Here is a 144,179-nt window from a genome sequence, read left to right as displayed (position 1 = left end):
AAGACTTCCTATCAAGGCCCCTCTCCTGAAGGGGCCTTGGATTGTCCATGGATAGCTTTATACAGTGGGTGGCATATGTTCACATATTTTTTATCCCTTGAGTGAGATACCTTTGATTTCTTGCAACTTCCTGTTAGTTGTTCAACTCCCATGCTTCTCTCAGGAAAAAAAAGCACCAATGTTGTCAGTTCTCCACTTTGCTTACAATCTAAAGAGATGACCTGGAACTTTAGTTTTGAGACAAATATCTTTGTCGTCAGTGATCAGCTTTTGTTTGAAATTTGACAAAATGTTTGATCCTCAGATGAATGCTTTTGATGTTTTTTAGCAAGGCATGAACTTGCTATTTTTTTTTTATTAAGTTTTATCTCATTACAGTGGGATTTGTGAAGGAAGAAATACTAAGCCCAGGACACCATCTTGAACTGGGAACCCTGAAGTATTTTTATCAATCCATGAACCCTGAAAATATTTCCTGTGCTCAGCTGTGCTCAGCTTAGGAAGCTTAGGGAAAAAATAAATTGGCAAGCTTAGGAAAAAAATAGCATGAGTTTGGGAAAAGGCCAGTTGGTTAAAGATTGAACTTATTATTAGAATTTTCTAAGGAAAAAATAAGAAAATAAAGACCTATGTTTCTATCATTTATTATCTTATCTAGGAAACATGTGGAAAGCATCATTGTCACTAATGCACTCACTTGTATTGTTTTCCCAAAAACGAAAAGAGGAAAGGAAATCCCAAATAGCAATGTTTTTGTTCGCATGGCCAAATACTTCTTATTATAGACATTTTGATTATGGATATTGATACAGAGCTTAATATTTGGGAAACCAGGATTATAGTGAGTCTGAACACTGTCACAGCTTGTTGAATGTAACAATTACCACCATCATTAATAAGAAGTATTTAATAACATGGTGTTTCAGAATGCAAGAGATGCAACATTTCAATGTGGTTAGTGCCTACAAGAAACAAATGGTTCAGTTAGAGGGATGATATTAAGGATTCTGGCACAGATTGAGATAATGAACTGTGTGGATCTAGCAATAAGGAATCAGCAGAGCCTCGGGGATTTAGGGTGCTAAAGCTACTAACATGTTTAGTCTGTTCCTTGATGACCAATTTGGGTTGAAAGGTGGAATTGAGATATGTGGATGTATGTATCTACTGCTACATTAAAAATGACTCCAAAGTCTAGTGACTCAAAACAACATACATTAGTTATCTCACAGTTTCTGCAGATCAGGAACCAGGCACAGCTTAGCCGAGTGATATGGCTCAGGGTCTCTCGTGAGGCTATGGTCATATTGCTAGGCAGGGCTGGGTCCTATCTGAAGGCTCAAATTGGAATCGACACACTTCCAAGCTCAAGAATAGATCTTAGCAGATCTTGCTAGCTGTTTTCCAGAGCCACCCTCAGCTCTTTGCCATGCGAGCCTCTCCAACATGGCCGTTTGAAAGACAATTTTCTTTCAAGATAGAAGTTACCATCTTATGTAACTAGCCATAGAAGTGGCATCACCTTTGCTCTGGTTGTTGGTTAGAAGCGGGTCCTATCCAATACGGGATTATGGAAGGGCCAAGTCTACAACTCCGGAGATTCCTTCCAGCTGGAGCATGGCACACACAAAGGCATGGAGGCGTGGGACCACGAGAAGTCACGTCAGACCAGGCACAGGGATATGTGTCAGGGAGTTGTGAGCAGTTCTCGATAGAGAAAGGAGGCAACAAGGTCAGAGCCAAGAGGCTTGAACTGGGTGTGAGTTCACACAACTTAATGTGATATTTTAAAAAACCCAAACATAAGACATACCCACATGGAGATCTTAAAGCATTCTTGTCAAATACATTGAACTCGAATCAAACCTTTAGACCTAACTTCTAGCTGACAGAAAATACAGAGAAAGAGGAACAAGTGGACTATGCCATGAAAGCTGTAAACTATTTTATAATGGTTCAGAAAAAAAAGAAAGAGTCTTATGTTGGGGGCAGGTGGTGGTTCATAGCAATAAAGTGAGTCACACGAAGGTTTTGGTTTCCCAGTGCATACAAAAGTTATTGTTTACATTGTACTGCAGTCTACTAAGTGTGCAATAGCATTATGTCTAAAAAGTGTACATACCTTAATTACAATGCAACGCAGAGACACAAAGTGAGAACAGGCTGTTGGAAAAATGGTGCCGATAGACGTGCTCAATGTGGGATCACCACCAACCTTCACTTTGCACCATCTGCAAAGTGCAAGAAAGCAAAGCACAGTAAAATGAGGTATGCCGGTACATAAAAACCAATGTAAAATTAAAAACTGAAAACATTTTAATTTGAAAAATTATTGGATTTAATATGGATACAGCATTAGTTCCTTTTGTAAACATTTCACAAGCCATTGCCAAGCCCCCAAGCGATGGGCTAAAAACTCAGGGGCAGAGATGAATAAGGAATGTGTCACATCCTTAGACAGTGTACAGTGCTACAATGGAAATGGTACATAAATAATTATAATGTGCAAGAGATCCCCTAATGGAAACATTGAATAGACAGTGACAGCCTCGCCTGGGGACTCAGAAATCGTTGCATGGGAAATTCTTGCTTCACCAATCAGAAAAGAAGGAAACAGCACAGGCAAAGACATGGCATGGAGGATAGCTTAGAATGTAGATGAGCTGCAAGCAGTTTTATGTAACTGAGGTTGTGAAAAGTGAGCATATGTTTGTTTTGTTTTCCCAGCTGCTAAAAACAAATACCATGCAGTGGGTTGGCTTAAACAGTAGGAATTTATTGGTTTATGATTTTGAGGCTAGGAGAAGTCCAAAATCAAGGCATTATCAAGGTGGTGATATTTCCTCCCAGAAGGCGGTGGCATTCTGGGGCTGGCAGCTGGCCATCCTTGATCCTTGGCTTTTATTTCACATTGGAATGCACATGGTGGCCACTCCTGGCTTCTCTGGTTCTGTTGACTTCAGACTTCTTGTGGCTTTCTCTGTGTGTGTGTACCTGAATTTCATTCTGCTTATAAAGGACTCCTGTAATTGGATGAAGACCCACCCTGATTCCATTGGACCACTGAACTGAAGTACACTCATCTAACGGGTCCTACTGACAATAGGTTCACACCCCCAGGAATGAGTTAAAATTAAGATCATGTTTTTCTGGGGTGCGCAGCTCTAAGCCACTTAAATATTATTCAAAGAATTCTCATTTTTCAGCTTTGCAGAAAAGGTACAAGACACGAAGTTAAGAGCCTAGTTCTTATTCTGCTGCTGATTAACTGCGTGAGATTGAGTTTGAATTTTAACTCAAGGGGCCCCTTTATTTATTGCTGCAATCTTACAACATTTCTAATTATTTAAGAATAGCATGTGCTGTGCACACCATTTCTTAACTGTTTTGCTGACATAGTAGTTGAAATTGCATCCATCTGCTAGCACTTTTTTTTTTCTTCCAGAACAAACCAGACATAAGTTACTCCGGCAAATTTGTACCTGGAAATTGTGGCGATGTGATGGCAGACAAGCTTGGCCATCATCTAGAAAAGTCCTGCCAAATTGGTAAGCAAGCCTGTGTTTCACGTGCAGAGATTTCCTAGGACAACTCTGACTCCCCAAACCCTAGCAGCACCAAAACAAATTATTAACAGGAGGAAAACATTTTAAATCAGGAAACATTGAGACAACATTTGCATCTGCCAACTTGAAAGAGAGAGATTACACAATGTCACCAGCACTTTAATTTTAATGATTTTTTTTTTAATAGAAAGCCCTCACTGCTCCTTTTTTGGTCACTTAAGCTGTTTGGTGATGGTTTAAAATTTTTCTTTTATTCCATGACATTAGAGGAAAGGCGCTTTTGGAGTCATAGTGTAGTTATAAATGACTCTCCCACAACTGGTTTTTATTTCCATTTTGTTTCACTGACTGAGAATGTAAATTGAACTTTAGTGCTATTGTGCTTTGTTCTCTCTCTCTTTGTGGAAATGTGTTCTGAATTAGAGTCCACGCATAAACCAGAGCAGTCCCAAATATTGCCCTTCAGCTTTTGAATAGCCTGAGAGCCAAGAAAAGATAGAGAATGTGGTTTTATGACCCACAGATGGCGTAATGGGTGTCATGGATGTTTTTATGTGGGGAGGTCAGGGGTTCAGTTTCCATCTGGAGGGGTCTCAGAGCCACTCTGTATCTAAATGAATAAAGATGGCATATTGGGCAGAAACGTAACCACCTGTGGGGAAGGAGACACAATGCTTTCCCAGTGTAACCATTGCAACCCCCACCCGTTGTGTCCTCAGCTCCGTTTGCTGGTCACAGTCAAGCAACGTTGCCTTTGACTCAGAAATAACAAGTATCAGAGCAAACGGCTCTTCCCTCAATTTTCTGTCTCCAAGGACTTTATCTTTGTAAAGATCCTTGGACTAGGTTCTTCCTCCACTCATTATTGGGAAACTCAGATCATCCCCTGGCTTACTCACCCCCCAAGTCAGTAGCAAGGTTAATAAGAATATTTTCTGATGGTCCCTATGCTGCATTACCAAAGGAAATAAACAAAAAGAAAACCGAGACGGGCTAACCAAAAGAGAGCTTCTGGAACCATTTTCTACTTTTCACCAGGGTCCAGACAATGACAGTGTTTGAGCCGTAATGGATTTGAGGCATGTTATGGATTCCTGGGCTTTTGATGGGCTTTTAGATGGGAATTGTAGGGAAACCGTTTGCCCCCTTTTACTTCTTCAAGCATTCTGGGCTTTGCCCACGAACAAGGAATTTCCACTCTCTTCCCTTTCACACTGGCCTGTGCAAGGGAGGGGAGGAGTTGCTACTCGGGTGGGTGTTTTTGGGAGAAGGAGCTGAGGGTCCCTGGGTTATCCATGATTTCTGGAAGGAGCATACTCTTCGGACATAATCGTCATGCTTTCTCCCCACTTCGCAGGGGGCCTGGGATTGTGTGCATCCACCTATGATTGGATAGAAGTGGGGGAGGATATTCAGAAAGCAGAGACACCCTTTGCTTCAATCAGCTTTACCAGCAATAAAACTGATCCGTTGGTCTCTATCTGGCTGCTTCCTACGTCGTAACTGCCAATTGGTTCAGAACTCAGGAGGAGAAAAGAGGGGTGTTATCTGTTGTCCCCCAAACCTTAATGTGAGTTTGAGAACGTTGCACACGCCATAAATTTTAAATTGGAGACACATTTTAGGCAACTTCGATTAGCCTACATACCTTTGAAGTTCCCTTAATTTAACTCTCAGCTCAAGTCATATGCCAATTCTTGGGGAGCAAAAACCAGGTCTCTCACTATCAATGGTTGGCATCTTCCTATTTTATACAAGACAATTATTAACGATCACAGAGTAAATAAATCCCTAATACAATTCTGGGGGTGTGGATTGTGCTCCTATGTGACACTGCCTTTGTGAGAAGCAGCTAGCTAGGATATCAGTGGCAGCAATTCAAGAGCAAATGTCCTTGGGATTTTGATTTAGGGCCCAAATAAGCAAAAACCACTGTCTCTATCCATTGCTTCTTTCCTTTTTCTTTTTTCTTTTCAAATAATTTGTGGCTTGCAGAAAAGATCAGACTGAGAATTCCTATATATCCCTCACCCAGATGACCACATCTTCCATAACCATAGTAAAGTGAGCAAGTCCAAGTAATTACCACCAAATGATGCTACTGAGTTTACAGGCCTTCTGTGAATTTTGCCAGTTTTTCAAAAAATGTCATTTTTCTGTTCTGGGATTCAAGCCAGAATCCCTCATTGCATTTAGCTGTAGCATCTCTACATTTTTCTCCAAATTGAACATGTTTTTAGTCTTTCCTTATCTTTCATGACATTGACACCCATTTGAAGGTCAGTTATTTTTATGGGATAGCTCTCACTTTGGGTTTGCTCAATGTCTTCTCAGAATTTGATTGAGGTATTGGATTTTTAGTAAGACTATCACAAAAGTAAGGATGTACTCTTCTCAGGGCAATGCATCACACCAGGGGATTTATTATCACTTGCTTTAGGCTGTGATTACACTCTACCATACAGTGTAATTATTAAAGGGAGAGATATTTTGAAATTATGCAAATATTCTGTGTCTCCTCAAACTTGCACCTATGAATTTCAGCATCCAACAATGGATCTTGCCTGCAACAACTATTACTCGGTTGGTGACCTAATGGTGTTTGCTTTAGCTTGCTCTAGCTGCAGGAATGCACTATACCAGAAATGAGTTGGCTTTTCAAAAGGGGATTTATTAAGTTACAAATTACAAACTAACTTGTAACTTAATAATGAAAATGTCCAAATTAAGGCATCAACAAGAGGATACCTTCTGGAAAGAAAGGCTGCTGGCCTCTGGGACACCTCTTTCAGCTGGGAAGGCATGCGGATGATGTGTGTTGTCCTTTGCTCCTGGATTCCGCTGCTCTCAGCTTCTAATTCCAGTAGCCCTCCAAACATCTGTGTCTGTCTTCTCTCTGTATCAGCCCTTTTAAGGACTCCAGTAAACTAATCAAGACCCACCTCAAATGGACAGGGGTCACACCTCCAGGGAAATAATCTAATCAGAAGACACACCCAAAATTGGGCGAGTCACATCTCCCAGGGTAATTTAATCAAAGGGCCCCACCCAAACAATAACCTGCCCCCAACAAGTTTGGATTAGGATTGAAAAGAACCTGGCTTTTCTTGGGTACACAACAGTTTCAAATCATCACAATGATTTTCTATTTCCTCTGTTCCTTCCTTCATAACTGGAATTCTTCTGTAAGAAAGAGCTGTTTCCTCTCCTCCATTTATTTATTTATTCAACTTTTTATTTACGTCAACATGGATTCATGGGTGTTTACTTTATTCTAAGGTTATGGTCCACTGCTATAATTTATTTTGTTGCTCTAATTGTTCATTGCTTCGCAATGCTGACGACTCCCCTTTCTCCTTAAATATGCAACCAAATGTAAAGCAGTTCTAAAATCAGAAGCAGCTTTTGCTTAGCATGCCAGCATCTTACATTTTTTAGCATTCACAGATTTTTTTCTAATAATGTCAGGTAATATTCTGCTGTTTCTTGATTTAACTATTTAATTCATTAGTCCTAAAAAGTTGCACATTCATGGGAGGCTTTGCTTGATTTTTTTTTTCTTTGCTTGATTTCTGAGTCAAAAGATAGGGCTTTATTAAGTGCTAATTATTATTATTGTTATTATTATTACCACTCATATACAAGATTATATAAGGGCAATTCATAAACAGTTCAGCAGAAATTCATTCAGAAAAAATTTCCTTATGTATAGAAGTGGGAATAAGACCTGTACTACCGATTTTTTTAATGCGTTTTTATTTTTGTAAAGTGTTAAGCGTATGTTTTTAAAACATTTTTTCTTTAAAGACACCTCTCTTAGTCCCTGAACAAACTCTGTCCATAATTATGTTATTACCCTTTTCAAGTCTTAATAGTAATGGGTTATTACCTCTATGTGATAGGATGAAGGGTGAATTTTGTTCTTGATAGTTTCCTGATTTTTCTTTACAAGTTCTTGTACAATGAATGCCTATTTCTTCTATTATAACAAAATACTATTTAAAATATTTGGTAATGTGACCCTTAACTGCTGCTGCTCAAAACGGAGTAAAAAAAATCTTGCTATTTTGAAGGTCCTGTTGAAATACATATTGGGCTTGCCTTGGGCACACATGCTTGTCTGCTCACACGTCAGAATGGTGTTAGGTAGATTATTTTGTTAACTTGTAGAATATACACAATCTTATTGGTAGGTCTGCTTTTGAAAATAGTACTGCCAAAAGAATGTGATCTGTTAAAATTTCCCCAATACGGTAAAGAATTTTAATTTACTCATGTTTTGGTTTCAAGACCTGGGATTGCTTGCACAAACTCTCTCAAGACTTTGGAGTCTTGTGGGCCAAGTCCTGGATTAAATTAAACAAGTCTGAGGCTCCTCACCTAAGTGTAACTGTTTAGGAATATTAGAGCTGCTTTAAAATAGCACTTATTCACAATACTTTAGTTACAACCTGAATGGAATTTTAACCTAAATCGGTTTAATTCAGAAAATTCTTTCAGCAGAAATAAATAAAACTTAAAAGCTTTGCTAGTCAAGGAAATATTTGGAACAAAGCCACCCAATCTTAATTCTAGTTGAGATGAAGTGAACCGCATGACTGCAAACTTCGTGTTTCAGAAGTTCTTCAGAGACCAGAGATGGTTTAGGAAAAGCCCACTTGGAGGATGGCAGGGAAAGGGACTGACATAAGATTTCTAGCAAAGTCCCAAATTCCCTGCCCAGCAAAATCTGGTGATGTACAGGATTTCTTTACAGAGAATACCCAGTCCCAGTTTAAACTTCCAGGCTATCTACTTGCTTCATGAGAGTTAACTACCTTGGAGAAGGCTGGTGGGATGGTGGAGAGAGCATGGAGACCTTTTCTGCGTACTGACTCCTCTTTACCCACCCAGGTCAAACCAACTCAAAAAACCCCTGTGACTTGGCATCAAGGGATTGGGTAAACCTTCTCAACCAAAAGGGGGAAGAGAGAAATGAGACAAAATAAAGTGTCAGTGGCTGAGAGATTTCAGAGTTGAGAGGTTATCCTGATGCATTATATAGACATCCCTTTTTAGTCTATGGTGTACTGGAGTGGCTGGAGGGAAGTACCTGAAACTGTTGAGCTGTGTTCCAGTAGCCTTAATTTTTGAAGATGATTGTAAAATGATGTAGCTTTTACAATGTGACTGTGTGATTATGAAAACCTTGTGTCTGATGCTCCCTTTATCTATGGTATGGACAGATGAGTAAAAAATAGGGATAAAAAATAAATAAATAATAGGGGGAACAAAGGTTAAAATAAATTGAGTAGATTGAAATACTAGCGGTCAATGAGAGGGAAGTGTAAGGGGTATGGCATGTACGAGTTTTTTCTTTTTTCTTTGTTATTCTTTTGCTGGAGTGATGCAAATGTTCAAAAAAACGATCATGGTGATGAATACACAGCTATGTGATGACATTGTGAGCCATTGATTGTACACCATGTATGGAATGTTTGTACATCAAGAATGTATATTTGTTTGTTGTATACAATAAAAAATACATATATATATATAAAAAGAAACCCCCGTGCTTCTGAGAAATGGGAGCTCTCTCCTTTGTAAATGTAGAAAATGGTGCATCTTTTTTTTTGGAGGTGGGGGTGGGGGGACAGCTTAAGATTTACTTGGGTGGGTTTTTTTGCGGGGGGGGGGGGGTGCGGCACATGGTCCGGGAATTGAACCCGGGTCTCCTGTATGGAAGGCGAGCATTCTACCACTGAACCACCTGTGCACCCTATAAGGTGGTCTGTTTTTAAATTAACTTGGTTTGGAATCATGAACCCCTTTGAGATTCTGAAGGAAGCTATGGACCCTCTTCCCGAAAGAAAGTCCGCAGATGGTCCATTGTGTATAGTGTAAGGTTGGTGGCACCTACTTACAGTCTTGAACGGTGCTTCCTACTAACCTATGGGAGACAACCAGGACCACCGCCTGTGGGTTGGGTAGGATGGGAGTGAGTCCTGGGAAGGGAAGGGTCTGGATCTGCAGCTCCTTTCCACTTATTCTCACCCCCCAATAACTGGAGAGGGGTTCTAACAAAGTAATTCTCTGGAAACTTGTGATGTCCTTGCATTTGGCCTTTGCTAGATAACTGATTTGTGGCTATCAGCCATTTTCAAACGATCTCCTGCAAGCCAGGCTAACCTTTGTCTAAACAACATTCAGTTTTGTTTTGTTTTGTTTGACTGAATGGTCAAGAGCTCTCCATCAAGTAGATGAAGGAGCTGAAATGGTAGCTTTATCTTGCTTGCCCATTCCAGAATGTCCTGGGCAAGTGCCTGGTCTCTCTGTTCCTCAGTTTTCTGTAAAATGGGGATAACAATAGTATCCATCGTTGTTTGGAGGATTAGATGAGCTAAGATGTGTAAAGCAATAAGAACAGCCAGGTGTTCTCATATAAGGCAGGAGTTCAATGCTACCTAAATATTATTTCACTTTCTGCATCTCATAAATGATGGAGTTGGAGTTAACTGATTTCTGAGGTTCCTTTCTGCTCCAAGGATCTTAATAATACAAAAACTATCTTGAGCTAACAATCAACTATTTACCAGATATGCTTCATTTCAATTAATTCTCCTAACAACACCATGAGTTAGGCTCTATCACCCAATTTGGTAGACTGAGGCTGAGTAACTTGCCTTAGATCACCCAGCCAGAACCAAACCATCATCCGCCTAAATCACAGGCCAGGAGAGGTCATTTGCAACACAGAGAACCAAGGATTAGTGTTAGAATACAAAATAGGCAAAACAGCCTTAGATATCATTAGGAAAGAGACAAAGGATTCAAGCATGTAAGATGAAATCACAATTCCCAGAAGGAGGAATCCCAGGACCAATGCACCCTGATGCAAGTTTCCATCTCGCTGGGGGTCAGCAAATGCAGATCAAGATGGCAATGAGGGACCACCGCACAGCTCTCAGAAGCACCCGTCACCCAGTGCTGGTGACAGATGGTCTTTCCGTCCTTTGAGGATAACTTTCCTCTATCTTCTAACTTCCCCTAACGCTGCTGAGAAGTCGTACACTATTCTTATTTCTGAATCTTTGTCTGAGTATTACTGAAGAGGCTTTGGAGAGCAAGGCACAAAATACCTGCCTAAAAATAGTACAACTACACTGCTTACTTTCCGGGAGGTCTGGAAGTAGTCAATTCCACATTTGGATCAACAACTCACCCCTGCCATCCAGGAACCCAGCCTTTTCTGGGTTCTGTTGGAATAAGAGGGCTGGGCTGACTCCAAACATCAAATCCCGAATCATGAGGAGGGGAGCAATAAAACTGAACCATTTGGGTGGTGTGATGGTGGCTCAGTGGCAGAGTTCTCGCCTGCCATGCTGGAGACCCGGGTTAGATTCCCAGTGCCTGCCCATGCCAAAAAAACAAAAACTAAACCATCCCCAGCAGATGCCTCCTCGCAGCTTCTTGGCCAGGACTGTTACTTCCCACACTTAGTCTGAGAGTTGGCCAAGGGGCCCAGATGGCCTTGTGACCTCTCCCTGGGAGGGACTGTGCTGCAGGGCCCCAAGTCTGGGTTCTGCTAATGAGCAAGAAAGGGGAAGTGGCTGTTTGGCAGACAATTGACAGTGTCTCTTGCAGAAGAGACCTTTCTATTTTTCTCCTCTGGGAGTTTAAGATTTTCAATTCTCCCTTGTGTTCTGGGTGGAAATAGAAAACACCAAATCCCCATATCCTTTTATTTAGGCTCAGCAAGAAAATTCAGCTGAAGCAGAAGCATTTAATAAAAAATCTTGAAAGAATGGCAATCTATTAAAACAGGTACTTTTGAAAGAACAACATGAGCTAAATGTTAGATGTTTCTTAGATAGAAAATAGTTTCATGACAAACCTGTTAAAGCTACACTTATTCTGTATCTCATCATCACAAAGGTACAGTCTGGCTAAGTGTTTTTCATTAGAAGTGTAAGGGGTTTTCTTGTAATATCGAAAGTGTTGCTTTAATAGTTTCAAGGACCGTTTTCTTTCTAGCCCTGGGACTAGAGTGTGTTTGTCATACTCTAGACAAGATAATCAACTTTTTTAGACAACGTGGTATAGAAAACGATGCTTGTTCACTTAAAGTTGTAAATGATTTCTTATTAAAGGCTGACTTTGCTCACCAACCTTGATAACTCCCTACAATTTCACTTATCTTGCTCTAATTAGCTTAGCTTCTTTAAAATGATAATGCAGATTCTCTTAAAATTAGAAAGAAGCTAAAGGCATAGCCTTTTATAAACATCTATTTATAAATAAAATAGAATAGCTTTCAAACGCAATTCAGAAACTCGATTTGCTATGATATTTGAAATTTCATAATGACATGCTTTGGCATGGTCCTTTTAAATTTATTTTTTTGGGTATTCAAAGGGCTTTTTCAGTATGGAAACTCTTGTCCCTGGTTCTAGGACATTTGGGTCACGTATGTGTGGTAGTTAAATTCAGTTGTCAACTTGGCCAGGTGAAAGTACCTAGTTCTGTTGCTGTGGTCAGGAGCCAATGGTACATGAATCTCATCTGCCACTGATTACATCTGCAGTCAGCTAGGAGGCGTGCCTGCTGCAATGAATGGTGTTTGATTTAATTGGCTGGTGCTTAAATGAGAGAGCTCAATGTAGCACAGCCCGAGCAGCTCAGCATATCTCATCTCAGCACTTGCAGCTCAGTCCAAGCCTTTGCAGATGCAGAAAGAAATCACCCCGGGGAAAGTTGTTGGAACCCAGAGGCCTGGAGGGAAGGCCAGCAGAGATTGCCCTGTGCCTTCCCACATAAGAAAGAACCTCAGTTGAAAGTTGGCTGCATTTCCTCTGAAGAACTATATGTTAACTAAATAAATCCCCTTTTATTAAAAGCCAATCCGTCTCTGGCCTGTTGCATTCCGGCAGCTAGCAAACTAGAACAGTGTGCATTTGTCCACTAGTCAATCTAGAAGGCCCAACATCTAACTAATAGTGTAGTTAGTTATACTTTTAGTTAGTTTAGTTTGTTAATTTTTTTTCTGTTCTGTTCTTTCTATACCTCCAACTAGATATTGTACCTCCTTAAATGATTCTCTAATTTTCTTACATTTTCTCTTGTATTTTTCATTTTCCATCTCTCTTTTCATGACATTCCCATAACTTTTAGCTTCCACCTGACCTACTGAACTTTGTAAAAAAAATAATACAGATTTTTCCAAGAGTCCTCTTTTTGGTGTCTGATGATTATCCTCATTTCATGGATGCACAGTATTCCCCTCTACTTCTGATGCTGTCTTTGGAAGCATGTGCGTGCCTGTACACACACGTATATAAATCACTTCGTTCACTCGCCGGGCCTCTCCCACATCAGTAACCCTTGTCTAGCCATTGAAATTTAAAAGTGAGGGCCTAAGGAGCAGGTCGATGTGTGTGACGGGGCGTTTGGGCCGGCAGCCTCCTCCTGGGGTGGGCTTAGCCTGGAGACCCGTCTTTCACTCCAGCAAAGGCCCCCACCCCGGGAGGAGATGGCACTGGGTAGGAGAGGCTGCCTGCCGGGGTGCACAATGAGGCGAGTGAGCTGGGAGGAGAAACCACTCACATCCTTGTTCGGGGGAGAACTTGCTGTCCCCTCTGCAGCTCCTTCCGGGTCTGCCGCAGTTGCAGGTGTGCGACCTCACCTGCGCGCCCTTCCTCCCAGGGCGGACCCAGCAGGGGCCGAGGGCGGGAGATGCTGCTGCTTCCTTGAGCCCCGAGTGTGGGGGGGGGTCGCCCTGTGCATTTCTACCCGCTGTTCCCGGAGCTGGGAAGGAGGTGCCGCCCAGCAGAGAGCCTTCACTTTGTTCAGATGGTCCAGAGTTGCTCCAGGGACTCAGTGAATGCCCGATCACCTTGGGGGACGGGGGGCAGGTGGTGTTAAAGCAACTCCTATGGTTTTGCTTTGTTTTTTAAACGTTTTTTATTATGAAATACATATGCAAAAAAAGCAATAAATTTCAAAGTAACTCTAACAAGTTGTTATAGAACAGATTTCAGAGTTTGGAGTGGATTACAGTCCACAATCTTAGGTTTTTCCTTCTAGCTGCTCCAAGACACTGGAGACAGAAAGAAATAGTGATGCAATAATTCAGCATACTCATTTGTTAAATCCTGTCTTCTCTGTTATAACTCCTCCTTCTCCTTTGATCCTTTTCCCACTCCTTAGGGGTATTTGGGCTCTGCCCATTGTAACTTTTTTGTGTTGGAAAGCGCTGTCAATAGGTAGGATAGCTGATGTTCTGGAGAGGCTGGGCCCTCTGGGTTTCAGGAATTACTTGGCCTAGAAACTCATCTGGAGGTTGTCGGTTTCTGGAAAATAATCTTAGTCCGGGAAATGTTCATAGAATCTCAGAGCCCTGGGTGTGCTTTAGGGTCAACAGGAATGGCTTTGGTTGGGGGTTGGCAAACCGTGGCAATGAGCAATATCTAGCTGCAGCTTGAGGAGCTGGATTTGCTCGTGCAAAGCCTGTAGTTGAAGCAGCAGCAGCAGCCGCAGTCGGTGCAGCGCCCCATGGGCCGCCTGTTTCCTCGCTCTCGCCTTCCCACCGCAAGCACCGCTGCCTCGGGAGCTCAGGAGCCGCCAGCCGCGTGTGGAGGTCCCATGCCTGCAGCCGCCCAGCAAAGATGGGCTGAGGGGAAGTGGCCGAGTCTCTCCCTGCTCCAGCAGGCAGCTCGGAGGGACTTTCCCCCTACAGGAGTCCCAGCAGGATGGAGTCCGGGTGTCCTCGCTAGGAACCTCCTCCCTAGTGGAGCTCGCCCAGGCTACTCGGCACCCCCTCCCGGCCCCTTGCAGGCGGGTGCTGGGATCAGCTCCCAAACGCATAGCAGGGTCTGCTTTTCAGGGCTCCCAAGCTAAGACTGTGGAGGTTCAGCTAACTGAGCTCGATGCCCTGATGTGCCTTGGCTTAGACTGGCCTGAGCCTGCTGGGGGCACCTACGCACAGAAAGTGGATGAGCGGTCACTGGGTGCTGGGCGAGGGGTAGGGGCCAGGAGCTATTGCTTAAGGGTGCCGAGGTTCTGCTGGGGATAATGGGAAAGTCTGGGTAATGGATGCAGGTGATGGTAGCCCAATACTTGTAATCATGCCATTGAATGGTGCACTTAAAAATGGACAAAATGGCAAATTTTAAGTTATATTTGTTACCATAATAAAAAATAATAAAAAACAAAGTGAAAACCAGTCTTTTGAATTCTGCCCAAGTTCTCCTTTCAAGAGCATATGAAACTCAAAATTCCGTATTAATGATCAAAGAGGAGAACAGCCTACCTCTCTGACCGCTTGCTTTTCAGGCTGAATCTGCCTCCTTGTACCTTTCCCACACCCCACTATTTACATGCAATAATGTAACTTCACCAAATCCAATTGACTACCAATTTTAAAAAGTTTCACATGATAGCATAAGCTTATAAAAAGCTTATAAAATGCAATTAGTATGTCATATTATCAATAAAACCAGCTTATTGGAAAAAAAAAAAAGCAATGAAAGAGAAAATAAGACATTCCCGGATAAACAAAAGCTGAGAAAGTTCATTGTGGCCAGACCCGCCCTACAAGAGATGCTAAAGGGAGTTAGTTCTTCAGGTTGAAGGAAAAGGACGCTAGATGGGAATCTGAAGCCTGAAGGAGAATTAAAGTTCTCCAGGAAAGAGAAGTGCATGGGTAAATGTAAATGCCAGTGTTACTGTGTATTTTGGCATTTGATACTGTTTGCATGGTTTAAAATCCAAATGCATAGAAACAATCATTAATCTTTATTAGTGGGCCCACAATGTATAAAAATGTAATCTGTGATAAGAACAACCTGGGAGCAGCAATTATAGTGCCTGTAGATGAAGTTACGATAGTAGCATTATAAACTAGATTGTTTGTATTTAGGACTCTAAATATAACCCCCACAATGACCATGCAGAAAACAGTGAACGATTTATCCAAAAGGAAAGGAGAAAAAAAGAGAGAAGAATGAAGGAAATGAGAAGAGATTCCAAGTGGTTCAGTACAGGAGATAAACTCAACACAAAAATGCATTGTGATGGAGGAATGGAGGGACAAAAAAGTTATGCTATACAAAAATAACAGTCCAGGAATATTAGTCAATAAAGGTACACTTCCAAGAAAATAAACACCTATTCTCTAACAAACAAATTAGTTTATCTTACTTTGTTATTTATAGGAGTCATTTTCATAAGCAAAGGGGAAAAAAACTCAACATAACTTGAAGGGAATAAAATCCTAAATTTAAAAATAGGGGACGGGAGATAGGACACAGAGGATTATGGTTTAAGTTGAACAAATGAAAATCATATTGGATTAGAAATCATGGGAGATTCAAGGGCCCTTTTGGAAATGATTGTTTTTCCAGGATTTTATCTTCCAAGGCCATTTTGGATTGCTGTGTGGTAGAGAGGAGGGCTCAGCGAATTAGGAGCAAGCAGCAGGTAAGATCCGGGTGTGCAGCCCCATTGGCTGCGTGGCCAGGAGCAACTCCATTAGCATCTCTGTTTTCTCATCTACCAGGGGCTTTTTTGGGGTTTAAGTGAAATGATGTCTATTAGAAAGCTGTGAGACATAATTCTGCAAATACTAATATTCTAAAATCGCGTGATTTTAAGGTAAGTCTGGGGGAGAAGAAAAAGTGGGACCCAACTGGGTCACCCTGACATGTACGCAATACAAATGAGAATCTTTGTTCTGCAGCTCTCTGCTAGAGAAAGCCCAGGGAGATCTGGTACAGATTCCCTGCTAAGGGAGCGCTGCCCAAAATACGTGTCATTAAGCCCCTAATGAATACGAAAATTCATCTAAATACCCCATGCATCCCTGAAACATAAATGCACATGGAATTTTATTTTCATGAAATTGTTTGAGAAATGCACACAAAACATTACTTCTGAAACAGCATAAAAGAGAAAATGCAGACATTTGGTAAACTCTTTGGGTGTGAAAGTGTTTTGTTTTGTTTTGTTTTCTAAACCAGACTCAGTCTGAAAAAGAGACTTTTAAAAGTAGACAGTTCTGGAGTCAGAAAACAAACTGGTTTGAGTCCACTTTTACACCCTCTTATTTGACTTCAGTTAGGCATGGAGTGAAAGAGATCCGTTTAAAATCTTCACCACTGGAAAAGCGAAGGGGAGTGACGTCTTGGTACAAATTTCACGTGTCCACAAACCCACTTTATGCGTCTCCCAGAGCACACCAGCTTGTTTTAAATGGTGGGTTATATTGCATAATTTTCCATTCATTTAATACATATCTCCTGAACAATCTATTCAGCACCACTCATGTTTCTGAGGGAATAAATTAAATGCTAATAAAATGCTAAAGGTTTAATTACTCTTTGGCATGAAATCATCACTACAGGTGAGACATGAAAGATGACATTCTCAAAGCTTATAAAAACGGGGCACTGCCAGGAGTGTAAATCTCCCGGGCGATGTAGGACAGTGCTCCCGCGGCTGAGCCTGGCCCTTGCATCGCGGGATTGAGAAAGCCTTCGTGACCAAATGGGGGAAGAGAAATGGAACAAAATAGTCTCAGCGGCTGAGAGATTTCCAATAGAGTCGAGACGTCATTCTGGCTATTGTTATGCAGTATATAGATATCCCTTTTCCGTTTTTAGTGTATTAGAATAGCTAGAAGGAAATACCTGAAACTGTTGAACTGTAACCCAGTAACCCTAATTCTTCAAGACGATTGTATAACTATATACCTTTTAAGGTGTGACTGTGATTGTGAAAACCTTGTGGCTGACACTTCCTTTATCCAGTGTATGGACAGATGAGTAAGACAAACAAACAAAAAAACAAATAAATAATAAAAAAGGGGGGTTGGGTAAGGGCTATGATGTTTTGGGTGCTTTTTTTAAATTTTAATTTTTCTTTTTTTTTTTGAGTAATGAAAATGTTCAAAAATTGATTGTGGAGATGAATGCACAACTATATAATGACACTGTGATCCAATGATCGTACACTTTGGATGACTAATGCTATGTGAAATATCTCAATAAAATTGTGTAAAAAATGGGGCACTGGAACAACCAAGTCTAGAATTAATATAAAGCTTATTTCTAAATGTTGAGAACCCATATTAATTTCCAAATCATCTCAGGATACAATATCTGCCTGCAGTAGCAGTTTCATAGATCAGTGATACCAACACCCACAACATTATTTAAAATAATCAGGTCCAGATGCTGTTGCCAAAAGAGAGGTTTGCACCATTCACCGCTGTGACCTGTATCATATTTCAAAAGTGTCAAGTCAAAGCTGTTCCACCAAAGCCTGATTTCTTAATGGATTCCTTATGCATTGCATCTCTTGGATACAGGGTATCAGTTGGGGAGTAAAATTCAGATTTATAAAAACAAAATCCAGTGGATATGATTCTTTGTTTAAACACACACACCCCTGAGCAATGGATCTTATTACTGTGGACTTATTAATTGTTTCATTAAGATGCTTTCACTTCATGTCTGAGAATCATCATAATATTTAGAGAGAAAAAGGAGAGTGGACTGAAAGAGAATTAGTTGAAATAATGACATTTAAGTCTTTAAAAATGCTGATGTTCTGTCCTTTTAAACCAGTGCTGTGAAGGGAGAATATTTTTGTTGTTGTTGTTTAACTTTGTCATTTCTATACGTTAAATATTTGCCTCCTTCTGGAAGGAAGATTTCAGCTAAGGGTTTTTTTGGCAAAGCTAGGTATGCTAACTATGCCTGGATACCAAATACCAAGTGTTCATTTTGGAAAAGAGAAAGAATAATGATATTCAAAGTGATTACACACACACACACACACACACACAAAGAGGTGTAAGTGGATAGGTGTGTCTGGTTTTGGAAAACAGCAACCTCTTGCCCTCTTAACCTTCAGGCCACCAGTTCAAAAGGTCTTTTCTCAGAAGGACAGGCCCAAGAGGCATGAGAAATACTTGTCCAGGAATCCCAGAAAATGGGGCTCTGGCTTCTAAATGCCTCATGGATATGTAAATTAAAGTCTGAAGCCCCCTTCCATCCATCCCTCCATTGCACAAACACTTACGGAGTGCCGCCGTGGCCTGCTGCCGTGGCCTGTTGCCGTGGAATGCAGGTGACACATTGCGTTTCCCACTGGCAAAATCTCAGGAGGCACTGCCGGTTCCAGAGCAAGGAGGTGTGGCACTTTTCCCTGCTCCTCACTTCTACATACAGCTGGATAACCCAGAAGTAACCCAACAGACAACGGGAAAAGGATTCTGAAATCCGTACAGGAGAAAGTGGACTGGCGAGAGACCTCAGAACTTCAGGACTGACCACATGGTGTGTTCCCTGGCTTTCCTTTTGAATCCCCTGTGTACCCCAGACTGGGCATTGAAGAGGCTTGAAAATTGGAAGCTCCAACATACACAGACCAAATAAAATAAAATAAAAACAAAAACAAACCAACTAAGGAAAACCTGCTCTCTCTGGCGAAAGCACCAGGAAAGGCGAAGCTCAACAGAGGCCGAATGGAGAGCGCCCCTCCCCCTGCTCACCTGGGCCCTGCAGGAGACGTGACACACCTGAGTAGCAGATTCAACACTCAGGTGGGCTGGCCCAGTCCAAGTAACAGGTCCTTTATAAGCTGAGTGAAGGACAGACGGAGAAGAAGCCACAGAAGGACAGCCAGAAGCTGGACATTACTGGAATCCAGAAGAGAAGGAACAATTTCCATCTTTACTTAAACTGGCCAGCTTTCCCTGGGAAATTCATCAAATACCTTCACCGGAGTTCCTAGCCTGTGGCCTGCCCTACAGAATTTGGACTTGCCTATCCCCACAGTCATGTGAGCCAACTCCTATAAAAAAAGTCTCCTAATACCTACTCTCTCTCTCTCACACACACACACATGCTCACACACACACTCACCTCTACACATCTCTCCTGTTGGTTCTGTTTCCCTAGAGAACCCTGACTAAATAGTGCTGGGAGTCGTTCTTGAGAAGCAGAATCCCACGGATGAGATTTCTGAATTGGTTCTGGGGTCTTTGGAATTGGTTCTCTAACCTGATTAGATTCAAAGGCACTAATGACTCTCTTTGCAACAATTAAGATGGCACTGACATAGTCATGAGTTGGCAGTAGAGATACGCAGAATATCACCACCAGATCGAGCTGCTCGAGTACTTAGAAGAGGCCAGGCTGTGGGTGAGAAAGACACAATCCCTAGTCTGTGAACCATCCACCATCCCACCTCCGCTTGAAGAGATAAGCTCTGCTGTGCCTGGTAAACCTGTAACCACCTCCCCTGAGGAAGGAGCCCTCACTCCTCTGTCTGAAGAGATCAATTCTGTTTCACCAGATGAAATCACAACAGAATGCCCCGAGGTAACTGGTCTGCAAGACGCTTCTATTTCTTCTCATGACTCACCCTCACAGCCCTCTCTTCTTCCAGTCTTTAACTGAAGTCCCAGCAGCCTCGAAAAGCTGAGGTGGAGAGCGTGACCCACAAGGAGGTACACCACACTCGGAAAGAATGGCCTGGCCTTTCAAATTTATCTAGCCAGACATCAGGGGAACATGTGTGGGAATGGCTATTAAGGGTGGAAAGAACATAAAGTTGGATCAGGGTGAATTTATTGACATGGGCCCACTAAGCACAGCTTCAGCACTCAGTGTTGAAGCCTGAGGAGTTAGAAAGGGCCCTCCCCAGTGTGTTGGGGTGGCTGGCTGCAGTGTGGACCAGCAGGTGGTCTACACCGCATGAAGTCAAAATGCCAGAACTGCCTCGGTGTGCTGTAAATGAGGGGTCCAAGGGCTTGGAGAGGTTGGTATGTTAGAATGGGTTTTCCTTGTAAGACCTGCTTTCACCAGGACTGCAAGGAATACATCATGAGACTTACTCCATCATTCCTGAAGAACTCTGCGGTCGCTCTGCTCTGTGAGTCAGCTGTCACCGTGGGACCTGCTGTCACTGAACTTGGGATGATGAGATCCAGAGTTGCTGGAAGCCAAATGGCAGCATGTAATCACCCAAGACAAGGTGGACGTGGCTACCATGATGAGCAGCACATGGACGATGCAAATATCCGTGCAGTGGGACCATGCTTTAACTGAGCAACTTCATCAAAAGGTCTCATTTAAGGGATTCACACCTACAGGGATGGCTCAAGTTTAAGAACATGTTTTTCTGGGTTACCTAGCTCCCAGCCACCACACAAGGATGCTTAAGAACTCTCTAAATAAAACTACAAAATCATACGTTGAAAGGAAAGTCATCAGTGTCTCCCATTACATGAAAATTAAAGTTTCTTCAACAGTTAATATGTAGATGGCAGATGGCTGACAACACAACTGCAGAAAAACTATAAGGGGTTATCATGTAGCAAATCAGGAAATCCAGTAAGAAATAACAAGAAAGAGGTATTAATTTAAGAAGAAAAATGAAAAAGGATACGTACAAAATAGAGACTCTAGTGCTTAAGACAGACATAACTAGGGATAGAAGTATAATATTATTTAGATAAATATTTAGTTTTCCAAAAGAAATTAAGAAAACATGGGTTAAGAGGTTATTTCTCGAGATCATGGCTGTAGGTGGGGACAGCTGGGGTGGAACTCCTTCAATACAATTAGATTTTTTTAAGCATATGTATACATTACTTTGCTGATTATTTTTTTCAGTTTTAAAAGAAAAAAGATCTAGTGTTTCATCTATATCTTTCTAAAAGTTAAAGAGAATATTTCACATAAGAATCACCCAGACAAGTAATAATTACACTTAGTAGGTTGCACAATAATGAAAAATTTTAAATATAATTCCAAAAATGATGGCAGCATACTACTGACAAAATAGAAAAATTCTCATAGGTAAGGATAAGTGCTTATTTGACAAATAAACAATAGATAAAATAAATCTTACATGGCAATTAGCTATATGCCATTTTACTCTACAGAATATTTTTTTGCAGGTCACAAGAATATAAAAATACAATAAAACAGAAGTAATTAGATTGTGAATGATATAGACATGAAATAAAAAAGTGAAGGAGAATGCATAAATATATAAATGAATGTCTTTTTTTTTGTATGGGACTTTATAGTTTCCAGTGCATTTTCTTCTTTGAATATGAATTTCATTTTTCTAAAAATGAAGTAAGTATAGGACGCATGGGCAATTCAGTGGTAGAAAGCTCACCTTTCATGCAGAGACCCAGGTTCAATTCCTGGACGATGGCCCCCCCACCCCCCCAATGAAGTACACTATTCATAATGTTCAAGTAATTCCAGAAAAAATTTAAACTAGCTGGCATTTCCCAGAATTCCATCACCTATAAGGAATTGCCACTAATGATAGCTAAATATCACCTTAGACATTTCTTGGATTTATACACAGACATATATATATGTGTGTGTGTGTATATATATAGATGGACATATATATATATAAAAAAACACAAACACGACAATGTGACCTTACATAAGAAAGCAGTGTAATTTGGCACATAGAAGCATAGGCATTACAGCCATAGTGTACGGGCTGCACCCAAATTGTGCCTCTTATTGGCTGTGGGATGCGGGCAAGTCACGCCACCTCTCTGTGCCTCAGTTTCTTCAACCATAAACTGCGGGTGTCCATGGTATCCAACTATCAGGGGTTCCAGGAAGATTAAATGAATTAACAGGAAACCTGTGCATAGAACAGTGTCTGAGACACAGTAACTATTCAATCAATGAATGTTAATTTATTCCGCCTGACTTCCTGTAGGGAGTCTGTACAAGAAGGAAGAGGAGGAGGGAACCTTTGTTGGATCTGGTCTCTGGGGGTTCTTTGGAATTAGAAGCAGGGGTTCATCCATCATTTGGGGAGGTTTTCCACTCTTCTGAAATCTTCCAGGAAGGCTGAGAACAGGGCATCTCTTGCTTCTTCTAGAACCTTCTGCGAATGGTTGGGGATGTGTGCCAGATAGGAGAGAATGCTTTAATTTCTTTGTGGGCTCTAACCTTTGTTTCCACACCACACTGCCCCCTTCATTTCGCTAGACGTGGAGCTTGAGTGTACTGCATTTCTCTGGAGCTCTGCCACCGCGCCATACTTGTCGCATCATTTGATCTCTACAATAGCCCTGTGAGCAAGGCAGGGCCGCACAACCATTCCTGCATTATTAATGAGAAAGCTAATTGTCATTGAGGTAAAGCCACTTGCTCCAGGTCACACAGCTGCTGCACGGAAGAGCTGAAGTCTTAAGAGACTATACCTAGAGATCTTTGTCATAGACGGCTATTCATTAAATAAATAACTATCATGCATCTGTTAGGAGACAGGTAACATACTGGTGCTTGGGGGACAAAGATGAATAAAATATGGTCCCTAAGGACGTTGCAGCCCGGTGTGGAGTTTAAAGGAGGCTTCCGGCAACACAACTGGTTGGAGCATTTTGATCTCACCCAAGCGCTGTTCATAAGTGACAGAATGAATATCTCTGTCAACACGTTTGAAGGAGTTATAGGTGCACACACAGCTGTGCCCATTTTAAAATATGATAAGCTCACTCTGAAGTTCTTTTGGAAGAGAAAAAGAATAAGAATGGCTGAGAAAATTTTGAGAAAGAACAAGATAAATGAGACTTGTCCTATAGGATGCAAAAGCATATTAGATATCTACAATGGTTGGAAAGTTTGGGTATGGGCCAAAGTTAGAGAAACGTCTCACCAAGCAGCTGGGAATAGGTGGGAAGCATTTCAAATTGCTGGAAGAAAGGATGGCCTTTTTATAATTCTGGGGTAGACAAAACTTCCAGACCATCATGGAAAAGATTGGTAGATTTGACAACGTAGAAATGTGTAAGATTTGTAGAGAGCAAAACAACAAACTCAATAACAGAAAGAAAAAAAAAGTCTGCTGTATGGATAAAGGATAAAGATGGTCATTTGTTGGATTTTTAATATGAGCATAGATCACTTGTGTCACTCAAAAAACTTACACAATGGAGAAAAAGGCTCGTCCATACTAGGCATGGACAAATTAGGACCTGGCACCTGCATTTTAACCCAGACAGTCGGACCATTTCATGCTGCTGAGCCAGGAGGCCATGCGACCCAGATTACAAGGAACAGGCACCAGTGGACAATGGATAAGTCACAACTACAAATCTATTGTCATGCTTACCTCCCAATACAGATGTACGCTAGTGGGCACCAGGGGAAAACGAGGGTTTCATCTTCACCTGAACCCAGGCAATGGAGAAATTTGAAAAGGCAGATCCAGCAGACATGAGATGATTTATTACCCAAGGATGTCAGTCCAGGCAGGCACGGATGCTGCAGAACAAGTTTGGCAGATAAGCATGTTTGGCTGCTGGATCCTGTTCCAACTCAACGAACCCTTCCTACCATTGTAGGGACTCCCAGAAAGAGAGACTTGCACACAATCGGGAGCAGCCGACTCTTCCCACCAGTCCCCGTGTCAAAGGAAGCCTCTCAGCTGCAGGCCCCCAAACCTGCAAATATTAATCTTTATGACCTGGAAGAAGCTTATCAACCTGTGAACACACAACAACGCTACCTGCCTCTTTCACTTCTGGTAGCATGCACTGATGATGCTTCAGTGGCTAAAAACACATCTGAGCCTGAGACTTATTTGAACCGAGCTCTCGTTAACTTGCCGACTTCCTTTCAGCAGAGCCCCGGGTGGAGACCCTTTGTCCCTCAGTTGTGTGTCAGCCACCGTGCGGGAAACGGACCATGGATTTGAAATTTACTGCTGGGAAAAGTGATTTCTCAACAGAAAGCCTAAGAAGCTGGGTCTATGTCAGCAGTGTATGTAAACCAAAGGGGATAGAAATTTTCCCTTCCCTGGAATTCGCAGTACTTGGACGGGCTTCTGTAAAGCAGTTGAGGGAAGGGTCACGGAGATGGCATTACCATCAGCTTCCAGGCCTCCTGGAGTGATTTCTACAGAATCAAGTGTGAAGTAAGGGATCTGCACTTCAATATTGAGTTCTTTTTATTCTTATTCCAATGTTTAAATCATGGTAATATATGCATAACATAAAAATTTGTCTTTTTAACCATTTAACGTGTAGCAGTCAGTCCCATTGGCTACTTTGGCAATGCCATGCTGCCAACACCACCTTTCTTGACCAGAAAGTTTGTCATCACCTCAAGCAGAAACTCTCTGCCTTTTAAGCAATAACTCCCCATTCTTTCCACCCCCATCTCCTGGTAACCTCTACTATTCTTTCTGTCTCTGTGAATTTGTTTATTCTAGATAGCTCATATTAAGTAGAATTGCACAATATTTGTCTTTTTTTATCTGGTTTCTTTCACTCAGCATGACGTCTTCAAGGTTCACCCACATTGGAGTTCTTTTCACTGATTCATCTTAGTCATGCTATTACCATTAATAAAAACAATGAATATTCATTCAGCTGACTCCTTAGACATCAGAGAATCTTATGAAAATAAGGGGATGGACTGGAACAGAAGGTTTTCCTAGGCGCTAAGCAGCAGGGAAGAGAGCTTCCAAGCCACCAGAAGGATTATATTGGGTTTTGGACAGCAAAGACATTTTATGATGGTACCGCACACATGGTAGCAAGAACTCTGGGAAGTGGAATTTTGAGTATTTGTGTGATACCTGAGACCCAGAGTTAGAGCTCTGAAGCTATGAAAGTCAACATTACCCTATACAGCAACTGTTTAAAAAGTTGCAAGTGATCAGACTTCGATTAGAGATACGAATGAAGCTGATGTGGAAAGGACTAAGGTAAATCAGACTACAGGGTAAAGGATGAGATCATCCATATTTTAAAACTTCAACTTCTGTGTGAGACCAAAGGGGGAAGTGTTCACATGGTGCAAAATGTGAATTTTAGTTAGTGCATTACCTAATTTAACTTGTATGGTGTTTATTTGAACACCATAATTACATGGGACCTTGAACAGGGTGTGAGATCTCTTATTGGTTTGTACAGGTTAGTGTGATGCTCCGATACATCCCAGAGTAATCTGAGCAGAGAATAAAAAAGTATTTGTAAAGTCCACTTGGGGGACTGGGGAGAGAGGAGGAAATATTAAGCTTCCCCATCTGGGGAATTCCTGATATTCTCACAAGCAGTGGGGACAGCCAATTCAGTAGGCTGGGCCCTCGATCTTGGGGTTCACCCCCATCAAATCTATTCCTGCAAAGGAGAAGCTAAGTCTACTGATAATTATTTCTAAGAGTCACCCCCAAGAACCTCTTTTGTTGCTCAGATGTGGCCTCTCTCTAAAAGCCAACTCGGCCGGTAAACTCACTGCCTTCCCTGCTACGTGGGACATGACTCTGAGGGATGTAAATCTTTCTGGTAACGTGGGACAGAAATCCTGCGATGAGCCAGGACCTGGCATCATTGGATTGAGAAAGCCTTCTAGATCAAAAGGGGAAGAGAGAAATGAGACAAAATAAAGTTTCATTGGCTGAGAGATTTCGAACAGAGTCAAGAGGCTATCCTGGATGTTATTCTTATGCATTATATAGATATCCCTTTTTAGTTTATGGTGTATTGGAGTGGCTAGAGGGAAATACCTGAAACTGCTGAACTGTATTCTAGTAGCCTTGATTCTTGAAGACAACTGTATAACTATATAGCTTTTACAGTGTGACTGTGTGATTGTGAAAAAAAAAAGGTTAACATGCAAATAGCATATTTGTGCCATGTTAAAAGTTTTATCATCATAGAACAAAGACTTATGAGTGTAATAACAATTCTTTATACTAACTGCCTACATGTAGATTTTCAATGAACAAATACAGTTTCAAAATAAAAAAAAAAAGAGTTCTGGGAAGGGAAACCAATGTTTAAAGCATTCTGGCTCATAGATTTTCAGCAAAATAGGACACGGGTGGTGTGTGCAGGAACAAAAGGGCCTGTACTCTTCCGTGAGAAAGATGTAGGTGGTTATTTCCCAGTGACCGAGGTCTTTCTGGAGTCAAGTAGAATTTTCCAACAGGGATGAACTTGGCTGGGGAAATCATTATGAGAACAGGAGAATTCAAATATATTGTCCTTCACGCCAATCTCCCTATTTTATAGATAAGCACTTGTCAAGTGAGGAGCAGGGTCGTGTCCAAAGACTCACAGCTTTTGAATAAACAGGCTAGAACAAGACTGTTTGCTTGACTTTTCTGTTTTAAAATGTGCATTGAAAAAAAAAAAAGAAAAGAAAACACATGCAAAAAAGAGCAAAAATGTGCATTGGGCTGCCTCAATTCTGGTCTACTGCCCCCTGGCGCTTAGACACGCAGCCCCATCCAACATCATAGACTTCTAAGTGTTGACGTTGGACAACCCAGATAAGAAAATATTTGCTGTCATGACTGAAAGGAAGTTGATTCATCAATATTTCTTCCTATTGTCCAAGAGTATTACTTGCACTTTATCTGCGTTCTGTTTCAGTAATAGTTGAAGATTTCAAATCTCTTGTAAACATTTTAGTAGTTTTAACACCACTCTTATTTTATTAATTTACTGTTTCAAATTGGTTTAATATTTTTGAAGTAATTTCAAGCTTGTGGAAAAATTACAAGCATAGGACAAAAACTCTAAATAACCTTTACTCAGTTTTGTCATATGAAAACATTTTTCCATATTTGTGTTCCCTCTCTCTGTATGTGTACACACATACAAATATATGTAAATATAGATCTACATACTTACACAAAACATTAATATTTTTTCAGAGCTATTTGAAAGTAGGGTTTACATACATTTGGCTCCATTCTCCCATATTTCCTAAGAACAAGACTTTCTTACACACCCCCACAGTTGAGTTATGAAATACTTTTATCTAATCTCCTGTCATAGTCCAGTATCACCAATTATTCCCATGGTTTCCTTTAGAGCATCTTCCCCTAAGTGCAGAATTTCGTCCCTGTTCCTCCAGTTTCCTTTAGCCTGGAGCAGTATCTCAGCTTTTGTGTCTCTCAGGCCAATGGTGGTTTTGAAGCACTTGGACATGTTGTTTTGGAGGAAGTCTTTCCATCCGGGCTCCTCCAGGGAAGCTGGAGATGAGGCACTGAATCTCCTATGATTCAGGTTATGCCTCCCTCCCAGGCTGGAATGCTACCTGATCACGTTCTCTCCTTCCCGGGGCACCACAATGGAGAACATGGCAGCCCACCACTCCTGCTGGAGGGCCACTGCAGTTTGGTCTCTTCCTTTCCCAGTGAGAACCTCAGTGCCCAACAGCAGCCGTATATTTACTACTATGCTCAATTCTGCGATAAGCCCAAAATAGTTTCAGAATTGCTCTATCTATACCAGGGATTAGAAAAGCACAGTCCTTGGACCAAATCTGACACACCCTCTATTTCTAAAAACTATGTTTTACTTGAATATAGTAGTGCCTTTTTGTTTATGCATTGCCTGTTGTTTCTGTTGGCAGCTTGCTTCTGAAGACAAACTGCGTGTTGAAAAGACAGACACCCATCACCACCTCCAAAGGGCACCCCAATGCCTGCACCAGGAACAGCAGTCTTGGGGTCCCAGCCCACTCTAGGGCGCACAGGTGTGGGGTCGCCACCCCAAGCGTGACTTAAGTCAGCCACTGGACGGAACCACATCCACTCGCCTAGAGAAGAGATGGAGCAGCTCATCTTCACTAATGACTGTTGGTCCTGCTTGGCCAGTGGGTCTCCACCGCTGGCAGACGCCGGGACCTGCCACGTAGGCAGCCCTCTTGTGCCACGAAACGAAGGCTGCTGCTCTCACCCCCACCCCGGGGACAGATGCAGCAGGGGTGGGCCAGGTGCCATAAAACTGACATACTTTGTCTGGGAATGCATCCACGTGCTCGGGGCCGAGGAGAAGGAATGCGCGGGCAGACCGCTGTCCGCCGTGGGATCCACCCGCGAAAGGAGTCAGCCCACAGTTCCCATCCCCTCCCAGGAGCCAGGCCAACACATCTGGCCCCGAGCACAGGGCTTAGCTGTGGGTCCCAGGGCTTCCACACTCTCAGTGGCAGTCTTCAGCAGTCACGACCGAAAACCCTAACCTGTTTACTGGCCCTCTATATCCGGTCCTTTCCAGAAGAGTCTGCCATCTCCCATTACAACTAATAAATCTCTCACAAGTTTCAAGATTTGTCTGCAGTCCTGTTCCTCTCTGGACTGAAGGTAGACAGTCAAAGCACTGCGTTATTTGGATTCGTTCTTGTCTGGATTGCTTCTTCTCTTGCTCGGTTCCCACCCTGCCTGTGTGGTTATTTTCATACATTTGAAATAGTGAGATTTACGTGTTTTCCTGCAGTTTTAGGTTTTTTTCTACCATCCTAGTTGATTTATTATTTTTTTGAATATATAGAACATTAACATGATTTTAAAAGTCAAACTATGCAAAAAAGACGACATCTCAGAGAAGTGTCACTCCTGCCATTTCCTCTTCTGCACCCTCCTTTGCAAGGAATCACTCTGATTGCTTTCTGGACACATGCATGCTTTCTTATCTTCTTTTCTTTATAATAAAAAAGGATATTACAGTATACATGTGTTTATACTTTGTCTCTTGTCACTTAATATTTCCTGGAAATGAAGCCATATCTGTATCATCAGTATATTCCTTTTTTTGACAGCTGCAAAATACTGCATTTTGTAGATGTGTTTACTCAACACTTTTTCTATGTTTGGGCATTTAGATACTTCCCAATATTTTGCAGCAGCAAATATCCTGCAATAAATAATTGTTCAAGCATGTATTTTCCTATGGTTGAATCTTCAAGATAAATTCCAAGAAGTAGATTTGGGGCATAAAGTGTAATTGTGGCATTTTGTCAGATACTGCCACATTCTCCTAAATAGGGCTTGTACCATTTTGCATTTCCACCAGCAAGGTAAGAGTTTTTTTCCTCAAAGCCTTGAAAACAGAGTGCATTGCCAAGCTTTTTGAATTTTACCAATGTGGTGGGAAAGAAATGATGTATATCTGTTTATCTTATTATGAGTGAAGGAAACATTTTTCATGCATTTTACTTTAGCCTGGATTATTTGTGTCTATCTTTTGTCCATTTTCTAGGGATTTTTCCATCTTTTTACACTCATTTTGTCCAGTTATATAATTTTAAACTGCAGGATAATTTATATTCAGTAGAATTCATCCTATTTTGGTGCACAGCTGTATGAATTTTGACAAGTGCATACAGTTATGGGACCACTAAGAGATCAGATAAGGAATATTTTCATCACCCCAGAAAGTTCCTTTGTAGTCAACCCTTTTCCTACTCAAGTCCCTGGCAACCACTGATTTATTTTCTTTCTCTATAGTTTTCTTCTTCCTGAATATCATATAAATGGAATCATACAGTATGTAGCCATTTGGGCCTAATTTTTTTTCACTTAGCATAATGTATTTCAGATTCACCACTGCTGTTCTGTAATAAATACCTCTTGCCTTTCTATTCTCAAGGCATATCCCACGGTATGAATGTACCATAGTTTATTGAATCACCAGTTGAACATCATTTGAGTTATTCCAGCTTTTGGCAATTATGCATAACACTGCGATAAACAGATTCTTGCGTGAATGGAAGTTTTCACATTTCTCTTAGTTATATACCTGGTAGTGGGATAGTTGGATTAGATGAGTGTATGTTTAACTTTATGAGAAATTGCTTAACTGTATTCCAAATTGGCTGTTCCATTTTGCAAATCCATCAGCAATGAAATAGTTTCCGTTGCTCTGCATTTCATCAGCATTTGGTATTAACATAAAAAAAATTAGCTCCTTTAATAGGTGTGCAATGGTATCTTATTGTCGTTTTAATATTTAACATTCTTTTGTGTACTTATTTGCCCTCCACATACCTTAGTTCTCAGAGTTCTTCATATATTCTAAGTCCTACGTCAGATATATATATATATATTGCAAATATTTTCTCCCAGTTTTGCCTTGACTTTTCATTCCCTCAACATGGTTTTTATTTTCATGAAGTCTAACACGTCAACTTTTTTTTTTAATGGGTCATGCTTTTGGTGCTATATCTAAGAAATCTTTGCCTAACCTGACATGACCAAATTTTTTTCTTATGTTTTCTACTAGAAATTTTGTAGCTTCAGGTATTACCTGTTGAGATTTATGATCCCTTTCAAGTCAATTTTTGGCTATAGTGCGAGTTAAGAGTTGAGGTTAAGTTCTACATGTGGATGTCCAATTGGTTTGATGGATGTCCAATTGATTTGTTAAATCCCTCATTTTAAAAAAAGTTCTCTACATATTTGGAATGTTAGCCCACATCTATTATATATATTGCAAATATTTTCTCATTTGTGCTTTGCATTTTCTCATGATTTATTTTACCATACAATACTTTTTTAAATATGGTAAAATTTATCAGTCTTGTCTTTTTTGCACATCTGGATTTGAGTGAGTTAGAAAGCCTTCCCAGATCTCTACATTATACAGGAATTCACACATGCTTCCTTCCAGGAGCTGTATGATTTCAGTTTTTACATTTGGATCTTTTGGTCCCTTTGGGAAATTACTTTGGCTTATGGTGTGAGGAATGGACTTAATTTTAATCTTTTTTTTCTAAATATCTAAACAGTTTTAACATCATTGATTTAAAAATCCATTGTTGCCCGAGATTTGAGATACCTTCATCACACACTAGATTTCTATGGGTTTAGACCTATTTTGGTACTTCCTATTCTTTACCACTGGTCTGTTTGTTCATGACCTAGTACCACACATTTTTAATAACGGAAGCTTTGCAGGCCATTCTAATATTCATGCAGGCTAGTCTCCCCAATTGGTAGCTTTTTTTTTCTTTGTGTTCTGGCTATTCTTTTTGAAAAAAAAAAAAAAGCAGCTAAATTGAGGTATAAATGATATACAATATTTGCACATATTTAAACTGAACAATTATAAAATTATAGTTTTACAAAACTACACACACCATGACACTATCACACCATTAAGATAATGAATATATATATATCACCCCCAAAAGTTTCTTCACGTCTTTTGGTAGCAATTGCTCCCCACCACATTCTGTATTTTCATCCCCAGAAAATTACTGCTCTGTCTTCTGTCACTAAACACTGTTCGTATTTTCCAGAATTTTATATAAATGGAATCATAGAGTATGACATGTTTTTAGGTCTACCTTCTTCCACTCTGCAAAATGATTATGAGATTCATCCATGTTATTGCCTGTGTCAATAATTCATTCTTTTTTATTCCTGAGTAGTATTCCATTGTATAGATATTGTCATCTATTCACCTGTTGATGGACATGAGGGTTGTTTCTTTGGGGCTGTTATATGTAAGGCTGCCATAAACATTGGTATAAAATTCTGTGTGTGGACATGTGCTTTCATTTCTCTGGGGTGAATCCCTAGGAGGAATGGATATGCATATGTTGAATTGCCAATAAGCTACCAAGTTGTTATTTAAAATGGTTATCACTTCTCCTTCCCACCAGCAATGCATGACGATTCCAGTTACCTCACATCCTCACCAACATCCAGGACTATCTACCTTGTACTTTCTCTAGCCATTCTAGTGTGTATACACTGGTATCTCATTGTGGTTTTAACGTGTTCATGCATGAGGAGTTTTTACAAACAGCGTTATTGGGGTACACTTTGCATATCAGAAAATTCACCTAAATGTGCACATCAATGATTTCTACAATTATGCAGAGTTGTACAATCTTTATCACAACCTGGTTTTAGAACTTTCCCATCACCCCACAAATATCCCTTGTGCTGTTTTTAGTCAATTCTATTCTCACCCTCAGCCCCAAACGAGTACTAGTTTTTCTTCATAGATTTGTTTATTGTGGACAATGTATAGAAGTGGGATCATGTATGTGCTCTTTTGTATGTGGCTTCTTTCACTTAGCAAAATCTTTTTGCAGTTCCTCCATGTCGTAGCATGTATCTGTACTCATTTATTTTTATTGTTGAATAGTCTTCCATTGAATAGATAAAATTTTGTTTATTCAGCAGTTGGTGGACATTTGGACCAATTCCATTTTTCAGCTATTATGATTAAAGTCTTAGTATGAACTTATGCATACAAGGTTTTGGGTAGACATATGTTTGCATTTCTCTAGGGAGTGGAGTTGCAGGACCATATGGTAAATTTGTTTTAAGAAACTGAGAAATTGTTTTCCAAAGTAGTTGTACCATTTCACTTACCTAACAATGTATGAAGTTTCCAGTTTTTTCTTATTTCACTCATGCTTGCTATTATCTGCCTTTTTGACAACAGCCATTCTAGAGGGTGTGTAGTAATACCTCTTGTAGTTTTAATTTTACATTTTCCTAACGACTAATGATGTTGAATACTTTTTCATGTGCTTATTAGCCATATGTATGGCTTTCTTGGTGAAATACCAAGTTTTTCACCCATTTTGAAACTGGGTTAACTTATTGAGTTGTAAGTGTTCCTTTTATATTTCTCCTTAGATGTACGATTTGCAAATGCTTTCTTGCATTCACTTGTCTTCAATTCCTTAATGGTGTCTTCTGAAGAGCAAAAGTCCATAAATGAAGTTCAATTTATTAATTTTTTTCTTTTGGTGTTACATTTTCTCTGACAAGTTTTATAGCTTTAGCTCTTATATTTAGATGTGACACATTTTGAGTAAATTTTTATATGTGGTGTGAGGTAGGGGTCGAAATCCTACTTTTCCCCCACATGGAAACCTGTATTAGCTCCCTGTGGCTGCTATAACAGATTACTACAAAATGGTGGCTGAAAACAACAGAAATGTATTCTCTCACAGTTCTGGAGGCCAATAGTCCAAAACCAAGGTGTCAGCAGGGCTTCACTTCCTTTGACCTCTCTTGGGGAGAACCAATCCCTTACCTCTTCAAGCTCGGAATCCCTTGTCTTGTTGCCTCCTGACTCCAGTCTCTGCTTTCATTTTCACATTGCCTTCTCCTGTCTGTGTGGTCTAATCTTTCTCTATTCTATCCTTCATAAGGACACTTATGATGGCATTTAGAGCCCACTTAGATAATTCAGAGTAATCTCATCTCAAAATCCTTAACTTAATCACACCTGCAGACTCTTTTTCTAAATAAATTAAAATTTACAAATTCCCGAGATTAGGAATCAATCCCGAGATTGATATCTTTGAGTGGTCAATATACTAAGTACTACAATATCCAATTCTCCCAGCAGCATTTGTTGACAAAACTATTCTTTGCCCATTGAATTGTCTCAGCACTTTGTCAAAAATCAACTGACCATAAATCTAAGGGTTTACTTCTGGAAGTTCAATCCTGTTCCATTGATCTACTCTCTACCCTTAGGGCAGTACCAGACTGTCTTGATAGCCAGTGTTAAAGAAAGCTTTGCAATCAGGCGGTGTAACTTCTCCAACTTGGTATGCTTTTAAAATTATCTCAACTACTGTAAGGCCTTTGTATTTTCATATATATTTTAGGATCTGTATTATCAACTTCTGTATAAAAATCTGTTGGGATTTTGATAATGACTGCATTGAATCTCTAGATTAATCTGGGGAATCTTCCAATTTATGAACATGGATAGTCCCTCCATTTATTTAAATCTGTTTAACTTCTCAGAGCAATGTTTCATAGTTTTGAGTGTTTATCTTACTTTTTTTGGTTAAACTTATTCCTTATCATTTTATTCTTTTTCTGTTGCTATTTTGAATGGAATTGTTTCCTTATTTCATTTTCAGATTGCTTCTAGCTGATAGAAATGTTGGTCTTGTATCCTGTGAGCTTGCTAACTTAATTAATTCCTGTAGGTTTTTTAGTGGACATCTTAGAGTTTTCTACATACAGTATTATGCCATCTGCAAATAAGGGTAGTTTTTACTTCTTTCCAATCTGAATGCCTTTTTCTTTTTATTCATTACACTTATTTCATAGATTTTAAGATGCATCTTTTCCACTTGTATTATACTATCTCTGAAATTGAAATGCATCTCACATCTTACAACTGGTGACAGGTTACAGATAACACTGTTTTCTTTTAGTGGTACAAAATAAATGCAAATGGTAACATTTATGAGTTTTAAATTTGATGAAATACTGGTAACTTTTTTGTTCTGACTTGCCTCAAACCCTACTTTTGCCAAGTTTGAATGTAGCTGTAAACAATAAAAATGTAGTAGCTGTGTGGTGCTTTTCTCCCCGGAGGGCAGTTCTATGCAGTGGAAATGGACTCCAAATGGTTTCCAGGTTTCATCTCAAGCCATTCATTGACTTTCCCATAGAGGATTGCCGGTAGAGAGCACTGCAGAAAGCTCTCGCTTTTTTTAAAATAGAATTTTTAACATGCTTCAGATTTGAGATGACTGCCCTCTTCCTCTTTTTTTTTTTTTTAAGCATATTGCCTGTTTGACAGAGATTTTATTCTATCTAGCAGATTAATTTTTGTGGTACATGCTATTGGATGTGGTTACTCTACAGTAACTATTCTTTTTTTTTTTTTTCAGTAACTATTCTTTATTTCTGGTTTCTTTTGTTTAAAAATTTGTGTTTCAAGGATGGAAGTTAAGTAATGTGTGCAGCTCCACTATTTTTCTGAGATGTAGCAATAAACATCTCGATGTGGCTATTCTGACTTAGTATTACAAGAGTAGTTCAACAGCTACTATTCCTAACCGCTTTAAAAAAAAACAACGGCTCTGGCACTGCAGTTTTAAGTGGTCAATGCTTAAATTAGTAGGAACTCAGGAAACTTCAGATACTATACATTTTTTGAGAGTGAAAAAGGTACTAAGAAATTAGCCTTTACTTAAAAAAAAAAAAGAAAAAAAGGAAAGACTACCTTAGGTTTCCAACAAAGTTAAAGTTAAAATTAAGAGACTGTTCTGTTGCATATGTTACATTACAGATGAAAACAGACCTCATCATCAGGAATGAAGATTTATTCCATTACAAAACAAAAACAAGAGTCAACCCCCAAAGAGCAATGTATGCTTTAAAGCAGCAGCAATCACAAGGCACATATGTACGAGACACCTCCAGCAAAATAACATAAAAAAATACAAGCTTTTTATTTTAAAAAGATGTTGAAGACCACTTGTTAACATGAATATAGGTTATAAAAAATGACTTTATTTTACAATTTTATTCCTTCACCTTTAATAAGAGAAAGAATAATGGTGCGCTCTCTTGCAGCACTTAACACAAACCTTTACATCACCTAACTTAAGAAATACCGGATATTTAAAGTACAGTTTAAAATTTTCACTTTTAGTGCTTCCATATCTTTTTTTAGACATTTGGAGTTATAAGCTGAAAAGGAAAAAAACTCCATTTCTCTTAACTTAGAAAAATCCTGCAGCTATCCATTCCTGGGCAAACCTACTCTACAACAAAGAATATATTTATGAAACCCTAAAATATCAAGAGCACAATTTATTTTGGGATCATCACAATTACCTTCTTCCTAAAACAGATTAGAAATCAATTCATAGTAAGTGTAAAGGTCAACTATGCCAAAATAAATTAGTATTTAATTTAAATTATTGCTCACTTAGAAAGTAGAATGAATATTCTCTGGTTAGGGATGCTACAATTAGCTGTTAGAAATGGTATAACATCAGTATTTAATACATAAAAATTCTAGGATTCAAATATATGCTAATGAAAAGTTTGTAATAATTACATAAAAAGTGTTCCTTTGATCATTAGCCACTATTTAGCTTCACATGATGAAGACTGGGAAAAATGTGGTTGAATGAAACCTTCAATAATAACAAATATTGCATCACAGATGTTAAAGTGTTCCTTTAAGCTTTAACATCTCAAAGTCATTTCTATATGAAATACTGGGGAGTTTAGGAGTGCTTACAGAACTGTTCTATTAGACGAGAGAGAAGAGACACTGAAGCTCTATTTTTCAACAATGACAACATAAAAGAATATAAAATGGTATAATAAAACATTTAAATAGTACTAAATAGCACAATTTAAATACCTGTTATATACTGTCATTAGTTTTCCTCTTAAAAAAATCATTTCCTGCGCTTTTAGATATATTTTCTTTCTAAAAATAATAAGCATCCTTCTCATTGTCATACATTTGGTCCACAGCCACACCATTTGGTAATAACCCTATTAAACACCGCAGCTCTTGCATAGGTCCCTCAGTGGCCAGCCTGAGGTCTGTGAGACGGCCACACTGCAGGGCGCCTGCGCATGGAAGGAGGCCACCCGGTCCTGAGGCAAAGCCTAGAGCAGGACCGCCTGGGCCACCTCCTTGATGACGGATGCGGCTTTCTCCAGTTCTTCCTCTGTCTGTTCTACGGTGACCACAACTCTGATGCTGGAGATAACAAAGGTACAGAAGTTACCAAGGATAAGCCTAGGCCAAGGGGTGGTGAGCTACGGCTGAGAGCCAAGTCCAGCCCACCCGGTGTTCGTAAGGCAAGTTTTACTGGAACACAGCCACGTCTGTTAGTTCACGCATCGTTCCCAGTGCTTTCAAACTCCAATGGCAGAGGTGAGAACAGGTTACAGGCTCCCTATGGCCGGCAAGCCTAGAATGTTTACTCTCTGGCCCTTTACAGAAGAAAATCTGCTTGTCTCTGACTCACACTACTAGTCTGCATCTAGTCAAGGCAAGCTTTCAGTGGGGGCCCTGACCAATGAAGCTGGGAAAGTTTGCTGTCTAGAGAACTTACAGCTTCAAGGAGAACCAGGCCCAAAGCTGGATTTTACATTTCTCCAATCAAGGAGTAAGTGTTTGGTTGTTCATACTTATAATTCAATAAGTAACGGGAAAGTTCCATACTATTTTGAGGCAAGGCAGAACACTCCAGTGTTCAGAAAATTGCAGACAGACATCAGCTTGACTGGGAAATATCTCTCTTACCCCATCCCTTTTTCTTGCAAACATCTGCTTCTCCCACCAAACACTTCCCGAGGTAATGTTTGTTTGTGGTAGGCAGAACAGTACCAAGGGGCACAAAACAAGCAGGGGTCCCGTACTCATCAATCTCTAGTCTTATTAACAGCTAAACCTGTTTGGGTACAGTGAAACCTGAGGGGTAGGGTCTTCAAGGCACTTTCTACAGCTGTTAGAGGGAGCTTCTAAAATCCAAATTTGGCCCTCCAAGTCTATATACTGTTCTAACTCCTCAATGCGATTCTGGATCCAGCCTGACTTGGCACCATTTCTTCTCCAGGCTCCCTCTCTCTGCTATTTCTGAAACGTGTGCTCTGGGGTCTCTAGATGTATATGTACATCTCCAAGTCATTTCAAACCCTGAGCAAAGTTCAACCCCTTGTCAGCTAGAATGTCACGATGCCCACTACTGGTCAACACAAGCATGCTTGGCTTCCAAGGCTCAGCTAAAGCACCATCACCTGCTTTAGAAAACCAGACCTAACCATGCACTCTCTTTGTGACTGCACTGAATCCAGACAATGATCTTCAATAACTCATGGTTTGTGTGCTGTGAAGGCACTGTCAGCTCTGAAAAGATGGAATCACTTCTCTTTCAGTATATATTCAACATCTTTTACCTTCAGTACATTTTGTTGAATGAACACTAATTTAAAATTGTGACTCAAAGCCCATTCTCACATTAGGCATTTCTTCAACCTTTCTAGTTTCCTCTCCCTTTGCTTTGTTTTCCTGTAGGTGTTTCAATGTTTTCTGGGTGAAGTATCACACAGGACCCTAGTCCTCAGAGGCGGGCTAATCGCCACAACTCAGACTGCCGTCCCTTCTCTAAAGGACTGTCCTGCAGAGGTGGATGGTCCAGCATGTGGCACATCAGTGATATTGCAGATACCAGCTGACTGGAAAGTCAGTTGGTCCTAGTGTTTCTGAGATCTCAAAGGTCCTTGGGATCCTTAAAGTAACGGAAAAGGTACATGAGTCCTAAGGGACTTTTCAGTTATAATTTGAAAACATCTAGTTGAAGAACAGAAAACAGTTGATGTATATTTTAATGGCCGACATTTTCCCTTATTCTGTGATAGTCTTTGAAATTTATAAAGCATAGTGTTTCCTGGAGACATTAAAGTAGGAAAAACAAATACGGTCATGTTCTAATGTCAACCAACCTTGGAGGAGGGAGGCACTTCTCTTCTTTCTCCAAGTAGCGTGCCTGAGTTAATGCAATAGATCTGTTCATGCACTGTGTGAAGAAAAAGGAAGAGATTTGCAACCCATACCTGAGACAATGTTATATAATTAAAACAGAAAGATACACTGAAATGCTATCCCTCAATAGTTTTTAATTTATTTTTTAAATTATAACTGCAAGGAAACAAAAAACACCAGAAGATAATCTAGAGCAGCAGCACAGTCCTACAGAATTCCTGCAATGACAGACATACTCCTCTCTGTTCTGTCCATCAGAGCAGCCACGGGCCATGGCTAAATGGGGCTAGGGCACACATTTCCGTGAGGAAACGTTTACAATTCATGTTTAATTAATTCAAATGTAAACAGCTACAGGTAGCTATATTAGAAAGCAGGGTTAGAGAAATGGTGTGATCAAAGTCCTATAAGCTAACAACAAAAAAGAGCTGGACTTAGAATAACATCGGTGGGATCGCTTTAGGGCAGAATGTCTGACACTTTGAATGTGAGCACTAACCACGATTTCTCGCACAGAAAGGCTGGTTTAACATATACATAAATGTCAACATTTATAATAGTCACTCAAAAATACACTAACAAAAAAATCAGAGCAAGGTAATAGGTACAAGGTGGGGGTTTCTTTACAGGGTCATGGAAATGTTCTGGAATTATGCAAGTGATGAGTGTACAACCTTGAAAATATACTAAAAACTACTGAATGGTGTGCTTTAAAAGAGTGAATTCTATGGTATGTGACTTATAACAACAGAAAAAAGAAATTAAAGCAATGGGTGGCAATCTATAAGTTGCATAAAAGGAAAAAACACGGATTCCAAGTCCCTGGCAGTAAAAGTACTGCATGAATACGGTTTATCTTGTAAGCTGCGAAGCCTGATCTTCCCTACTAGGGAGAGATTAAAAAACTATGTCAGGCAATGATTATAGATTCTTGCTACTTATAGATTCTGGAACTGTACTTGGAAAAATTAACCCCTCCTGAAAACAGCTGTACTGGCTCTGGTTCTAGTGCTGGCTGGTTAGGAAACATTATAAACCATGATTTTAAGAGTTTGTAAAAATAGTGCTTTATTGAACAACTCAACCTAAACTTGGCAAGATCTCTCAAATCCATAAAGTTTAAACAAGAGTTATAGTACTATGATTCTTTTCTCTTCCTAAAATATTGGAAAGAAAAAGAGGGGAGAGAGACAAAAGAACAAACATTTTGAAGTTTCCAGCAGTAATTAATTTTTTTTTCTTCCTATAAATGAAGGAGACCTGCTCTCTTCTCACTAAATCCTCAAGACAGTCACCCACATATTAATTTTGGGATCTGCGTTATATGTACGTAAGACCTTACTTTTCCTTCTCATTATATTGAGTCATTCATTCAAAATTTTACTGGATTGTCCACTTAGTTTGTATTTCATTTAAAAATTTCTCTTGGTATTACATTTGTATAAGGACCCTAAATCACAAAGATATTATAGTTACTTTTATGCTTATACATATTTAAGTAACATTACAATAAAAAATACTAAGGTAATAAAACGGATCTGTGGAATGTTTCATCCCTTCAAAGAAGGGTTTTTTTCAAGTTTGCAGAGCTTTGCCTAAGGGGATATCTGTGACATTTCCTCACCCAACAAGGCAAAAGTCATTTTAGCCTGATCACTAGAAATCTGACACATTTCCTTAATTAGGATTCTCACATTCTCTGATTTTATTTTACTTTTAAAAAACGACTGAATCCATGCCTTACAGTACTGGGCATCTACATACAGCTCATGTGCCTCTAAAGGATTTAACAAAACTGTAAAGACAAAATTACTTTCACAAATTTCAAAATTCACACCAAATTGTTTTTTTGTTTTCTTTTTTTTTAAGGGGACAATGTAACACCTGTATATGTCATTAATTTTTGTTAAAGATTATATATTACTGTTTCAAAAATGCATTGTTTTAAGTATTTAGCATTATTTTAACAAGTTTGATTTCGTTTGCTTGAAAACAATTTCCAGAATCATTTTGGTAACTTAAGTATGTAAAGTATACAGGATGTGTTTTTATTAAAGTAAAACAAAAAAACAAAACTGAAAGATGACGGAATCCAGTCACAAGAAGGTCTCTGTGAATCTATCCCAGATAATGTGGTTCAAATGTTACAGGACACAGAATGACTGGAGCAGGCCTCGGGTCCTCACATTCAACAGCCCCGTGGCAGTGGGGGCAATGTAAGGAGCTGCTGAGGCGGGGGGAGGCAGCCCTGGGTTGGCCTGGCATGGAAAGGGCCATGACAGATGGCAGCCACCACCTATGTATCATCCATGCAGTTCTACAATTAGTAGTAAAAGGACTTTCAGAAGATGAAGAACCTGAACTAAACCTCCCATTTTGAGCACATTAAATAGTCGTCGTCTTCCCTTTCTCTCCGCTTTCTTTTTTTTCTTTATTAGAGAAATTCTGGGCTTACAGAACACTCATGCAAAAAATACAGGATTCCCATATACCACCCCACTTCCAATACCTTACATTGGGGTGACTGTGCATTTTTATAGTTGTACTTTTAAATAATTCCATGGTTTAACTTAGGGCTTCCTGTTTCTGTAATGCAGTTCCATGGATTTTTAATTTAATTTTATTCTGTTACCATATATACAAGCTAACATTTCCCTATTTAATCACATTTACATATATATATTTCAGTGCTGTTAACTGTGTTCACAATGTCATGCTATCATCACCATCGTCCATTAGTAGAACACTTCCATCGTCCTAAACAGGAACCTGTACATTTTAAGCCTTAACTTCCCATTTTCCAGCTCTACCCCATCCCTGGTAACTGATATTCTACATTCTGATTCTGAGTCTTCTCATTCTAACTATTTCAGATCAGTAAGACAGTATTTTTCCTTTTGTGTCTGGCTTCTTTCACCCAACATGATGTCTTCAAAGCTTACCCATGTTGTAGCATGTATCAGGATTTCATTCCTTTTCATGGCTGAATAACATTCCACTGTCTATATATACCACATTTTATTTATCCATTCATCAACTGATGGGCACTTGGGTTGTTTCCATCTTTTGGTAATCGTGAATAATGTTGCTTTGAACTTCGGTGTGCAAATATCTGTTTAAGCCCCTGCTTTCAATTCTTTCGGGTATATACTTAGTACTGGAATATACTTATTAGGGGTCATATGGTAGGTAGTTCTATAGAAGCTTTTTAAGGAACTGACCAACTGTTTTCCACAGCAACTGCACCACTTTACAGTCCTACCCTATTTCTTTCGACCCTTTCAAAACTTATTATTTATTTATTTTTTTTCAATAGTACATATTCTAACGGGTGGGAATGATATCTTACTGTCATTTTGATTTGTGTATCCCTGATAGGTGATGATGCTGAGTATCTTTTCAGGTGCTTTCTGGCCATTTGTATATCTTCTATGGAGAGATGTCTGCTCAAGTCTTTTGTTCATTTTAAAATTGGATTGTTTGCCTTTTTTGTAATTAATTGAAATATTACTTTATATATACTGGATATTAGTCCAATATTTTCTCCCAGTGTGCAGGCTGTCTTTTTACTTTCATGACAAAGTCCTCTGAGGGGAAAAAAGTTTTTTATTTTGATGTGGTCCCATTTATCTATTTCTTTTTTTGTTTGTTACTTCTGGTCTATGTGTAAAGTTTAAGAAACCATTGCTTAAACAAAAACAGGAGTTCCATAGTTCTAGCTCTTATATTTAGGTATTTGATCCAATTTGAGTTGATTTTTGTATATGGTGTGAGGTAGGGCACCGTATTTTGTTAAATGTCTTTTCTGCATCAACTAAGGTGATTATGTAGTTTTCCCCTCCATTTTGTTAATATGGTGTATTACATTAACTGATTTTCTTATATTGAACCAACCTTGCATACCAAGGATAAATTTCACTTCATCATGGTGTATAGTTCTTTTAACACATTGTTAGATCGATTTTGCTAGTATTTTATTGAGGATTTTTGCATGTATATTCATTAAAGATACTGGTCTGCAGTTTTCTTTTCTTCTCCTATCTTTATCTGGCTTTGGTATGAGGGTGATGCTGGCCTCTAGAATGAGTTAGGAAGTGTTCCTCCTCTTCAGTTTTTTGGAAGAATTTGAGCAGAACAGGATTTAAGTCTTCTTGGAACATTTGGTGGAATTTCCCTGTGAAACAATTTGGTCCTGGGCTTTTCTTTGTTGGAAGGTTTTGATGACTGACTCAATCTTTTTAATAGTAATTGGTTAGCTGAGATCTATTTTTCCTTGAGTCAATGTAGGTAGTCTGTGTGTTTTTAAGAAGTTGTTTATTTCATCTAGGTATTGGCATCTAATTTATTGGCATCAGTTGTACATAGTATCCACTTATAGTCTATTTTATTTCAGTGAGGGTTGGTTGTAATGTCCCCTTTTCATTTCTGATTTTTGTTATTTGTGTCCTCTTTCTTATTTCTCTTGTCAGTCTAGGTAAAGGTTTGTTGATTTTATTGAACTTTTCAAAGAGCCAACTGTTGTATTTTGCTGATTCCTTATACTGTCTTCAATTTCATTTATCTCTGCTCTAATCTTTATTTTCTTCCTTCTGCTTGGAGTTTCCTTTACTCTTGTTTTTCTGCTTCTTTCAGTTTTGAGGTTAGGTCTCTGATTTAAAGTCTTTCTTCCTTTTTAAGGTAGGCATTTCTATAAATTTTCCTCTCAGCAGTGCCTTTACTACATCCCAAAAGTTTTGGTATGTTGTATTTTCATTTGCCTCAAAATATTTCCTAGTTTTGCTTGTGATTTCTTCTTTAACCTGCTGGTTGTTTAAGAGTCCCCTGTTTAATTTCCACATATTGTGAATTTTACCTTTCTCCCTCTGTTATTGATTTCTAACTTCATTCCATTATGGTTGGAGAATATACATTATATGATTTTAATATTCTTGAATATGCTGAGGCTTGTTTTGTGACCCAACATATGATCTATCCTAGAAAATGATCCATTTGCACTAGAGAACAATGTGTATTCTGTTTTCTTCGGGTACAGTATTCCACATATAATTGTTAGGTCTAGTTGGTTTAGTGTATCTTTCAAGTCCTGAAGTAACATATTTGATCTTCTGACTATACGTTCTATCCATTATTGAGAGTGGTGTGTTAGTCTACTATTAATGTGGAACCATTAATTTCTCCTTTCAAATTTCTCTTTATTTGCTTGATATATTTTGGGGCTCTCTTGATAGGTGCATATGTGAGTGTTACATCTTCCTGGTAAATTGTGTCCTTTATAGTATGCAGTAACCATCTTTGTCCCTCTTAACTGTTTATGACTTAAATTCTATTTTATCAGATATTAATATAGCCATCCCAGCTTTCTTTTGAGTACTATTTGCATGGTATATTTTTTCCATCCTTTCACCATCAACCTACTCATATCTTTGACCTTAAGGTGAGTCTCCTGCACACGACATATAATTGGGTAATGCTTTTATATCTATTTTGCCAATGTCTGCTTTTTGACTGGAGAGTTTAATCCATCTACATTTAAATTCATTACTGACAATACGGAACTTTTTTCTGCCATTTTGCTATTTTACTATTGTTAAGGCTTAATGTTTGCTTTTCCCTCACTTCTGAAAAGCCTATTTTATATTTATTTGCTTTCTTGTGGTGTATCATATGTTGAGTGACTTCTCATTTGGACACAGATATTATTTTTCATCCATTTTCCTAACAGTTACCACAGAGTTAAGATTTAACATACTAAATATATAACAATTATATCTGGTTTGATACCAGCTTCAATAGAATGCAAATATACCTTTCCTATACTTCTCTGTCCCTTCACCATTTTTTTGTTGTCACCATTTGTATCTTTGTACCTGTGTGTTCAAAAACCTAGATTTATCATTACTTTTTATACATTTGCATTTTAACACCTGTCAGATGAAGTCAATTTACATACCAAACAATAGAATGCAATAACACTGGCATTTATAATAATTCAAATAGTTACTTTTATTGCAAGTCTTTCTTTATACTGCTCTGAACCACTGTCTGGTGAGCTCTCCTTTCAGTTCTGAGGAAACCCCTTTAGCACTGCTTGTAGGGCAGGTCTACTATTGATGAACTCCCTCTACTTTTATCTGAAAATGTCTTAACCTCACCCTCATTTTTTTTTAATTACAGTAATCACTTTACTCACAACTACTCAGGCTTCATAAGCTTTCTTCATTGCTAAGAAATGTGGCAGTCTGCTCACAAATTGTTTAAAAAAAAAAGGTCACATAAGACAGATCAATAGCAGTGGTAATACAAGTCATGGAAGCTTGTAAAGGAAATTTTAAAGGAGGGCCCTGGTCTTTTTGGATGGTTGGCATGAGGATGGAGGGGTAGTGAGTGACATTAGGTTTCAAGTATGAGAAGTGGGTGAAGCTGAGACCACCACCCAATGGAGCTGGACAGGAAGCCACACCACAATTTCATTCTCACGAGCCCACTGGGCTACACCCCGGTGTGAATCATCTCATGTTTAATCAGTTTTGACTGCTAGCTAAAGGCTTTCCCACAAGTTGTGCAGAGGTAGGGATTGACTCCTGTGAATACATGGGTGCTGATAAGGTCTGAGCACTGACTGAAGGATTTTCCACACTTACTGCATTTATAGGGCCTCTCACCAGTGTGGATTATCTGATGTTGAATAAGGTGTGAACTCTGGTTGAAGCCCATACCACGTTCAATGCATGTGGATAGTTTCTCTCCAGTATGAACTTTCTAATAGTGAATGAGATTTGAGCTTTGGTGAAGGCTTTCCCACACTGATTGCATTCATGGGTTTCAAACCATTATGATTTCTCTGATGCTGAATTAGGGTTGAACTCTGGCTAAAGGTTTTCCCATATTCAATATATTCATAAGGGTTTCTCTCCACTGTGAACTCACTGGTAAAGAACAAGGTTGAAGCTGCGACTGAAGGTTTTCCCACATTCGTGGTACTCACAGGGCTTGTCACCTGTGTGTACTTCCTGATTCTGAATGAGGGCTGAGTTGTGGCTGAAAGCCTTCCTACAGATGCTACATTCATATGGCTTCTCTCAGTGTGGATTATCTGGTGCTTTCTAAGTACTAAGCTTTAACTAAAGGCTTCTCCACACACATTACACACAAGAGGCTTTTCTCCATTGCGAATTCTCCAATGATGACTAAGGCTTGAACTCCAACTAAATGCTTTCCCACAGTCACTGCACTTAGAGTTTCTCTTTAGTGTGAACCCTGTGATGCTTAATAAGGTTTGAGAACTGACTGAATAGTTTGCCACAATCATTAACATTCATAGGGTTTTGCTCCAGTGTGAACTCTGATGCTTCCTCAGATGTGTACTCTGGCTAAAGGCTTTCCCACACTTATTACAGTCACCTGTGAGTGAATCCCGTGGCGTCTAATGAGGTTGAGCTCTGCCTGAAGGTCTTTCCACATTTGTTACACATGTATGGTGCCTCTCCAGAATGAGTTTGTTGATGTTGGATAAGCATTAAGCTCCATCTAAAAGCCTTCCCACATTGATTGCATTCAAGCCTTATGAGTGCCACTCATTCATGTGAGACTTTTTGGGGCAGAAGACTTTTCCACATTCACTGCACACACATACTTCTCTCCATTGTTGTTTATCTGATGTTGAATGAGGTCTGAATGCACAATGAAGGTTTTCCCACATTCCCTGTACTGGTAGGGTTTCTCACTCACATGAGATCTTAGATGATTTTTAAGAACTGTGTTCTGGTTGAAGGATTTTCCACATTCATTACATATAAATGATTTCTCACCAGTGTGGATTATCTGATGCTGAATAAGAGCAGGGCTTCCTCTGAAGATTTTTCCACACTCATTACACATAAACAAGCTTTCACCTATGTGAACCCTCTCATGGCTAGTTAGGTCAACATTAGGTAACAAGGTTTTGGCCACGTTTATCACACAGATGCGGCCTCTCTTCTGTAGGAATTCCCTGATATAACATCAGGTTTGGGCTGAGCTGAAAGCTTCCCTCACAGCCATTATGGTCCAAATCTTTCTCTTCTGCAGGAGTTTCCTTAAAGAAAAGTATTCCTGGCGTGAACTTCTCTTCATGATAGAAGGATTTCACCAGTCTCTGGCCTTCAGGGACTCCCAATCTCTTTCTAAAATGTCCTAACAGAGTTCTCCAAGCTTGAGCGAAAGGGAAACATCACCAATATAGCTTTCTATTTCTGTCTAAGTTTCCAAACCCTCAGAAAGATCTTCCTTCTGAAGGAATCCCTTGTCCTCAGTTCTGTGTCATAATCTGGTGGGTGATGGTTAGGATGGACGGCTCCTGGCTCAGCATCATGGAAGAGAGAGAATCAAGGAACACAGATCCAGGGTGGGTTGCAGAAGGTATGTCACTCATATAGGCCCAGGATGCAGGGGTTCCAGGGATGGTCCCAGCCCCGCCAACTCCATCTCTGCCTCCTTGGGACAAGCTCCGAGGCTGGGCATGGCCAGGACCTGGATGGACCCAATCCAATCACAACAGCCCTTAAAAGCAGAGGTGATGTGGCTGAAGAGATGTAGCAGAAGGCCAGTCAGAAAGATTTCAAGCCAGGGAAAGATGCATGTGATTGCTGGCTCTGCCCTGTCACTCTGAGTTCCTGTGGTGGCCCTTGCCATGTGGTCAATGCCACAGCCTCCGAGGTGGGGTCTTGCTGCTGTGCTGCGCTCAGCCCATCTGGCTTGGCCTCAGGTGCACACCCGTGTGCAGGGCGACCGCTGGCAGGTCGCATGCCAAGGCTCTAAGCCCATCCCAGGACAAGCAGTGCCTGTCCAACCCCCTAGGCTTCCATCTCCCTAATTTTTAAAAAAGTCCTGACTGACTGTTGTTTTCCTTCAACACTTTACGTATTTCAATCCACTGACTTCTTGCCTCCATGGTTTCTAATGAGAAATCGGCACTAAGTCTAAGAGGGACCCCCTTACGTGTAAAACATTGTTTTCTTCTTGCAGCTTTCAGAACGCTCTCCTTGTCCTTTGCATTTGATAACTTTATCAAAATAGGGCAGGGTGCAAGTCTCTTCTTGTTTATCTTGCTTGGTGTTCTCTGAGCTTCTTGGATGTGCATATGCACATCTTTTGCTAAGTTTAGTAAGTTCTCTGACATTATTTCTCTGACTATTCCTTCTGACCCTTTCTTTCTTCTCCTTTTGGGACTCCCATAATGTGTCTACTGATGTGCTTGATGGGTGTCCCAAAGTTATTTTGGGCTATTTTTGCCTTTAATTTTTCTTTTCTCTTTCTGTTCCTAAGTCTGACTCATTTCAAATGTCTCATATTCAATTTCACTGATTCTTTCTTCTGCCAGCTCCAACCTGCTCTTGAAACCCTCCTGGACACTGTTCATTTTAGTTATTGCGGTCTTCAACTTCAGTAGATCTGCTTAGTTCCTTTTTAAAACACCTATCTCTTTACTTAGACTCTCATAATTGTTCATTCACTGCTTTCCTGTTGCCCTTTAGTTTTTTGTCTGCACTTTTCTTCATCTCCTTGAGTATTTTAAGATGATTCTTTTAAAGGCTTTGTTTAGTATATTCACATTCTCGTCTTTACTGGTGTTTTCTGTATTTTTCTCCTCTTCCTTTCGATGGGCCATCACTGTCTATTTTTTTTTTGTCTTGTACTCTTTTGTTGCACACTGTACATTTTAGTATTTTAAAACATTTAAGTATGAGATTTATTCCATGCAATGTCTGTTTCTTGGTTTTGAAAGCAGCTGGTAACAAGACAGAAGTCTTCTTGAACTTCAGTCTTCCTATCAAGAAGGTCAGCCAATGGCAAAACGCAGTGTGCAGGGTTTTCCCGTCTTTCTGGGCTTCTATTTTGGCCTGGCTTTTGCTCATTAGCTGTTCCGGAATTCTCTTTCCATGGGAGTTTGGTTGTCCCCCATTTCCCAGGGGACAAACCTTTCCCTTCCGGTAACTGAGGCTGGCAGGCCTTTGTCCCAGGCTGTCTCCTCTATAGTATTTTTACACTTCATTTATTGTCTCCTGCTGCTTCTGTCTGGAGGGCAAATTCTGGGAAAAGGGTTCCCCTGGGGAGGACTTTCCCAATTAAGTTTTTCCCAGCCAAAACACAGCTAGGGACCCATGAAGTGGGTGTAGACTGGCTCCAATGTAGCCTGTGGGATGGGATGGGGTCGGTCAGGAAGGCACCAAAAAACTTCTCTGACAGCTCCCCAAAGCTGAGCTTTCCTGGCCTGCCAAGCAAATGCATCCCTTCAGCTAACTTCCCCTACAGCCCTGAAGGGGTGCTATGTCTTAAATCTCAACCACCTACACCCCTCTCCAAGGAAGACTGAAACAATGGCTGCCATCATCCCTCTCCAGGGCAGGTTGAAACAACTGCTGCCCACAGAGCCAGGGCTCAAGGATCCAAATTCGCTAATCAAAAGCCATGATCAGTGATCTGCTGTGTGCACCCCTGTTCTTGGCGAACAGGATTTTATGTCCCTTTCTGTCAGCAGCTGCTAGACAGGGACTGGACCCTTGCTAGCAGTGGTGGCCTGCTGCAAGATTGTGGGATGGGTGCTGGTAACTGCCATGTGGAGAAGGAAATTTACTAGCTCAAGTTTCAAAACAGTTGTTTCAGATAGTTCCTCCTTAATAGTTGCTTTGGTGGAAAGAATGAGTCCTACGGCCCCCTACTCCACCATCTTCCCTGGAAGTTCTCTTCTTCCTTTATGATTACAAAGGCATTATGATTTCAAGACTACAGTGTGCTGCTACTTGGAGAACAGTAAGCAAACTGCTTTGGAGCCACGCTGGGGTTCCCTCCAAGATAAACCGTTTGCATAAGTGTATGTGACTACTATCAACAATAACTTCTTCAACTAAATTTATGAAAGTCTAGCTTTGTAAGTGGTAAGCAAATGAATTTTCTGGAAGGCTAATTATTCAGAGTAGATGCAAAGTTCACTATCTAAATATGTGGCACAGAATACAGCAACTCAGTGTTAGATGAAAATTGGTCCAATCAGAAAAACAAAAACCTTTCACTATAGACATGATACAAACTTAACTGGGCAGAGGCAGCCATTAGGCATTATGTCATTTCCATGTCAAAAGAGGAGACCAGGAACTTCCTTTACATCTTACTTCTTGAGGAAAAGAGGCTGTCGTGCTTGGAATTAGGTACCCCAGAAAAACATGTTCTTAACATAATTCATTTCTGTGGGTGTGAATCTACTTTAAACAGGACCTTTTGATGAGATTTTTTAACTAAGGTATGATCAACTATACCAGGATGGGTCTTAATCCTATTCTTCGAATAGGATTAGAAAAGGCCATAGAGAGAAGCCATGGGGAGTAGCCAAAAGCTGGAAGTCAGTAGAACCCAGAAGAAAAAGGAGAAGATGTTGCCATGTGTGCTGCCATGTGTGCTGCCATGTGCACTGCCATGTGAAAGAAAAGCCAAAGACCATGGATCACTGACAATCTGACCCCAAATGCTACAGTTGATTTTGGATTTATCCTAGCCTCAAAACTGTGAAACAACAAATTTCCATTATTTAAGCCAACCCACTATATGGTATTTGTTTTAGCAGCCAGGAAAATAAAACAGGTCTTTCTTAACAAACAGCATTAAAAAAATTGTTTGCAGTAAATGTAGAAGTGGTGTGGGGAGACGCATTTGAATAACTACTTACTTGGTTTACAATTTCCTGAAGTAGTTTAACATCTTCTTCTCGAGACCCAGTGCTCTCTTCTAGTTGTAGGTGGAATGCAGGAGAAAACGACTCCCCCACCACCTTTAATCCAGAAATACTAAAGAAGAAAAACACACACATAGACATTAAATTCCTTCCAGGCTCAACAATACCTCACATATAAATAATTTTTAAAAGCCTGCATTGTACAGGTTTCCCGAACCCAACAGAAACTTGCGATTTTTACTGAAACATCACAGTAACTGTGGTAGAACTCCAATTCCAATACAGAAAGCTAAAAATGCATGCTCTAGGCAATGCTTCCTATTCTAAGGAGGAAGCTTAGTTTTTTTCTTTAGGGAAAAAACCTTGCAAGGCTCCCTGTTCATGGTAGATGGGATACCTCTGTCTCACATTTTACCGACAAAACACAAGTCATTCCCAGTTCTCTGCTTAACAGTTCTCTAAGGCCTTCTTACCTCATCCACCTCAACTTGTGCCACTCTCCTCCTCATAAGCCCAGTCACCCCCTGGGCCTCTGTCCCATCATTACCTCTGTGTAGACTGTCTTCATGCCCCTTCTTTCCACTGCTCTCTGCCATGTAAGCCAGGTCCCCAGCTCCAGGGTTACTTCCTTGGAGGAGCCCCCCTCATCACCCTATCTAGGAAAGGGCCACTCCACCATTTCCTATTATTTACTCTGTTTCCTACATGAAAACGTATTTCCTTCTGGACTACTCATTAAAAATTATAAGACTATATTTCCTTGCTTATTATCTAAGTCTTTAGTTTGCAAGTTGTCTTCTCATGAATCACGGGGATAATTTCTACCATTAAAAACCTTCTAATTTGATCACCAGCAACACATTTAGATTTGATTTTCCTTCTTATTTACATGTTTAGCTTTAAATTTCACTTCAATTAAGAATGCCTTCTTTCTTAGTATTATTAGCACAAACATTTGCTTATTCTCAGGGAGGAAAACAGAATTCTTTGGAGGGAAAGACTTCAATTTTCAAATGACTTCTATAGGTATCATGAGAACTGCATGCTGTATTATTCAGTCAGGTTGATTTTAAAGTCCATTTTGTCCCATGCTAAAAAGATGCTATGATTACATTGATTGTGAATATATAATATATATATCAATAATAAAAACCATTCTAGAATGCAAATGGTGACACATGTCTATTTGAAAATGGGCTAGACATTTCAGAGCGTTTTCATTTAATCTGTTTCACCTACAAAAGATTTGCTTTTCCACTGGACTAAAACCAGCAGAAAAAGCACTTAATTGCATAGGTGATTCCTTCCAGTTCAGGACTCTACAAACTTTTAGTAAATGGTTACTGTGAACTCACGCATCATGCCAGATGTTGGAAGTTAATCTCACCTGGCTAATACGAAACCATCCTTAAGGATCATTAATCTGTGTTTTCCTTCTTTAAATGTATTATCCCATGCTAGGATCTCTCAATAAATCAGGCTGCACATTTGAATCACAGATCTTAGACTCTAAAGCTTCTGGAACACAGAGGAGCCATTTAGATTAGTTGTTTTATTAAAGTGAAAACTAAGGCATATGTTTTCAAAACTTATTTTCTTTGTGAACTTTTGATGTCTTAAACTTGTATGCAAAAGTCTCAATTTTGTTTAGATCATATACTCTCAGCGGAGAACTTAAAAAATTGCTTTTCAAACAGCTTCATGTGAATCAAAGGGCTTCGAGTTTTCTTAACATATACAAGGTACCTGAAGACCAGCCAAGCCTGTCCTTTGATCAGATGGATTCATCTCACATGGTGGGTGGGGTAGGCCTTTGGGAGAAGGAATGAAACAAAATGCCCTATTTCAATTGCCTAGATGCTGAGTGTCAGATAAAAATTTAACTAAAATCAATTGAATGAAAGAGTTTTAGTTCAAGTTCAGAAACTTTAGGCACTGTCTTCAAAGTTTATAACATGCCTCAAAGGAAGATTTCAGAGAACATATTATTTTATCCAAATGGGCAAACACTAAGCACTAGACTAGGTACTGGGGACAGAGTATAAAATAAGACAGATATGTTTCTATTTTTATATACTTGCAGTCTAAGGGGAGAATTACTATATGAAGAATTTTTGAGTTTCTAATAAGGAGGCAAATTAGCATTGGCTGTTGACATCCTCTCTCAAACTCCATCTCAGTGATCAAAGAAGTCAATCACTGCCTAGAGGAAATTTTAAAAATTACTTAGAATGAAATACTGAAAATATTACCTATGAAAATGTTTTCTTTAACTATATTTATTAGAAAATAAGAAATAGAATCAATAAGCTACATATAAGAAGCTAAAAAACAGTAAGAACATGAATTCAATGAAACAAAGTAGAAAAATAAGGGAAAAATAAAATATAATAACAAGTAAAACCAAACTTAAGATGTGCTGAACAAAATTCTGGAAAGATTAGGAAGAAATGGAAACTACAAAAACTGAAAATCAAAAGGGGAAAATAAGTAGACTCAAAAGAGATAACCATAGACTATGCCCAATTCTAGGGCCCCAAAGCCCAGAGAGCCTTAAAAAAAAAAAAAAGAGTCCTGTCCAACTTTTAAGAATCACGTAAACAAGACTTGTCTTATACAGTTGCTCCATAAAGCAGAACAAATGGAAAAACTGTCCAATCATTTATTAAGGTTACTACAACATGGAATTCTAGGCCCATTTGAATTACAAATACAGATATAAAAACTCAAATTATATTAAAATATAATTATTCTGACAGTGTAGAAAAATTTATCATAATCATGTAGGGGTTTTGTTATGAATGCAAGAATGGTCAGACATGAGAAAATATATGAATATAGTTCAGGACATAAGACAAGTCCATGAATTCTACTAGATTTGAAAAAAATTTGATAAAGTTCAACATCTATTCATGAGTAAGAAAAAAAACACTTCTCCAAATCTAGTAATAATTTGGTATAGGTCACATATCAAGAATGTTAAGACAATTCTACTCATAATAGTGGGAAAATCAATAGAACAGATGAAAATGCGGAGAAAGAAATGTACCTATTCAGTCGGTAGGGAAGCAGAGTGGTGCATCCCCTCTGGAGGGCAGTGTGGTGGCTCCACAGGAGGCTAGGGGTGAAGGTGCCATATGATCCTGCAAACCCCAATCCCAGGTGTATACTTGAAGGAACTGAGAGTGGGGATACAAATGGACATTTTCACACTGGTGCTCACGGTGGGAGTGTTTGTGATTTACAATGACTGGAGGTGGTCTACGAGTACAGTGACTGAGGAAATGGAAGGGGAAACTATGGTATATATATACAATGGACTACTGAGTGGCTGCAAGAAGGAATGAAGTTGTGAGGCATGCAACTAGGTGAATGAACTTTGAGGATAAAATATTCAATGAAATGTGAGAAGCATAAGACAAATATTACCATGCCTCACTCATAGGAACTATAATATAAAACCCAGAATTGAAGTCAAGAGCATGAGTTATTAGGTTGGGGCCTATTGGAAAGGTTCCTAGATTACAAAAGCTCTTACAGAAGTCATGTATATTCAGGAGCTGTAACTGTTATTTCTAAATTCTGAGATGCTGAACCTGGTTGTTACCTGGAATTTGGGGTGTGACACCTCAGAGTTACAGCTCTGAAGCTATGAAGTCAGCATTACACCATACAGCAACTGTTAAAAGTTGAAAAAGAGATCAGACTCCAACTAGAGATACAAATGAAGCTGATCTGCATAAGACTAAAGTAAATCAGAATACAGGTTCAAGGATGATATGGTCTATATTTTAAAACTTCAACTTCCGTCTGAGACCAAAGGAAGAAATGTCTATTTGGTGCAAAATTTATATTTTTGGTAGCTCACTATCTGGTTTGGCTTGTGTGGTCAGTTTATTCAAACACCATGACTGTATGGTATCTTAAATAGAGTGACATCTTTGTTTGCACAGGTTAGTGGGATGCCCCAATATAGTCCAGAGTAATGTGGGCAGAGAATAAAAAGTATTTGCAAAGTCCCCTTAGGGAAGAAAGGAGGAAATATTAAACTCTCTGACTGGGAAATTTCTGATATTCTTACAAGCACTGGGGACAACCAATTTAATAGGCCAAGCCCTCAACCTTGGGGGCTCGCCCCTATGAAACTTACTTGTGCAAAGGAGAAGCTAAGCTTACTTATACCTATGCCTAAGAGAATGTCTGTTGTTGCTCAGATATGGCTTCTCTCTAAGCCAATTTGGCAGTTGAACTCATTGCTTCCCCTCTACGGGGGATGTGAGTCCCACAGGTGTCAATCTCCCTGGCAACATGGGACATGACTCCTGGGGAGGAGCCAGGACCCAGTATCATGGGATTGAGGAAGCCTTCTTGATTAAAAGAGGGAGGAAAGAAATGAAACAAAATAAAGCTTCAGGGGCTGAGAGATTATCTTGGAGGCTATGCTTATGCATTATATAGATATCTCTTTTTAGTTTATGGTGTATTAAGAGGCTAGAGGAAGTACCCGAAACTATTTAACTATATTCCAGTGGCCTCGATTCTTGAAGACGACTATATAACTGTATATTGTTACACTATAACCATATAATTATGAAAATCTTGTGGCTGACATTTCCTTTACCCCGGGTAAGGACAGATAAGTAGAAAAAAAAATAAGGACAAAAATCATTAAATAATAAGGGGGTGGGAATGAGGGATAAAAAAAACCAAATAGATTGCAACACTAGTGGTCAATGAAAGGGAGGGGCATATGGTATGAGATGTGTGCCAGTTTGAAGCTATTATGTATCTCAGAAAAGCCATGTCCTTTAATCCTCATTGAATATTGCTGGGTGGGATCTTTTTGATTGTTTCCATGGAGATGTGGCCCTCCTAACTGTGGGTGGTAACTTTTGATTAGATGGTTTCCATGCAGGTATGTCCCCAACCATTCAAGGTGGGGTTGCTTACTGGAGTCCTTTAAGAGAGAACCATTTTGGAAAAAGCTTCTGAGCCACCAGAGTGAAGAACCAGAACCAACAGAGTCCATGCAGTCAAAGACATCTGGAACGTCATGAAACAAGCAGCTGGGAAAAAAAGCTAGCAGATGTCGCCATGTGCCCGCTCAGCTGAGAGAGAAATCCTGAACTTCATCAGTCTCTCTTGAGTGAAGGTAACCTCTTGCTGGTCCCTTAGTTTGACATTTTCACAGCCTTAGAACTGTAAACTTGTAACTTAATAAATTTTCCTCTTTAAAAAGAGCCATTCTGTTTCTGGTATATCACATTCTGGCAGCTTTCAAACTAGAACAAATTTTGGTACCAGAGAAGTGGGGTGCTGCTGCAGTTTGCAAATATCATGTTGGAATGGCTTTTTAAATGAATGAGGGGAAGATTCTGGAAGAGCTGTGAGGTGCTTGATAGGCCTAGAATGCTTTGAAAAGACTGTTGGTAGAAATGTAGTCTCTAAAGATATTTCTGATGAGGCTTTAGATGGAAATGATGGACATGTTGCTCCAAACTGGATAGAAGGCATTCTTTGTAGATGGAGAGCAGAATTTGAGAGTGATGAACTTGGATATTTAGCAGAAGAAATTTCCAAAATGCGGAAAATGTAGACTGGCTGCTTCCTGAAGCTTATAGTAAAATGCAAGAGGAAAGAGATAAGTTGAGAACTGAACCCTTGGGTACAAAGAAACCAGAAATTGATGGTCTGGAAAATTCTGGGCGTGCAGGAGGGGAGACTTCAGATAATAGTGCCCCATGTGAGGATTTAATCAAAAGTGGTACCAGTCAGCCATTTCAGAAAAAGCCAGGGCTGGAAATGGAGTTATCCAGGAAGGATTTGTGGAAACTCCTTTTGTTTGATGGGCATGATCCTTGCCTACTACATAGAACTACAAAGAAAGCCAACAAGAATGTTGTGGGATCTGTATAAATGGAACCGCTTGCTGCCAGTCTAGACTAAAAGGATCAGAAAATGGACAAAGTGAAGGTGTAATTTCTTCAGAGGCAGAACCACGGAAACTAAGTCCTGAAGTCAAGCAACCTTGGGCCAGGAGAGCAGACCCACTCAAGTACTTGGAGAGGGTATTTGGCCCGAAGACAAGGTGGGCCTTCTACCTCCTTGCAGTGGAGAAGGTGCGCCACCTGAGGCCTTGGACAGGATGAAGCACATTCCTTAGAAACTGGGGGGAGCTTGGCTGCCAAATGATTGCTCTGGAGGGGATGGGCATGTGCCTGGGGATGGTAGAGAACCAGGTACAGTCACAATGCTTGGAGAGGGTGGAGCTGAGAAAAATGTGGTCTCCCCATTTGGAGACCCCAAGGTTGCATTTGGAGAGAGGTAGGCCACTGCATAGCCCTTGGAAAGGGTGCCACATTCTTAAGCCCTGATAAATGACTCTCAGACTCTGAAATCTAAGGGCATTTGCCCTGCAGGTTTCCAAAATTGTTTGGGTCCTGTGACCCCGGTGTTCCTTCCAATTTCTCCCTATGGAAATGGGAATATGTATTCTATGACTGTCCCTCTTTTGTATGTTGGCAGCAGATAACTTGTTCTGAGTTTCATAGATCCAGAGCCAGAGGAGAATTTTACCTTAAGACAGACCATGCCTGTAACTGACTTTGATGAGATGCTGTACTGTTTATGACTTTGTATTGTATCTGTATTATTATTAAAATGGTTTAAGTCTTTCTGATACTGTTATGGAATGAATGAATGCATTTTACATTTGGAAAGAATATGTCTTTTTGGGGTCCAAAGGGTGGGACGTCTAGGTTTGAAGCTATTACATACCCTAGAAAAGCCATGTCCTTTAATTCTCATTCAATATTGCCAGATGGGTTCTTTTTGATTGTTTCCATGGAGATGTGACCCTCCCAACAGTGGGTGGTAACTTTTGATTAGGTGGTTTCCATGGAGATGCATCTCCCAACACTCACAGTGGGCTTGCTTACTGGAGCCCTTTAAGAGGGAACTATTTTGGAAAAAGCTTCAGCGCCATCAGAGCCAAGAACCAGAACTAACAAAGCCCACACAGTCAGAGACCTCTGGAGCTTCATGAAACAAGAAGCTGGGAAAGAAAGCTGGCAGATGTCGCCATGCCCCCTCCAGCTGAAAGAGAAATCCTGAACTTCATTGGTCTTTCTTGAGTGAAGGTAACCTCTTGTTGGTGCCTTAATTTGGACACTTTCATAGCCTTAGAACTGTAAACTTGCAACGTAACAAATTCCTCTTTAAAAGCTGTTCTGGTTACCCTCTCCAAGCACTTGGGTGGGTCTGCTCTCCTAGTTCAAGGTTGCTTGGCTTCAGAACTCAGCCTCCGTGGTTCTGCCTCTGAAGACATCATGCCTTCACTTTGTCCATTTTCTGATCTTTTAGTCCAAGCTCGCAGCAGTTCCATTTATACACATCCTACAACCCTCCTGTTGGCTTACTATGTAGTAGGCAAGGATCTTGCCCATCAGACAAAAGGAGTTTCCACAAACTGCAATATGTAGACAACTCACCAATTCATATCTTTAGTCTACACAACTCTTTGGGGGCACAGGGTCTCCAGTTGCCTACTCAGGATCTATACTTGGATTACTCCCAAGGCATCTCACACTAAGCACTAAAGGAGGTGTGGGAGCAAACCATTCAGGAATCTAGATATTTAGAAGGAACAGTAAACAAAACAACCAAGAGGCCAGTGTGATAAGAGGGAAGAGAGTGAGGAAACCTACAGATAAGGACCAGTTATCGGGGACAGACCATACATGGACTTACAGGCATGGCCAGAACCATGGCTGTCACTCTCAGATAGGAAGCCCTGGTATGGTTTTCAGCAAAGGAGTGACATGACTGAAATTAGGTCTGAGCAAAATCTGTCTTGATCTAATGTGAAAAGAGATTATGCGGTGACAAGGGCAGACGCAAGGAGATCAGTTAGGAGAGTTATCATGGTACAGTCAGAAGATGAAGGTGACTGAACCCTGGTAGTAGCAGTGAGAAGTGTTTGGATTCCTGATGTTATTTTGAAGGTTAGAGTCAGCTACATTTGCTACAAGTTTATGTGGTAAGGTGACTGACAAAGAGGAGACTCAAGGTTTCTTTTGAGAGTTTTGGTCTAAGCAACCAGAAAGATAGAAATGCTAGAAACTGAGATGGGCAGAACTATAGAAGAACATGGTTTTTTGGGGGAAGTTCAGAGTTTAAACTTAAACTTAAGTTCAGACATTGAAGACAGAGCAGCAGTTAGATATACATGATTGAAGTTTAAGGGAGAGGAATGAGGAAGAGATATAATTGTGAGTCATAAGCATATAGATAGTATTTTAAATTTTTCAATATTAAAAAGTCAGGAACTAGCACAGGAGAATGAGAAAGGGTAGCTAGTGAAGAAGAGGCAGAAAAAGAGTTTATGGTCCTGGAAGCCAAGTGAAGATAGTGCTTAAGAAGTTGTTCAGCCTGTCAAAGGCTGCTTTCCACTGGGCAAATAAGATGACTCAGAACTGAACCTTTGATTTCGTAATGTGGAGATTACTGGTAACCTTATGAACAATTTCAGTAGGGGCAAAAAGCCTGATTGAAGATTCCAGAGAGAATGGGAAGAGAGGAAATGGACGCAGCTAAGCAAACTACTTTGAGGGGTCTTTTTGTAAGGAAGAACAGAGAAGTGCAGTGGTAGATGAAGGAAGAAATGAGGTCAAGAGAGGATTGTTTTCATTTGTTTTAAGACTAGTGAGGTCAGTTTCTAGCTACCATTCAAATGCTATATCCTTTCTTCTATGGCTTGTAATATCATTGCTATCCTATATCAGTTTGCCATTTATATCTGGATCTGTTTTTTTTCCTTCCTAAGTTACCACCCACAATTGGGTGGGTCACATCTCCATGGAAACAATAAAAAGGTAAGAATGAAGCTGATTAGGTCAGGATTAAGGCAATTCAGAATACAGGGGTAAGAGAGATATTGTCTATATTTTAGAACCTCATCTGCTCTTTGAGACCACAGGAAGAAAGGTTTATTTTGTCCAGCACCTAAATTTTCTATAGCGTATAATCTAACTGAACCTGTCTGGATAGATCATGTAATCAATCCAAACACAGGGAGCCCAGAATACGAATGAGAGCCTTTAATCCTATAGAGCTTAATGTAATGCCTGGATACATCCAGAGTATATTAAGTAGATAAAGTCCTTTGATGGATGGGAGGAAAAATATGGAACTATTAAACTTGACATTGGGGAAAACCCTGGCACTGTGTTAAACATTAGGGACACCCAAATCAATATGTCAAGCCCATGATCCTAAGAGGCGTGCTCCTGTGAAGCTTACATATGTAGCAGAGAAGCTTAGCCTATCTATAGGTTTGCCTGAAAGTTACTTCTGGAAGACTTCTTTTGTTGCTCAGATGTGGCTACGCTCTCTCTAAGTCCAACTGTGCAAGTGAAATCATTGCCCTCCCCACTATATGGGACATGACATCCAGGGGTGAAGGTCACCCTGGTAGCATGGGAGATGACTCCCAGGGAAGAGCCTGGCTCTGGCACTGTGGGATTAACAATGTTATCTTGAAAGGGAGAAAATTAAGTGTAACAAATAAGGTATCAGTAGCTGGGAGAGTTCAAGTAGAGAGACTACTCTGGAGGTCACTCACGCCAGCTTCAGTTAGACACTGCTAACCCCCAACCAAATCCATTCCTGCCAATCCTAAAGAAAGAGGTCATTATATAAGATTTGACAGAGGTTCCACACACTAGGGTAACCTTCCAGAAACCTACAACCTCCAGATGGGTCTCTGGACCAGATAAGTCCTACAACCTAGAGGGGCCAGCTTCTTCAGAATATCTACTAGTTCCACCCCCTTATCCCATATTATTGACAGACTCTTACAATGTGAAAAAGTTAGAAAGACCCCTAAAGAGTGGGAGAAAGATCAAAAGTGTGGTGGAATTATACAGAGAAGGTAGGGTTTAACAAATGAGTATGACTGTTGAATTGTTACATTGATTATTTCTTTCAATCTCCAATATCTTAGAGCAGCTAGAAGTAAAAACCTAAAATTGTAGAATTTTAACCCATACTAATTCTGAAATCTGTTCTATAATTAATTGTTGCACTGTGCTTTGAAATTTATTGCTTTTTTGTATATATGTTACTTTTTAAAAAAAAGGAAAAAAAAGTCGATTGTGATGATAAACACACAGCTACATGATGATATTATGAACCACTGACTGTAACTTTGGATGATTACATGGTATCTGTATATATAAAATATATTAAAAAAATAATTTAAAATAGGTTAAAAAATACTGCTTTTTTCTTTCTTTGTTATATATGTTATGTTATACAATAAAAATTTAAAAAGAAAAAAAAGCACGGGGGAAAAACAACTTCTTGGGCAATGTGATATCATTTTCTACAGATGCCTAAAGATGTCAACAACCTCAAATTTTTTTCGCAACTATATAGGAATCTTAAGGACTTCCTCTTGTGTAGTTAAAAAAACAAATAAACCAGAACAAAACAAACAAAAACACAATTTTTATAAGGTTTGTTTCAATTTCACTTCTCTGTAAAATAAAATTCAGTAATAATTTTACTAATTTATTAAAAAGTAACACGGACAATAATAATGCATAATTATATCGTTTTATCTGTACTGATATGAAGAGAGCCTAAAATGTTTATACTTGGTGGTAGGATTTTGAGTGATTTATCATTTTCAGCTTTGTATCTTCTGAACTGCAATAGCATTTTATTAATGACTTTATATAACTTTTATAAAAACGAAGTAATGCTTCTTCAAAACAATAAAATGCAGATCCTGGTTTTATATAAGTAGATCAATTTTAGTGAACTGAGGTTTTGGTTTCTTGTGAACTGAGCCTATGAAATGTACACAAAATCTAAGAGTAAAATTTCCACTAGCTGTTTAAATGTGGTGCATAAGAACTTTAAGTTGTTTGAAAATACATAAAACTTACCCTTGTAAAGCTTTATGAATTTGTCTGCACTTTTCCCGCAACAATGCAAAAATACCTGAATGGAAAAAAAAACCTTTGAAAGTATACCTGGAACATTTGCTATTATCACCTAAAACTATTTTTAAGGATCCAGTTCGCGCTCATCAATTTACAATATGTAAATCCTGCTTGCCTGTTAATAACAGAGAGCCAGTAACTGCACTCCTCTCAAGGGCCAAGCTTTGGTCTCTGGTACTTATTAACACTCAGTTTTATCCTATCTTGCACCCCATTTTCAGCAAAACCTGGGGTAGTGTTCCAAGTAAGAGAGTGGCTCTTATTTCTAATCAAATATTCTACAAATAATTTTGCTAAGAGGATCAGGAAAAGAGTACGAAACTATCACTTAAAAATTTTGAGATCCTAGAAAACAGATGCTGTACTTATTTTTACAACTTTTTCTTGGTATTTTTCCTTCTGTTTAAGGAAAACTTAAAAATTGAATCCACTTCAAGGTAAACACCCCAAAGAATTTGAAAGCAGGCCCTTGAACAGATATTTGCACACCAATGTTCAAAATGGCATTATCCAAAAGTGCCAAAAAATGGAAGCAAGCTATGTGTACCATAACTGGCGAACAGATACACAAAATGTATGTACAAATAGAATGTTATTCAGTTGTAAAAAGTAACGAAGTTCTGATACACGTGAAAACATGGATGAACTTTGAAGACACCATGTTGAGTGAAATAAGCCAGACATAAAAGGACAAATATTGTATGAGCTCACGGATATGAAATAATTAGAATAAGCAAACTCATATAGAGTCAGCATCTAGAACACAGATTACTGGGGAATGGGGTGGGAATAGGAACAGAGAGCTTAAAGAAAGGAACTATCTGATCAGGAGGTGGGAGTGGCAGGCTACCTGACAAGCATGGAGGCACACTCCCATTTTTTGATCCCCTAAATTACAATCAACATAGAAAATTTAGATAAGGAAATACCAGTAAGGCCTGCTTTTCCCTTTCCATTTTAAGCTTTGTCAAGGTGGCTTAATCATAGCCAAAAGCCACACAGTTTAACTTGTAGGTGACTTATAAGATATCTCCAATATCTTAGAGCAGCTAGAAGTAAAAACCTAAAATTGTAGAATTTTAACCCATACTAACTCTGAAATCTGTTCTATAATTAATTGTTGCACTGTGCACTTTTGCACTTGTAGGTGATTTTGCCAAAACAATTTCTGGTTTTAGTCATTATTGCAGAGTTAAACATTTATTCTGGTCGGAGGATTTCAAGAAACTATTAGCTAGAAGGAATTTCTAGTAAAAATATATTTAAAAGAAAAAGCTGGACTTCAAATTGAATGGAGAGTAAATGGATAGTAAAATAAAGTTGAAAAGAGCTGGAAAGTCTTCAATGTTTAAATGCTTTGGTTGTTTACAAATTAAAAAGCAAAAGATAAGTATTTTTCATTTCCTTGCGAAAAGGAAAAAAATGAAAAGTACTGGCATACTTAAAGAAAACAAAGAGACATGAAACCCAGAAAAATTTTATGTTTAAAATCTTCTGTTGGGAATTTAGGGCAGAAGAGACGAGAAGCACAAGATCTGTCAAACTTACATCCTTTCTAACAGTCTTTGCATTTCATAAAGATAGCAATTCTGTCAAAGCTGCCCCAAGAGCGGCATCTTTTGGGAAGGAGGAGGCATGGCCTACACTCCAGCTCTCTGCTAAGAGATTTCTCAGGCCACAGGCAGCAAGAGGGTCTCTTCACCTTCGGTGCCTTGGTTCCTTTATCTTTTAAACATGGAGCCGCCTCGCCTCGTTTACAGTGTGTCTCAGTAATTGAAGAAAATCAATAGCATTTCCTCAGTGATGATTATTCAGTACTCTTAAAATACCTGATTTTTTAAAAGAAAACCTTTTTTTTTGTATAAATGAGATAAGTATCTATTTCAATAAACCCTATCAACAAAAGTGTCTGTTAAGAACAGGATGTGAGTGGGCCCACTAAGTAAGTTCTTTGTTGGTGAACCAGGTTTGACCTCACTACCAATGGACCATTCAAAGGCTGGGGGGAAATGAGATGAGGGCTATAAAACTAAAGATGACAAAAAGCAGCAAATTGCAGCTAATTTTCTCAAAACACCATGAATCAAACAACGAATGTGGTTTTCAAAAAATATATATACATGAATGGAAACATTTAGGCACAGAACTGAACTATGGCCTCTCCTCCTCTCGGCATCCCCACACACCAGCTGGAGCCAGCCATGCTTTGGCTTCAACTCTGAGAATTAGAGAGCAGCTCTAAACCACATCTCTGAGGCAGGGACAATTTCTTCACTGGCACTCATCCTATAAATATCAAATGATGTAATTCATAGCCAGGGTTTTATGAAAAATCATTTCCCCTACTTAACCCTCCAAAAAGTAAATGAGTTACATGATTAACATAACCTGAGTCCTCTCTGATTTCCTGGGTTTAAAATCACGTACCTGGATTCTCTTCCATGATGTTGAGGGCCTCAATTGCAGCGGCAGCTAAAAGGGGAGGTAATGAAGCTGAAAAGCAGTATCCTTGTCCAGAAAGTCGCTAAGAAACAAAACATAAAACATGTATTATTTCTCTGTCTTCAGAGACAGATGTTTCATCCTGAAGGCACTGATTCCTGCCTCACTGATCAAACAGTATGTATAAATGCTGATCTGGTAAAATTCAGGAATGTAACAAAATTTTTTATACATGTAACAAAAAAAGAAAATGTTTTATAAAGGGAAATAATTTCTAATGTAAATATTTTTAGTGATTCTTCAAAATCAAATTTTAAATAAAAACTGAGTGTAAAATTAAGTTAGGGTGAAGTTTTGCATTAGAAGCGACATTTTGAGGTGACCAACAGCGCAGTTTGTTTTCAGCTTTGTCTGTAAGAAGAGCCCACCTGATGGTCAATTACGAAAGACCTGCCACAGCAGAAGCCCCCAATGGAAGCTAGTGAATTCTCCATGTTTGCACTGATGAGATCAATGTCGTCAATCTGCCCGCAAGGAGGGAGAGAGTAGTAGTTACTTTTCAATTTAAAGGAAAAAAAGAGGCAATGTCAAGCATAAAGACAAAATTTCAGCTTTAATCATATGTGTTAATATCACACTATGTGAAAATAAAAGATAAACCACACAAAGTCTACTGCTAAAAGGACTGATGTTTCAAGGTTGTCCTGAGAGTGTCTCATTTTATATATTTTTTGCCACTTCATCACACATTCAAAGGCTTAGACTTTTCCGTGCTGTGGAAGAAATAAATCAAAAGGAGATGCCACTTAAGGTGGTTAATAGGTTTTATTTTGGAAAGGAAAGCAAGCTGGTACCTCGTGGTCAAACACATTTTATTTACTATTTTCTGTGCATGTTTTGGAGAAAAGGTTTCCTACAACTCTATCAGCACTGGGAGGTAAACACAGGCTCAAGTCTGGCTGACATCACTCTTTCCTCAGAGGTACCAGGAGCACAAACCCCTAAGTACCGTGGGCAGTTTGGGTTTAATTCTCCTTCAGAAAAATAAACATGACAAACTCCCAACAGGATGGGACCTGAAGGGTTTTGCTGACTCACATGCTAGTGGTGTTCCTAACACTATGTACGTACAAAATATAAAAAGAAGACACAGCTGTATCAAACATCCCTCCCTCCCTAAACACACACGGAAATTATGTGGAAAATAAAATTCTAAACACTAGAGAGAACATGTTTTCACGCCATTTTAAATACTTCCTATAGGACTATTTAGGGAATTCTTATGATTTTAGGAAAAACAGAAAAGTAAAATTATTTTTAGAGAAGAGATACTAAAAGCCAAGACCAAATGCTATCCTATAAAAAGAACACCAATTCCATAATTAGCCACTTTGAGTTACAGGTTTAGAGGGAAGACAGGGCACCGGGTCTGTCCGACCAGACTCACTAAATTCAGTGAGGACAGGTATCAAAGTTCCATGACCCTCCAAACCAATGGCAAGCACCATCTTTTACTTATAAAATGCTTCGCAGCAGAATGGAACACTATGTTTTCTATATGAGGGAAATATTCCATAAAGAGTAACTCACATTGATTCCATAATGTTCAGTGACCCCTCGGCCATGCTCTCCTAAAACTCCAAATGAAAGGCTTTCTTCCAGAAAGATTCTTGCTTTGTATTTATACTTAAACTTAACCTAAGTGTTAAATAAAACACAACTTTAAAATACTGACTAGCAGCATAAAAAATATATTAAACAAAAAAAGTAAAAAGCATGTACTTTAGATGTTCTAAATGGTTCATTTAATTCAGTATTAAAGACAGCACAATGCCAATTCTTTAAAAAAGGGTATGTTAAGGCATTTATGGTTATAGACGCCCATTAAACACTTGTCTGACAATACAAAGAAACTCCTGGGGAAATGGTGTACATATTTCTCCCTCAGCAACTCAGCATTTTAATTTGCACTGGTAACATTTTTTAAAGACAGTTAAGGTTTTAATTTTTATTTTTTTCAGTCTGTTTTTCCCTTTGTTTTCATATTTGTAAGGTTTCTTTCATCAAGGGTTTAGATACACATATATCTCTATATCTTTCGATTATTTCATTATTTTATTTCTGCACAATCCAACAATCCATTAGGAAGCTGAATACATGCACATCTGTATATAGGTAATTTTCTTCCTAATGGTTAAATTGATTTACCCAAATACCACTTTTACATAACCATTTTCACCAGTGAATTAAAATGCAGTGATCAGTAACCACCACATGTTTATATATACAACAAAGAACAATTGCTAGGCCACAAATCTTTCCCTGACTCTGTGCCAGCACTACACTGCTTTATTATTAAAGAATTTGATTGTTAATTCCCCCCCCCCACTTAAACTATAGAAATAATACACAAGAATATATAAGGTGATTTGATGTCACACAGCACAAGTTCCTAATCATTAACCTTTTAATCATCAAAATTTTACTAGTTACTTTTGTTAATCAATGACAAACTAAGGAGAGGGGTCCCAAAGGGCTTTTGGTTGAATTTTCACTAACAATATACAACTAATTTGAAGAGAATTGCATCTTTTTAACACTGGGTCTTTTCTACCCATTAAAATGAATAACACAGTACATAGTTTGTAACAACATGTTTTAGAAAGTATTTAATGATCCAACAATACTGGCACATAAATGAAAAATCAGGAATTCCAAAGTCAAACCTAATTTTTATCATGTAATCTTTACATACACTCGATCTGTTCCTGCGATTTACATTTTGCTTCACTGTTCTGGTCGTTGTCTGCTGCTTTATTGTCGTAGCCCTACACCATGCAGTTCTATCTTTAGGTATGCTCCCTACCCCCCAACACCCAAATATTCTCTTCTATCAGTCTTTGACACTTTTGCAAAAAAGGAAAGGAAAACAAATACATCGCTTATTAATATTTAGGATAGATTCAGATTTCTTTATGAAACAATAAAAAACAATACGTGAAAAACCTTTATTGAAATCCTTATTCAATATATGAATTCATCACGTTTCAATGGTCGATTGCAAGTGTGGGTCAACACATGAAAATCAATCAACATAATGTATCACATTAACAGTCTGAAGGAAAATAACCAGATGATCATCTCAATAACCTTTGACAAAATCCAATAACCTTTCAGGATAAAAGTACTCAAAGTAAGACTAGAAGGAGACAACCTCAACTTGAAAAAGGGTATTTATGAAAAACACAGCTAAAGTCATACTCAATGGTTAAAGATCAAAAGTTTTCCTCCTAAAACCAGGAACAAGACAAGGCAATAGTTTCTTACATATGACATCAAAATCAAAAGCAACAAAAGAAAAAATAATTTGGACTTTATAAAAATTTAAAACTATGCATAAAAGAACATAATCAAGGATGTGAAAAGACTACCTACAGAATAAGAAAATATTTGTCAATTTTTATCAGATAAATATATTCCAGAATTATATATTCTAGAACCCAGAATATATAAATAACTCTTATAAGTCAACAACAAATTTAAAAATGGGCAAAGGGTTTGAATAGACATTTCTCTAAAGAAGAGATACAAAATGGCCAATAAGCAAATAAAAAATGCTCAACATCACTGGTGATTAGGGAAACCCAAATCAAAACAACAAGGAAATAGCACCTCACACCCACTAGGATAGATATAACAACAATAATTAAAAAAAGGAAAGAGGTGCTGGTGAAGATGTGAAGGAGCTGGAAATGTCACACACTGCTTGCAGGAATATAAATGGTGCAGTCACTGTGGGAATCAGTTTATCAGCTCACAAGTTAAATATAGAATTCCCACTTGACCCAGTAAGTCTATGCCTACATGTATACTCAAAAGAATGGAAAGCAGGTATTCAAACAAATACTTGTATGTGAATGTTTATAACAGCACTAGTCACATCAAAAGATGGTGCGTATATATATTTATATACATATATCAATGCAGTTACAGTTGTAGACAGGAATGACGTTCTGAAACATGCTACACGTGAATGGTCGTTGAAAACATTATGCTAAGTGAAAAACGCCACATGCAAAGGTCACTACTATGATCCCACATATATGAAAAATGTAGAATACGTAAGTCCACAGAGACAAGATGCAGACTAGAGACTGGAGGGTAGGAGTAATACAATCACTTCGGAGGCTGACAAAACGCTTGGAATTGGACAGAAGTGGTGGTTGCACAGCACTGTGAATGTATTAAATGCTAAGGTATATTTTAAAAAGGTCAATTTTATGTTATGTGAATTTGACCTCAATAACAAACTTACATGGTCATGGCTTCTAGAGCCAGCATATTGTTTTCATTGTTAAAAAGCTGTTTTACACAATATATATTGTATGATTTCACTTATATGAATTTCTACAAAAAAAGCAAAACTAGGGCAGGCCACGGTGGCTCAGCAGGTAAGAATGCTTGCCTGCCATGCCTGAGGACCCAGGTTTGGTGCCTGCCCATGTGAAAAAAAAAAGCAAAACTAATCCATAATAATTGAAAGCAGATAGAAGGCTGCAGGCTGCCTGCGGCCAGGGATGGGGGATTAACTACAAAGAGGTATGAGGGAACTTTCTGGGGAGATGGAGGTGGTAGTGACAACACAGGTGTGTTCACCTGTCAAAACTTTTCAAACTGCACACTAAAATAGATGCATTTATTATATGCCAACTGTATCTCACTGAAGTTGATTTAAAAAGCTCAGTCTTATTACTCATTAAAGGCCAGCACTGGCATTTATAAGTTAATCTACTTCCCTGATATGATTAGAATATGCTTATGTTACCCTATTTATTACACAAAACAATGTAGGTGTTATACATTAGAAATGGTCCTAAACAAAAGGCATACCTGCCAGAAAGTTCAAATACTAAAATAATAAATAAACTTGGTTGCTTACCAATTCTGGGAGAGGACAAATATTTCCAGTATTCATATATAATCCTTCCACTACTATGAAACGTCGTGTTACACGAGCTTTGCGAGGATTCTACAAAAGGAAAAAAAAAAAACAAGACATCTTAAATGTCAATAACTCTAAATACAAATTTGCTGCATGATCCCAAGCATCTTCACTTACAAGATTTATTAAAAGACAAATGATCTGAATTTAAAATTTGGAAGTCAGGGTTCTGTTATTCTGAGATTAAGTATAGTGCTCCTCAAGAAACAAAAGAAAAATAGATGAACAGGAACTCCTCAAAAATCAAATGCTTTTGTGCCTCAAAAGACTTTGTCAAAAAGGTGAAGAGGCAGCCAACTCAATGGGAGAAAATACTTGGAAATCACACATTGGACAAAGGTTTGATATCCTGTATACAAAAAGAAATCATACAACTCAACAAGAAAAGAACAAAGAACCCAATTATAAAACTGGCTAAAGATATGAATAGGTATTTTTCTGAAGACCAAATCCAGATGGCTACAAAGCACATGAAGAGATGCTCATTTTCATTAGCTGTAAGGGAAACGCAGATCAAGACTACAATGAGATACCATCTCATACCTATAAGAATGGCTGCTATTAAACACACAGGAAATTAAAAATGTTGAAGACGATGTGGAGAAACTGGACACTTACGCATTGCTGGTGGGAATGTATAATGGTATAGTGTTATGGAAGACAGTTTGGCAATTCCTTAGTTAACTAAATATCGAGTTGCTCTATGATCTGGCAATATCACTACTTGGTATCTATCCAGAAGAGCTGAAAGCAGCGACACAAACAGACATTTGCACAGCGATGTTCATAGCAGCACCATTCACAATCGCCAAAAGATGGAAACAATCTAATCAACAGACGAGTGGATTAACAAAATGTGGTATACACAGATGATGGAGTATTATGCAGCAGTAAGACTAAATGACGTCCTGAAGCATATGACAAGATGGATGAACCTTGAGGACATAATGCTGTGTGAAATAAGCCAGACACAAACGAACAGATATTGTATGATTTCACTTTTACAACCATAGTAAAGGTATAATACAGAATAAAGGGGACCAAGGGATACATGGAAGCTAGAGATGGGTGAGGTTGAACTCAAATGTAAAGGAATAGATAGAAGTGAAGGCAGTTCACTAGTGGATCTGTAAGTAATATTACCATACTGAAGGTGAACATGATTGAAAGGGGTTGTATAGACCCATATGTTTTACCGATTAACACCACAAAAATAAATAAGTTCTTGTATGAACTACTGCAAAGGTGTGAATCTTGTACAAAGTGTGTAAGTTCGGGGCATAGGGAGAAAACTATTGCATGCTATGGGCTATGTTTAACAGGAAAACATAACAGTACTGCAGAAATACGAGGGGTAAATAATGGGGAGAAGGACAAGAGTTAAGAGGAGGTTTGGATTTTTTATTTGGTGAGGGTGTGTTTATTGGTTATCTTTCTCTTGGGAACAATGAAATTATCTAAAATTGAGAGTGTGGAGGGACTGTTGACTTGGACATTATATATGGTGCCCGATGAATGGAGGTGGCTGAAGCGTGCACTGACTTGAGAAACAGACTGGTGAGCAATGGTGTACACATATGATCAAATACTGTGCTGCTACAAGAAGGAGCAAAGTTGTGAGACATGCAACATTGTGAATAAATCTGTGGGACCTTTGGTGAAGCAAAATAAGCCAGAAACCAAAGAGCAAATATTGCACAGTCTCATTTAGAAACTACTTATAAGAAAACAGGGGCCTAGACTGTAAGCTCTTATAGCAGTCACATTTAGTCCAGAGTGGCAATGTTATTTGTGGCTTTTGAGAGGCTATTTTGCATATGAATAACCTGGTCTTTAGAGATAAGAATGAAGCCAATCAGGTCAGGATTAAGGCAATTCAGAATACAGGGGTAAGGAAAACACTGTCTCTATTTTAGAACCTCATCTATTTTGAGATCTACTTCTCTTTGAGACCAAAGGAAGAAAGGTTTATTTTGTCCAGAACCTCAATTTTCTGTAACACATAATCTAACTCAATCTGGCTGGATAAATCATTTAAACAATCCAAACACAGGGAGCCAGAATAAGAATGAGGACCTTTAATCCTGTATAGCTTTCTAATGTAACCCTTGGATACATCGCAGGATTATACTAAGCAGATAATCAAAAAGTACTGGCAAAGTCCCTCAAGGGATGGGAGAAAAAATATTGAACTATTAAAGTTTACCACTAGGGAAACCCCTGACACTGTGTCAAATATTAGGGACACCCAAATCAATAGGCCAAGGCCTCGATTTTGAGACTTGCTCTTGCAAAGCTCATACACATACCAGAGAAGCTTAATCTACCTATAGGCATGCCTAAGAGTTACTTCTGAAGGACTTCTCTTGTTGCTCAGATGTGGCCTCTCTCTCTGTACGCCCAATTCTGCAAGTAAAATTATTGCCCTCCCCACTATGTGAGATGTGACATCCAAGCACGAAAGTCTTCCTGGCGGTGTGGGAGATGACTCCCAGGGAAGAGCCTGGCCCTACCACTGTGGGATCAACAATGCCATCCTGACCAAAAAGGGGGAAAAGAAATGTAACAAATAAGGTAACAGTGGCTGAGAGAGTTCAAACAGAGTCAAGAGACTACTCTGGAGGTCACTCTTAGGCAAGCTTCAGTTAAACATTGCTACCTATCAAAACTTGCCAACCCCCAAGCAAAATCATTCCTGCCAAACTAAAGGTGTTCTAAAGAACATCTAGGGCAATATATAAGGTTCAACAAAAGTTCCATGCACTACGGTAATTTTCCAGAAACCTACAACCACCAGGTGGATCCCTTGACTAGATAAGTCCTGAAATGCAGAGGGGCCAGCTTCTCAAGAACATCAACTAATTTTATCCCCCAATCCCATATTATCGACAGTCCCTTCCAACGTGAAAGGAACCCCAACAGAGTGTGAGAAAGATCAAAGGTAATGGTGGAATTATACAGAGACAGTTGGGTTTAACAAATGAGTATGATTGCTGAATCATTATAATGACATTTCTTCTAGTCTCTAGTAAAGAGCAGCTAGAAGTAAAAACCTAAAACTATGGAATTGTAACCCATTCCAAATTCAGAAATCTGTTCCATAACTAACTGCTTTGCTGTCCTTTGAAATTTGCTACTTTTTGTATATATACGTTACTTTTCACAAAAAAGAAAAAAAAATCAATTGTGATGATAAATGCATGGCTATATGATGATACTGTGAATCACTGATTATATACTTTGGATGATTACATGGTATGTGATAAATATCAATAAAAATAAATTAAAAAAAAGATCAAAGGAGAAGGTGGACTTATAAAAGAGAAGATAGGATTTAACAAATGAGCATGACTCCTGAATCATTTTAATGATATTTTTTTAGTCTCCACTATCTTGAAGCAGCCAGAAGGAAAAACCTACAATTGTGGAACTGTAACCTATACCAAACTCTGAAATCTGTTCTATCACTAATTGTTGTGGTGCACTTTGAAATTTATTGTTTTTGTATATATGCTATTCTTCGTTAAAAAAAACAGAACAGTGCTCCTTCTCTCAGACATGTTTGTCAGTACAGGAAATCAACTATACGACCTCACACACAAACAAAAATTCTCTAGGCACCCTCAGAACATTAAAATATAATAACTCTCCAGGTCCAGGATTTCTGGGAAGGAGCCTGAGGAACTTTTAGGGTAGATGGGAATGTTATATATCATGACGGGTCATGAAACCTGGGTTACACAAGCATAATAGTTGGCTGAAATTGTATGGCTAAGACTTACGTATTTCAGTGTTTATAAATTTTACTTGAAATAAAGAGGACTTGTAATGATAATCACCACAATAACAGGGATGGGGGTGAGGAGAGAGAGGCACAGGTAATACAAGAATGTCAAATGTTGATAACTGTGGAAACTAGAAAGCAGGGGGCTTCATTATAGGACTGTTTGCTTTGTATACGTAGGGAATTTTCCATAATAAAAAGTTTAAAAATGGACAAATTCTGCTCTCCCTCACCTATCAGAAAAACAAATGAAATTCTTTTCCTTCCTCATTCTCCGTAATTTTATCACTGGGTCTCTTTTAATGCAAGCAAAGTAAAACCTGATATAAACTTGTCCTGTGATGTTCAAAGGTAGTGGGGTGGAGGGGTTTTTCAAACAAATGCACCTTCTCCCATTTCACTGATGGTAAGTCACTAATAAATCATTCACACATATGCAAATTTATTAGAGGCATACTGGGGTGAAGAAACGTTGAGAACCATAGCTATAGCCAGAGTTAGCTAGTTCCTACTCAAAGGTTGATAAGCACTGTTTTTAGGGGTATTTTAAAACTCACAGCTGTTACACTTAAAAAAACAAAAGCGTTTGTTGAGGTTTGTAAAAGAATTCATTATTTGAGGCTGTGCAATTACTTTCACTCTGTTGTAAACTTAAAACCTAATGCTGCAGAGCTGGCAATACAGATGTCTTAAGAGGCAGAGGAAGACAGCACCACCTTCCTTTCAACATGATGGGTGAGCATCCTGCCTCTCCCTGCCTTTTTAAAAAAACCAAGTATTTTTCTTATGATTTAAAAATACACATGGTAGAATTCTTGCCTGCCATGCCACAGACCTGGCTTCAATTCCCAGCACTTGCCCATGCAAAAAAAAAAAAAAAAAAAAAAAAATATATATATATATATATATATATGTATGTATGTATGTATGTATGAACCTTGAAAAATTGCAAAGTACTAAAAAGGATTTAAAAAATCATCTACAGTGACACTACATTGGTAATTTTTGTTTCTTTTATATGCATATATTTATAATTACTCTTCAAAGTTAGGATTTTATTGTAGTTTAAGAATCTGATTTTGAAAAATATGTTGTGAACACTTATTTCTACATTATTTAATATTAATTAAAACATAATTTCAATAGAGAACTAATATTCTACCTGTGAATATACCTGAAATTATTTAACTATTCCCCTGTTTTCGGATTTAGGTTTTCATCCTCATTTTTTTCTTCTTTTTTTTTTACAACACTTGTGATTACCTTTCAATCTGACACAATTTCTGATTATTTTCTAAGGATAGCACCCCCAGAGATATGGGCTACAGAGCATGAATATTTAAGGATCCTGGAATACATCTGTTCATTTATTTTCCAGAAAGGCTGGGCCAATTTAAACTACCCACAGGAGAAGCCACTCACAGCTAGGGGACAAAGGTGGGGATGGGAGAAGAACACCACCTTGTCCATAAATTCATAAATTCAGATCTTCTTCCAGTTAATTAACACATGATTTATACTGATATGAAGAAGCCTGTTTTGAATTCACAAGGTATATCTCTTCAAAGCCCTGATGAGTTTTGGTATTATTACTGTAAGTTCAGAGTATACATCCTGCCCCCACTCCATACCCCAAGTGCATGCTATTTTTTGTCTTTTAAAAATCTTAGGTTGTATACATATTACCAAAATAAAATTAAAATCAAAACAAAACATAGGGATGTACAACACAAACAATCCCAATACAAAGTATTATTAACAGGGAATTACATGGGAACACTACTTTCTGTAAACCTAGTTCTCTAAAAAAAAAAAAAAAAAAAAAGTTGCCTGAATTACCTTCCCCCAAATTTGCCATATGTAATTATAGCAATGACAAGGCAATTACAATCAAACTTGGCTCTCCAACACTAAGTATATTTAATAAGCAGAAACGGCCTTACTTAACATCCAAATGTGATCCGCAGGCAAGTTTTCACGACAAATTACCATTTCATATATAATTTAGCTGGTTAGAAAGTACAAAAGAACTGTGTAATTTTCGTCAAAAGAATCATACCTTTTGATCTTCAATTGCCTGTTCTTTTAGTAGTCGCTCCAGGTCAGCCATATCATTATGCTTAAATAACTTAATGTCACTACGTGATGCCTGTAATCCTTTCTGAATAGCAAAGCAAGCAGCTCTATCTCTGTAAGAAAGAGAGACCCACTAAATTGAGGTTTAATCGGCCTTGTAAAAGTTCTCAGAAAAGAAAGGTTTGCTTTTTCTAAGTTGATCAATTTCCAATTTCGTTAGTTTGAATATAATATAAAAATAAAACAAGTTTAAATATTTGTCAACATTGTTCATACTTCATCATGCCAATCCTTTACACATAACTACCACAATCCATTCTGAAAAGCACATTTTTGCCATATTTTAACCTCTCTGAAATCAGCATGCATCTTACCATTGATGGTATATCAATTTTAACTCAGAGTGCTCTCCTCTTTCTAAGAAACACATGAAATACTGATGCACCATCAGTGGCATCTCTGCTTTGACTGACATGTTATCCTGCCAATACCTAGCACAGTCCTGGGGAGAATTCTGGGTGTTGGAGATTCATCTTCAGTAAGATTGTCTACATTGGGTTAGTTAGGGGAGAAATATTTTTAACAAATTCAAAGGAAGTACTTAAAAGAATAGATAGGACTTCTGATTCTGGGAACAGTGATAGATCTATTTTTTCCTATTCTTCCCAACAGGTACAACTAAAAATCCTGGATGGTTGAGTCTCTGAAAAATAGAGACAAGAAAGCAGACTGGAGGACCTGGGGACCTGAGGAACAACATGGTGGTGAGTCCCCTGGATTTTTCTCTTTGCCTCATATATCGTACCCAGGGAGGTGATGAAGTTGGCAAAGTGAAAATGTCAGTGGCACAGACAAAAAACAACAACAACACAAAATAAAACTCCAACAAAAGCCTGTTCTTTTTAGCCAAAGGACCAGGAAAGGGGCAGCCCAGCAAGACAGAAAATTTCTAGACAAATACAACTCTCCAGCAGTCAAACATCACAGAATAAAACTGTGGTCCCAACCCCAGGCTTGCAAAGGCTGAGTGGGGAGCCTAGATTCAACTCTTGTGAGGCCATAATGAGGTGCCCCAATGCTTCCACGAGGGTGATGTCAGAGAAGTCTAAATAATGAGCCAGAGCTTTCATCCCCACTAGCCAGCAATAAGCAAGGTCCCTACTTGGAGTCAGTGGAAACCATGTGGAGAATTCAAGCTTCCAGCATCACCTGGAAGCAATAAGGCATCCTTCCCTCTCTCTGTCCAGGTGGTATCATGGGACTACTGTCATTGTGCAATTGTCATGAGCACAGTCCTACGGTGGATGTCAAAAGACACCAAGCAGGGAACCTGGACATCCACCCTCACCTGGCAGTAATGTGGGCATGGTCCCCCTTTCCCTACTGAAGCAGTGTCAGGAAATGTCAGTAAAAACACAAGGTTTAAATAAGGTTCAGACTACTACAGCATAATATGAAAATGTCCAGATGCCAGTCAAGTATCATTTGTCTTACCAAGAACCAGGAAGATATCAAACAGAATGTAAGAAAACAACATATGAAAACACTAAGATTACCTGACAATTTTAAAGCAGCCACAATAAAAATATTTCCGTGAGTAAATATGAGCATGCTTGAAACAAATGAAAAAAACAGCCTCAGCAAAGAAATTAGAAGATATAAACAAAAATCCAATGGCAACCTTAACTGAAAAACACAACTACCAAAATAAAAGGCTCAATGGTTGGACTCAGTAGCAGAATGGAGCAGGCAGATGAATCAATCAGCGAATTAGATGATAAAACAGAAATTATTCACCTTGAACAATAAAGAGAAAATAGACTGGAGAGAAATGAACAGAACCTCAGAGACTCTGGGACAATAACTAAAGATATAATTATCATGTCATCAGAGTTCTTGAAGGAGAGAACAAAGGATGTAGACCTAAAAAAGTACTCAAAAACATAATGACTGAAAACTTCAGATATATGTCAACAGGTATAGACCTACAGATTCAAGGAGCTGAGCAAACTGAAACAGGATAAACACAAATAAAAAATCTTGAAAGTAGCCAGACAAAAACAATACTTTACTTATATGGGAACAATCCAAAAGAAATATAGCATATTTCTCAACAGAAACCATGGAAGTTTAAAAAAAAAAAAAAGTGGCACATTTCTCAACAACTGTCAACCAAGAATCCTCAAAAAACACACACTACCTCAACTCTCACAATAAGAAACAGACAATCTGAATAGTTCTTTAACTCTTAAAGGAGATTGGAATCATAATTAAAAGACTTCCAAAAAAGGAATCTCCAGGTCCAGATGGTCATAATGAAGATTTCTATGGAACATTTAAAAAACTTACAATAATTCTATACAATCTTTTCCAGAAAGGAGAAACTAGAAGATAAGGGAATACTTTTCAATTCATTTTATGAAGCTTGTTATTACCTTGATACTAAAATCAGAAAAAGACAGCATAAAAAAAGAATACTGCAGATATCACTCATGAATACAGCCACAAAAATCTGTGACAAAACATTAGCAAACAGAATTCAGCAATACAGAAAAAGAACTAAACACAACATCTGTGCTGATCTGAAACCGTTATGTACCCCATAAAAGGCCATGTTCTCTTAATTCATCCCTGTGGGGGGACAGACCGACTGTTGGGTGGGACCTCTTGATTGGGTTGTTTCCATGGAAATATGACCTTGTCCATTCAAGGCGCATCTTAATCCACTCGCTGGAATACTTTAAGAGGAAGAATTTAGGAGAAATCACAGAGCCTTGGAGAAAAGAAAATGCCCCAGGAGATGGTAAACTAAGAGATGAAATCCAGAGTTTGCCCTGGAGAAGCTAAGATAGGACATACAGACACTTAGAGAAACCCCCCAGAGATGCTATAAGAAGCCCTGGAGGACAGAGAGAAAGCCACTGGAATCAGAAGCTGAAGGCAAAAACAAACAAACAAACAAACAAACAAAAAAAAAACAGGAAAACGGACTAGCAGACACCAGTCACATGTCTTTCCAGCTGACGGCTGTGTTCCAGATGCCGATGGCCTTTCTTTACAGTCCATGTATCATCTCGCTGATACCTTCAGACATTTTCATGGTCTTAGAACTGTAAATTTGTAACCTAATAAATCCCCTTTGTGAAAGCCAATCCATTTCTGGTACACTGCATCCTTGCAGCTTTAGCAAACCAAAACAGTAGCCAACTGGGATTTACTCCAGGGATGCAAGGTTCATTCCTTATCTGAAAAATCAACCAATGCAGGGTACCATATTAACAGATTAGAGAAAAAAATCACATGCTCATCTCTACTAAAGCATTTAATAAAATTCAACCTTTATTCATGATAAAAACTCTTAGAAAATAGGAATGAAGGGGAACATCTCAACTTGATAAAGAACATCTATCCCAAAATTTACACCTAACATTATACTTCATGAAAGACTGAATTTTTTTCCCCAAAGACTGGACACAAGGCAAGGATGTCTGCTCTTGCTACACAGTCCTAGAAGTTCTATCCAGTTGCAATAAGGCGAGCAAAGGAAATAAAAGGCATATAGATCGGAAGAGAAGAAATAACATATTACCTATTTGCAAATAACATAATTATCTATTCGTTGATAGAATCCAAGGGATCTACCAAAAATTCCTAGAACTAATAAGTGAGTTCAGCAAGATAGTAGGATATAAAAGCAACATACAGAGAAACATCAACTGTATTTCTATATATTAGTGTGAACATGTAGGTGCTGAAATTAAAAATATAATACCATTTACAAATGCTTAAAAAAAAGAAAAGAAAAGAAAAGAAATACTTGGGTATAAATTTAACAAAATACACAGAGGACATGTATGGTAAAGATTAAAATACACTGTTGAATGAAATAAAAAGAGATCTAAACAAATGGAGAAACAATAATGTATTCATCTATTAAAACACTCAACAAAGTAATCAATTCTCTCCAAATTGATGCGCAGGCTTGTCTTAGTTTGCCAGGGCTACTATAAAAATACAACAGACGGGCTGACTCAAAGAACAGGAATTTATATTGTCTCACTATTTTGGCGTCTACAAGTCCAAAATCAAAATGTTAGCATGACTGCACTTTCCCTGAACTCTGCAGCATGTGACCTCTACCTCTGTCACATGGCCATGTGTCTCCTACCTCCTCCTACTGTGTTTGAATTTTCTCTGCTCATAAGGACTCCAAGTATATTGGATTACAGCCCACCCTATTCAGTTTGGACTCATGTTAAATAACTGGATCTTTGAAGAGTCTACTTATAAATGATTTCATATCCCAGAACTGGAGGTTAGGACTTGAACATGTCTTTCTGGGGAACATGATTCAATCCATAATAAGGTACCTGATTTCAAGACTTATTATACAGCCAAAGTAATCAATACTGTATGTTACCATCGAAGAGACAGATACAGAGATTCATGGAACCCAATAATAGAACTACATAAATATGCTGAACTGATTTTTTTTATATAGGTGCAAAATCAATTCAGTCAAAGAAAGATAGGCTTTTATACAAATAATACTGAAGAAACTGGACTTCCACAGGCAAAGAGTAAATAAACCTCAACCAAAGTCTCACTCCTTATACAAAAACGATACCAAAATGGATTATGGTCTTACATGCAAATCTATAAAACTTTTAGGAAAAGACAAGAAATTTCTCTGGCTCTAGGGCTAAGAAAGGAGTTCTTATTCTTAGATTTGACACCAAAACCATGATCTTTAAAAGGGAAAAAACTGATAAAATGACCTTCAATAAAATTAAAACTGCTCTGCCTTAGACCTCGTTGAAAGGATGAAAATCTACAAAGTGGGAGAAAATATCTGCAAACCACATAGCCAATAAAGGAATAGTATCTAGAATGCATAAAGAACTCTCAAAACACAACAGTAAAAAACTTAATCTAAAAGCGAAAGAAAGAACAGACGTTTTGGCAAAGAGTTGGCAAGCACATGAAAAGATGATCATTAGCCATCAGGATAATGTAAATCAAAACCACAATAAAATATTTCTACACACCAATCCAAATGGCTAAAGTAAAAAATAATGACAACAGCAGTGCTCCTTAGTATGGACAGAAACCGGATCATTCATACATTGCTGATGGGAATGCAAAAGGATTACAGCTACCCTGGAAACAGTCAGGCAATTTTTTCAAAACCTCAACATGCAACTATCATATGACCCAGAAACTGTACTCTTGGCATGCTCCCAGAGAAATGAAAGCTTACCATCACATAAAAACTTGTGCACAAATGTTTCATACTAGCTCTATTTTAAGAGTCAGAAATGGGAAACAACTCAGATGCCCTTAATGGGTGACCAGTTTAACAAACGGTGCTACACCCATACCATGGCACACTACTCAGCAATAAAAAGGAACAAAATCTTGATACACACAACAACCAGGAAAACAACCAGAGAATTATGCTGAATGAACAAAGCCAGCCATCACATACCATGTGACTCTATCTACATAACATTCTTGAGATGAGAGAACTGCGGAAAAGGAGCACAGATTAGTAGTTGTCAGGGGTTAATTAAGAAGCTGGTGGGAAGGAGGAGAGCGGGTGTGGCCATTGAAGGGTAGCACCAGGGATCCCTGTGATCTTTAAATGTTTCAAGGGTATACTTAATCTCTCTGTGCTTTCAAATAGAAACTTTTCAGGCAGAATAATACCACATACTAAATTAGGTAGAAGACAATATTAGGTCATCCATTCACTGGAAACTCAAGTTTTCAGAAATGGGGTGTGAAATTTTGAACTGAATTTAGCCTAAGTTTCCTACCAATTGAAACCAAAAGGAAAAGACAGTACTTTATTACCTGACAAAGGAACCACACATATTCATCTGTAAATATAAACTTTTTCTAGATTTAAGCTCAAAAAGTAATTTATAGTGGGGTGCTATTATAAAGTGTTAATTTATGATATTGTAGTTCTCTATGATTTTACTGAAAACCTAAAAAACTTTAAAAACCAGTTAACTTTTTAAAGACTCTTTCATATATTTGCTTTTTTTTGCAAAAAAATTAATGAAAGTATTTGTTGTTGTGGTGATATCAGGAGACAATTCTCAGGCAATCTGGAGTAGAGCAGCCAGGGGTGTTCTAAGGCTAATGTGAAGAAAAGATTGTGCCCTGAAAGCCCCAGGCTGGAACTGGCTCTGTCCGTTTGTGCAATGGAGGCTGTGCAGCTGCACACAGCAAAGGGGTGTGGAAGGCCAGTGGAGCGGGGCTGGGATGTGGGAAGTCTAGAGTGACCTCTAAAGTCAGGTCACCTCTTTTTGGCTCCAATCTCCCTTTACTCATTTACTGAATTTGTATTTATTGGGCACAATTAAATGGTAAATGCTATCCTAGGTGGAGGGCTCTCAGTAGAAAACTGAAGCAAATAATCACACAGATACAAAATTATAAACTGTTTAAGTGCTATCAAAGAAAAATTTGAGAGTTTAAGAAAGTAGATAAGACTCTGTGTATGTGTGTGTCAAGGGGAGCTTGAGAAGTAGAGTGACTTTGTCAGGTAGTGTCAGTGCCCATGTGATCACAGATTTGCAAGTTCACCAAAATGCCTGGCTTTTCTCCACATATGCAAGTCAGTCGTGAACTGGGTGTTAAGTTGGGAAAGGTTTCTCTGTCTGTGGAGATGACAGATGTAGAAATTTGAAGGTAAAGTAGGAATTAAGTAAGGGCTGAGAGGAGGAACAATATTCTAGGCATTGGATCCAGCATGTGCAAAGACCATGAGGTGAGAGGAAGTAACAGAAAGGCTGATGAGGCTACAGCATGACCTACCTGTGGGAAAATGACAAAAGAGAGGCCTGAAAAGGCAGTCCAGAAGGTGGGGCAAGATGGCGGCTTCGTGGGGTGTGGAATATAGTTGTGCTCCAGAGTAGCTAGTAAATAGCCAGGAACAATACAGAATAACTGTTGGGGGAACATCAGTGATGGGACACACAGCGTCTACAATCTGGACCAGGTGTAATGGCTGAGACCCCACACAGAACTGTAAGTCCCACAAGTTGCAGAGGCCTGGCACCCCTCCTCTGCAGGTACAGCAGGCTGGTTCCCCAAAGGGAAAGGAAATGGACTTTACTAGCAGCAAGGGCTTAGCTCAACCAAGCTCCAATTTTGGAATTAATTAATAAATTCTGACTAATGAAAACAGGGCTCCAGCACAGATAAGCTTGGAATAAGCACTAAAGGAACCAGGAGATTTTACACCTACAGAGAGGGGGCAGGGCTGAGAGAAAAACAAAATCAAACCAAACTAGAGGCTTTTTGAGTTGGACAACACAAAATACTGGAAAAGGGCTGGTCCCCAAGAAAAGGGGGCACATAGAGCCTAGAGATACATCGACCATGTACCAACTCAAGCTCTTCATTGGCAAACCTGAGGAGCAGGGGTCTGGCTCTGAAAAGGTTTTTTTGCTTTTTGTTTTTGACTTCTTAACAGCTCATTAAATAGAACTGTAAGCATTCTCAGACTCCAGTACTGCCCCCAAACAACAGTGAAACTAAGGGGTATCCGAGAGACAAAGTAACTAATCAGGTGAAAGGGGTTAATTCTCCAAAGGGTGTATCTTCCCAAAGAAAAGGGGGGTGGGGCCCAGCTCAAGTGGAATTCCTCTCCTTCAAGGAATTCAGGCCCCAGGGGCTGTAAAACAGAAGCAATCAAAGCCCCAGCATGACTACAGCCTCTGTCTCAACCATGCTACTGGCAGGGACAGTGTAGTGAAATTAAAGGAACTACATCACTTTAAGCTGGTGGGAAGCTACAGGCACACATGCACCACACATGCTGGCAAGAAAGGAAAAGCACAGAGTCCTGAGGCTTCATAGAGTCTGACAACCTGCAGGGTCTCATCTTCAGGGAAAACTGATGCTGGCTACTCTCTCCTCCTGAGTCATCGGTCTGTCTGGTCTGGGGAAATCTGACTTGGGGACACACTCCTCAGGAGGAAAAAAAAAAAAAAAAAGGCTACATATAGGCAGGGCAAGAAATAGAAAAAAAAGAGCTGAAAAACTGTGATCAGTTAAACAGCACCTAAGCTAGAGGTCTAGAATAAGCTGAACTGAATGCCGAGAACAAAGCCATCCAGCAAGGAAACCCTAGGGTAAAAGTAAAAATGACCTCTAGAATATACTACCTAAGGAAATCAAATGCATGGATACCAGCAAAAAAACAAGTCATACTAGGAAAATCAAAGATACGGCCCAGTCAAAGGAACAAACTAACACTTTAAATGAGATACAGGAGTTGAAACAAGTAATTTAGGATGTATGAAAGGAACAAACTAACACTTTAAATGAGATACAGCAGTTGAAACAAGTAATTTAGGATGTGTGAACAGACATGGAAAATCTCATCAAAAACAAATCAATGAGCTGAGGGAAGATATAAAGAACACACTGAGCAAACATAAAGAAGAACTTAAAAGTTTGAAAAACAATTCCCAGAACTTATGGAATGAAAGGCATAATAGAAGAGATTAAAAAAAAAAAACAAAACAATGGAAACCTGCAACAATAGATCTGAAGAAGCAGAAGAAAGGATTAGTGAACTAGAGGATTGATATCTGAAATCTGATACACAAAAGAAAATACAAGGAAAAGAATAGAAAAATATGAGCAGGTTTCAGGGAACTGAATGACAACACGAAGTGCACAAATATACATATTTTGGGTATCCCAGAAGGAGAAGAAAAGGGAAAAGGAGGAGAAATAATAATGGAGGAAATAATCACTAAAAATTTCCCATCTCTTATGAAAGACATAATATTACAGATCCAAGAAGTGCAATATATCCCAAACAGAATAGATTCAAATAGACATATTCCAAGACACTTACTAATCAGTTTGTCAAATTTAAAGATAAAGAGAGAATTCTGAAAACAAGAGAAAAGCAATCCAAAAAGCAGTCCACCACAAACAGGGGAAGCTTGATGAGACTATAGATGGATTTCTCAGCAGAAACCACAAAGACGAGAAGGCTTATATATTTACAATTTTTTTGATGTATTTACGATTCTGAAAGAGAAAAATGCCAAACAAGAATTCTATACCCAGTAAAACTGTCCTTCAAAAATGAGGGGGAGATTAAAATATTTTCAGTTGAACAATCACTGAGAAAATCTGTGACTAAGAGACCGGTTCTATAAGAAATACCAAAAGAAGCACTACAGGCAAATAAGAAAAGGAGGAAAGAAAGGTCTGGATAAGAGTGTAGAAATGAAGACTATCAGTATAGGTAAAAAGAGGGAAAAAAATTAGATATGACATATAAAACCCAAAAGACAAAATGGAAGAAGTACTGCCTTTACAGTAATAACATTAAATGTTAAAGGATTAAACTCCCCAAACAAAAGATATAGACTAGCAGAATGGATTAAAAATAGGACCTGTCTAGAGGCAACTCACTTTAGACCCCAGGACAAAAACATGTTGAAAGTGAAAGTTTAGGAAAACAGATTTCATTAAAACAACAACCAGAAAAGAGCAGGGGTAGATATACTAATATTCAACAAATTAGACTTCAAATGTAAAACAATTAAGAGAGACAAAGGAGGACATTATGTATTAATAAAAGGAATATTCAACAAGAAGACATAACAATAATAAATATTTATGCACTAAGCCAGAGTGTTCCAAAATACATGAGGCAAATAGTAACAACACTGAAGAGAGTAGACACCTCTACCATAACAGCTGGAGACTTCAATTCCCTACTCTCATCTACAGATACAATATCTAGACAGAGGAGCAATAGGAAACAGAGATTCTGAATAACAAGATAAAATGAACTAGACTTAACAGACATTTACAGAACATTACACCCCACAACAGCAGGGTACATATTTTTCTCAAATGCTCATGGATCATTCTCAAGGATAGATCATGTGCTGGGTTACAAAGCATGTCTCACTAAATTTGAGAAGACTGAAATTTTGTGTTTTGTATACTTTCTTGGATCATAATGGAATGAAGTTGAAAATAAATAATAGGCAGAGGGCCAGAAAATTCACAAATATATGGAGGCTAAACAACACACTCTTAAACAACTAGTGGGTCATGGAAGGAATTACAAGAGAAATCAGTAAATTTCTTGAGGCAAATGAAAATGAAAAACAACATATCAAAATTTATGGGATACAGCAAAGCAGTGCTGAGAGGGAAATTTATTGCTTTTAAGCACCTATATTAAAAAAAAAAGAAAGAGCAAAAATCGAGGTATTAAACTTCACTTGGAAGAACAAGAGAAAGAACAGCAAACCAATCTGAAAGCAAACAAAAGGAAAGAAAGTACGTAGATCACAGCAGAAATAAACGAAACTGAGAATATGAAAACAATCAAGAAAATCAACAAAACCAGAACTTGGTTCTTTGAGAAATGTCAATAAAGGTCGTACGACCCTTAGCTAGGCTGACAAAAAAGGATGCAAATAAAATCAGAAATGGAAGAGGAAGAAGGGAAAAAGGTAGTTCAGATGCACAGGATCATAAGGACTTGAGTCTTCATTTTAGGAGCAATGGAAACTCTTAAATGTATTAAATCTGAGTGTGACATATCAGGTTTACCCTTGTTTTAAAAGATTTCCCTGGGTGTGGTATTAAAAAGGAAAAGAGGAAGCAAATGTAAATTTAAATGCTCATTTACTAGTTTACTCAACAGATGACAGTAGATTGAACTAGGGTGTAGATGATTCTGACTGCTGTAACCAACTCCTCCCAGCCCTTGCCCTTTTCCTCTCTGCTCTTCCCCTTCACGGTAAACAGCAGTACTATGCATCCTGTGCAGATGCAGGCAAGGCTGCAGATTTGGCTGGGGGAAGTTAAACAAGCTCCCAGCTTGGGTGGGTGTGCCCATGAGATGTAACCACTGATTCACACGGACACCAGACACTGGTTCTAAGATTTTCTCCCGCTCCAGAGAGCTACACGAGGACAGCAGATGGATAGCTTCATGCTGGGTAAGTTCTGTCTCCCCAACATCAACAAATACAATCATAATGCATATAACGAGTACCAACACCTTTAAGCACACTTTCAATGAAGGTCTCCCGAATTTTGTAGAATTACCTGGCTGGGGCACCTGTATATTTCTTTACAAAACAAAATCATTATTATTTTAATCAGATAACCTCCAACAAAGGAATTCCCTAAAAGGGTCAATATTATTCCAAAGGCATCATAATTAGAAAGGTAAAGGCTACTTACGCAAACACAATGTCCCCTCTCTTAGAATACGCAGGAATGGCACTGGCAATTGTGGCAAATCCATACGAGTAAATAATGGCTTCTTCTGTCTTCATAAATTTTGCCAGGCGGTCCTCCAAATCCAAATGCACATCTATTTCAATGTTTAAAAAGTTAAATGGTTAAACTGTCTTATAATTTTCCCTTTACTAAAGAATAAAGAAAAGAATGGAAGTAGTTTAGTTAATATGTCACCTATGGTCAAGCGCAATTATTTTTAAATTATAAATTATACATGAAATGTTGTTGGGTCAAAACACTTTTTAAAATGTATGAACTGATATCAGCTACTCATTTTTTTTAAAAGGTGTTATTGGGGATAGCTGCAACTCTGGATTTTGTTAAACAACTCTATCATTATTTACCATTCCATTTCTGTACTTGTCTAAAGTAATTATTCTTAAATTTTATTAAACCATGGACTATTCCTGCTGGCCTAAAGAATTCAAGTCCCACTTACTTTATTTCCTTTAACTTTCCACAATCTAAAACACTGAGGGCTTATCAAGGTATTATATTAATTTATAAGTCCTTTTGCATTTTAGCAGAAGGTACCAAATGAGGCATTAAGAAAACCATTAACCAGCTTTTGAAAGGGGGGAAAAAGCAGTTTAAAAAAGAAAACCCAAGAATTCTGCATCAAGACAATGACGGTTTAAACTTCAGTAGCTAATGCTCCAACAACCTGTTACATTAATTCATTGTGGGACTTGCCATCACTTTGTAGAACTAGGTTTCTGTCTTAATTTCTTTTTAAGTATACTGGAGAATTTGTAAATTTATAGAGAAAAAGGAAATATGGTTCTTTTAAAGAAGGAGCTTAAGAAGAATGTTGATACGGACAAAATTGCAAGCATTAAATGGACATGTTTTTTATTTTCCCCTTCAATCACAGATCCTCAGAGCCTTCACCTCCCAGCTGAGCCACAAGGCTTCCTGCCCTGGGAAGGAGAGGCCACTGATTGGCTTTGAGCCTTAAAACTTACAAGTGGTCTTCAAATGAGACATCCAGGGAAGAGAAAAGCATTTTTAAAAACTCCTTTAGCCCTTGTAACTTGTGAAGACTATATTCTTTATACAAGGAGAATTCAGAACCTTATACAGGAGGGACGAGGCTAGGCCCGTTGGCCTCAGGAAATTGCGGCAGAAAGAAAGGAATGCAGAGATAGTCAAAGCTGATTGTGAAATCACGGAAGAGGGAGCCATGTTAGGTATACTGATGGGAAATATGAAGTACAGGTGATGGCAGGGGACCCAGACACTCTCAAATGAGGGGTGAGGTGGGGAAGGTCAATGAACTGGCAGAGTCCTGGGGTCGGACACAGAGGTTCCATGGAAGGGGACCCTCACTCCAGAAGACCAGCAAGAAGCACTGCACCTCCATCAGCCAGTACACCAGGGAACTGGCTGAGCCGTGAGTCAGACACAGAAGTTCCATGGAAGGGGACCTCACTCCAGAAGGTCAGCAAAAACCCACTGCACCTCCATCAGCCAGTACATCAGGGAACTGGCTGAGCCGTGAATCAGACACAGAAGTTTCATGGAAGGGGACCTCACTCCAGAAGGTCAGCAAAAACCCACTGCACCTCCATCAGCCAACACACCAGGGAACTGGCTGAGCCGTGAGTCAGACACAGAGGTTCCATGGGTGGGGACTCACTCCAGAAGGTCAGCAAAAACCCACTGCACCTCCATCAGCCAACACACCAGGGAACTGGCTAAGCCGTGAGTCAGACACAGAGGTTCCATGGGTGGGGACTTCACTCCAGAAGGTCTGCAAAAACCCACTGCACCTCTATCACCCAACATGCCAGGAGGCAGACTGCACTGCCACAGAGGTCAGGGAGAGTGCAGTGGCCTTTATCTCCCGGTTCCACAGGGACCTGACAGGCCCTTCATACTGCCAGAGGTCACTGTGTGGAGAAGAGGGAGGTGGATAAAACCTGAAGATGAGATACATAAGAGATGGCTTAATTCAGCTCTACTACAAAGCTGGATTTTAAGTAGACTAAATATTTAGACTGTCAGGCACAGATATAATTAACTGACAATTGTAAGTTTTTAAGTTTCCCTACTACCTCCCAGGGAGGGACATGTAAGGTCCAGCTATGGGAAATAAAGAAACTATTTCCTAGCACATCTGAATAAAGTATGCAAAATCTGTAAACCACAGATTTATCAGAGGTAGGCTAAAGTTATTGTGACAATTTTTTAACTAGTAAAAGGTAAAATTAAAAATCAGAGAAGCTGTAATTTCATAAAGAACTATATTTTAAAAAGTAGTTAGATGGGGGTGGAATCTAATTTTCTTAATTAATCAAATATCTGTTGAATACCAAATACAGACCAGATACTTTGATAAGCACTGGATCAGGACGAAATATAGGGGTTTTGTTACTTGATGAAGTCACACAGCTAAAATAACAGCACTGAACAGTGGTAACTTCTCTCTTTCCTATGGACAAGGAGCATCTGAGAACTCACAGACCAGTGGAAAGAGGGAGAGCCTTCAACCTCACTGGCCTAAAGCCCCAGGTCGTCCCTATACTCGGGACTACAAAGCATCCACTTACGCTTTCTATGTACAGACATGAAACACGCAATTGTTAGCCCACAGCTGGCAGTGAGTACCAGCTACTGGATGGGAGACTGGAGGGTGCAAATGGTACAAACTACACCCCAATTTGATGGTAAGATCAATACAGTGAGGAACTGGAAAGCTTAGTATCAATATCCAGAAAATGAAGTAAAATTGAGACTCTGTTTATTTAAATACTTCTTAAATGATGCTCTACAACTGTTAAAATGAACAATATATCTGTCTTATCCCAATTAAGAAATGATAAAAAATTAAGCATGCTTCTCCACATTAATAAATTAGAACATATAGAAACTTATGTTTTCTTTCCATTACCACACAAAAAACATTTGAGTTTCATTATTAGTCAGTTATAGACATTTTATAGAACAGATATTTTCTATCCATGTGAATAAACGTGGGATTTTACAGTAACACAGAAGTTTACAAAAGTGTATCCCAGTTGATCGAAATGGTACCAAAAGAGTACTTAGCTCTTTAAGTTTCGGATCTGGGATACTAACAGTGCAAAGCCAACGACCTGACCCAGCTGCACTTGACTCCTTGCCCTTTGGGTAGTGACACTATGAGTGGATGGTCTCATTCAAAATCTGGCAAGAAAGAGGAAAAGTAGCAAAGGACTCAGAAAACCAGCCACCTCGTAAGTAGCGAGTGCTGGCTAGTCTCAGGCGCGCCTTCCCTTTCACTGTGATGAGTCTCTTCTGAGCACTGCAGGGAGAGCACCTTCCCTACAGACAGTCTCCACCAACCGTGACTCCTCACTCGACGAGCAGAAGCGTGAGGTACACGTCATGTGCAGAAAGCTTCCTTCAAATTACAGTGCTGCCTCTAACCCAGGGACAGCTATCACAAACCTTCACAATACAGCCCACAGAGAAACAACCCAAGCCACAGTGAACTGCTTTCATACCACAGCTCCATTTCAAAAAGAAAAATATGTGACGAATACAAACTATTTCTGCTAACTAGAAAAGGGATTTTAACTCATTCTGTAGACTTCTTGGCTCTAAGTGACTCTTCATTGATGAGTGAATCTTTTTGTATTTGTTAAGGGCTTTAGACTTAGTTACCCAGCTGATACAATTCAGTACATAATAAATATTTTCATCATTAAATATACGCACAACCATTTATATAATTGTAGTATAGCGGTAAGAAGAGAAAAATCAATGACTTATTGGTTTCCGCCTCGTCACAGAAGTTTTCCTCCTCCAACTATCTGAAGACACTGGGGTTTTGCCGATGTCGACTATGCAAAGCAGGATCATTCTTTTGTGATAGGTAACTATCTATGGATAATGCATAATTTCCTCCTCTTGACGTATGATAACACCAGTGGAGCTGCTACTTGAGCAATGAGGAAACTCAACCCAAGAGAATGGCAGGCAATAAACAGGAAAACTACCAGGGCATTTGTGGTCTACTTCTGGTGTCCATGTCTTCTGTTTGGATGATCCATTTTGCTGAATGGTACCACAGATTTGCATGAAATCCAACTGAAACATTACATTTTCCAAGTCAGTGTAAGGAGCACATGTGGTGAAGGAGAGGCCTTGGAGGAAGGAGACCCAGAAAGACTGCACCTTCTCATAGCTCTCGCTGCACTTTTTTACACGCTCGTGTTATTCCCTCACTGGAAGGGAAGTGACAGGAGGCAGGGGTAATGCCCCTGGCACCCAGTGCCGGGCGTGGTCAGTGCAGCCGACAGAGGTCATGAGTGGGCTGGCTCGGAGCGCAGACTCAGCAGCCGGGCCTCAGAGGTTCAAACCTTGGCTCCCCACTCACCAGATACTGATCCTCAGTAAACTAAAAACTGGTCTTTACTTCACCATTCTTTCCTTTGCCAAACAGGGTACCATCCTCAAAGGACTGTGATGAGGACTTCATGAATTATTGTTTATAAGACACTTAGAACAGTGCATGACATGGAGAAATCAATACTCTATGTAAGCATCTGTCCAAGCAAATCGATATTTGTGGAATAAAAGGTTTCTTTTAACAGGGAAAAAGTTACATTTTAAGTTATCGTCTAAGTTTTCTGAATCCTGAATATTTAAAGATCATCTATATTAAGAATCACTTTTTCAATTTTCCACTTAGAAAGAGTCATATAAGGGGAGATATTATGGTCTTCTTGTTTTTTTCAAGAAAAGGCCTTAAAATCTTCAACTTCAGAAGAATTTAGAAACAACCAGTTAATTTTCTCTTAAGGCCTCCATATTTTTGTGCACATATGTTTTTTTTCTTTATCTCTTGAGACGAGCAATTTTTCTAAAAAGCATAAATATAACTTATATACCCATTAGAACGTAAATGTAGTGCTAAATGATTTTTAAAATGTTTTCATGTGCAGGGTCTTATATGATTCTTATGAAAATGACCATTTCTATTCTTAACACCTGAGAAAACTGAGGTTTAGGCTAACTACCATATCTGGTACGAACAAATGGCAGATCTAGGAATTTTATGACCAAATGCTAAGTGTTCTTCCTACTAAAAACTCGAACATGGTTCATATGACTGCTCTAAAACAAAGAAAATATTAAAACACAAACAATGAACAAATGTTCACATTGGTTCTAGAATACAAATATATGCCCAGATCTCTCACTGTGAAAACCTGTCCCTAACATCTTTTGATCTACTATGAACTGAAAACCAAAGCACCAACTAGGTAGAACCCAAGCAATGCAGATCCCAGCATGGCAGGGATAAACTACAGATAAATGATATCCAAATGCATTAAAAAGAAAACAAAGAAACAAAAATGTTCAATAGTATCTACCACAAACGTACTGGGATCCCATTAGTCTTAAAAAGGAAAGGAGGATGCCTCAATCTGATAGAACCTTTGTCCACATTCTACAGTCCGTTTTAAATTTCAACTAGAGTTTTAGCATAAAGATGTCCATTTTATTGCCTCTGGCGGCTCTACACCTGAAAAATCAAACCCAGTTTTACATTTAAGACATGTTCACTTCAACAGCAAACTACAGAACAATGTGTACAATAAGCTACCTTTTTTTTTTTGCAAAAATAGGAGGAAATAAGTATTCAGGGAAGTGGGCTGCATATACTGAAAAAAAAAAGTCCTTGGAAGAATTAACAAGAAACTAATGATAGTTGCTGTCTCCTGGGGGACAGAATGAGGAAAGGGAGGGGTCAGGGCCAGAGGTTAAGAGAAAGACTTTCGCTATCTCTTTCTTTCTTTTTTCTTTTTGGTGCACAGTCCAGGAATTGAACATGGGTCTCCCACATGAAAGGCGAGCATTCTACCATAAACCACCCATGCACCCTCACTATCTATTTCTATATACATTTTGGAGTTTATATCACGGACTGAATTACCTAGTCAGAAAAATTAATTCGAACAAAGAAAATATTAACCTAAAGACTCCACATTTGAAAGCAATTAACACCCTATTATGCATATTACATTTCAGGTGACTAAAATGGCAAGTCACCAAGGCTATCTTAATATATTTTAAGAGTTTTGGGAAAACTAGTCTTGAAGATCTGAAACCTTTTTTCATGATTTCATTTAGCATTATACTTCTCATGTGTTTTCCGAGATTAACTCCCAAGCAGGAGTCAAGGTCACATATGTGAATAAAATTCCCTAGAAAGAGGGGCTTTTAAGAAAGCAATTTCTTTACTCCAGCAAGCAGGTCACAGAAAGAAAGCCTTGCTGATCAGATTATAATAAACAACCCCATAAAAATGCCTTTTCTATTTTCTCTTGTTACAGAAATAATTCCCTACTAATAAAAACTAAGCAAACAATTTGTGTCTGCATTTGACTAGAGGAAAGAGAATCTGATCTGAGCTCTTTTAAGCCTTTGATCTTGCCACAAGACTAGAAATCAGGAAGTTTAATTTCTAGTTCCAGGGTTAAAATTAATGAGCTGTGTGACTGTGAGAAAGTCACTTAACTTCTCTGGGCTTTCTCCTTCCTTTTCTAAACAGTTGGGATACTGGAATATAAGATCTTTAAGGTCCCTCCCAGCTGCAGGATTCCTGGGCACTAACTTTACTCATCTGTTTCCAGTATAAATAATTTAGCCACTAAACTAGCTAAGGAATAAAGAAAGGTGCTTCCTTAAATAAAAACAGCTTAACTGTTCAAATAAACAAAATAAAACAAAACAAAAAAGGCCCAGAAATGGAAATGAGGACAGAATTATGATACAACATATTTCCCTTTCTCTACTTTCCCCATACATTTTGCAAACCAGAATGTGATTTTCAATAATATATTCACTTGAACAATTATTTAATAACATTTTCAATATTTCCAGGAGAAATGATAATAATGCCAGAGTTGTCTACGACAACTTTGAGTTAGGGAGTTTGAAATCACACATTCTTCAAAATATCTAATTAGCCTATCCCTGGGACATCCACAAATAAGGAAGTCATTGACCCTTCAACTTTACTTCCAAAAGAAAAAAAGCTGTGTAGTTTATCTTCGCTACCCCACCCTCACAGCAGTTCCTGGCACACAGCTGCCCAGCTAGAGCTAAGTCTCAGTCTCCTTTGCAACTTGACACGTGTTCAGCAATGGAATGTGTGCAGAAGCCTGTCACGACACCTCACCTGCCCAAAGGGTAGTGCTGCCCTGCTGCTCCCCCATATTCACACCTGGCTTCAACCATGCAGACAAGGACAGCGTCCAAGGGTCCAAGTTAGTGAGATGGGGACAACCCAAGTCTCTGTACAGCTGTGAAGAGCAGAGCCACCCCAAAATGGGGCTCTCCACCTCAGAACTGGCGTCCACAACAGAAACAGTCTTCTCATGCCACTGTCTCATGGGGCAACTGCAACAGCAGCTTTGCCTTTACCCTATGGAAACAGCACAACTTGGGGTACCTATAGCTGTTCTCCACGAGGTACGTTCAAGTCCAGCTCAGGAAATTTCCCACCAATGCTACCCAACCGCAAAATATTCTAAAAAGTTAGGGAAGAAACAGTACACACTAGGTTAACATCATAACCAGTTAAGAATATCTTTTCCAAAGTGCTTTCAAATAAATTGAATCTTAACTCTTGAGATTAACAGTCTAGAAAATAATACAACAAAAACTTACCAAATGTGCCATAAAATCCTCTAGGTCCACAAGTCCCCACGCCATACTTTTTTAGAGATGCTAAAGCTGCTGCCTTTATTAAATTAAGAAAAACTATATTTTAAAAAGTTATCTTTGAGGGTACAAAACTGACATTTCCTATTCTTTAACCCATATAGCTTCTTTCTTACTTAGAATTATGACAATGCTAATGACAGGACTTAAAGAAAAGACAGATATAAAGATTTAGGTATAAGACAATATATGGGAAACTTGCATCAGCTCGATTCCTAAAACCCAGGTAACTCAATGCCTTCTTATGCTTTCTGATTTCTTGGGCTTTATAAATAGTCTCTCCTCAAAAATGCTTACTAGCCCACAGTCCGAGAGGAAATGGAGCAGCTTCCTAGACTCTTCCTGGACTATTAACCAGCTCTGACTTACAGTCCCCTGGCTTTCACTGAACACTAAGCAACACTAGACATTTGCCTCTCTTTACCCAACTCTGTCAAAGAGTAGTAGCATTTGTCTCTTACTGATTTTATGTGCAGTATCTTAAGTCAGTAATGTCACTTGTCATTATGACAAGTCAGTATGTCACTTGTCATTCAGATAACATTATGTACTACTCACCTTAACCCTGGGGTTATCCAACAATCCAAGAAAATTAAACGAGGCAAAGTTAATACATTCTTTTCCATTCACCACGATGTTGTGGCCTGGAGGGCTGGGGTAAAAAGACAAAGAGTGGTGTGTGTCAACACACGGTCACACCTCAGGATGCAGGCGGTCACACTACTCGGGTCACAGGCAGGACACAGAAGTGCTGTCATCATACTGCATTTGCACACTGGCTTTCTCAGTAAAATTAGGAAATGGTAATTTAAAAATCAGATATTGGCCCGTGAATTCTATTCTTAATAGGCTACCCTGTACTATTTAAGTAAAATAGAAAATGAGCTAGAATTCCAAGATGGATGAGCAGCAAATCTTCACTTTAGTTTCAAAACTTGCTTAAGAAAAGAAGAAGCTTAATAAAAAATGAGAAAAAAAATCAGAATAAGACAAAGAGGGAGGAAATACAAAAAGATTAAAATCAAAGGTAAGAATAGAAGAGCAAATTGAGATCTTACATAGTTAAGTGGTTTTAAAATAAATATTATCTATAGGAAACAACAACAACAAAAATAAGCAGGACATGTTCCCTATTTCTGAAGTTAATGCTAGAATGCTATTTAAGAGGGACCCTTTGCCTCCAAAGAGAATTTGGGGGACCAGATACAAAAGAGCACAGATTTAAGCTCAGCTGTGAGAGAAAAGTACACTCATGAGGAGAGAACCTATTAAATCCTTTGCTGACAAATACACTAGTTATAAGTAATGCTTCAAAAATATGGAGTCAAGCTATGGGTCAGGAGCCATTAAAGAACTGTGAAATCAATTTAGTTGGTAACAACCAGCCTATTTTAACTAAAGGAAACAATAAGACAGAATAGATTGGAAAAGAAAATAGCAGGATACACTGTACAGGGTAAGAGAAAGGACTATTTTGTGGAACCTTTTTCCAGTCATACACATGTACTGATTGACCTATGTGCTGGGCTGCCTCGTAAACGCACTGCAGTCAGAGAGACAGAGAAGCACTGCTCTCATCAATGCCTTAAAATAACTAGTTCTCTATGGGAAAAACTACCCAAGATGCTGGGGAACCAGGTGAGGAAAAGAATGACCACGTTGAGTACATGCACAAAGGGACATTAATTCACACAAAAGGCAAGATGACCTAGTGAAAAGAAAATGGGTTCCAGAATCAGACAGAACGTGTCTTCGTTGTGGCTCCACGGCTGACTAGCTTTGGGAACGTCACCTAACCTCTTTGATTCTCAGTTTCTTCATCTATAAAGTGGGGACATCACTATCTCACAGAGGACCTATCACTGTAAGAGTGTACAGCACACACCTTCTTCTCTACAGCATAAAGGCTTCTTCTCTCCAAAATCCGACATCACTCACCTCGTCAATCACTGTGATTCTGAATCATGTTACTTAGTTTCCTAATTTTCAAGATATCGTTACGTTTTCTAAATCATCCCTCCTGGTAACATTCACAAAAAGATTAACAAACAAAACAAGTATGTAGATAAGCCTGTACTAATGGCCCTGATGTAAAAGCCAAGGTCATTCTACAAAACACATAGAAAATAAACTACCCAGAATAATTAATCTAAAGCCTCTGACCATAATCGATAAGCTCTGTCAAGAGACAGCATGACATGATGTAAGGATCCTGTTTCTGTCCAACACTTGGAATAGGAAAGGAAAAGAAAACTGAGAAATTATAGCCTTCCACCCATGCCCCATGCAGGTTTTGTAGTAAACAGTACTCAGCACTGAAAAAAATTAAAGAGATATAAAAATATGAAAGAGTGTTTAACAGACAGGGAAGATAAAAAGAAAAAGTTAAAAATTCCTTGAACAGAAGTTACAGAAGGAAAAAAATGAAGAAAAAGAGCAAGAGGCAATGTTCAAAGAGATAACATCTGAAAAATTCTTCGAATTCATACGAGACAGGAATCTACAACTTGAAAAGGAAAAAGGAACCCTAAGCAGGGTCTCTGAACGCTGTTCAATCCAGCATACATTATCCTGTCCCTACACTGCCAATTAGAACAAAATACCACATTTTCCAGCTGCTATCGCAACTAGGCATGGCCAAGGCTGCTTCAACCAAGCTTACAAGGCTGGAAGGGGCCTGTTCTTCTACCCATTTGCCCCCACTTCTTCCTTGGCCTGTAACTTGGTCTTCCTAACTTATGGTAACTGTTTTAGTTACTTTGGCTGCACAAGCAAATATCATGAAATGGGTTGGGTTAAACAATGGGAACTTACTTGCTCATGGTTTGAGTCTAGGAAAAAGTACAAATCAAGGCCTCACCAAGGCAATACTTTTACTCAAGACTGTGGCTTTCTGGGGTTGGCTCTTGGCTATCTTTGGTCCTTAGTTTGCCACAGGGCAAGACACACGGCCTCTCTGTTCTCTTTCAGGTTCAGTTGGTCTCAGCATCACGTTGCTCTTTCAGTGGTTTCTGTCTATCTGAACTTCATTCACTCTGCTTATAAAGAACTGCAGTACAGGATTAAGACCTATCCAGCCTTCTCAACTGAAGTACCCTCATCAAAAGGTCCTAAATACAACGGGTTCACACCACAGGAATGGATGAAATTTAAGAACGTGCTTTTCTAGGATATGCATGGCTTCAAACTACCACAGTGGTTTGAAACAATGGTTTCAAATGCAAGTCATACGCTTCAATGGTAGAGCAACAAGATGGTAACTTGGGTCTCTGATGATTTGTAGAACTTCCCTCTTAGCCCTGAAACACCTCTCTCCATACTTCTAGGTGAATGCAAATGAACTTCTACCTTGCTCAAGCCATTATTAGTTCGGGTTTTCTATTACATGCAACTGGACCCAATTCTAAATAACTGTAACTTCAGCCAGAAATGATCTCAATCAATGCTATTTTAAGTGTTTTGAAGGTATTTTGAAGAAATCAGTTTTTACAAAAAGAGGTAATATAATTTCACACAGATATAGCATATATTCCTGGGAGCAGGACCTCACAATACAAGTGCTATACAACCAAGTGCTCAAACCTTTTAAAGACCACAAAAAAGCACAACATAGTAAGAGGCCAAGTGTGGAAATCATAAATGGTGGGTGAATTACTTGGGGCGTGGGCAAAATTTTCAGAGATAGCAACATATACAGATTCATAAAATTATGAATCTCAAGTCACTCGTAACAGTGAAAAGGACAGACTTTGAAAACTTGGTATATTGTCCAAAGTGACTCTGACAATAAATATGGTATCCAAGACTCCTGAGAAGAATTACAATGAAATTACTGACAAAAGTAAATGGAAAAGCAGTGTTTGGGAATACATTATTTGTACAATATGATTTAAAACATGTGTGTAAAAAATAAAGTATATGTGTAAACAAAATAATAAATTAAATGAGAATGTCTTCAGTTATTTCCTGTGCATCCCTTTCAATTTATATATCAAATTTAAATTTTACTGGGAAATTGTAAATCATCTCATATCTCAGCAGACATTAGTGTGTAAATAGGTTAGTAATTACAATAAATGTAAAGAGATTAAATTCCCCAGTTAAAATATGAATATACCAGGATTTGATTTTTTCAATTCAATTATATATAAGAGAAACAACTAAACATAATGGAACAGCATGACTGAACATAGGGGGAGAAAGGTCTATTAATCACACAGTAACTAAAATAAATCTGTTGTAGCTATACTGCTATCAGACAAATAGACTTTAAGTTAAAAAGTATTATTAGAGATAAGGAAAGTTATTATACAATGACAAAAAGACCATTCAGTGGAGAGATATAACAATGCTAAACCTAACAATATAGCTTCAAATTAAATAATTTAAAAAGCAAAACAGAGAAAATAAATCTAGAGTGGGAAATATTGTTATCGCTCATCTCTCATTCTCACCCACTCCTTTAAATAATCAGAAAAAAAATGAGGAAGGACGTGAACTATTTGAACAGCAATTTAAATAAAATGCAATGGACGCAAGACATCTTGAAAAAGAGAATATAAATTTTTGCGACAAACCTTTGGAACATTTGCAACAAATTTAGAATAAAATACGACATAAAAAGTCTCAACAAGATCTGAATGGTTGAGTCATTCAGAAATGGTCGTTCGGACTATTCAGAAATGGTTTCAATCAGAGTATGTTTTCTGATTACATAGCAATAAATTATAAATCATTGAAAAGAAGAAAGCCCAAGGAAAATATACTTTAGTCAAAGGAAAAAAATCAAAATAAAAGTTAGAAAATACTTAGATCTGAAGACTACGTATCAAAAGGACAAGCTACATAAAAGTCACCCCCAGAGAATTTTGTTGCTCAGATGTGGCTGCTCTCTCTAAGCAAACTCAACCCATGAATTCACTGCTCTCCCTCTTTTGTGGGACATGACTCCCAGGAATATAAATCTCCCTGGCAACGTGGGACAGAAATCCCAGGATGGGCCACGACACAGCATCACAGGATTGAGAAAGCCTCTTGATCAAAAGAGGGAAGAGAGAAATGAGACAAAAGTTTCAGTGGCTGAGAGATTTCAAAGATCCAAGAGGTTATCTTGGAGGTTATTCCTTTTTTTTTTTTTTCAGTATGGGCAGGCACCGGGAATCGAACTGGGTCTCTGGAATGGTAGGCGAGAACTCTGCCACTAAGCCACCATAGCCCGCCCTTGGAGGTTATTCTTACGCATTATATAGATACCCATTTTTAGTTTATGGTCTATTGGAGAGGCTAGAGGGAAGTACCTGAAACTGTTGAGCTGTGTTTCAGTAGCCTTGATTCTTGAAGATGACTGTATAATGATTTAGCTTTTACAATGTGACTGTGTAATTGTGAAAACCTTAGGTCTGATGCTCCTTTTATCCAGGGTTTGGACAGATTAGTAAAAAAAAAAATATGGATAATAAATAACTGAATAATAGGAGGGATAAGGGGTAAAAAATATTGGGTGGACTGAAATACTAGTGGCCAATGAGAGGGAAGGGTAAAGGTTACGGAATGTATACATTTTTTCTTTATTCTTTCTTTTTCTGGAGTGACGTAAATGTTCTAAAAATGATTATAGTGATGACCACACAACTATATGATGATATTGTGAGCCACTGATTGTACACCATGTATGGGCTGTATGTGTGTAAGGATTTCTCAACAAAAATATTAAAAAAAAAGAAAGAATAAGGACATCTTCCCTTTTGGCTGAATGATATGAGTGCTGCACATTAAAATTAAAAAGTCATTTCGAAAGCCTTCACCATAATAGGAAATGGCCCTCTAATACTAGTAGCAGGTGATGGCCTATACAACAGAAAGTCTTATTTAGGGTCTGTGCCAGTTTGAAGCTATTATGTACTCCATAAAAGCCATGTTTTAATCTTGGCTCAATCTTGTGGGGGCAGCCGCTTCTTTTAATCTTGATTCAGTATTGTAGGGTGGAAACTTCTGATTAGAGTACTCCATGGAGATAAGGCACATCCAATTATGGGTGTGATCTTTTGATTAGATGGAGATGTGACTCCTCCATACCAGGCGGGTCTTGATTAGTTTACTGGAATCCTTTAAGAGGGAAATATTTTGGAGAAAGAACGAGAGCTGACAGAAAGAGCAGATGTAGATGCTTGGAAAACAGTTGCGTCAGAGAACAGAGACACGAATGCTGCCCTTAGAGCCCAGCAGACATTGCCGTGTGCTTTCCTATGAGATGTTAAGCAAGTCACAATCTGGAGAGAGCCATGGGAAGCCGAGAGATGAAAGCCAGCCCCAGAGAAGCAAAGTAAGGAACCCCCACAGGAACAGAGGCTGAAAGCAATGGAGTCTAGGAGTAAGGGACCAGCAGATTGCAGCCACGTGACTTTCCAGCTGACAGAGGTGTTCCTAACCTTCCTTGAATTAAGGTATCTTTCTCTGGATGCCTTAGTTTGTACATTTTCATAGGCTTATAACTGTAAACTTGTAATTTATTAAATTCTCTTTATTAAAAAAAAAAAGGTACAGGCTACAGTTGGAAAGTACCTAGAAGAGAATTTATAGTCTTAAATGTAGATATAATGTAGACATAAAATCTACCACTGTGGTTCTGTGGTAGAATGCTCACATTCTAAGCAGGAGACTCAGGTTCGATTCCTAGACCATGTACCCCCCCGCCTCCCCCCCCAAATGTTCATCATCCCATGCTCTCAAACATTAGGGACTCCCAAGTAAACAGGCCAAACCTTTAATCTTGAGACTTGTCTTATTACTGTTGTGGAGAAGCTAAGCCTATCTGTAGTTATGCCTATGAGTTATTTCCAGAAAACCTCTTTTGTGGCTCAGATATGGCCTTTCTCTCTCTAAGCCCAACTCTGCAGAAAACATCATTACCTTCCCCTCCTACATAGGATATGACATCCAGGGGTGAAAAGTCTCCCTGTCATTGGGGGTATGACTCCCAGAGATGAGCTGGCCTCTACACTGTGGGATCGGCAACATCTTCTTCACCAAAAGGAGGAAAAGAATTATAATAAAGTAAGATGTCAGTGGCTAAGAGAGTTCAAATAGAGTTGAGAGGCTATTCTGGAAGCTACTCTTGGGCAAGCTTCAACTAGATATTGCTATTTACCATGGTTAGCCAAACCCAAACCCGAACCATTCCTGTTAACCCTCAAGAACACCTAGGGATACATCTGAGATTATACAAAAGTTTCACACACTAAGTCTACTTTTTAGAAACCGAAAACCTCCATATGGGTTCATAGGCTAGGTAAGTCCTGAAATCCAGCCTTTCCAAGAACATCAACTAGTTTCACACCCCTAACCCAAATTGTTGACACCCCTTTCCAACATGAAAAAGTTAGAATGGACATAGCCCAAATACTAAAGATTTGGGGAAGGATCAAAGGAGGAGGAGGAGTTAAAATAATAGAGAAGACAGGATTTAAAAATGAATATGAGTGCTGAAACATTACACTGATTTTTCTTTTATTCTTCAGTGTCTAGAGAAGGTAGAAGGAAAAACCTGAAATTCTGGAACTGTTACCCATATCAAACTTTGAAATCTGTTCTATAACTACTTTGAAATGTATTGCTTTTTCTGTATATATATTTCACAATAATAAGTAGTAAAAAAAAAAGTTCATCATTCCTTATCTATAATTTTTTTAAGTTTGTCACAAATTCATTTGGTAGCAAAACCTGTCCTAAACTAATATGAAGCTATGCGTTGCCTTTATTTATCCCATTGCACAGAAACAGTCATATAGGATGCTACCTCAGACCTCATGCCACCCATTCTCTAAGTTCTGATGCTGGAACTTTCCTACTGGACTTTTTCCCTAATTGGATCACATGTTTCTAGAAAGCAAACTGATACTAGCAAGTTTGCTTTCTAGAGCAACTACTGCTTTAGAGTTAGCAACTACTGATAAAGGCAGAAGGTTTGACAGATGGATGTTCAAAGCTATAACCTCAGTCATAGCTGCCATGTAAAATGGTCTCAGCACCCACAGTTACTGTGAAAGTGATTTCATCTACTCTGAGGGATCTGGTCATTTCTCCTGGCATCAACTGCCTTACTTACTGGCTGCGTACATAATCTAACTGAAGCGTAACAACAAGCATAGCCACAACCAAGTTCATGGGCATACAGGCAGTGAATGACACCACATCACAATGGGCAGGCAATGACTCATCAATGACTCCTGGCCACCATAAGAGCAACCCTCTTTCAGAGGTCTTAAGGCAGGGGGAAAAAGTATATTTTAGAATCAGTTTAACAGAGTACCCCATCAAAACCTGACAAAGGATTAAAATCTACAAAGTATATGAAAGCCTCATTAATCCAAAGGAAGACTGGAAATCCAGCAGAAAAATATGACAAGGAAGTCATAGAACAGGAAAGTCCAGCAGCTAACAAGTAAATGATACAATGTTCAAAGCCTCAATTTAATCAGAGAAATGCAAAAAACCATAATTTTACCAAGCATGCATGTGGGGTAACTGGAACCCCATATACTAACTCAGGGAGTGTAGAACGGTGAATCATGCACAATGCAGAAAAGTTGCAGGGAAATAAGGTAGACATATATCATAACCCCACTCCTGGTTCTATTTCCCCAAAGAGGTTCAAGCACAGTTGATAAAGAGATATCAATCAGAGGATTCTATGTAGTAGTAGGAAATGGGGGCAGACTAGGTATCCTTCACAAGAAACATGGCTAAGTAAAACATGGCAGTGGTACACCTACAAAATAATATATAACAGCCAGAAGAAATGAATAAGAGATACATATGGGAACCCCAGCCTCTTTATTTCTGTTTACCCTGTTTTTATATTTCTTTATACTAGTTAACACCAGCTGACATATTTATTTCATTGTCTATGTGCTCCATCAGGAATACGGTACTTGAGCGCAGACATTTATTTAGGTTTATTGTAATAACACATTTCCTGCACACAACACATATTCAAATGTATTTGTTGAAAAAAAATGTGCTGGGTAAGAAAATGTAAAAAAGCAGAAATACAGACCACAAATTTTAAACCATACATCCATAAAACAGTAACAAAATAGTTTTAAAGATTCATACATCACTGAGGACATAAAAATAATAAAATAACTGCATAATATACAAATATACAGTATGTAAAATAATAGTAAAAAAACACAGCAAAAGTATTATAGTGGGTATCCTGGTGGGAAGGAGGCTGGATACCAGCACTGGGACGAAGGAAAAGGAGAGACTAACCCACCCACGAGTGGCCTTACACAGGCTGCTGACGATCGTGGGTTGCTGAGGTGCATGGTTAACTCCTGTGCCTCACAGAAAGATCCAACAGGGAGAAAACACAACATGACTTAACTAAACCAGAAGACAAATCTCTGGCAAATGTGACTGAGAAAGGAGGCAATAAACAATGTCAGGAATGGGGAAAAAATTTCAGATAAGTAGTTGTTTAAAAATCCTGTGCAGGCTTAAAAAAGCACAGAAAGCATTAAGTTCATGATGAAAATCTATTGTCAATAAAACAACAAAAAAATATCATAAATACACTGTTCCTAAGAATATTTAAGACTAATATATCTTTGATACCAAAACTGGACAGCACATGAGGAATAAAAAGAACTCATTTTTCCATACTGGCGTTAAAAATCCCAAATATTAGCAAAATAAATAGAGCATCTATAAAAATCAACCCCAAAGTCATGATAAGTTTTTTTTCCTACAAATGCAAGGGTAATTTAATAATAGAAAAATCTACAGTGGATTTTGGTTAAATAAAACAATGAAAAAACCAAACACTTCAAACTCTGGTTCCTTCTAAAGGCACGCAAAATTCTCTTAAGACTTATCAGGACATAGGCAGAGAAATGATAGCAACAAAATGTAGAAGACAGGAAAGCAAATGGATAAACTGATACGTCAATAAGATCAAAGAAAACACTGAACCAAGAAAAGCCCAAAAGCAACTCCAGAAATTCTCTCCTATTAACAACAGGATAGAAGGTGGGGTTTACACGGTAAGACTGGCTGGGAGCCTTCATAAGAAGCAATTATTCCCTCAAATTCTCTCCTCCATCTCACAAAAAGGTTGGCGATTCATTTTTCTGGAAAAGGCCAATACATATTGAAATTCCTAAGGAGTGGTACATAACGAATAGTGAGATGTTGAGCTCCCTTCCTCCAACTTAGCTCCTGGAAAGCTGGAAATCAGGTTTATCCCCTCCAAGCAGCACACTGGAAGATTCCTCTCTGGAGAAACTACAAAGCCCAGTGAAAAAACATAATAAACACTGAGTAAAAGGATAGGTTCCTGGCTGATTATCCTAGATAAAGCCTACCACTCAAGAAACCCAACCCCATTCATTTCAATTAGTATTTCATTATCTTATTTTAAAAAACTAAAGGAATAATTCTTACATTTATGGTCAACTGCCTTTCAACCTGGATGCCAAACTGATTCATAAAGAAAAGGACAACTGAATAGCTACTTATAAATAAATGAACTTTGACCCTTAATTCATACCATATACAAAAATTAACTAAATGTGAGAGCAAAATTATAATATTCTTAGAAGAATACAAAGAAGTAAATCTTTGGGACCCTGAATTAAGTAAAGATCTCTTAGATATGACACCAAAAGTACAAGCAACAAAATAAGAAAATAAATTCTATTTCATTAAAATTTATTGCATCAGTTAAATTTATCGCACTTTTAAAGAGCTGAAAAGACAACCCAGAATGGGAAAAAGTATTTGCAAATTACATATCTGATAAGGGATTGGTATTCAAAATACATAAATAACTCTTACAACTCAGTGATAAATATTTTGGAATTAGACAGTGTTAATGGTTTCATGATTCTGTGAACATACTAAAACCAAATATACTTTAAAGGTCGAATTTTTCTTTTTGATTTTTAACTTTTTTAATTGTATAGTATAACATATATACAAAGCAAAGAAATAAAAAAGCAATAGTTTTCAAAGCACTCTCCAACACGTAGTTACAGGACATATCCCAGAGTCCGTCATGGGCTACCATAGAATACTCTCAGATTATTCCTTCTAGCTGCTTCCGAATATAGGAGGCTAGAAGGTTTAGATTTTTTATCATCACAATTGACTATTTTTGTGTGTGAAAAATAACATATATACAAAAAGCAATAAATTTCAAAGCATAGCACCACAATTAGTTGTAGAACATATTTCAGAGTCTAACATGGGTTACAATTCCACAATTTTAGGTTTTTACTTCTAGCTGCTCTAAGATGCTGGAGACTAAAAGAGATAATCAATTTAATGACTCAGCATTCACATTTATTTCTTAAATCCTATCTTCTCTGTATAACTCCACCATCACCACTGATCTTTCTATCCCTCTCTTTAAGGGTGTTCGGGCTATGGCAATTTCAAATTTTTCATATGGGAAGGAGCACTAAAATGGGGTAGGGAGATGGAACTATCTGCTGTTCTGGAGAGGCTGGGCTAGGTTTCAGGACTAATCTGGACCAGGGACCCATCTGGAGGTTGTAGGTTTCTGGAAAGTTACTCCAGTGCATGGAACCCTTGTGGAATCTTATATATTGTCCTAGGTGTTCTTTAGGATTGGCTGTAATGGTCTTGGTTGGGGGTTGGCAGGTTATGATAGGTAGCAATGTCTAACTGAAGCTTGCAAAAGAGCAACCTCCAGAGTAGCCTCTTGACTCTATTTGAACTCTCTCTGCCACTGATACTTTCTTAATTACACTTCATTTCCCCCTTTTCATCAGAATAGAATTGTTGATTCCACAGTGCCAGGTCTGGATTCATCCCTGGGAGTCATCTCCCAAGTTGCCAGGGAGACTTTCACGCCTGGATGTCATGTCCCATGTAGGGGGGAAGGCAATAATTTCACTTGCAGAGTTGGGCTTACGCAGAGTGAGGCCATATCTGAGCAACAAAAGAGGTCCTCCAGAAGTAACTCTCAGGCATGCCTGTAGTTAGGCTAAACTTCTCCACTACCTACATAAGCTTCACAAGAGTAAGCCTCAGGATAGAGGGCATGGCCTACTGATTTGGGCGTCCCTGAAGTCTGACACAGTATCAGGGGATTCCCTGATGGTAAGGTTTAATAGTTCCATATTGTTTCTCCCATCCCTCAGGGACTTTGACAATACTTTTAGATTATCTGCTTAATATACTCTAGGATATATCCAGCCATTACAATAGTCTATACAGGATTAAAGGACCTCTTTCTTACTCTGTGCTCTCTGGATTTCAATTGTTCAAATAAGCTATACAGACAGGTTGAATTAGATTGTGCCCTACAGAAAATTTCAGTTCCAGAGCAAACAAACCTTTCTTCCAATGGTTTCAAAGAGTATCTGTGGTTCAAAAATATAGACACTGTCTTCTTTACCCTTATGTTCTGAATTACTTTAACTCTAACCTGTTTTGCTTCATTCTTATGTCTAAATATCAGGTTATATATATAAAACAGCTTCTCAAAATCCAGAAATAATAATCACCACTCTGGACTTAATGTGTCTGCTCCAAAAGCTTACAATCTAGGCCCCTGTTTTCTTATAAGTATTCTCTAACAGTGACCATACCATTCTTGTTCTTTTGTTTCTGGCTTATTTTGTCTCACCAAATATCCCACATGTTCATTCATATCATTGCATGCCTCACGACTTTGTTCTTTTTTGGAGCAGTACAACCTTCATTCATAATTATACACCATTGCTGATAATCTACTTCTCCATCAGTGCATCCTACAGCTACCTGCATTCATTGGGCATCATTTAGAGGGCCCAAACTCCACAGTCCATCAACATTCTCAATTTTAGACAATTTCACTGTTCCCAAGAGAAAGAAAACTGATAAACACACTCTTGCCAAACAGGAAATCCAAACCACCTCTTAATTCTTGTTCCCCTCCCCACTCCCCACTATTTACCTCTGCTATTGCTGTGATAGTGCTGATGGTTTCCTTTGGAACATAGCTCATAGCATGCAATAGCAGCTTTCCCCCTGTACCCTGGACTTAAACACTCTTTGTACACAAATCATATCTTTGAAGTAATTTTTGTGAAAATTCATTGATATTCCTAGTATTAATCAGTAGGACACATAGGTCTATATACTGCCTTTCAATCTTGTTCATCTTCTATATGGTAATATTACTTCTAGATCCACTAGAAAACCACCTTCACTCCAATCTATCCCCTTACACCGGAGTTCAACCTCTTTAGCTAATGTTTTACCCATCTCTAGCTTTTATGTACCTCTAAGTCCCCTGTATTCTGAATTATAAGCCTCTAATTATACCTTTATGCTGGTCATAAAAGTGGTATCGCACAGTATCTATCCTTTTGCATGTGGCTAATTTCACTCTGCATTATGTCCTCAAGGCTCATCCATCTCGTCATGTGCTTCAGGATGTCATTTTGTCTTATTGCTGCATAATATTCCATCATATGTATATACCACATTTTGTTGATACACTCGTCTGCTGATGGGCATCTGGTTTGTTTTCAACTTTTGGTGACTGTGAATAATGCTGGTATGAACACTGGTGTGCAAATGTCTGTGTCGTTGCTTTCAGCTCTTCTGGGTATATACCAGGTAGTGCTATTGCTGGGTCATAGGACAACTTCATATTTAGTTTCTTAAGAAACCACCAAGCAGTCTTCCATAGTGACTGCACCATTATACATTCCCACCAGCAGTGTAGAAGCACCCCAATTTCTCCACATCCTCTCCATTTATAGTGTCCTGTTTGCTTAATAGCAGCCATTCTTATAAGTATGAGGTGGTATCTTATTGTAGTCTTGAGCTGCATTTCCCTTATAGCCAATGAAAATAAGCATGTCTTCATGTGCTTTTGAGCCATCTGTACTTGCTCTTCAGAAAAATGCCTATTCATATCTTTAGCCCAATTTATAATTGGGTTGTTTGCTCTTCTGTTGTTGAGTTGTATGATTTCTTTACATACACAGGAAATCAAACCTTTGTCCGATATGTGATTCCCAAATATTTTCTCCCATTGAGTTGGCTGCTTCTTCACCTTTTTGATAAAGTCTTCTGAGGTGCAGAAGCATTTGATTTTGAGGAATTTCCATTTATCTATCATTGCAGTTTGTTACCTGCTGAAACGTAACACACCAGAGAAAGCAACTAACTTTCACTCAGGTTCTTTTTGACATGGGAAGGCACAGGGTGATCTCTGCTGGCCTTCTTTCCAGGCCTCTGGGTTCCAACAACTTTGCCCGGGGTGACTTCTTTCTGCATCTACAAAGGCCTGGGCTGAGCTGCGAATGCTGAGATGAGGTATGCTGAACTGCTTGGGCTGTGCTATGTTGAGTCTCCCATTTAAGCACCAGCCAATTAAATCAAACATCATTAACTGCAGCAGGCACGCCTCCTAGCCGACTGCAGATGTAATGAGGAACAGATGAGGTTCACGTACCATTGGCTCATGTCCACAGCAACAGAACTAGGTGCCTTCACCTGGCCAAGTTGACAACTGAATCTAACTACCACATCTATTTTTTTCTTTTGTTGCTTGTGCTTTGGGTGTGAAGTTGAGGAAGCTACCTCCTATTACTAGGTCTTGAAGATATTTCCCTATATTTTCTTCTAGAAGCTTTATGGTGCTAGTTCTTATATTTAGGTGTTTGATCCGCTTTGAGTTAATTTTTGTGAAGGGTGTAAGATAGGGGTCCTCTTTCATTCTTTTGGCTATTGCTATCCAGTTCTTCCATGCCCAATTATCGAAAAGACTCTTTTGTCCCAGTTCAGAGGATTTGGGGGCCCTGTCAAAAATCAGCTGACCATAGATTTAGTGGTCTATTTTTGTTGAGTTATTTCACTCAGTATGATGTCCTCAGGTTCATCCATGTTGCAACATATATCAGAACTTCATTCCCTTCTATGACTGAATAATATTCCATTGTATGAATATCATATTTTATTTATAACATTCAATTACAATGGTCAATGCTTCTATCTTTGTGGCTTTATAATAGGTTTTAAAGTCAGGGAGTATTACTCCTCCCACTTCGTTCTTCTTTTTTAGAATGCTTTTAGCTATTCAGGGTCTCTTTCCCTTCCAGATGAATTTAGTAATTAGCTTTTTTTAAAGGGTGAATTTTACAGAAGAATTGAAAAGATGGACCCAAACAGATATTTGTACATCAATGTTCACAGCAACATTATTCATAAGAGCTAAAAGGTGGAAGCAACCCAAGTGTCCATCAAAAGATTAATGGATAAATGAAATATGATATTCATACAATGGAATATTATTCAGTCATAGAAAGGAACGAAGTTCTGCTATACGTTGCAACATGGATGACCCTGAGGGTATCATACTGAGTGAAATAACTCAGATACAAAAGGACAAATATTTCAGTTATATGAAATATCTAGAATAAGCAAATTAATAGAGATGGAAAGTAGATTACAGGTTACTAGGGGCTGGAGCAGGGTGGGAACAGAATGATGAGTACTGTTTAAACAGTTTCTGTTTGGGGTGATGAAAAAGTTTTAGTAGTAGATAGTGGACAATATTTTGAATGTAACTATTGTCACTGAATTAAACCCACGAAAGTGGTTAAAATGGGAAATTTTTGTTGTATACATGTTAGCACAATAACTGTTTTTTAAAAAGGGCAAGTTTTATGGTATGTGAATTATATTCCAATAAAGTTGTTATTTAAAAATATGCAACTGTCCAAATTAAACAAATTCCCTAACTCCTGTGACAATTCAGTATTATTAACATTGAAAGGGTACTGTACAAATTGCAAACTCTAAGTTCATCAATAATACAAAAACACTGTTCAATTTTTTCTTGGAGTTTTTCAGACAATTTACAAAATGCTATTGAGCACAATTAAAATATTCTCCAGAGTAGAAAAAAAAAAAAAAAAAGAATGGATGCTAAGGATCATCAGATATTCAGAAAATGTTTAAAAGATAAAACAATCAGTCTAGTGTAAAACATAAAATAAAAAACCCTTTTAAGATATGTAAGGTTTCAAAACAAATCTACCTTGCATAGCTCCTTTCTTAGGAGTCTATCCATACTCCACTAACATAAGGGAGAAACCAAGAAATACAAAACCACCAAAGAGAGACAAAGGGAATTCCCAAGCTAATGGTGATAGAAGGATTCTAGGGAAATCTATGCAAATGGGTCTTTACAGAAGTCAGGACTACAGCAGGATGACAGGGGGTTCCAGGAAAGTTTATCTTTAAAGAAAAATGAAAATGAACCTAATAGATACCTAATGTGTTTGAACATTCTGAATAAAGCTTTACACTCCTGGAGGAGAATAACAGGATGAATTACGAGACTGATACATAGAATCCATGCAAACAAATAAGCAAATGAACAAAATTGATCAACTCCAGAGAAAACAAAAGTATACAAGAAAGGAACTATAATCATGACATTTCAGCTCAATTGATGAATATGAACATAATCTTAAAAATGTAAACACTAAACAGTTTAAGGACATATCAGGCTACAACTGTACTCTGGGGGAGAGAAGGGAAGAACAGGCCTGTTGCCTGTGGCTGGTACCCTTGTCTGGGGAGGGCCTGAGGGAACTACAACCCAACTGAGCGCTGCACTGCAGGAGGAAGAGCACCTTTCCTAATCCACACAAGGCACCACAGGGCCTGAAGGGGACTAGGCACAGCAAGTGCGGATGTGTTCAGAAAGCCAGCTCTCATATTCCACAATTAATGAGTGATAATTAAAACTGGGGAAAAAAATAAAGAAGTAACAGCATAAGTAACTTAGAAAAAAGCCTAAAGAAAGAGGAGAAAAAATATAAGATCATCTCAATGGATACAGGAAAAATATTTAATGAAATCCAAAACCCTCATTCAAAAAACAAACATAAGTCTCTCTTTAGCAAAGCTGGAAGAGAAAAGAACTCATAGCTCAATAAATGGTATCTCTTAAAAGTTATCAGGGCCAGGACAAGGAAGCCATTATACCATTCAACAGTGAATGGTCTAGATGTTCAAGACAGTATAGTAAGACAAGAAAAAGAAATTTTAAAACATGCTCCTTTTTGGGGATTGAATCATGTCCTCCACAAAGACAAGTTCAAGTTCTAACCCCCAATCCCGTGGGTGTAAATCCATTTGGAAATAGGATCTCTGAAGATGCTATCAGTTAAGGCTAGGTCAAACTGAATGAGGATGGGCCTTACTCCATTACACCTGGAGCCCTTAGAAAGAGATGAGTAAGCAGCAGGAGTAAGAAACCAGGAGGAGACAGAAGGACAGATCATTATGTGAAGGAAGCAGAGATTGCACCACCACTAGAGCACTACAGACTTCAGAGAAAACATAGCCTGCCAATGTCTTGACGTTGGACTTCTAGTCTCAAAAACTGCGAGATGAATTCTCATTAAGACAACCAGCCTGTGTTATGTGTCATGGCAGCCCTGGCAAACTAAGACACTCATCATGATTGAAATAAATAGTTTAAGATACCTGGAGACGAATCTACTAAAATATATGCAATCAATGTCAATTTTGTCAGTTTGATGGTTGTGAGCCTGTTCTACGGTTCCACAAAACATTACATTGAGAGAAACGGTATGGATTCTGTCTGAATTTTTTAACTGCAAGTAAATTTACAATGACTTCAAAATAAAAAAATAAAGCAAAAAAAGAGACAGCTTAAATTATTAAGAAATGTATATAGCTTTACTCAAGGACATAAAAGACCTAAGTATACAAGTGATATAACATATACATGGGTGATGAAACTTGGTGTCAGCAAGGAGCAGTTCTCTCCAAATTAATCCATACATGTCATGCAGTCTTAGTTTAAAAAAACCAAGCCCATTTTTTTGGTCAAGTTTGATCAGCTAGACATAAACTCAGTAAAGAATAAAAAATTAAGAACAGCCTCCCCAATTTTGAAGAATAAAAAAGTGGAAGGACTGAACCTAGTCAAGGCCCTATTCTAAAGCTGTAGTATTTACAGGAGTGAGATTCTGACAAAGAGAGAGACAAATTTACCAACAAAACAGAAAAAAAAAACAGAAACACACATTTTATAAACGAACTTCATATAAAAAAGAAGATAAATCTCCAACCTCTAAGTAAAGAACGAACTATTCAACTACTAATGCTGAGACCAGTGATCACCAAATGGAAAACAGGTCCAATTAGACCTCTGGGGCAGGGAAGTATCTCTTAAGACTTCAAAAGCCTAAGCCACAAAATAAAAGATTGGTATGATTTCAGTAACAGGTAAAACTTCTGTAACTCCAAAGATGACCTGTGGAAGTGAAGGATACAAGCCTCTCATATCAGATGAGAAGTAGAAAAGAATATATACAAGTGAATATCCTGCATCACATTTTTAAACAAAACAGTTAAATATTTTCATGGCTACAGGCATATGTGTTAAAAATACAAACTTATGCAAAGGAAAGACATATGTTAACTTCAAGATAGTGGTTACCTTGTGTGGGAGATAAAAATAAGGGATGGAGGGGAAGGGGTTTTGTTAAGCTATATTTATCGTGTCTTTCTTTTAAAAAATTGATTTGAAATAAGCATAGCAAAATGTTAATGCCTGTTAATTCTCAGTGGCAGGTATACAGGTGTCTGATGTTTTATATATATTTAATATATATCTCTGTTTTTTGTATGGTGTATGGTGGGGTCACATTTCATTATTTTTCCATGTGAATATCCATTATTGCAGGACCATTTGTTGAATTTTTTTGTTTGTCTGTCTTTGTTTGCTTGCTTGTTTGTTTTCTGGGAAGTGCATGGACTGGGGATTGAACCCGGGTCTCCCCCATGGCAGGTGAACATTCTACCACTGAACTTTCCTTACACCTCCTTAAAATATTTTGCAATTAAAATAATACAATAAAGCAAATATAATCAATAAAAGGACTAAAACTCAAAATAGATCAGATTGAGAACAAGAAGGAAGACAGCATAAGTGAGCTGAACTTGCAAAATTCATACTGTAGGAATCGACAGGTGTTGTCATAGGTGATCAATCAAGAAACGGCAGTTTAAGCTAACTATTATATTATTATCTGGAATTTAGGACATTAACCCACAAATGATTTAAAATCAGAAACAAACCCAGTGAGAAAAAAGATTCTGCTGCTTTTCATTTTAAGCACAGCTAACATTTGAAACACTACTATGTGCTTGAAAAAAGCTTTTTTTTAAAAAAAAGGACAAACTTTAATGCTCAAACTGAAGGGAAAAAAAATGCCCATCCCATCTCTAAAAGAAATTTTTACACTGTGAACTAAAGCAGTTAGTTCTGACCTCTGGAAAATGTTTAAATGTTTTATTTCAGTTAAAAAGGAGTACTACTGCAAATATACCTACAGGAAATCAAATACAAGTCTCTTGAGTAGCAAAACTGATTTACCCTGAAACGATGTTGTAGTTAAGGGCAGGATGGTCTTTTGAGACAGGAGAAACAAGAGGTTCTGGTTGCCATTCTTCAATCAACTCTTCCTTTTCCTACAAGAGAAAAGGAGTTAAAATAAAGCACAGTGCTAGTAACTTTACATTACCTCCAGCAAATATCTCAATTGTCTGTTCTAATGGGACCTTTATAATGAATACACTACTGGAAGTACTACGTCTACCTGTTGTAGCAAGAAAAGAAACAGAAGCAATATTGAGTTCTGTGTTTAACACCCTAACCTCTTCCTTTATAACAAGATGAAGGCTCTTTTTCCATGCAGAGTTTTGTAGGCGACTTGAAAATTTAAGAAAATTCATCTGTCTTCAAGTTCCTTTAATGTGGGAAGTAAGAAATACAACTGCCACTGATAATAAAACGAAATATTAAAACACAAAGGTAAGAAGCATGGCTTCAGGTCAGGAGCTCAGTCTCTATTCTAAGATGGTACAGATATACTACACCCTAGGTTCTTACAGAAGTGAATTCTATGTGAAGGGACCAACCAGATCACAAAGAACTGTGATCTTAAACTGTGGTCTGTTTAAGTCATCTGCTTATAAGATTCCAGAATTAGCTAAAATACAGAAAAAGATTCTTTATAATATAATTACTGTAATGGGATTTAGTGGTTTTGAAATTTCTCATGAAAAAAACATGTTATTTGTTTTACCTCTGCATTACAAATATCTTGAGTTTCTTACCCTTTCTTAAATATATCAGGAAAAAAATTACAAATTAACATGAGAGTTGCAGCAATTTTTGCCTTCCAGATACTATCACTCCTTATATTTCCATTTTAATACATTTGTTAAATGCCTATGTGCATTTTTCTCCTGGTAGGTTCCTCTGGGGCAGGACCAAGAACATAAGTACCTGATACTCAGGTACTCAAAAATATTTAAAGAATTATAATCAATAATTTCCTTATCTGTTTCTACCAATAAATCCATGGAAGAAAAAGCAGCTGAAAGAACCCAGGGATGTATGTAATATATACTGTTTACTAGCTATTGTGAAGACAGATGGTAAAATCAACTCAAGATCTGCTGGTATTCAAGGGACTCTGCAGACCTATAAAACTGAGAAGGCATTTTTTCTAAGCTGCTATAAAGGTAAACTTTGACAACACTCACAGGCAGTTTTTCCCTTCCATAGCTTTTAGGGTACGATGCCCAAGATTACTGAATCTGCTCTAGCTAAACTTCACTCTCAAAGATTATTCTAAAATGATGTTTAGGTATCACTCTTTTAAAAGTATATATTTATGGATTGATATATTTATAACTGGGAGTAAAATGAATGACTGATCCCTTAAACAGTTAGGCAGGTAATCTGTTTTATGACCAAATAATCACTCATAAGGAGTTTCAAAATAGTGAGGGGAAAAAGCAAACACAAAAATTCTGGCCTACATGGCCAAATATTACTGCAATGCAATTTAGAAAGTGCTCCATGGCACACTAATCTCATAAGGTATCCACCCCCTTCCCCACCCCCCAAAAAAAGATCTGTGGTCAAGTTTAGGGCATCCCTCCAAGCAGAGATCAGAGATCCAAATGTTCACTGGCATATTAAAGTTTATAAGGAATCACACAATAAAACATTTAACTCTGCTTTACCCAAGCTTCCAAAATTTACTCACCTTAACAGCCATTTTGCTGCTTAATTACTATTACCTACTGTCCCCAAGGGGGCAGTGCTTGCCCAACGATTAAAGTTAATAGTCACGACAAATTACCACATTGATGTGATAATCCTACTCTCACTTGTCCTGGTGCTGCTTGCACTTCCTATGAATGCTCCAGGAAGTAAAGAGAGACCCAGTGTTCCATTTTTGTGCCATACTCAATGCTCCTTGTGTTCCAAAGTTTTAAGAAACTTTTGTGGGAAAAGATCTCTCATAGTCCATCTCTCTCTAAGGATGCTGGCACAAGGCTACAGGGACTGGACAAAGAAACAATTTGAGCACACACACTACACCGTAGTCAAAACTACTCTTCCCTTCCTACGCCTGGGGTATAGTTACCAGACAGGACTAAACGTTTCTAGTCTGAGTGAGAAGGTTAAGCTTCTTTCCCAGAAAGGTCCCCAGTCCCTCATTCCACTAATGGACTCCAAGCAGGCAGCTCCATAGATCCTCCAGACAATAATCAAGCTTGAGCTCAAGCTGGGCCCTTTACCACAGAGAATATATCAAAACTTGATTTGGGGTGGCATTGGGGAAAGGTTATTTCCAACCCCTTATCTCCTTTATGAACTCCACAGGGAAAATCTTTCCTCAAAAGCTGTGCCTTTCCTGAGTACCTCATGTACTCTTGCCTACTGACATTTGGAAGTGCAAATGCTTCCTCCTAGCCACTATCTGTTTACCCCTAGAAGAGTTTAAGGGACCATAATATGGCATTCACTTTAGGTATTTACTGTACCTCTAATTTCACTGTACTTTGCCTATCCCGGTATTTCATTCCTGTTGATTTCTTCACATTACATAAAACATTTTAACATTTATAGTTAAGCCATCACAAATCCTTTTTTGGAAAAATGTAACAACTACAGCCATATAACAAATAAAAGAAAAACTTAATTTCTTACCTTGAGTGTAAGATCAGATCGTTCTTGCAGTTTGTAAGTTTTAGAGAAAAGAAGCCTAATTATCCAGAGTATTAGAATTCCTTCCAAAATAAGATGGTAAGCAGGAGCCTGGGAGTAAGTCAAAAGCAAAACGAAAACAACACAACAAATCAAAAACAAAAAATAAGTAATGAAATAAACACTTCCAAAACCTGTATATAAACTATATATATTCCATATATTGCCTTCTATTATCTTTAATCTATTACTTCTCACAATTTATTTTCAAAGCTCCTTTCATTTCTACTCATTCCTTTTCCCATTTCTAATTTCTAAACATGAAAAATTGCAGCTTCCAAACCTGTTTAGGAATCAAAAAAATTATTTTCAGGAAATGTGATGCAGAATCACAGTATGCAAAACAATAGTAACTATGAGGTCCTTCATGTTATTTAAATTTTTACTGGTGTAAGATGACTATGACAAACATTCCACAACTTACCAAGCCTTCTACCATCCTCATCCACCAATGGATGAGTTACAGAGCTATTTGGAAATCAATTCTTAAGGAGTTTTTTTTGCATCTTACTAAATTTTCTATATCTCTGATAAGTGTCTTTAAATCCTTCTAGGAATATGGTAGAGAAAAAAATACTTTATAAATGCAGGACTGGTTTCTACCACAGTTCCCCAAAAGTATGGAGTGTTTCCCACATTAACAAGCATAATGGTACCTCAATGAAATTATCCATTTAAGGTCTTATTTCCCACTAGAAGTTTCCAGGATTTTTAAAAGCCAAGCTTTTATGTTTTCTACTACTAGACACCTGGCAGATAGGGAGTACTCTACTACAATGGGTCATCAGTGAGAAATCATTTAAAAGTGGCATTCAGAAATATAAACCCAAATTATTTTCAAACATTAGACAGAAAGTAAATCACGATGATTTCCCAGCTTTTTTAAAAATCTGGAATTTGGAGACTTAGAAAAACTGCTGACACATTCCTCTCTAAATTCATAAGTCAAAGCACAAATCACTTTAAAATAAATTCATACGTTACACACACACACACACACAGAGTTATTTCTTTTTTCAGGCACACTATGCTGTGTACTCAAGACTTCTCAAATTCTACAAACCAAGTACACAGAAAATGGAGCAAACCCAGAAATAGCTCTTTAAGATGATTTACAAAATCTGGCTGATCTCCCTTGAATGAAATTTAATTAGGAATAAGGACTCTCTTGGTTTTCACAACAGTGGGATTCTAGCAGAAGTCACTTTAACATCCCACTCAACAAAGAAAAAAATCCAAAGAAAAGTTGAGAGATTTACTTGTCAAATGAATTAGTAAATAACACAAAATGCCACTCTCTTTTCTCTCCAGGAAATGTTAGATTAGGGAGGATTTCTCCCAGGCCTCACTTTAATATCAGGGTATCAAGCACAATCTTCAAAAAAGTAAGCAAAGACACATAACAGAAAATGATCTGTTTCTTTAAAAAAAAATCCAATTTTTGTGACACTTAATCACTAAAATTAATCTTACAATGGACTTTCACATTAACAATTATGGGGAGATATACACATGTTCACTCTACTGTTTTTCATGATATAATTCCTGTTTATGTCGTGAAAGGGAGGACATCATCATTAACCCTGTTAGTAAACAGCAATACTGAGTCTCAAAAAAGTTACCAAAAGAAAAGTGAAATTCACTCTAAAAGAAAGTAATCTCTATAAACACTGGGACTTGTGGGCGTTTTCTAGATCGATGCTGTCCAACGCAGCCACTAGTCACCTGTAGCCATTTAAATGTACATTTAAATAAAATAAAAATTTAGTTTCTCAGTCACACTAGTCACATTTCAAGTACTTAGTAGACACATGTGCTTAGTGGTTATGGTACTGAATAGTTCAGATAAAGAATCATCACAGAAAGCGCTCTTGGAAGTGTGGGTAAACACTGTCTAGTATAAAACAGAACCTCAGTAAATATTTGTTAAATGAATGAACAGTCTCTATGACCGACATCTTTATTTCCTATGATCTTAAAAAGCCTTTCAAAAAACTCTTAGTTACTCCACCTTTCAAGACCTACTAAAACAATTCATCTTTATACGATGAATACGCGGAACAAATTGTCTCGTATTCGTAAATCTTAAATCACCAGGCTTCTCTTCTCTCTTCGACTACAAAAACAGACCCCCAGGTGTCAAAATTCTTCCCTCAACTACTCCACAGTTCCAAAGACTTAACTTCCCTAGAATGGGATTTTCCACTTCTTTTCACCACCTCATTTTACCAACAGTCCCAAGTGTGGTTATTGAGTACCCGCCTCTCTACCGTCCGGGCAGGGCCCAGGCCGGATCCGCGCTCGCCGGAGCTCAAGTGGAGCCGTGCCCGGGTCCCGGTCGCGGGACGTCGTCCCCTGCGCTCCGCCGGTGGGACAGGGCGCGCCCGGAGCCCTTCCAACGAGACTCGCCTAGAGCGCGGGAGTGACCCAGCGGCCCCACCGAGGGCCGACCACACCACCACGCGAGCCACCTCACCCTCCCCACAGCCTGGTGGGGTCGTGGGCTGCCTGAGCCTCGCACTTTACCTCGTAGAGCGCCTGTACCATCTCCACCAGCACCCACTGCTCGGCGGCAGCCGCCATGGTCAGCCGCTGGCACTTTCTTCCGGAAGGCGGGCAGCGGCCACATCAAATAGTGCGCGGCGCGGCCCAGTGACGTCACACGTAGGCGGTGGCTCGCCTGGTCGCGCTTGCGCACTATCCTTGTGAGGGGTGGCTACCTCGGCGGGGGCCACACTTTCACGCTTGCGCGGTGAAGGCCGCGGGGCGGGGGTACGAGGCGGGGGCGGGGGTGGGGCGGGGAGCCGAGGAAGAAGGGGAGGGCCCGGCGCCCTGAGGCATGTGGACTGGCCTTAGGGTCACCCTCCGTGGGTGAGGAACGTGCGAGTCTCTTTAACAAGTAAATTTGTCACACGTTCAGGCCTAATGGATCTCGGGACGGCGCCACTAACTAGAAATGGCCCTTGCCCGGGCAGTCAGTGGGTGCACTGCTAACCTAGCCTTATTTTTACGTGAGTAACCCAGCACTGCATTGTCTCTTAAAAAATACAGAAACATATGCAAAAAAATAGCCAACTTTTATATAGCACTATGTGTCGAGCATAGTCTAAAGGCTTCTTCAGAGGAAACATGGGTTATTTAGCAGTTTGGAGTGGAACCTTCTAGAGCCTTCCTACGCATTTGCAGACGTGGCATGCGTGTGTGCACACCCTCACCTGGGGTTCTTAAGTGACATTTGGATCATAGGAACAGCACTGTCCTGCAGGTCGCTTTTTTTCAATTTTTTTTTTCGTGTACATGTATTATTTTTAACGGCCCTGAAAGCTGTTTCTTGGAATAATTTGTTGTACATGTTTCTGTTTCCATTTTGTTTCAACATTTTCCTATTGAAGAATACTTAAATGATTTCCATTTTTACCCCTATCCCAAACAATGGTGCCCAAAACACTGAGATGCTAATATCTCTCTGGGCATGTTGGAGTATTTCTGTCTAATTTCCTTAAGGTGGAATTTTAGTCAAAGTATGCGCATTATGAATTTTTATAAATACTGCCATACTGCTCTACAAAACCACTCAACCAATTTAAACTACCTTAAAGTTTATTTACTCTAGCAAATGATGTATATTATCGATTTTTCTTTTGTCAATTTAATGGAGAGTAAAGATACATCATTGAGCTTTACTTTCTAAAGTATTCTATTTTGGATTACTCATGAGGTTGACCAACTTCTTATCATTTATTGGCACTTGTATTGATTTTTGTTGATTTGTGGAAGCTCTTTATATTTATTCTGAATACCTGATACTTTCCTGTTTTGTATGTGACAATTTTTTTGCTCTGTTTCTGGCTAAGTGTTTATGTTGTCTTTTGTCACGACTACATTTTAAATTTTATGTAGAGCAGTCTGTCAGTCTTTTCCTTTTTTGACTCTGGGCTGTATCTTGCTTAGCATGACCATCTCCACCATAGGATTATAGGAACCACTTGTGTTTTCCTCCAGTATTTGCATAGGGTTGTTGTTTACAGTTAACTCTACTCAGGAAAGTACATTTTTGTATAAGGAGAGGTATGAACCTTAATTATTTTTTTCTAAAAGAAATAACAAAATTTCCCAGCACCATTTATTTGAGTAATCCTGACTTTCCCCAATAATTTGAAATGGCACCCACACTGAATGGCATCCACATTGAATTGTAACACAGAACGTTTGTGTAGCAGGTGATGTCAGAACATCCTCTTGGATCCGTTTTTGTGCTCGTGTACCTTGCCTCCCACAGGTGTGTTCACTTCCAATAACCTGCACCTGCCTTTTCCAGACGCCTACTTTCAGGCTGCTAGTAGCCACTTTTCCTGTCTCACTGAGTTGGAAGTGTTCAAGTATATATGTCCTCGCCTCTACAACCCTTAACTGCCTGTATGACCTACAACTGCCAGGGATGTAAATATGGGAGGCCTTTTGTCCCCCCGAAGCAGGACAACTTTGAGGAGTAAACATCTCCATCCCCGCTTCTGGACTAAGCCAGTGGCATTGCCTGCAAATTCTTTGACACCGCCTTCAAGAGTTGGAGTCTGTTCCCACCTTGGGAGCCTGGCTCTGTCTTTGTGACAGGTTCTGAAATAGAATGCTAGGTAGAGAGACCACGTGAAGACCACACTGAAAGAGAAAGATGTGGCCAAGAGACACTAGCTGTTTCGGCCCCCAGATGTGTGAGACATAAGGTCCAGGTGCCAAGCATGTGAGAGAAGAAGCCTTCAGCGTGGCCCCAGTCCCACCCAGCCACCATCTGGTTGCAGCCACTTGCAGACCCTTGGTAAGAAATGCCTAAGTAAGCCCAGGCACCCTCCATGTTCATGTTCAACATATGTGGTTGTTATTGTTCTGTGCTGTAGTTTCGGGATTATGTGTTTGGTAATAAGTACCTACCTGGAACAGATACCTTGTGGGGCTTAGCTGGCTCTTGATACTCTTGCTTGGCCTCTGTTTGGTTTCTAAGGCCAAATTCTCATCTAAATACCATTGGTTCAGAAGTCCTAAATCTTATCATAAAGATCATCTAAATCAGGTATGGGTAAGACTCAGCATATGATGCATGTTGGGGCAAAATTCCTCTATATTTATGGACCTGTGAAACTCAAAAATAAGCTCTCTGCTTCCAAAATACCATGGTGGGACAGGCATAAGACAGACATTCCCATTCCAAAAGGAAAATGGAAGGAAAGAAGGGATCCTGTCTCTGGAGCAATTGTGAAATCCAGCAGGGCAAATTTCGTTCAGTCAAGGCCTGGGAACAATCCCATACGGCTTGAGGCTCTCTTCTTGGCCGGCAGCTCTGCCTCCTGTGTCCATGTCTGCCCTCATATATATTCTTTTTTCTCAAAGAGTAGTATATGTTTACACCTGAGTAACGCTAGCAGCTCATTTCCTGCCTATAGAATTTTGGAAATCTGATGGTCCTCTTTTACTTTGTCCTCCTTCTGTCCCCTTCAGTTCAATCTGGCAGTGATTCCCCTGGCACAATGTTCTCCAAAGTCTTGTGGTTTTCCAGTGTATTTTTTTCCATACCATGACACAAGAAGTTCCTCTATGGATCTTCCCTCGATAACCCTGTCTTTAATTCTGACTCTGCTGAAATGATTGAGTGGATGCAGGAATAACACACCTAATTTCTCCAGCAAAAGTTAGTCCAGCTACACTGATGGTCTTCCTTCTAGGGCTTGCTATCCCAACAGTGAATTTCTTAATATTAGCATCCTTGGCAATCAGTATAGGCCAAGAAACTCTCATTTATTAAGTTCCTGTTCCTTTTTGCTAATAGCTCCTTCCTCAAAATACCTCCTTCTTTTTGCATTTTCCGCTAAGCAACAAAGAGAAACCAGGTAGCATTTTTCAACACTTTGCTTGGAAATCTCTGCTAAATATCCAAGTTCATCATTTGCAAGTTCTGCTTTCACACAACTGCAGGACACAATTCAGCCAAGGTTTCACTCATTAAAGAACAAGGATCATCTTTCCTCCCGTTTCCGATAGCATGTCTCTTATTTGCTTCTGATTCCTCACCAAAAATATCTTTTTAGAGTTTTCTTCCCCTCCTTTACCTCGCTCGTTTTAGTTGTTTAATTGCTACACGTCATGAGAATGTGGAGACTGATGTTTCAGCACAATAGTTTCTTAGTAATGATATTCTATTAATCAACCATGAATTGATTTTTAAAAATTGGAGTTACTGTATTTATCTTATAAAAAATCTTTGGTTGTCTCTTACTCATAACAGCCAGTTCATCATTCATGAAGCTACATGTTTTCTTCATTTACTCACCCAACAAATATTTACCCAATACCCACTACAAGCCTATTTAAAGAGAAAAGGAGAAAGAAGTGGACCAAATAGACAAAAGCAAAAACAAATAAAGAACCTCTGCCTTTATGGAGCTTATATTCTGCTAATGGGATCTGACAGAAGCCAGATAAGTAAAATATGTAGTATCTTAGCTTAAGACAAATGCTAGAGAGAAAAAAATCAGAAAAGGGTATATAAAGTGTTGGAGGGGGTGGAATTTTGGATAGAAAAACCAGGGATACCTGATTGTGAAGCTGACTCTTGTTTTACAGACGAGAAGAAAATGAGGGAATTAGTCACCCACATATCTTTTGGATCTCTTTGTCCTTTTTCGACTACCTGCTACAAGAATTTCTCAGCTACTGTGAGTACCTCAGGCAACAGGTTATCGCAGGTGTAAAGGGCCCCAGGAGGTAGCATTCCTGGAATACTCAAGGTAAAGTGAGGCCATGTGCTTGGAGTAAGAGAACCAGAGCAAGAGGAGTAGGAGCAGCAGGGAACCAGACCTTGTGGGGCCATTTGTCTCCCTAAAGATGTGCCCTTTCTCTGATGACACGATGACACAGGGCTTTGTGAGGGTTCTGAGCAGAGGAGTGGCATGCTATGATTTGTATCTTACCAGGATTGCCCTGCCTGTTGTGTTGAGAATAGGTCGGGGGGGGGGGGGGGCGGTTAATATCGGAAGCAGTGTGTCAGCCAGTGTCTGGCCAAGGGCAAAAGACCACTTGAGTGCTGAGGAAGCAAAGCTGACACCTTGATCTGAGTCTAGCCCTGTGGTATATCACGTTTGCATTGAGCACCTCTTGGGTCCTGCCTTGTGTTGCCTAAACCCACCTTTGACAGTAGCTATTGCCGGAGGAAGCAGCTTTTCTTGGGTGAGACCTGACAGTATCTATCTCAGCTGCATCATGTAGGGGCTCTCTGATGCCAAACTATGGCTCGGGCTGAAACTGGCCTGGCCCTTGTCCACACGCAATCTGGACATACCAGGGAATTGGCACCCAATGGGACAACCCCTGTCCTAATGGGAACGGGAGTTGGTGGATGAGCACACCTGTCTTCCTACTTAAAAAGGACACCATTGTATTGATGTTCTTTTCTTTCCTCTTTCACTCTCCCCAACTCCCTAATTTCACTCTTCTTAATTCTCCACTCCTCATCCGTGGAAACACTCCCCAGAATAAAGTTCCTTCATGTACACTCTTGTCTTAGAGTCCACCTTCTGGTGGACCAGTCAATTTAGTGGAGAGAGGCCTTGCATTCCAGGAAAAATCACACAACAAGCAAACTACAAAAACAGGTTGTCTTTCCTTGTATTGATCAGTCTCCAGTTTCCAACCATCAAATAAGTCTAGTGGTAGACTTAGATGAAGTCTTGGACCTATTTCCTATTAGCTCTACTCTGTGAAGGAAAACAACTTTATTTTTGATTTAATGACCACCACAAAAATAATAATCATGTGAGGAAACTGCTGTTTTTCCACCAATGGGAATAATGGATAAATTGACTATAACTTTACTGCTTGTTCTTTGAAAGAATACTGTAGCCTTTATTTTGAAAGCCAGCTCTTCTGAAACCTGGGCTCCCTTGTGATTGCAAATAAAACCTTCAGAAAGCACTCAAAAACTGATCTCTTTAAACAGTTTTTGAAGCAGATTTTGGAATTGTTAATGGAAGAGCTAAGAAATAAAAAGGAATAAAGGAATGGTGAGGCCACAGCCAGGAGCCATTGCTGTAACCCGAGACCTGAAGAGTGTAGGGAGGATGTGGTCTCATCCGAGTCAAGGACCCAAAAGCTCTGGAGAGTGTCCCAATGGCAACAAAATGTTTGGGCATGGAAGCAGCATGTCACTTCTACTCATAAGGCTCCAGACTTTGAGAACAGAGCCAGATAAAATTGCTGAGTAGCACTGTTAGCTACCATATAAGTTCTTAAAAACTTATGTCCCATACACTCTTCCTCGCAGGGCAGGGTGAAATTCCCTTGTGACTCCCGTTCTGCTAGCTTTCACCCTTCTGCTAGTGCCTCCACTGGTTACTGTGAAGCACTTATCTTGAAAGCTAGATCAATACTTGCTGACAGACTAAATGAAGAGTATGAGAAAAAGAGAGGAGTCAAGTTTTCTTCCTGAGGAAGAGTGGCATTGCCAGTAGGTAAGCTAAGGAGGACAGCCGATTTGGGGAGAAATACCAGATGCACAGTTGTGGATATGTTAAGTTTGATGTGTCTAGAAGTCTGCCAAGGGGAGATGGCAAGTGCTCAGTTGGATAAGCAATTTTGGAGTTTAGGGGAGGGATCAGGGCTGAAGAAATAAATCTGGAAGTTGTCAACATAAAGATGGTGTGGTACCTAAAGGCAAAGATGAGATTATCTAAGGAGATAATGAAAGAGATAAGAGGCTCAAAGAGTATAAACAACCTTCACCCCTGTCCTTGGAGTATACAATTACACTTACCTCCATGTTTCCAAGTATTTGATCTACTGTCTTCATTAGCATTAGTTCTCTTTTGGGTGTTGATTTTCCTCCATCATTTCATGACTCTGGTTATGTGTTCATAATGTTTTGAGATTCTCTCTTCGTTTTCTTCATCTGCTATATATTTTATCTCAGCCCTTCCTGACAATGATTGCTTTTATTAATATGAAATTATCCTCTTTGCCCATTGAAGACTTTGTGTCTTGGACTCTTTTGTTTCATATTAATAGTTCTGAATGTTTATTCCTACTAATGTGGAACTGATATCTTTTTTCCATTTCTGTAACAACAGCCATTCCATGGCGCTTTATTTCAGTTGTAGGTATTTTAACTCACTCACAATTAAGTGATAACTGATATTTTTGTTCTTATTCTTGCTATTATTTTTTGTTTTCTAAGCTTTATCATGCTTTAAAATTTTTTTTTATTGTATAGTATAACATATATACAAAGCAAAAAAGTAAAAAAGCCATCGTTTTCAAAGCATCCTTCAAAAAGTGGTTACAGGATAGATCCCAGAGTTTGTCACGGGCTACCATATGATCCTCACGTATTTTTCCTTCTAGCTGCTCCAGAATATAGGAGGCTAGAAGGCTTAAATACTTTTTTTCCTTCTTTTTTTGTGAACAATAACATATATACAAAAAATACAGATTTCCAAGCACAGCACCACAATTAGTTGTAGAACATATTTCAGACTTTGACATGGGTTACAATTTCACAATTTTAGGTTTTTACTTCTAGCTGCTCTAAAATACTGGAGACTAAAAGAGATATCAATTTAATGATTCAGCATTCATATTCATTTGTTAAGTCCTGTCTTCTATGTATAATTCCACCATCACCTTTGATCTTTCCATACCTCTCATTGGGGTTGTTTGGGCTATCACAATTCTAAATTTTTGATATTGGAAGGGTCTGTTACTGATACGGCATAGGAAGATGAAACTGTCTGATGTTCTGGAGAGGCTGGGCTAGGTGTCAGGACTTATCTGGACCAGGGGCCCATCGGGGGTTGTAGGTTTCTATCATGCTTTCTTGTTATTCCTCCCTTCCCCCTGCTCCTACCTTTTGTTGGATTTATCTGTGCCCTTCTTACTATTTTTTGAACATAAAAAAGTATACTCCCAATTAATTTTTACCAATTGTTACGTGTGTCAATATGAATACATCTCAAAGACATTATTCTGATGGAAAAAACATATTGTGAAAGGATATAATCACTATGATTATTTATGTAAACATTTAAAATACATATAACTAGTATGTGTAATATGCATGCTTAGGTATTATATGTAGTAATATTAAACATTTTAAATTTATTCTTCTGGGCACTAGGTGGGTTCTTTCAAGCTGAAAAATTGTTTCATTCTTTAGTTCTAGAAATATTTCTTTATTCTTCATTATTTATGTTCTCTTTAAAAAATCTCTTAATTTTTGCTTTATGTATATTATATGCATATATTTATCATTATATAAATTAACTCTCCGCCCTAAAAAATTCCTATTTTTGTCCCTGTTTGTTTCATTCTGGGAAAATTTCTTATGTCAATATTCTATCCACTAATTTTATAGGGGAGGTTCTGAGTTTTTTTAATTGGTCTGTTTTTGTTTCTTCTAATAGACTGATAAAATACTTGCTTTTCTCTAACAATTTAAATTATTTTTCTCTTATTGCAGACACCTGTCTTAAGTTTTCAATGTGTTTTTCTTTGCTATATTGGTCTCTCTCTGTTTTCTGTATGAGTTACTCAAGTCCCTTACCCCAAACTAAAGACCAGCGAAATAGCTCACTATAGGCGGTTATCTTTGTCTTGCAAGTGAAGTAGAAATTTGAGCTGTTTTACTTTCAAATGAGTACAAATTAATACCTTTTAGAGGGGAGTAAATTCTACCATATAGATAAAGCATCTACCAGAGCTGTCTTGTGTTTATAACATGAAGACATTCCCAGAAATAAAGACAGAAATAGCATTCTAGCCAAGACCCCTTAGTTTGTGTTTATTGAATGAAATCCAGATTGTAGTAATAAGATATTCTGTCTGCAAAGAACTTTGGGATTGCTTTCCTAAAGCTCAGAAAGTAGTTTGCCTAAAGTTACACAGCTGTTCGTAGCTGGACAAAAGTCCCGCCCTTTAGTATAGTTCACTAATTTCATTTTTAATTGTGACTATGCAGCCAACCACTGTTTAGCCAAGCAGTAATTACATTTCCTTTTTTATTTTAGATTTAATTTCAGCAATTGTTTTTAATATCCTAGAAAAAGTTATTTAAAATCCCAGATCTGGAATTCATGTTTCTAGTCATTCATGCATCCAACATATATTTATTCAGCATTTACTTTCTTAGGCACTGGAAATACAGAGAAGCACAGAATAGTAACATCCTGCCTTCAAGGGAACTTACATTTGGGTGCGTAAACAGATAACAAACTGAGAAACAACTAAATATACAGTGTAATGTTGCAAAGTGCTATGAAGAAAAAGAAAGGTCTTATAGAGTTCACAAATTACAAACAAAAAACAAATTATGTGGACAGGAAAGTTCTCTTGGAGGAAATACCTTTTGAACAGAGATCTGAATAAAGTAAAGGGATGAGCTTTATGACTGTTTTCCAAAACAGTGATCTTTGTGGCTTTTGGCAACCAAAGTTTATTTTTCTCTCCCGTTACACATCCTGTGTAAATTTAGGAGTGGGGAGGATGTGTAATATTTCTCCTCTTTTTCAAAACCTGGACTCAGAAAGCAGCTGCCATCTTGAACATTAGCTATCATTGTGTCAAAAGCTCTGGAAAGTGTCCCAATGGCAACGAAATGTTTGGGCATGGAAGCAGCATGCCACTTCTACTCATAAGGCCCCAGGCTTTGAGAACAGAGCCAGATATAATTGCTGAGTAGCACTGATGGCTCTCATATAGCTCTTAAAAACTTATCTCCCATACACTCTTCCTCAAGAAACTCTTAGTGATGTGCTGCTCCCAAATGGAAAAGCAAATCAAGAAAGGAGACACACTGGGGGGACCTTGCACACACTGAACGGGACTTCCTAGAATGTCAGCTGTGGAGCAAGCCTAAGCTATGACCAGGCCAAATTGGACCAGAGGGGTGGAGGGCAGAAGGAATGGACTTAAGTGTGTGTGTGTGTGTGGGGGGGGTGAGTAGAAGGGGGAATGGAACTTACAGACTATGTTTCAATTTATGAAAAATTGGATTGAGAGGCATAGAAATGTTTTGGGATGACCTAGCCAGGGATCCAAAGAAAATCAGGTGAATTAATAGAAGAAGGTAATGAAACAGGAGAAAAATGTACCAGATACGATGTGTAATTACTCCTTGGCTAAACAGTGAGCAGCACTTATAAAGTTATAATAAAAACCCTCTAAATGTATGTAACCAAAATGTGTTCAGACTGTATGGAGACGATGGGAATAGGAGTATAGCAGAGACCTAAATCTTCATCTTCTGTAGTAAGTTGTTAATGAACAGTAGCTAAACTAAAATATAATAAATATATTTTAAAATATGAGGACATTTTTAGAAGTAATTTTTTAAAAAGTGGTTGCCTTTTGGAAATGGTATGTTGAGATCTATTTCTTTTTAGGTCACTTTAGGTAATTCATGTGTTTCTAGGAATTTGCCCATTTCATCTAAGTTATCTAATTTGTTGGTGTACAATTGTTCATAGTGTCCTTTTATATCATTTTCTATTTCTGTGGACTCAGTAGTTATGTTACCCCCCCATTTCTGATGTTTGTTATTTGTGTCCTCTCTCTTTTTTCCTTTGTCACACAAGCTAAACATTTGCCAATTTTACTGATCTTTTCAAAGAAACAACTTTTGATTTTGTTGAGTCTCTCTATAGTTGTTCTATTCTCTATTTCATTTATATCTGCTTTAATCTTTATTATTTCATTTCTCCTGCTCACTTTGGGTTTAGTTTGCTCTTCTTTGTCTAACTCCTCCACATGTGAGGTTTAGTTACTGGCTTGAGACCTGTTTTAGTTTGTAAGCTGCTGGAATGCGATATACCAGAAATGGAACGGCTTTTAAAAAGGGGAATTTATAAAGTTGCAAGTTTACAATTCTAAGGCCATGAAAATGTACAAATTAAGGCACCAACAAGAGGATACCTTCAATCAAGAAAGGCTGATGGAGTTCAGGTTTCTCTCTTAGCTGGAAGGGCACATGACAATGCCTGCTAACTTTCTCTCCTGGCTTCTTGTTTCATAAAGCTTCCATGGGAGCATTTTCCTTCTTCATCTCCAAAGGTCCCTGGCTATGTGGACTCTGTTGACTCTGTTGGCCCTAAAGCTTTTTCCAAAATAGTTCCCTCTAAAAGGGCTCCAGTAAGCAACCCCACCTTGAATGGTTGGAGACACATCTCCATAGAAACCATCTAATCAAAAGTTACCACCCACAATTGGGTGTGTCATATCTCCATGGAAACAATAAAAATTATTCCATCCAGCAACACTGAATGAGGATTAAAGGACATGGCTTTCTTGGGGTACATAATATCTTCAAACCAACCCAAGGCCTTTCTTCTTTTTTAATGTAAGCACTTACAAATATAAATTTCCTCTCTGCATTATTACCTTTGCTGCATCCCATAAGTTATGGTATGTTGTGTTGTCATTTTCATTCATCTCAGTATATTTCCTAATTTTCCATGTGATTTATCTTTGACCCATTTGTTGTTTAACAGTGTATTGTTTAATTTCTACATGTTTATGAATATTCCATTTCTTCCCCTCAGTTAGTGATTTCTAGCTTCATCCCATTGTGGTAGATACTAGAAGATACTGTATGTGACTTTAATCTTTTAAAATGTGTTTAGACTGATTTTATAATGTAACACATGATCTATCCTAGAGGATGCTGTATGTGCAGTTGAGTAAAACATGTACTCTGTTGTCACTGGATGAAGTGTTCTATATTATGTCTGATAGATATAGTTAGTTTATAATATTGTTCAAGCCCTCTATTTCCTTATTTATCTTCTAAGTGTTCTATTAATTATTGAAGGTAGAGGACAAACATTTCCAACCGTTTACATAGAAACATCTATTTCTGCCTTCAAATCTTCAAGTCTATTTCATTTGATAATAGTATAGCAACTCTACTCTCTTTTGTTTAGCATTTGCATGGAAGATTTTCCCCATCCTTTCACTTTCAACCAGCTGGTGTCTTTGAATTTAATGTTAGTCTGTTGTAAGCCACATATAGTTGGGTCATGCTTTTAAATCCATTCTGCGAACTCTGTCTTTTGACTGGAGAATTTAACCCGTTTACATTTAAAGTTAACTATTGATAATGCCAGACTTATTTCTGCCATTTTTTAAATTTGGTTTTTATAAATCTTATACCTCTTTTGTCCCTAAGTTCCTCAGTTACTGCCTACTTTTGTATTTAGTTGACCTTTTGTAGTGAACACATTCAGATTCCTTTTCTTTTCTTCTGTGCATATTTATCAGATATTTTCTTTCTGGTTACTATAGGGTCTTAAATTTAACATGCTAAGTCTATAAAATCTCATGTGCTTTGATACCAACTTAACTTCAACAGCATAAAAAACTGTGTTGCTATACTTCTCTGTCCCCTCATCTTTATGTTGTTCATATTGCAAATTACATCTTTATACATTGTATTTCCAAAACCATTGATTTACTATTATTTTTTATACATTTGCATTTTTGATCCTATAAGAAGTAAAAAGTTGATTTACACCCGAAAATAGAACTGTACTAGTATTTATATTAACCCATGTAGTTGATTTTACTGGAGATCTTTATTTCTTCATGTGTCTTAAATCTAATATCTAGTGACCTTTCCTTTCAACTTGAAGAAATTCCTTTAGTACTTTATGTAGGTCTGGTCAAATTCCCTCAGCTTTTGTTTATCTTGGAATGTCTTACTCTCTCCTTTATTTTTGAAAGAGAGTTTTACTGCCAGTATAATTACTGGTTGTCGATTATTTTCTTTCAGCACTTTAAATATGTTGTTCCACTTCCTTCTTGTGTCCATGATTTCTGTTGAGAAATCAACATTAAATCTTATTGAGGTTCTTGTGTACATGACACATTGTTTTTCCCTTGCATCTTTTAGGATTCTTTCTGTCTTTAGGATTTGTCAGTTTGATTATATTGTATCTAGTTGTTGGTCTCTTTGAATTTACTTATTTGGAATTCATTGAGCTTCTTTGGATGTGTATATTCATGTCTTTCAATAAATTTGGGAACTTTTCAGCTATTATTTCTTAAATATTCTTTTGGTCCTATTCTGCCTTTCTTCTTTTGGGATGCCTATGTTGCAGATATTGGTATGTGTTTTGGTTTGCTAAAGCTGTTGGAATGCAATACATGAAAAATGGATGGGCTTTTATCAATGGGGATTTATTAAGTTGCAAATTACAATTCTAAGGTGATGGAAATGTCCAAATTAAGCCATCAGCAAGAGGATAACTTCACTGAAGAAAGGCTTATGGCATCTGGGGTTCCTCTGTCCCATGGGAAGTCACATAGTGATATCTGCTGGTCCTTCTCTCCAAAATATCTCTAGGATTTTATGGGTCTTTGCTTGTTTCTCCCAGGGCATTTCTGTCTCTGAGTTCTCTCTCTCCATGAACTGTCTTAAAGGACTCCAGTAAATGATTAAGACCCAACTTGAATTGGTTGGGCCAGTTCTCCATGGAAGCAGCCTAATCAAAAGGTCCTGCCTGCAGTAAGTCTGTACCCACAAGAATGGATTAGAAGAACATGTTTTTTCTGGGGTACAAAATGGTTTCAAGCCAGCACGGTATGTTTGATAATGTTCCATAGCTCTCTTAGGCTTTGTTCATTTTTCTTCATTCTTTATGCTTCTCAGACTAAGTAAATTCAATGGTTTCAACTTCAATTTTACTGATTTTTTTTCCTGCCAGCTCCAATCTACTGTTGAACCCCTCTAGGACATTTTTAATTTCAGTTATTGCAGGCTTCAGTGCCATTATTTCTGTTTCGTTCCTTTTTATAATTTCTCTTATTAGAATTCTCTTTTTATCACTTTGAACTTTCCTGATTTCCTTTAGTTCTTTTTCTGTATTTTCCTTTAGTTCTTTGAGCATAATCAAGCCATTTTCTTTAAATGTCTTTCTCTGATATGTCCAAAGTCTTGCCTCCTTTGTTGATGGTTTCTAGTGCTCTTATCTTACCCCTTTGCACAGGCTTTTGTTTCCTGTTTCTTTGTCTGTCTTGTCATGTTTTCTTGTACAGTAGATATTTTAATATTTCAGTGTGTTTTTTCTTTTTCTTTAATTACTAAGGTATCTGTTCAATTAGGTTGCATACAGTTAGTATTACGATAGAGATTTCTTTGAATGTTGGACACACAAAAAAGGGGATAGGGACAGAGAGACAGAAAGTATCTTTCCCAAGATTTTCAGATACGTCTGTGTGAGTATTTTCCTTCAGAGCTTAGCTAGCTTAACGTTGAGTCTAAAGACCATTGTCTTAGTTCACCAGAGCTGCTTTGATATATACCCCACAATGGGTGGCTTAACTAAGGAATTGGTTGCTTCACAGTTTTGGAGGCTAGACATGTAAAGTCAATGGATCAGCAAGGCCATACTTTCTTTCCAAAGCCTGCAGTGTTCTGAGGCTGGGGCTGGCAGCACCCTTGACTTTCCTTGGCTTGCATCCAGTACTTCTCACCTATACAGTGATCACTCTCCTTGGGGCTGCTCTTCCAGTTTTCATTGAATTTGGCTTCTTTTTTTGCTTTCTCTGAATGACTTCATACAGATTTGCTCTTTTTATAGGGCCTACAATAATACAGATTAAGACTCACTCTGAGTCAGCTTAGCCCATGTTAAGTAATACATCTTCATAGGTCTTACTTACAAATCAGTTCACACCCATGGGAACATGGATTAAGATTTGGACATGTCTTTTGTGGGGTACAAGATTCAATCCCCAAGAAGCAGCCTTAGGTGAAAGCATAGTCCTTTCCAGTCTTTTCTGAGCATGTGCCTTATTCTGAGCATGCATTCATGGCCTTAGGAATTCCCCATCTTCCTGGAGCCGAATGTCCCTTTTCCTCCAGGTCCTGGGTATTTTATCATATATCTTAAGGCTGTTATTCCTTCATCACAGGTAGCTGCTATATAATTGTTTCCTGACAGTTATTTAGATGCCCTGAGAGCCACTTCTACATGTAGGGCAAGTTCTGGAATGATGAGCCAGCAGTGTCCTGTCCGGTCCTTCAGGCTGCCACGGGACAGACTGTATAGACCCTAATATGTGTCCGCAAGTGTTAATGGGCTCCCTCTGGAACTGGTCCTGGGACGGCAGGCCAGCATCTCACCAAGCTGGAGTGGGTGTGGCAGGAGGGTCAGCAAAAGTGCTATGAGGTTTTCTTTCATTTAAGTTGTCCTTTTCTTGATTTGTTACTTTCACAGTTACTGCAACCCTATAACCATTTTCTGCAGCTCTGAGAAAGATGGTTCTGACTGCTTTTGCTTGTTAAAAACTTCTGTGGAAAGACAGAACCTTGGGGCATCTCACTCCATGGTCTTGGTGACGTTGTTCCCTATTGTAATATTTTAAGTAACATATTTACTATTTTGTGCCAGGCATTGTTCTCAGTACTTTAGGAGTATTAAACAGTGGGATGGCATTGTCTTATAGGAGTAATGAAGGATTTCTATTTAGCCCTAGAGTCAGCTTGTCAGTATAATAAAATTAACTTGAAAATTCCTCAAATCTATGATAGATCTATAGTATATCAAATTTATAGTTTTGTGTATGTACTCTTGAATCCATTCATGCAACTATTCCTTAGGTAATGTTTTCTAAGGGCTCCCAATTAATTTTTCTATTTTTTCATAAGTCTTAGGGACATAAAATTGAATTGTTCATACTCATAATTTGAGGTTCACGCATTCATCCGTCTATCCATTTCCCCCATTTGTCCTAGTCCCCACTCCTGTTCCCATCCTGTATCCTTTTGGACCCCCGCTCTGATATCTTTAAGTACATTTGTAGTTTTGCAAACTATGCAATGACCTCATTATTCAAACAATTTATCTAAAATTTTAAAACTGAGATTCAGTTAATCTCTTATAGCTATGCAACAAAGCCAGTGAAGTCCCTGGTTCTTTAAAAATCTTTGCTTTATCACCCAGAATTTTAACTTCCTTTTAAGAACAATATTAAGATCATTTTATGACCAGTATTCCTATTATAAGACAGGAAGCCAGTGGGGACCAATTCTGGATGAGCGCATGTTAGTGTCCAAGTGAAGAGAGCAACTGGCTTCCTGAGTTATTTTCTTTCCCTGGAGAACAAAGAACCCACTTTCTCAGAGGACCTCAGCAAACTTCTCAAGTCTCTCTAGCTTAAGCAGGTTGGGATTTGCCCAGTCCTGATTCAATCAGTGTAACGAGGATAAGGGATGACCACACGAAGGTCCACCTTGGAGCTTATATCAGATCCCACCACTGTCACATAGTAGGCAGATAGAAAGGATACTGGGGAGTCAACTACAGTTCCCTAAAGCCACCTCACTGGTCTCCCTTATTTTATCTCATTTTCCTCTAGTCCATTCAACACAACCACCACCTGAGTATGTCACTCATCATTTAAAATCCTTCAGTGGTATAGTAACTGGTCTTCAAAATTGGCCCTCCTTGAACTGCACTTCCCAGTTTTCATGCCTTGAATCTGGTTTGGTTCTGTAATTTGCTTTTGAGCACAAAGAATACCCTGAAAATGATGCTGTGTGTCTTCTGAAGGTAGGTCATAAAAAGCCTTGCTGATTCTGAGAACAAGGCTCTAGGACTACTTTTTTTTTTTTAAGGCTCTTTCTTAGAAATGAGCCTCAGTGCTATATGAGGCCCAAGTTATATGAAGAGACCACGTGTAGGTGCGGTGGTTAGCTGACCCCGCTGAGCTCCCAGCCACCAGCCAGCACCCACTACTAGCTGCCTCTCTGGCCATCGTGAACATCTGTCCTGGTCAACGTATGCTACCGCAGATTCTTAGGATGGCAGACACTTGCAAGACCTGAAGTGTGAATTGCCCAGTCAACTTAGAGAACTGTGAGAGAGAATAAAAAACTGCCTCGGTTGTGCAATTACGTTTTGGGGGTGGATTGTTATTCAGCACTAGGTAATTGACGCAGCTACCTTCCCGTGTGTATCAGTTTGGGTTGCCCAAGAGGGTTCCTAGCTAAGAATGATTTAAAAGCCTTTAATGACTTACATACCAAGAAGCCTGGGGAAGGCAGTTCAGGGATTTGCTCAGTAGCTCAACAATGTCGTTGTGGATCTAGAAGCTTTCCATACCTCTTTTCTGCCTCAGTACATTTACTTTGCATTGTTAGGATTGTCATCTCACCAGTTCCAGTGAGATGGAACTGTGTGGCCAGGCCACAGTGCCTCACAGTCACAAACAAGTCAGTGCGCATTGAAGAATCAGCCTTACCCAGAGAGAGGTCTGACCTTTGTCCTTGGCTATTGGGTGGTGATCTCTAGACCCCTGGGATGTCCTGCCTAATAGGCAGGGCTTTTATTTTGCCTCGTTTAGCTTTGGCCACCAGGTGGTCTAACCATGTGACATGATCATTTTCTGGGTCTGGGAGCTGACCTACCTTCACCAAGACGGAGGGCTCTCTCCCACTGCCTGAATAAGCTGGAGTCTGGTTTCAGGAACAAGGGGATGGAATTGGATGCCCACAGTATCTGCCACTGCCTCACTCTTAGATAAAGACCAACGCCCCCTTGCTCTAGCCCTACCAGGCTTTCCACACCTTGAGCATGCTCGGTCCTTCCTGCCTCAGGGTCCTGGCACCTGCATGTCTGAACTCAGAGTGCCGTCTCCCTACCTTCTCCCCATCACTTGACCTTCAGATGACAGCGCAATGGCACTGTCTCAAGGAGCCCCTTTTCCCTGAGTTATAAGATCCCGTAGGACTTGTGCTTCTTGAATTCACATAATGAACCCTAAGTAGGAGACGGTGTGTGTTTTGATTAATGTCTGCCTTCTCCATAAACCAAAGATAGGCACTGCATTAATATTTTTGGTCACTGTATCCTCAGACCACACTATGAAGTAGATGCTCAATAAATAATTTTTAAGTATATGAATGTTCTTTGCATGTTGCTACCTCAGCTTCACCAAAAGCTCTATATGCTGAAGTCATTTAAAAAAGATATTCTGGGTCCTAAATCCTGAAAAACTTTGGCAGAATGGTCTTATGGTTCATTTAAACATTCTGTTCTGCTTAAACAGGAGCTTACTTATACTTGGTGAAATCTGAGAGTTTCAGTTAATGAATGAGCAATTGAAAGAGAAGGGAAATCTTATTTGTCTTTCAAATCCTGGATAATAACTATGCCACATGCTTAAAAAACAAAATCCAGTTTAACAGGATGAAGAGACCAGCCTTTAAAGGATGAAGTTGGATGTTCTAGAGACTAGTGCATTTTATTAATATACTCACTCTGCAGTGCTCAGGGGTGACCGGTGACTGAATTTCTTGGAAAATTAAATCCCAATATTGGAGAAAATCTTAAAAGGTATACCCTTTGGTAGTGAGAAAACTTCTGGGTCAATATTCTACAGATGGATGTTAAAAGTAATATTTCTATACTTTATTATAAAGAAAGAGAAACACTATTCTAGGTTATGATTTGCTCTTTTAGCCTTCTTCCACCTATGAGCTCTGTGCCCTTGGGCAAGTTGCTCAATCTCTCTGTGTCCCATTCTTGTTTTCTCATCCATGTAAAATGGAGGTAAGGTTATTGTGAGGATTAGATGAGTTAGCACCTGCAAAGTGGCTCCTGGCAAGTGTGTGTCTCATTGTTGTGATGCAGCTGGAAAGTCAATGCCAAGTCATTCAAAGCGTGGAGTTTTCAAAGGTGGCAGCAACCCAAGTGCCCCTCAGCTCTTGAATAGATGAATAAAGGGTGGTATATGCATACAGTAGAATATTATTCAGCTGTCAAAAGAAATGAAGTGCTGATGCATGCTACAACATGGATGAAACTTGAAGACATCATGCTGAGTGAAATAAACCAGACACAAAAATCACAATGACTATGTGATTCCTCTGATAGGAAATACTTAGGGTAAGCAAATTTACAGAGATAGAAAGCAGACCCAGGGTTACTGGAGGTGGCGGTAGTGGAGTAGAGTGAGGGAGTTATTGCTGGATGGTTGAGGATGATGAGGGCAGCTGCACATAGAAAGTGGAGAAAGTTACACAGCGTTGTCAATGTACTTAATATCAAAGAACTGTCCACTTAAAGTGGTCAAAAGGATTTTTATGTTATGTATGTTTTATCACAATTAAAAATAAACAAATAAATAAATAATTCTTAAGTCCTCCGAGGGAGAATTAACAGTCATCTGTGGTCTTTGTAAAAACAAAACAAAAAAATAAACGCGGGGTTTTCAAGGTTGGGACTCAGGCTCTGCCACTTAACCAGTCTTTGACCTTGGTTAAACATTCCACTTCCCTAAGTCTTGTTTCCTCCTCCATGTGATGGGAATATTAATGTCGACCTCATTAACTGAGGGTGGAATGAAATTAAGTCCCAGCAGCACACTCAGCACAGCACGCTGCTCCCCATGATGCACATTCGGCCTCGGCGGCCAAGGACCCCCCATCTATGGATGTCACTCTATAACCAACTAGGACTCGGAGGGCAGGAAAGAAATCCAGATATCATCCAGGTCAGGCGCAGTCACTTTTCAGAGGAAACATCTTGTTCACATCATCCAGCTGGTTAGAGACAGAGACAAGCAGATACCAGAGGGTCGTAAAACAAAAAAACTGTGTGCCTCTGTAATTTATATTTTGTTGTATTACAACTTACATTCTATTGTGTGCCAAAGGATAGTGCCTTTTATTCTAGGAGTTCAAAACCCTTCCCTATAATCCTGATATTACCCAGTGAGGTACAGAGAGGCAGGAGTAAAATACAGTTGACCAGTACTCCTTTATTCGTTACATACTGTGCTGGTTTGAATCTTATGTAACTCAGAAAAGCCCATGTTCTTTTCATCCGATGTGGGGCAGAACTATTGTGGGTGGGACCTTTTGATTAGATTGTTTCCATGGAGATGTGACCCCATCCATTCAAGGTGTGTCTTAATCAGCTTGCTGGAGTCCTTTAAGGGAGAGACGTTTAGAGAAAGGTCAAGCCAAGAGAAGCTAGAGAGACAGAAATGCCCTGGGAGGAGCAAGCAAGGACATACAGAAGCCCAGAGATCTTTTGGAGAGAAGGGCCGGCAGTCACTGCCATGTGCCCTCCCACGTGACAGAGGAACCACTGACCTTTCCTCAGAGTCATGGTATCTTTCTCTGGATGCCTTAATTGGGACATTTTCATGGCCTTAGAACTGTAAATGTGTAACCTAAGAAATCCCCATTGAAAAAAGTCAACCCATTTCTGGTATATTGCACTCCAGCAACATGAGCAAATTGAAACCAGTATCTTTTAGGAAATTTTGTGACAAACACAGATGTTCTCCGAAGAGGAGGAGCCAATGGACTGGGGCACCTCTGAAGATGGTGACCCTGGGAGCAGGTTGGAGGAGAAGTTCCCACTTACAGACTCCCTTGGCTCCTTAGCAAATCTCTAACTCTTTTTCCTAATATAAACATTTTTTTTTTCAAATGAATATATTGGGTTTTAGATGAAACTCATTTGTGTGTGTGTGTGGTTTTTTAAAGTCGGCACTAAATAGAATGTCTGCAAAAGGTCCCACAGGCAGTAGTAGATAAACATTTGGAAGGTGGTGGAAGGTGGTGGAAGGTGGAAGGTGGAACGTGAGCCTGACCTCTCTTGGGTGTCCTCTGAGCCAGTTGGGGCGGGGGTGGGCAGTGAGCAGTGAGTGGGCCCGGCCAGGACAGGGGTGAGCCAGAGCTGCAGAGCTGAGTGCGTGGTGGCCACGAAGCTTCCATCGGGAGGGAGCGCTGCAGTCCCTGGTGCCCCATTCCACCCCCCGCCTCTCTAACCCTGCCAAGGATCCCTTGGCTACTGCCGTACAGTTGGCGGAGCTCTGTCCCTCAGCCTAGAAGTTATTGCTCAGTGCAGCAGCTCCTGGAATCAGGAATCAACCCAGACACCCAATCCCTAGATTCGGCCAAGATCTGCCCTGGATTTTGCTGATAAACTTTCCCCTACCTCCCGGAAAAATAATTTTACTCTTTTCAAGCATGCACAGCATTGTATTCCTTCAAAGGAAACAAAATTTAAGCAAAATATACTTTTCTAGGATGATTTGTGCAACCAACTCTCCAATGTTTAGAAAATAGATGTAGATAGAGAAACGATATAGTAAAGGTGGCACAAGGCTAATAGTTGCTAGATTTGGGTATCTGGGTGCGGGGTAGGTTGGAGTTCCAGGTATTGTTTATTTTATTTTATTCTGAAAAATAGCATATGTACAATAAAACAATACATTTCAAAGCACACCACAACAATTAGTTATAGAACAGATTTCAGAGCTTGGTATGGGTTACAATTCCACAATTTTTAGGTTTTTATTTCTAGCTGCTCCAAGGTACTGGAGTCTAAAAGAAATATCAGTATAAGGATTCAGCGATTATACTCATTAATTAAATCCTATCTTCTCTGTTATATCTCTTCCTTCTCCTTTGATCTTTCTCCCAATCTTAAGGAATATTAGCACTCTAGCCATTCTAACTTTTTCTTGTTGGGAAGGAGTATTGGTAATATGGCACAGGAGGATGGAACTAATTGATGTTTTGGAGAGACTGGCCCCTCTGGGTTTCAGGACTTACCTGGCTTAGGAACCCATGTGGAGGTTGTTGGTTTCTGGAAAGTAATCATAGCATATGGAACCTTTGCAGAATCTCAGATAGAGCCCTAGGTGTTCTTTAGGATTGGCAGGAATGGCTTTGGTTGGGGGTTGGCAATTTATGGTAGGTTGCAAAATCTAACTGAAGCTTGCGTAAGAGTGACCTCCAGTGTAGCCTCCCAACTCTATTTGAACTCTCTCAGCCACTGATACCTTATTTCTTTCACTTGTTTTCCCCCTTTTGGTCAGGAAGGCATTGCTGATCCCAGGGTACCAGGGCCAAGCTCATCCCTGGGATTCATCGCCCTCATTGCCAGGGAGACTTTCACCCTTGAGTTGTTTCTGTATTATTTTTGCAAATTTTCTATAAGTTTGAAATTATTTAAAAATAAAACATTTTCAGAAAATCTAATTTCCTAGAATAGGAAAAGATAACAAAGAGCTCAGATGAGGTTTGAAGAGACAGATTTTCACAATGCAACTGCTTGCAGGAGAATTTAAATATTAATTTGAGCTGCTAAAATGAATAAATGTAGGAGAGGAAAAAATATCCTTTTGATTAGGGCTGTCATCCTCTGGCTGTGCCTCAGTTTCCTTATCTGTTTGTTTTCGTTTGCTAATGCTGCTAGAATGCAGTATACCAGAAATGGACTGGCTTTTATAAAGGGGATTTATTAAGTTACAGGTTTGCAATTTGAAGACCATGAAAATGTCCAAATTAAGGCACTGACAGAGGATACCTTCTCGGAGGAAAGGCTGCTGGTATCCAGGGCTTCTCTGTCACATGGGAAGGCCCATTGTGATGTCTGCTGTCCTTCTCTCCTGCCTTCTGGTTTTAAATGGCTTTTCCTCTAAGTGTCTTTGGGTCCTCACTTAGCTTCTCTGGGGCAAACTGTGGATTTCTTCTCTTAGCTTAGCATCTCCAGATGTCTGTGTCACGGCTTCATCTTTCTGTTCTCTGTGTTGGCAGTGGTTCTCTCTCTCTCCATGAGCTCTTTTAAGGACTCTGGTAAACTAATTAAGATGGACCTTGAATGGGTGGACCCACATCTCCATGGAAGCAATCCGACCAAGATGCACCACCCAAACAATAGGTCTGCCCCCACAAAACTGCATCAGAATGAAAAGAACATGCTTTTCTGGGGTGCATGATGGGTTCAGACCAGCACATTGTCAGACAGGGATAGACCTCAGTTCATGGAGTGGTTGTGGGGCCTAAATTAGAAGGCTATATCGAGCATCTAGAAGCATGCTTGGCACAAGCCAATGTTTGCTAGACCTTTAGTGTTTTGATGATGGCAGAAAAAAAATTTTTTAATGAATAATCTCCACACAGAACTGACACTTTTACTTTCATTTGTTTCTTCTTCTTAGTTTCAACCTAGCTATAATAGTTTTCATTTTTCCATACCCAGTTTTAGATTTAGTGCTGGGAGCTTATAAATGAGTTATCTTAAAAACTCCTCATAGCAATCTCAACAAACCCCATAAAGAACAGCATTATTGTTTAGGGTTTCAGAGGAGAAAAAGAGAATGATGAGCTTGCATCAGTCAGGTCAAACCTCCTGGAAGTGTCAAGATCTAAGTGGGTCATTTAAGGAAGAAAAGGATAACCTGAAAGCAGGATGGAGTAGGAAGTTTGGATGAAGGTTTCCAGGAGAAGAGACAGATGGACAAAAACCTGAGGGCAGAGATGAAGTAATTTCTACTAAGCGTAGTCAGAGCACCTGCACAAATAATGGAGAAATCAGAGCTACCCTTTGACCACCTGGGTCACTGGCTACCACTGATGAATTCCTGTGTCCAGATGACCCTCTTCTTGCCCACAGGTTGAGTTCCATGTCATGCATCTATCACTCAGGAAGTCACTTTTAAAATGCTTTCAGCATTTCCATTTCCAAATGCTTTACAATCACATATACCAGTATCCTTCAGGTTTTCTATAAATGAGATATAATATGTTTTATAAAATGAGATTATTATATTATATTCATTATATATATATATATATACCCTGCACAAATATATTTATATGCACATTCACATGTTTTGTGTTATATATATATATATATATATATATATATATGTACACAGCTCAGTATTTTATTGATGTGCTTCTATGAATACCTTCAGGGTACTGAAATATCCTGGTATAAGGAGGTTCTGCTTTAGTATCTGTCTCTCTTTCTCCTTCACCCTCTTCCTCCTTTCTTCCCCTCTTTTCCCATTTATTACTTTTCTTTGTTAAATGAAGACCTGGAAACATAAAATAAACGAGACAGTTTTTCCTGTTAGGAAGTCAAGGATGCTGCTGTTCTGGATTCAGCCTGGATTCCAGGAGTGTGCATGGGATTAAAAAATGAACTGAAGTCAGATTGTTTGAGGAAGGCCCACATTGATGGGGCAGGAGGAGCTGAAAGGCGGAAAGGAAGCCGCAACCCCCTAAGCAGGGGAGAACAAATGGGATACAAACAGCTGGATGGGTCTGGCCTCAAGTCCTAGGTTGAATGCTCCCTGCCTATTATTTTAAAACACTGCTTTATTGGTGCTCTGATCAATGGAGGTGATAATTCCCTCTTGGATTATCATGACTCTCTCTTGGATTAATATGTGTGAAGCACCTAGCATAGTAATAGGCTCTCACTCAGTGGCAGCTGTTGTTGTTGAAAAAATTCCAGATTCAGTGGGGGCATCAGATGATAAGTACAGATTTGGGTCAAGGAGCAGCTTACTCCAGATGACCCAACAAGATGCCCAGCTGAGATGGGACTAGATGTGTACACTGACTACTATATCTGAGCCGTTTAGGGTGAAGAAAGTGTCCACATTTATGTACACTGAACAAAAATATGACTAAGTGGATAAATCAGAAGGACCCCAGACTTGCTTTCCCTGTTTCATCTCTCCACTTCCTCCCAATTCAACACCAATCTCAGAAGGAGTTTTACACTTTTACATATGAACAAATGAGTGAGCCCTTGGTGACTGACCCCCTGCCCCCTGTGAACTGGCTGCTTATCAGCTTAGTGCCTATACATAAGACAGTCTTCCTTTCTTGGCCTCCATTTTTCAAATCTAGCCTTGAATGGGGTTTTCCAGGGCACTCTCTAAGATGTCCTAAACCTAACTCACCTTTGTGATCATCACAGTGGCTTTTGCCTCTGTGGGTGACCTAGTTTGCTAGCTGCCAGAATGCAATATATCAGAAACGGAATGGCTTCTAAAAAGAGAAATTTAGTAAGTTGCTAGTTTACAGTTCTAAGGTTGAGAAAATGTCCCAATTAAAACAAGTCTATAGAAACGTCCTGTCAAAGGTGTCCAGGGAATGATATCTTGGTTCAAGAAGGCCGACAAAGTTCAGGGTTTCTCTCTCAAGTGAGAAGGCACATGGGGAACACAGTCACAGTTTCTCTCTCAACTGGAAAGGCACATGGTGAACACGGTCAGGGTTCCTCTCTCACCTGGAAGGGCACATGGAGAACATGGCGTCATCTGCTAGCTTCTTCTCCTGGCTTCCTGTTTCATGAAGCTCCCCGGGAGGTGTCTTCCTTCTTCATCTCCAAAGGTCACTGGCTCATGGACTCTCTGCTTCGTGGTGCTGCAGCATTCTCTGCTCTCTCTGAATCTCCCATCTCCAAAATGTTTCCTCTTTTATAGGACTTCAGAAACTAATCAAGACCCACCCGAATGGGTGAAGACATGTCATCACCTAATCCAGTTTAACAATGACGCTTGATTAAATCACATATCCAGGGAGATGATCTAATTACAGTTTCAATGCTGAATAGGGATTCGAAGAAATGGCTGCCTTAACAAAATGGGATTAGGATTAAAACATGGCTTTTTTAGGGGACACACATCCTTTCAAACCAGGACAGTGGGTGAGCCTTGAAAATGGTTGACATAGATTGAGTCATCTGGAGAGAAAAAATAGAGTCTGAATGTGAAATGGACAGAAAAAGCAACACAAGAGCCCATCATCATTATTCAGGGTTGGCCAGATGAGTAAAAAAATAAAAAAATAAATAAGGAAAAAACACAAATAATTGGTGGAGGGAGAGATAAAGGTTAAAATAAATTGGGTAGATTGAAATTCTAGTGGTCAATGAGAGGGAGGGGTAAGTAGTATGGAGGGCAGGGGTCTCTAGATTCTTCATTATCCCTGTCAGTTCCCCTTATGACGCCTCACCATTAGTTGGTTTAGAAAGCTGCCATGAACCCCATCTCTACAAGGTGCCCTATGCAAAGCAGAGCTCCCCTTCCAGATTGCAACCCCAAAGTCCTTCCCTCCTCCAAAGACTGAGACCATGACAGAAATGGATTCCAATTAGTGCTTTCACATGAAATGCAATTGTGCTTTTATCTGGAACCTTAAGCTCTCAAACAGAGTTACTAAGTCTTTGTGTCACAGACTGGAGGAAATTGATGACAACTCTTTCTTCATTCTGAATACACGAATATCCAAATGTATGGCAATGCTAGTCCTGAACTCAGCCTAGCATTGGAAGGCAGACATTCTACCACTGAACCACCCATGCACCCAACCTTAGTTCAAACGTCTTGTTTGGGTGGGACAAGGGGAAGGAGGAGAGAAACCTATTTCTTGACTACCTCGATTCGAATTCACCACAGGGTTTCTGGAGGGTGGTGGTTTTGAGTTATGTACCCTAGGAAAACATGCTCTTAAACTTAGCCCATTGCTGGGGGTGTGAACCCATCGTGAGTGGACCTTTTGATGCAGT

General features: G+C 38.9%; 1 protein-coding gene across 4 annotated transcripts; it reads right to left on the bottom strand.

Annotated features, from left to right (window-relative positions):
- Positions 1–35,421: 35,421 nt before the first annotated feature.
- SPTLC1 (serine palmitoyltransferase long chain base subunit 1) lies at positions 35,422–118,470 on the bottom strand. Of its 4 annotated transcripts, XM_077139371.1 has the most exons (15): positions 118,339–118,470; positions 115,756–115,863; positions 113,122–113,216; positions 94,233–94,326; positions 93,621–93,693; positions 85,896–86,028; positions 74,629–74,758; positions 68,723–68,812; positions 65,374–65,481; positions 64,212–64,307; positions 63,769–63,865; positions 61,285–61,339; positions 50,327–50,444; positions 38,589–38,662; positions 35,422–36,840 (listed from the first exon to the last, which is right to left on the bottom strand). In XM_077139371.1, exons 1-15 carry the CDS (start codon positions 118,393–118,395, stop codon positions 36,747–36,749), a joined length of 1,422 nt encoding a protein of 473 aa, XP_076995486.1. In that variant the 5' UTR covers positions 118,396–118,470; the 3' UTR covers positions 35,422–36,746. The 4 variants fall into 4 exon arrangements, with proteins under 4 accessions (XP_076995486.1, XP_076995506.1, XP_076995502.1 ...); XM_077139377.1 differs by lacking the exons at positions 35,422–36,840; positions 38,589–38,662; positions 50,327–50,444 and adding an exon at positions 53,625–54,011; XM_077139391.1 differs by lacking the exons at positions 94,233–94,326; positions 113,122–113,216; positions 115,756–115,863; positions 118,339–118,470 and adding an exon at positions 93,972–94,069.
- Positions 118,471–144,179: the final 25,709 nt, after the last annotated feature.

Source organism: Tamandua tetradactyla, chromosome 2, assembly GCF_023851605.1.
Source record: "Tamandua tetradactyla isolate mTamTet1 chromosome 2, mTamTet1.pri, whole genome shotgun sequence".
Taxonomy (NCBI): domain Eukaryota; kingdom Metazoa; phylum Chordata; class Mammalia; order Pilosa; family Myrmecophagidae; genus Tamandua; species Tamandua tetradactyla.
This window is presented reverse-complemented; position numbering and strand designations above follow the sequence as displayed.

Coding starts and splice junctions, on each gene's coding strand:
- SPTLC1 (XM_077139371.1), bottom strand. CDS start 118,395: ATGGCGGCTGCCGCCGAGCAGTGGGTGCTGGTGGAGATGGTACAGGCG. Junction 113,217..115,755: donor GATCTGATCTTACACTCAAG/GTAAGAAATTAA, acceptor TTTCTCTTGTAG/GAAAAGGAAGAGTTGATTGA. Junction 64,308..65,373: donor CTGAACATTATGGAATCAAT/GTGAGTTACTCT, acceptor CCTTGCGGGCAG/ATTGACGACATTGATCTCAT.